General features: G+C 41.6%; 1 protein-coding gene across 2 annotated transcripts; it reads left to right on the forward strand.

Moving 5' to 3' along the window:
• Positions 16243 to 105279, forward strand: CDH17 (cadherin 17). 2 transcript variants are annotated; one of them, XM_013996607.2, is made up of 18 exons: positions 16243 to 16427; positions 34444 to 34514; positions 40218 to 40316; positions 51094 to 51228; positions 52108 to 52246; positions 62283 to 62441; positions 62550 to 62749; positions 65528 to 65659; positions 65986 to 66136; positions 70734 to 70949; positions 76159 to 76235; positions 78189 to 78380; positions 90207 to 90451; positions 93452 to 93582; positions 97029 to 97268; positions 100371 to 100487; positions 100624 to 100737; positions 104279 to 105279. In XM_013996607.2, the coding sequence occupies exons 2-18, from the start codon at positions 34464 to 34466 to the stop codon at positions 104377 to 104379; spliced, it is 2499 nt and encodes an 832-aa protein (XP_013852061.1). In that variant the 5' UTR covers positions 16243 to 16427; positions 34444 to 34463; the 3' UTR covers positions 104380 to 105279. The 2 variants fall into 2 exon arrangements, with proteins under 2 accessions (XP_013852061.1, XP_001927136.1); XM_001927101.4 differs by lacking the exon at positions 16243 to 16427 and adding an exon at positions 22625 to 22778 and having other exon boundaries at positions 104279 to 105166.

Raw genomic sequence — 144179 nt, forward strand, 5'->3', positions numbered from 1 at the left:
GGATGTTAGTTAGTTAGTTTATTTATTTACTTATTTAATGCTGCATCCATGGCATATGGAAGTCCCTGGGCTAGAGGTCGAATGATCTGCAGCTGCAGGCCTACCCCAGAGCCATGACAATGCTGGATCTGAGCTGCATCTAAGACCTATGGCACAGCTTGTGGCAATGCCAAATCCTTAGTCCACTGAGTGAGTTCAGGGATCAAAACTGCATCCTCATGGATACAAGGTGGGGTTTAACTTGCTGAGCCACAATGGGAACTCTGGATGTTGGCGTTTAAAAAAAAATCTCTCCAGGTGGTTCTAATTCATAGCTAGGCTTGAAAACCAATGGAATATATAAAAGCATCCTATATATCTGAGATGAATTTCGCCCCCTTTTTAAAGTATGGACATCTTAGAAGCTGGCTTTTATTTTTAATGAGCAAATCCCCCCTTCATATTACATGTGTATAGTATCCAGAGCATTGCAGGTACTCACAAAATGAAAGCTCTCATCACTGTTGCTATTGCCATCTCTTGCCATCGTGGATAATACAGTGTGGTGGTTAGGAATGTGGGCTCTGAAGTCAGACCATTTCACATTTCTCTGCCTCAGTTTCCTGATGTGTAAACGGGAATAATTAAAATTGCTGTTTCATAAATATCTACTTACCTCGTAAGGTTTAATGTGGAGATTAAATGTCATAATCAATGAACTTAGACACAGAGTAAGTATTCAATAAAGGGTGTGTAGTAAGTAATTATTGTCTTATTCTTTCAGCACCCCATTGTTTACAGAGCTCACCCTCAGTTTGCTTTCTCTTTGGTCCTGATTTCAGATCAAATACGGTGATAATGGATGGGGAGAGGTGGTGGTGAGGTTATACTGGAGCGTGCTTGTGTCCAGGTTGCAGAAGAGGGACTTTTCCATTGCTTGGGGGAGCCCTCAGCTCTGCCAAGGCTAGATTAGTCACAGCAATAAGAAAATTCTCTGGAAAACTTGGGAATCTTCTTTCTTTGCCAAGGTGAAATTCTCTACAGCCCAAACCTTCATTTTAATAGAGGCAGCTTCAAACTTGTGCAATGACTTGCATAGTGCATAACTGGCACATTAAGCTCAGTTCAGATGTCCCGAGATAATAGATGTGAGCAAGGATGCAAAGATCTGCCAGGAGCCTGGACCGGGTCTGAGTGCCAGGCTGGGTGGTGGGGTGCAGTCAGCACACAAAGGGAATGGTGGGCGGGGACAGGGGACATCTTCGAATCACAGAATCTGTGGGAACCTTTGATGTCCAGACCCACATACATGGGAAGAGAATCCTAGAAGAATTAAGCATAACCAAATCCACATAACTGGTGATGGGCTGAGCTCACACCAGGAAGACTCATGAGATTTTTCACTGTCATTGTGTCCTTCCTTATACCAGGCTTGTGTTGGGTCTTTCTCTTTACTACCTCAGTAATACCCACAGTTCCAAGAAGTAAGGATTATTGGCTCCTTCTTGTAGTTCAGAAAACTGAGGCTTTAAGAAGTTACCATGTCACAGGAACTCAATGAAGTGTTAGGTCACCATACAGCCGTGACATCACAAAGATGGTTTAAGGTGTTGGAATGACCTAAAAAAACCCTCCTATAAAATTCCCATTCACCTGAACACTGCTCGCCTATCTGCAAATGCAGAATGAGATTATCTCCATGGTATGATTTTAGGAAGACCCTAGGAAAAGACAAAATGCTTTCCAAAAACTTGGGCAGCTCAGTACATGTCACAAATATGGAGAATTCAGAAGGGAAGGGCACGAATAAGATCTCTGTTGTATGTATAACTGATTCACTTTGCTGTACATCTGCAAGTAATACAACATTGTAAATTGGTGGTACTCTATTAAAAGCTTTTAAAAAGATCTTTGTTGGAAAAAAGTCCAGATTCTAAAATATTTAGAAAATATACAATTTTATTATTGTCTCTCTTATAAACCAACATATGTAATATTGTTATGCAGAATAAGATGGAATAAAAAAGATACATCCCAAAAGCCTTATTAATGCTTCATACTCATTAAAAAAAAAAAAACCTACAAAATTAGGGTGCCGTGTAGTAGAGTAATTAAGTTTTTAGACTTCAGAATCACACTTCCTGGTTTCATATCCTGGTGGTATCGCTTTACTGGTTGTGTTACCTTGTGCAGGTTTACTTAAATTCTCTGGGCCTGTTTCCATCTAGAAAATAGTGATAATGATAGTGTGTAGTGTTGTTTTGAGATCTCAATGAGTTCATGCATTATTATCTTCTTTCCAGTGCAAGTTCTCTTAATAGGAATCCTCTCTGAATTACTGCCTTATTGCTAGTAATATGTTTTTTGAAGCAAGGTAACCACTTTCCTGGTTTCAGGTTGTTATCTTTGCATCAGACTGTCTGGGATTACCTTTGTCAACTTTAATTTACCACTTACCCATGGTTGCCTTGGCTTAGAATGATGCTTTTGCATTACTTTTTATATTAGTTATAATAATTTGCATTGGCCTACTGTTTGTAGCAAGACGCGCCATGGAGGGGAAGGCTGGTTCTCCCGAGTCATGCTCACCAAAAGATGGTTGTGAAGGATCTGGCTTGTGTTGAATGTACCTGCTGGGTCACACCTCACGGATGGGTGTGTTGTTTTCTGGTCTGCCTCCAGCATGCCCGTGGCTCTGCTAAGCACTCAGGCTCTTACCTACTCCTGGTCCCCCTGGAGATCAGGCACCGGACTAAAGCAGGGATAGGGTTATTTGGCGGGCATGGAGAAAAGAAAGACACAGATTGCTTTCTTTCTTTCTTTTTTTAGAAAAATTTTGTTTCTATTTTTTTTTTAATTTTTAATTTTTGTCTTTTTAGGGCCACACCTTCAGCATATGGAAGTTCCCAGGCTAGGGGTTGAATGGGAGCTATAGCTGCTGGCCTACACCGCAGCCACAGCAACACAGGAGCAGAGCCACATCTTCAACCTACACCACAGCTCACGGCAATGCCAGTCCTTAAACCACTGAGCGAGGTCAGGGATCAAACCCGTGTCCTCATGAATGCTAGTCAGTTTTGTTTCCACTGAGCCACAACGGAAACTCCAGGCTCAGACTGCTTTCTTGGCCCAAATAACAACACAAACTTTAAAAGCAAACAGCACAAGTGATTCTCTGACCATCCTCCTGTTATGCATCTCCGCCTCAATGCTTCTGCCAGCAAAACACTCAGCCACTAACAAGGGTGATTCTGAGCATAAGCCAAAGACACGGTTTCCCAAAGGGAGCCCTGATACGGGTCACATGGCTTTAGAAGGACCAGCCAGAGATCAAAGAGCAGCCTTGCCTCTGGCTGCCTGCCTCTCAGTGAGCAGCTCTTTGGAATAGCTCTGCCACAAAATGCCAGCAACCGTTAGTCTAAATTTGGGCTGGCAGAGATAAGACGCCAGGGAGATGGTCTGGGTGACAGTTTTTCCAGGGCATCTGTAAGATTCTGCAACAATTGACAGTTATCAAGAAGGTGTGATGCAGAGTTCCTGTTGTGGCTCAGTAGGTTAAGAACCTGACTAGTATCCACGGGGAAACAAGTTCAATCCCTGGCCCTGCTCGGTGGGTTTAGGGTTCGTCGTTGCCATGAGCTGTGGTATAGGTTGCAGACATGGCTCATACTGGCATTGCTGTGGCTGTTGCAAAGGCCGGCTGCTGCAGCTCCGATTCGACCCCTAGCCTGAGAACTTCCATATGCCGCAGATTCGGTCCTAAAGCAAAAAAAACAAAAACAAAAAAAAAGAGTGTGTGGGGCGTTCTCTTTGTGGCTCAGCAGTTAATGAACCTGAGAGTCATGAAGATGCAGGTTTGAGCCCCAGCCATGCTGAGTGTGTTGCCGTGAGCTGTGGCGTAGGTCGCAGACGCAGCTTGGAACCTGCATTGCTGTGGCTGTGATGTAGGCTGGCAGCTGCAGCTCTGATTAGACCCCTAGCCTGGGAACTTCCATGTGCCACAGTTGTGGCCCTAAAAGGCAAAAAAAAAGAAAAAAGAGGGTGTAATGGGTTGGAACATACAGGCATATCTTGCTACCAAAAGCATCCCGGAATCTTTTTAGAAGAGGAGGTATGGTTTGTAGTCTACAGGCTTAGATGTTTATCTATGTATTTCTTAACCGCCCCCCACCAGGTCCCCTAACCAGAGATGAAATCGTGGAACAACAGGTAATAGTACATATTTTCCATCCCTGGTTTCTTCTGTTGGAGGTATTTTTCTGACTTTCTTGTTTCCCTTATCTCCAGGGCAGCATGCAAAGAAATCATAGGTCATATGGAAGCTGAAGACAAGTGTTCAAAATTTAGATCCTTCTCTCTATTAGTGGATGGATGCTGGGGCCAGTCACTTAAATGAAGAGTTTCTTCATCTGTGAAATGGGGATGATATAACAATATTTACCTGAGAGGTCCTACATATAGCATCTTAAGTAAATAATGCCTGTTTTCGGAATCAATGGATTATTTTGTCTCCTTAAAGAAAGAAATAAAATTGTACTTTTGAATTGAGGAGATCATCAGGCATGTGGCCTCTTTGGAGGGTCCCAGAAGACTCCTGGTGTTTGGTGTTATGATCTGGAGACTTCCTTAGTCACTTTTTCTTTCTTTCTTTGTTTTTTTTTTTTTTTTTTTTTTTTTTTTTTTTTTTTTTTTTTTTTTTTTTTTTTTTTTTTTTTTTTTTTTTTAGGGCCGTACTCACGGCATATGGAAGTTCCAGGGCTAGGAGTCAAATTGGAGCTACAGCTGCCAGCCTACTCCACAGCCACAGCAATGCCAGATCTGAGTCGCATCTGTGACCTAAGCCAAAGCTTATGGCAATGCCAGATCCTTAATCCACTGAGCGAGGCCAGGGATCAAACTTGAATCCTCAGGGATCCTAGTCAGGTTCTTAACCTGCTGAGCTACAACAGGAACTCTTTAGATGTGATTAAAATTTAAATGGGTGGGCTTGAGTAGAGCAGACTGCTCTCCCTAATGTGGTGGGCATTACCCAATCAGTTGAAGGCATGAATAGTGCAAGACTGATCTCCCCTGAATGCGACTGAATTCTGTCAGTTGATGACCTTTGGACTTAAACTGGAACATTGGCTCTTCCTGGCTCTCCAGCCTGTAAGCCCACCCTGCACATTTTGGACTTGCTGGCCTCTGTTATTGCATGAGTCAGTTCCTTAAAGAAATGTTTTTCTTTTTCTTTTTTGTCTTTTTGCCATTTCTTGGGCTGCTCCCACGGCATATGGAGGTTCCCAGGCTAGGGGTCGAATCAGAGCTGTAGCCGCCGGCCTACGCCAGAGCCACAGCAACGCAGGATCGAGCCATGTCTGCAACCTACACCACAGCTCACGGCAACGCCAGATCGTTAACCCACTGAGCAAGGGCAGGGATTGAACCTGCAACCTCATGGTTCCTAGTCGGATTCGTTAACCACTGTACCACGACGGGAACTCCCATAGAAATGTTTTTCTTTTGATTCTGCTTCTCTGCAGAACCTCAACTAATTCTTGGTGAGACAATGAGAACATCAGCATTTTCTGCTGCCTCTTATTAGCTGAGGGACTTCCCTTGACAATGCTGCTCTTTTTCCATAAAGTTTCTGCATTTTAGAAATACTGTAGTCTTTTCATTATTTCCTTTTTTGGGGGGATAAGTTAAAAGCATAAAACAGGAGTTCCCTGATGGTCTAGCGATTAAGGATATGGCATCGTCACTCCTGTGGTTCATGTTTATGTTGGCCAGAATGCTTTTGCATGCTGCAGGCATGGCCGCAAAAAAAAAAAAAAAAAAAAGGAAGAAGAAGATAAAAGCATAAAACAGGGGACAGCATGGTCATTATTAGATTGTAATATGTTCATGGGAATCTTAAACTAAGACTGAAGACACAGCTCATGCCTCTTTTGAAGACAAAATGAGACCATACAGCCAGTTTCTGTCAACATACTTCATAATAAGGGCCTACAAGGCAAGGATCATTTTAATAATTATAATAAGATAATAATAACCATAGCTGCTACTTAGGAGTCCTACCAATTATTAGGCACATATAGGACTTTACATATATTATTTCCTCAAACACGATGGTAGATTTGGGAAGCCTCCCCAAATTCCTGGGCAATCTCAGCAGGCTCCCAAGATATGGTGATTAATTTCTATATCAGTGGCAATGATGCATTTTGAGAGAGCGCTCTTCAGATCATTTTCTACTAGATTCTTCCCAGCTCAATTTTATCTTCTCCAAATTTCCCATGTGATGGAGAAAATATGTATGGTGAAGGTCATGTTTATCTAGAGCCAGTGGCAGAAAAGCCAGCGTGTTATTCTGGGTCGTCAAGTATTCTGGTTTAGAGATATCATATAACCATATGCAGCTGAACAGTTGTCAGATATATTTAATTCAATAAGATTCATTTAACACTATGCCTCTGGAATAGAATTGCATTTTGATGAGTCACCAGCCTCTTTAGGATATCTCGCTGCCTTTGGGTCATCTTTACGGTCATCAGTTCTCGTTGTACTGTGTCATTCCTTTCTAAATCAATAGGATGCTAAATAAATGAGCCCTTAGTGCATTACTTGCTGCAGGGGGTAAGGGGTTGTGTTTGTCTATAGAAGTATCACTTGCGATCTATTTAAAAGTGATATAAGGTGAGGGAGGAAAAAGAGCTATGAAATATTCTTTCTCTTCACTCATTGTCTACCAGCCCCTACTGGGCTTTCTCGTTTTTGTCCTGGATTTGTTGCCTTGATTAGTGACAGAGGCATAAGTTGTCTTCTGAACTCACCTGCCTTCTACAACAGGAATTCCTCCCTCCCTTGCCTTTATTTCGGTGGTTGGATCTTCACCCAGGAATTGCTCTGCGCGTGACGTCTGGAGTGACACCAACCCCTGGTGTCTACACAGTGCTGCTGTGGCCTGCCAAACACAGACAAGGGAGAAAGGGTTTTGCAGGCAGACGTCCCAAGGTGAGAGGACAAATGAAGTCACTTACTGGCTGTGTGACCCTGAGAGGATAACTCAACCTCTCTGAACCCTTTTCTTATCTCTAAGAAATAGGGGGTGATAAAGCCTATGCCATGGGGGAGGAGGAGGACCATGAAGATTCAATGAGATAATTAGTATAAAATGCTTAGTACATGGTGTGGAATGAGAAGTCAGGAAAGGCAGTGAGTATAATTGTTTGTAACCCTGCCATCAGCTCGGATTTCTCTGACCATTGGAGACAGAGAAGCCCAAATTGTGCCGCAAAAGGCTAAAGACATCCCCACGAGGTCTGCAAATTCCTGAGGCTTAATCTCAAGTGGACAATCTGCCCCTGCCTGCTACAACCTCCTTTGCTTCCAGGTCACCGGCTCCTGTGTCTACAAGCGCGATTTCTGTTTCGCTCTGCATCCACTGGCCATGGGGTAACTCAGGGAAACTCTTTACGTCATTTAGACGCTAAGGAGAACAGTTCTTATGTTTCAATACTACTATTTTAGTACTTTGACCTCCACATTTGCCTTCCAATTCAGGAGTTTTCATTTAAATTTTCGGAAAGGACAGATCCATAGTGTGGAATGAGAGGATCAGCACATGGGGTGATGGGGGAACAGCCTCTTCTTTGGCAGCTTTCCAATGAGAATATGCTCATCACTGTCTCTAAAGAAGTAAATGGCCTTGATTGTTTGAGCAAAAAAAAAAAAAATCAGAAATCACTCATTGCTGACCCAGATCCTTTGCTCAAAATAAAAACAAGAAGGTAGGGATGTCGGGGTGTGTTCGTGTGTGCGTGGGTGTGTGTAACTTAAATTTTCTCATTTTAGGAGTTCCCATCATAGCTCAGTGGTTAACGAATCCGACTAGGAACTATGAGGTTGCAGGTTCGATCCCTGGCCTTGCTCAGTGGGTTAAGGATCCGGTGTTGCCGTGAGCTGTGGTGTGGGTTGCAGACGCGGCTCGGATCCCGCATTGTTGTGGCTCAGGCGTAGGCCTGCGGCTACAGCTGTGATCAGACCCCTATTCTGGAAACTTCCATATGCCACGGGTGTGGCCCTAGAAAAGACAAAAAAAAATTTTTTTTTCTCATTTTAAAGTTTTGTAATGTAACAGTTCAAAATAAACAAAAGTGGAGAGAATAATGTAATAAACTCCTATGTACCATCATCCCCCAGTGGCTTTGGCAATTACCAGCTCATGGCTAATCTTGTTTCATCTCTGCTCTCTCTCACAGCCCAAATAGATTCCTCTGAAGCACACCTCATACAGCAAACTACTTCATTCACAACTCTTTTCATACATACTGCTAAATGAGAACTCTTTAAGAACTGAAACCATGTAATCATTTCACCCCTGAAAATGGACAACGATGGAATTCCCATATTTATATAATTTTTAAAGAAGAATTGATTTGTTTCAGTCAGGTCCAAATAAGGTTAAATTTCTTTTAATCTATAGTCCATTAATCTTTTTTTTTCTTTTCAATTTATATCTGAGAAGAACAGAGTCATCTCTTCTGTAGTTTTTGTTTTGGATTTTGCAACCTCGAGTATCATTTATTGGTAAGCTGTTCCTCTGACCAGCATCTCCTGTAGACTAATGGTTTAGATCTATAAGCTGGAATTGAAGATTTGATCCAATTTAGGTATCATTTTTTAATAAAGAATTCTTCATAAGTGGTATATTGCATTTTTCTCAGGAGGCACGTGTTGTGACCAGTTGTCTGTCTGTTGCAGTTTATAAATCTTTGATTAGGTCCTTTTTTTTTTTTTTTTTTTTTTTTGCTATTTCTTTGGGCCACTCCCACGGCATATGGAGGTTCCCGGGCTAGGGGTCTAATCGGAGCTGTAGCCACCAGCCTATGCCAGAGCCACAGCAACGCGGGATCCGAGCCGCGTCTGCAACCTACACCACAGCTCACGGCAACACCGGATCGTTAACCCACTGAGCAAGGGCAGGAATCGAACCCGCAACCTCATAGTTCCTAGTCGGATTCGTTAACCACTGCGCCACGACGGGAACTCCAGGTCCATTTTTATTAGGGGCTGCAAAATGGTAATATTCTAATTCTAGTATTTATTTATTTATTTATTTATGTATTTATTTTAGGGCTGCACCTGTGGCATATGCAAGTTCCCAGGCTAGGGGTCCAAATGGAGCTACAGCTGCCAGCCTACGCCGCAGCCACAGCAACTCAGGATCCAAGCCATGTCTGCGACCTACACCACAGCTCATGGCAACACTGGATCCCTGACCCACTGAGTGAGGCCAGGGATTGAACCTGCATCCTCATGGATACTAGTTGGATTCATCTCCTCTGAGCCACAACAGGAAGTCCCAATTCCTTCATTTATTTACTGGAAGACTTCAATAAAGAGAAACTTTTACTTAAAATTACTTGGTTACGCTAAGATAGAGTTTGTATAGCAAGGGCAGGTGAAATCCTTGATTCTGACATGTTTGGAGAATAATGAATTTGTTCTCAGGCATCCTCTAGAGGTGATCAATGAATTTTTGTTGTTGAATATAACTAAAACCGCATGGATTTTTTATGCTGTGAGCCACACAGGAAGTCCCCACATGGATTTTTTTTTTTAACATATTTGATGTGCTTCAGATTATTGCAGTCATTATTATTATTTTTTTTCTTTTAGGGTTGTGGCTGTGGCATATGGAAATTGCCGGGCTAGGGGGTCGAATCAGGGCTGCAGCTGCTGGCCTACCCTACAGGCACAGCAATGCCAGATCTGAGTTGCATTTGTGATCTATGCTGAAGCTTACCATGAAGCCAGATCCTTAACCTACCGACTGAAGCCAGGGATTGAACCTGCATCCTTGCAGACATTATGTTGTGTTCTTAACCTAATGAGCCATGATGGGAACTGCAGGAGTCATTACTCTTGTTGGGTCTCAAAAATTTCCATCTTTTGCTTCCAAGGGCCTCTTCCTATTTGCTTCTGAAAACTTTGATACAACCCCAATAGTTTTTCCTTGCTGTCCATTATGACAAATGTTCTAGGCACATTTTGTACATTTTCTGCTCCAGACTTAGAATCAGCAATTTCTCCAAGGAGGCTTAGTTCCTTTAGGGCTGCTCATTTCTTACGAGTTGGTCATCCTTTCAGTGGACAGAATGATAAAAAATATTTAGGCAAAAATGCATCATGAATTTCTGCTAATATTTTGAATTTGAATTTAGTATTGCAGGTTTTTTTTCATTTAACTTCTTTGATTTTGTATTTCTATATTCTCCCTCTTCTGCCTAAAATATTGGATCCAAACAATATTAATATAATTACTTGTGGCTTTACTATCTATATTTACTTATTTTTTAATTTATAATGGTTTTTATTTTTTCCATCATAGCTGGTTATAGTGTTCCATCAATTTTCTACTGTACAACACATCACATGTATACATTCTTTTTTCTCACATTATCATGTTCCATCGTAAGTGACTAGATAATAGTTCCCAGTGCTATACAGCAGGATCTCAAAATAATGATAAGATCATTGCTAGCAGACAGATTTCTGAAAACACTTAAATAATTTTTTTTTTGTTTGGTTTTTAGGGTTGCACCCATGACATATGGAGGTTCCAGGCTAGGGGTCAAATTGGAGCTGTAGCTGCCAGCTTATGCCACAGCGGCAACAATGTGGGATCTAAGCCACGTCTGCAACCTACACCACAACTCATGGCAATGCTGGATCCCCGACCCACTGAGCAAGGCCAGGGATCAAACCCATATCCTCATGGATTGTAGTCAGATCCGTTTCCACTGAGCCACAACAGCAACTCCTGAAAACAAAGATTTTTACAAAGTGATTTTTGTTCTAACAATCTATCCCACTGGGGTTCACAGTCATATTACGGTTTTAAAATTACTTGGATTAATTCCTCTCAGGTTATGCTTCCAACTCAATACAGGGTGAACTTCATTTGTTTCACTTGTTTTATGTCTTTAGGAATTGCTTTCTTTTCATTTTGATTTAATGTTGCTTTATAGTTAGTTAGGTGAAAGTAGTTACATGATTTCAATGTCAATTCTATACAATCAGTTACATTCAGAGAAGTTCTAGCTTATGTTCTCTTTCCACTTTGATCTCTCTCTTTCCTTATGGCAACTATTAAACGAATGTGATTTATCCATTTTCGGAAGTATAACAAAGTGCACACATATTTGTGCTTATGTATGAACATAACTTTTACACATACAAATATATGCACGTGTATATAGTTCAATATTAGATAAATGGTGGCATACTATATATACTTTTTCCTGTCTTGCTTATTTTGCTTAATAGTTAACCTAGAGATTGCTCCATAATTCCTCCTCATTTCTTTTGACTGCAAGCTATTCATTCTGTGGATGTACTGCATTTTATTCAACCAGAACCTTATGTGGGTATTTTGGTTGCTTCCAGTTCTTGTTTTTATTTTTGTTGGCTTTATTTTGTTTTGTTTTGGTAGTAACAAGAGCTGCAATGGGAGTTCCCATTGTGGCTCAGCGGGTTAAGAACCCAACTAGTACCCATGAAGATGGGTTCCATCTCTGGCCTTGCTTAGTGGGTTAAGCATCTGATGTTGCTGCAAACTATGGTGGAGGTGGCAGATGAGGCTGGGATCCTGAGTTATTGTGGCTGTGGTGCAGTCCTGCAGCCGAAGCTCCAGTTTGACCCTTAGCCTGGGTACTTCCATATGCTGCAGGTGGAGCCCTAAAAAGAAAATTAAAAAAACCCAAAACAAGTGCTGCAATGAATAACCTTGTCCATACATGTTGGGATAATTTTTCCAGTGTATCTGTGGGGTAAATTTCTAGCAGTGCGATTTCTAAGACAAAGGGTAAATGTAACTTTGCCAGTACTGTCATCAACCCCATCCACGGGGTTGTATCATTTTGCATATTCCCACTAGCAATGCATGAGAGTAACTTTCCTTATAGCCTCTCTAACAGGACATGTATTTTAGGTTTTTATTAATCTGTTAAGAAAGTGTCTTCAATTTCAATTTTTCTTACTTTTTGTGACGTGCAGTATTTTTTCACATGTTTTAGGGCCATTGGTATTTCTCTCCTATAAACTATTATTGTTCATTTTGCTTGTCCTTTAATCTACTTTTTTGGGGTCTTTTTTCTTTTTCTTTTTAGAAACTCTTAGATGCTAAATATTTCAAACCTTTCTATGTTATATGTTGCATGTGTTTTTTTTCTTCCAGTTTATCATTTATTTTTTCTTTCCTCTTAGTGTTCGTTTCCATGCAAAATTAAAAAAATAATTTTAATGAGCTTATTAATCTTTTCATTGTTGCTTCTGGATTTTGAGTTATGGAAGTTTTCCATTTCCTGATTGTAGAAGAATTCACCCCAATTTTATTCAGGTTTTGTTGTTGTTGTTGTTTGTTTTGTTTTTTTAAACCAGGCAAAGACTCAGATGTTTGGTTAAAGCCTGGAAGGCAGTTATTCTGAGTCGTTGATTGAAGGCAGCCTTATATAGTTTGTTCAACTTATGAATTTCTGTGGTTCAGAGTCAAAACTCATGAACTTCTGTGGTTAAGAGTCAGAACTCAGCAGATTTCCAGTTGTGGCTCAGCGGTAAAAAACCCAACTAGTCTCCATGAGGACATGTATTCAGTCCCTGCCTTGCTCAGTGGGTTAGGGATCCGGTGTTGCTCCGAGCTGTGGTGTAGGCTGCAGACACAGTTCAGATCCCGAGTTACTGTGGCTGTCGGGTAGGCCGGCAGCTATAGCTCTGATTCAACCCCTAGCCTTGGAACTTCCTTATGCCATGGGTGTGGCCCTAAAAAGACCCCCCCCCCAAAAAAAAAGAGTCAGAACTTATCCACTTCTGTGACTGAAAGAGCAAAATTTCCTCAAAAGTGTCTACCATACATGGATGATACTAAGAGTAACTTGCATGATAGCCCTTCAGCCTTGAGGACAAATAGAATTGGAAAAAGCCTCCAAGAATCCAGCTAGTTTCAAAGTAAAAGAGCTTCTGTTCTTTGGATACCAGTCAGGCAGAGAGCAAAGCTGATATGATTTCATGAACTGATAAGCCTGGCTTGCATTCCAAGTGTTGGAGGACAATTCTACCTCTAGCAGAGTTAACCAGAGGGTTGCATCTAGACAAGACTACCATTTTTGCTTCCAGAGAAGCCGATTTGGATGCTCTCCAAATTTGGGGGTGGACTGGGGCTCAGGTGGTGTGGTTCAAGAACAAGATGAAACAAGACTGGACATAAACTGATAACTGCTGAAGCTGAGACGTGGTACATGGCTTCATTACCTTATTCTCTCTATTTCAGCTTTTGTTTAAAAATTTCCATTGCAAAATGTTGAAGCAAGAAAATTCAAGTCACACACACACACACAGCCTGGCTGAAGCATTTGATACCTAATTATAGACTACAGATACTCCTGTGGGCCTTTTACATCTATTCTTGAATCAAATTAATCACCAGAAGAATGACTAACTTAGATGAACCTGATTAATTTATACTCTTGTGGAAAAGTCTTTACTAAGTTACCTTTTAATGTTATATCCCTTGCTGTTACCAGTGGTGGATGTAAAAGATGCCCTTATAGAAAATATTTCTGCATCTTCTATGTAATCAATGCAAAGAGATCTTATCTTGTCAGATCTATATACTCTAGAATTGCAGGCTTGATCTGATTCAGGTACATTTTTTTTTCAGCAATACCAATAACAAATGGTATTGCACACTTCTCCCAGAAGGCATCTGTGACCAGTTTGCCTATTTGTGATGTGGCAGCCATTGATGGTCTTTGCCTAGACTCATCATCTCAAGAGGCATTTACAAAGTGATGATATCTGAATGATATCCTCACCTCATTTATTTACTGAAAGATATCTATGAGAGTAATTTTTTTCTTGTGACATTGCACTTCCTCTCTATACAGCATGGTGGACACAATATAAACCTGGAAAATGCTATGAGAAGCTACGGCCTTCTTCAACCTCAGGAGAACCTTACTGAGCCCAGGAGTCTTCTGGAATGGCGAGCACGGCATTTGGACAGTGCAGACTAGATGAATTCATATATGTCCTGGAGGGATATTAGGGGCAGATGAATAAGTAGGGCTGCTTTAACCTTGTCTATTTGAACATTAGCCAGTTTTCCCAAAGCAACAATTTCAATGTTTTTGTTGTTGTTGTTGTGCTTTTTCAGGGTCGCTCTTGCGGCATATTCCATATGTTCCTCTAGTTCCCAGGCTAGGGGTCCAATTGGAGCTGCAGCTGCTGGCCTTACACCACAGCCACAGCACCACCACATCTGAGCAGCATCTGCAATCTCCACCACAGCTCGAAGCAATGCCAGATCCTTTAATCCACTGAGCGGGGCCAGGGATCCAATCTGCATCTTATGGATACTAGTTGTGTTCATAACCCGCTGAGCCATGACAGGAACTCCCAACAATTTCAGTTTTGACATAAATTCTCCAGAACTTCTTTGGACTATGTAGAACAGAGTTGGTTGTATACTAAGACCTCTTCTGGTTGGTGGCAGTAAAGCCACAGAGGGCTAAGCAATGAGAGAAAGGGTGTAGTCGTGGTGCCAGGGTAGAAGCTGGGACTAGGACATCCCTATAAAACAGGAGCAGTCACAGCAGCAAAGATCTTAAGTCAGTACATTTGAGCTCAAACCCTAGCTCTGTAACCTACCAACTATGTGTCCTTGAGCAAGGCATTTGGCTTCTTTGAGCCCCAGTTTCCTCATCTGTAAGCGGGGCTTGGACATTGCGACCGACCTTTCAGACTTTAGAGATAACATAAGCCAAGCACTTTGCCCAGTGCCTGGCAGAGAATAGACACTCGCTAAATGGAGATCATCAAAGTACCTGCTTAATGATCAGGGTAAATAGTTAAGCAGGAATGGGGGCCCATCCCTAAATTCAACAGATGGACACATCCAGTGGCAAAATAACTTCTGGAGTAATTGAATGGGTTACATTTGAACTGGGCTGGGAGACTTGTAGGCTCCACAAAATACAAAGACATTGCTGCAAGATTATCAAGTTAGGGCAACTCTCCCGTCAGCTACCAACAGAAATCAGAGTTCCCACCACACTTCCAGGAGTCATTTGGTGGGAAATATGGCTAAGTCGTGTTCACTGTGAAGTCTAATGACTCATTTCAAGCTTTCTCAGTGATGTTTACTGTATGTTAGCTTTTAAAATAGAAACGTACAGAAGGATTTGAGCTTAACTCTCTGTGGCTTCCTTTGTATTCGGTTTGGTGTGGTAACACCACCAATTTTAGTTTGCTAGCAGACTTTGTAATCTGGTCAAGCCTTCTAGTTACCCAGGCTTGTGACAGATGAGGCTAATTGCTGTTGCTTTCTGGTCTGAGTGTTGGTTGGGAGACAGATGGAAACACTCTTAAGGAGGCAGAGTGGAGCTGAAAGGCTCTTTGAAAAGTAAATAATGGAAAATGTTGGGCTCTCCTCTTTCCACCTTCAATATATACTTAAATATCTTGGCACCACTTTTAGACAGTTCAGAGCTCCCTGCAAACACCCCCTAATGTTCTTTAGTTTTCCAGCCCCTTAATTGAGCCATTGCTGTTACAAGTTCAAACAGAGTAGGGGTTGTGGTATGGAGGATCTGGTCCAAGACTTCCAAATCCATGTTGGTAATAAATATTGAAGTGAAAGGATAGTCTTGGAATTGAGATTTGGATCCTAATTTGCCAGTCCGCAAAGTTTGTGGTCTTAAACACTCTGACTCAAATAAAAGTAGACTTGTTTATTAGGGAGCTGAAGAAAGATGGAGAGAACTAAGTTCTGGTTGTCTGTGTCAGGCTCAGGAACTGTGACATGGAGACTGTGGGACTGGTTCCCTGATAATTCTCCCTCCATGCTTTCCCTTATGATCAGCAAAGAAAAGGACCAAAGAGTCCTACATTCCAAAGATGGAAGAAAATGAATTTTCAAAGTCCAAGGTGCCTGGAGACCAATGTTGAATTCCAGAAGGAAGGTCAGCCTGTTGGCATTGTGGCATTGTGATACCCTAGTATCAGAGAGCATGTCCGTCACTGAGGAGAGGATACATTTAGAAAGCCCACAGAGATACCTCTGTGGAAAAAGTGCACCAGGCATCTTGTCTCTAGACATATTGGCCGCTAGACCTGGCTGGTCTGAGCTGAGCTCCAGTAAAGCAAACCACTTCCTCACTGGTTCTGAGAGGGGGTGACCTTGCTCCAGACCAGGGGTGACTGGATCCGAGCCAGCCAGGTGATGCTCTTGCTCCACAAGGAAGTCAAGGGTTATCTAAGAGGATAGCAGCTGGGGAAGAGATTTGAGTAGACAGCTGGTGGGAATGTCATCGTGGTGGAAGTATTGATGTTTTGGCTGTGGCTCTGTGAGCTGATGCATCTTCTTAGTGGACCTGAGCCACTCGTCTGTTTGCTGTGTCGGGCGGGTAAGTAGAACCTCATAGGGGACCGTTCTGCAGGCTATTACAGGAGTTCAGCCTTGGGTAGCTGTGTAGGGCTTTGATTTTTTTTTTTTTTTTAATTTACACTTGGATTCAAGCCTTGGAGAATCTATTTTTGTCTTCTTTGTTTCTCAGTTCCCTTATTTGTAAAGTAGTAAAAATAATAACCTCACAAGGTTGTCATGGGGATTAAATGAGATGATATGCGGAGAACAGTTAGGAAAGTGCCTGGCAAAGGGCAAGCTTTGGACCAGCGGGTCCCATCCTCAGCTGTGCCTTTGATACCAAGGAGAACCTAGAAATGGTTGCTGCCAGGTCACCAGAAATCAATCCAATCAGAATGCTTATGATTCTGTTCCTCCAGGGCTGAGAACCCTGCTACTGAAGATTACAACTTGTCTTCAGAAAACTCTTTTGGGGGCTAGAAAAGAGTGGTGGCTTTTGGTTAACTTTCAGTCAAGGCCTGTGTTCTTAACCATTATTGGGTTTCTTTTATATAAAGTGGTAACTTAGAGAAGGTACAGCCACCTCTGTCTTGTAAATCGATTTGGATATAGCCCTGGTTCTAGGCAATGCCCTTTGCGTCTAAGGCTGAGGGAGCAGAATTGGGAAGGTATGGGAGTGAAAAAGTCCCTCTGGAGCTCTGCCTCTGTGAGACATTGGTCAAGCTCATCAGGTTTAAACTGGGGACAGGTGGGATTAGTGTGACTCCAGCAATTTAAAGATGCTCTGCGGGGGCCTCCACCATGCTGTAAGAGCTTTTTCCTGAGTTCTTATTTGGAGCTTCAGAACCTGGAGTATCTCAGAACCTGGAGCATCTCAGAATCTGGAGCATTCCAGAACCTGGAGCATTCCAGAACCTGGAGCATTCTAGAACCTGGAGCATTTCTCCCCAGGAGATCCCATCCTCTCCTCCTCCTTCCTCTGCACTGTAGGGCCCCTCCTGAGGACTGGCTCAGGCAGGGGAACTAAGTGGATTGCAGACCTCAGATTCCAGTTCCTGGGTTTTCTCATGTAGTGACTGGAAAATTTCAGGCTGAAGATAACAGGGCTTTTCCAGGAATTCTCCTGGGTTGTTACCGACACTAGGCTTAATATTATCCTGAGCGGGAAGACCAAAGGGAGAAAAAAAATTTCTCCTTTGTCTCTTGGGTTACTAGGTTTGGTTACATGGAAAGAAAATCGTCTTCCCTTTTTGGGTGAGCAGCAAGTTCAAAGGGTTTCTCTAGCACTCAGCTGCCTGAGAGAGAGACTGAAGCGCCTGTGATCACATTGCTGTCTTCCTCTTCCTTCTTTGTTCAGAGCAAAAGTAATCTCAAGCACTGAAATGTTCTTATTCACATATTAAAATTAAAACATTCACGGAGTTCCCATTGTGGTGCAGCGGAAACGAATCCCACTAGGAACCATGAGGTTGCGGGTTTGATCTCTGGCCTTGCTCGGTGGGTTAAGGATCTGGCATTGCTGTGAGCTGTGGTGTAGGTTGCAGATACCACTCGTATGTGGCATTGCTGTGGCTCTGGCGTGGGCTGGCAGCAACAGCTCAGATTAGACCCCTAGCCTGGAAACCTCCATATGTCACGGGTGCGGCCCTAAAAAGACAAAAAGACAAAAAAAAAAAAAAAATTACAACATATGGGATTTCCCTCTGTGGTGCAGCGGGTTAAGGATCTGACATTGTCTCTGTTGTGCCTTGGGTCACTGCTGAGGCGTGGGTTCGATCACCAGCTCGGCACAGTGGGTTAAGGATCTGGCATTGCTGCAGCTGTGGTGTAGGTTTGCAGTTGCACTTGAATTCGATCCCTGGCCTAGGAACTTCCATATGCCATGAGTGAGACCGGAAAAAAAGAAAAGAAAAACAGAAAAAAAAAAAAAAACCTGAAGTTCAAATAAAATGTTCAGTAGACTGTGAAAGAAAAAAAGTCCGATGGAGTTCCCGTCGTGGCGCAGTGGTTAACGAATCTGACTAGGAACCATGAGGTTTCGGGTTCGGTCCCTGCCCCTGCTCAGTGGGTTAACGATCCAGCGTTGCCGTGAGCTGTGGTGTAGGTTGCAGACGCGGCTCGGATCGCGAGTTGCTGTGGCTCTGGCGTAGGCCGGTGGCTACAGCTCCAATTCGACCCCTAGCCTGGGAACCTCCATATGCCGCAGAAGCGGCCCAAAGAAATAGCAAAAAAAAAAAAAAAAAAAAGAAAGAAAGAAAAAAAGTCCGAGGGAAGATGAGTACATTCGTGTCTGCCAGATTCAGCCTGCATGTCCAACATCAACCCAACTGCAGTGTTGTCTCAGAGAGATCCTGCAGAAATGGATCCTAAATGGTGTGGGAAAATGAATCTCCAAAACATATTTGCTAAAAACATTTACTGGTGGATAAAGCACAGAATCCCTAAGCTGTGTTTCTCTTAGAGTACAGAAGGCTTTAAAAATGTTGATCGCTCCGATGCAACCCAGACCTCCTGAACCTGGATCTCATGATGGAAGGCCCAGTTTTAATAAACTCACCAGATTCAGAAAGCTCTAGAAGGCATTTGTCCAATGTACGGCTCAGGATATGGCTATTGACTAACCATTCTGCTCACAGGATTCCCCAGCAGTTTCCTGACGTGGGTAACTAGAGTCAGATTAAGGACCTTGCCTGGAGCAACCATCTATAGATGGAGTTAAAATTTTCCTGAAATAAACAACTGCAAACGAGGTCCAATCTGTTCAAATAGATAATGGGGGCGGGGTCGGGGAGAACCCTTTATTAGCCTCAGACTCTCTTTGGGGAAATTTTTAGGGTGAGCACATGTGACTATTAGCTAATAATCTGCAGCTGCGTTATGTATGTTTCAGTGTATCTTACTTGGCATTAGCGATTTATTTTACTGAGTCTTAAATCATTTATTGATTCCTAAAGTGTTGTGGTTTGGAAAATTGCCCAAAACAGCAACATCCAAATTTTTATAAAGTTTTCATCTGGTAGGCTATCCAAACTTTACTCATTGCTAACTAGCACTGTCCATAAATTACACATTACTTAAATAGTTTCTAGGGCTAAGGAGAAATGGATGAGACATTATTATAGACAGAAGGGCTAAAATATTTAAATACCATGAAGCTGTTAGTCAGAAGAATTTGCCCACATCTTTTCAATTCTCCACTTGTTTCCATCATATAATTTATAACTACTTTGCTATGATAAAGGGAATTAGTAATCTTTATCAATTAAATTTTCTTATTCTTCCTCTTATTCCTGAATCAATATTAAATTATTGAACTAAGGAGTTCCTGCTGTGGCTCAGTGGTTAATGAACCCAACTTGTATCCATGAGGATGCAGATTTGATCCCTGGCCTCGCTCAGCAGGTTAAGGATCTGGTGTTGCCATGAGCTGTGGTGTAGGTTGCAGACGCGGCTCTGATCTGGCTTTGCTGTGGATGTGGTGTGGCCGTGGATATGATTTGACCCCTAGCCTGGTAACTTCCATATGCTGTGGGTGTGGCCTTAAAAAAGACAAAAAAAGTTATTGAACTAGAAATGCTTCATTTTCACATGAAAATGAGTACCTAAAATGCAGTTGTGTTTATCTTGAATCACGGGGGAGAACATGCATGCTCTTAAGCTTTGGATTTAATCCGGAATGATAAAATCTAGATAACTTTATAAATTATAAATGTATGATTTAATATATAAATGATGAAACACACATCTCTGAGAACCATGCTAACCCATTATCGTAGAGAGCACAGAAAAAACCTTTATAATTATGAGATGCAATCACCTCTGCATTTTCTCTGATGGGTGGTTTGGGCCTTTTTATTTTTTTTTTTCCTTTTTCAGCTGCACTGATAGCATATCGAAGTTCCTGGGCCAGGGATTGAATCTGAGCTGCAGCTGCAACCTACGTCATGGCTGCAGCAATACCAGATTCTTAACCCACTGTGTCAGGCAATACCATGGAGACAAGCTGGATCATTAACTCACTGTGCCACAGTAGGAACTCTGATTTGGAACTTTTTAGAGTTTAAGCAATTTGATTCTTTGACTTGGAAGTTACAGCCTAGGAGTAGCATAAAATATATAAAGCGAAGCCCAATTTAGGTACTTAGCCATCTCCTGTTAGGAGCAGACTCACATAGAGGAACTTCTTCATATGTGTGTGTGTGTGTGTGTGTGTGTGTGTGTGTGTGTGTGTTTTCATTATAGCTGGTTTCCAGTGTTCCGTCAATTTTCTATTACACAGCATGGTGACCCAGTTACACATAACAAGTATACATTCTTTTTCCTCACATATATTTTTTATTACTTCCACGGAGCCAGAAGGAAAATAATCTGGCAGAGTCCACACTTGTGGTGAATAGATTGGACTTTGAATCAGAGAGAATAGGGTGGGAGTCCTGAGTCTGCAATCACAGGCTGTGTGACTTGGGCAAGAGGTAAAACCCCTCTGTGCCTTTGTTTTCTGTCTATTAGAATCCATTTCATGGCTGGTTATAAAGATTAAATGTATATCATATTTTAAAACTGATATACCAACACGCTATGAATGTAGCTGTAAAATATCACTAAGAAATGATGACTATAATAGCAATACATAAATACATAATATACATATACAGAATATATACATATAGACATAATATATAAATATATATATATATACACATAAATACATGAATAATACATAAACTTTTTTTTGTCTTTTCAGGGCCACACTTGCAGCATATGGAAGTTCCCAGGCTAGGGGTTGAATTGGAGCCGTAGCTGCCCACCTACACCACAGCCACAGCAACATGGGATCTGAGCCACATCTGTGACCTACACCATAGCTCACAGCAATGCTGGATCCTTAACCCACTAAGCAAGGCCAGGGATTGAACCCACGTCCTCATGGATACTAGTTGGGTTCATTAACCACTGAGCCATGACAGAAACTCCCATAAACTTTCTTTTAAAGAAAATGTTATAGGTTTAAAAGTACTTTTTGCAAGCATTATGAACAAGTTTCCAAAGAAGAAGCAAACTCCTTTCAGAGCAATACCGCAAGATTCTTGTCATTGATTCACGAAATGAAACATACAAGTGGAAGCTGTTTGAATTTGTGGGACAAGGTCATTTTATTCAATTCTTGGGAAGGCAGAGGTGTTAAGAATGTGCGAGTTGCTTTAGCCTCCCTAACTTCATTTCCCTAAATGTAGTTATGATGATTGTGAGACAGAGGAAGAAGGAACTTTCTTGGGCTTGTAGGTCAGCCAAGCCTGCTAACCACTGGCATGCAACTAGGTGGTTTCATTTCAGGGTCCCCAAGACATATGAGGCTTAGAGCAAGCAAAGGGTCTTCTCAAGGGCCCTGGGAAGGAAGAAGCCCGTCTAGGCAGTAGGCTGGGCTCTTGTGCTTTCATTGTGCTAGAAATCTAGATGCACACCTAGAGATAAATGGAAAACACGACACAGCTCAGGAGAAGCCCAGAAAGGAATGTCAGAATGAATATCACATTTGATATAAAAATAACTTTGATTTTCATCTTTAGTGTAGATTCCAAGAGTGACTGAGGGGCGGGAATCAGAATCTGTCTACAAGAGGCCTTGACTTAAGAAATCTGGGGCTCTTGGTTTTTGCTGTTTAATTGGAAACCTTATTTTGAGTGGAAAAAGCAGTCACTTTCTCAGAGTGGTAAGAAAAAAGGTTTGTGTCTTGGGGGAAGGCTCCTGCTGGTTGGTTGTTTTATGCAGACTTTGAAGAGGTACCTTGGATTTCAGAAGCAGGTGCAGCCAGATGGCATCATTGGTTGTGCCTTCTGAGACATTCCCCATGTCTCTTGTGGCTGGTTATCAATGAACTGCATCACTGCTCAGACATGGCACCCTGTGCTCTGTGTTTGAGATAGAATCTACATAAATATTTGTCAATTGAGTCTTCTATGCAGACACTGCTTGGGAGCAAAATATGGATAAAACTCTGATGTCATGAAGCTCACCCTCAACAGATGGTTGAACATATGGAAAGTTTTTCCACTTTAACTTCTTGTCTTTTAATTTATGGAACCTTCTAAAAATCAGAAATCAGAAATCAACTTTGAGATATATTAGATGTGAATTAACTTCTTTTCATACATACCCATTTCTTTCCTGGAGTGCATGTAGTAATACCTTTTATGACATCTGATGGTTCCTGAAAATCAATAAACCAGTCAATGGTTAATGTTTGACTGAAGGCAAAGGGAGAGGCTGGGGAAGTGGAACACTGCAGAGGGAGTGTCCTCTGGGGGAGCTACTCAAGTTCCAGACAGACTCTCAACAGCTGACTGGAAGAAAATAACTTTTAACAACCATTTTGTTACCTGCTTACAGAAAGGTAAGGCTTGACATGTCTTAACTACGTGGATAACATATTTCTTTATGAATAGCAGAATAGATGGCGGAGGGGTTCCTTAAGAAGTTGCTGGACAAATTTATTCCTTGAGGGGTGCTATGTAGCATTTGTTGGGAAAGGAATTTTATTCCTGGTATGACAAGTTTTGCTGATGGAGCATAATTCCTTTTGTGGTTTCTTTCTTCTCATTAGTCTATATCTTTTCTAAATTCATTTGATGAAGCAGTTTGGGTTGAATCAAGCTTGGTAGTGGAGTGAAAGAAAAGACTAAGCTTTGGAGTGTTTAAATGAGGATGACACATTCTTTGTAATTAAAATGTAAAAGTGCCTAGCCCTGAGATGCCCTGCAGCTCTTATAGTCTACAGATCAGAACTGGAATTTCATTCTCACGAGGTGTCATTTCTCAGATGTGGTCTTCAAATAATTGAGCATTTGGAGTTCCTATTGTGGTTCAATGGGTTAAGAACCCGACAGTGTCTGTGAGGATGACGGTTCGATCCCTGGCCTCACTCAGTGGGTTAAGGATCTGGTGTTACCACAAGCTGTAGCATAGGTTGCAGATGCGGCTTGGATCTGGTGTTGCTGTGACTGTGGCATAGGCCGGTAGCTGCAGTTCTGATTCAACCCCTAGCCTGGGAACTTCCAATGCAGGTGTGGCCATTAAAAAAAAAAAAAAAAAAAAAAAAAAAAGAAAGAAAGAAAGAAAAGAGAAGAAAAAGAAAAGAAAACAAAACAAAACCCTGAGCATTCTATTTACTTCTCAGAGAAGGAGATCCAATTTAGGATTTTCAGGACTGTCTGGGACACAGAGGGGGAAGGGGAATGAACAAGAGAAAAAAAGAGCAGTGGAATAAGAATTGAGAATGGAGAGATCTGCCTTCCCAACTGGGAAAGCAAAGTTGATGTATGTGTTGGTTAGAGTCTGGTCTTTCTCTCAGCAGAGCTGGTGGTGGTGGTGATATTAGCTAATGAGTGATTATTCTGAGATGTCAAGCAGCGTACAGCTTATTGGTATCTTTAAATGTTATAGTCCCTGCCTTCGTCCCAGTTTTTTTTTTTTTTTTTTTTTTTTTTTGCTGTGAGTGACTTTCTGGGAACAGATGCCCTCTGTGACGGGAAATGCCAAGCAAGAGATAAGAAAGGCATTGCATTCTCTAATATTTTCTTGTCTTGATTTTTTTCTTCAAAAACTTAGATCGCAAGGGAGGACCCATTTGAAAAAAGGGGAAAGCACATGTGTAGATGACATGGAAAATTTATCTCTCACCAGGAAACAAAATGAGTCTTTCTGAAGGTTTATTATAGATTATAGGAAATAGAGTTTATGAGTCCTCAGGGTTGGTTAGATGGGTTAGGTCAGTTTCATCATTTACTAGCCAGTGGGCACTGAGAAGATTGCTTAAGCTCCCTGTGCCTTGATTTTCTCATCTATAAAATGCAGACATTTGTCTAACCAAGTAGTTGTTAGAGTAAATTAGATAAGCACGTAAAGAACTCAGTCCATTGTTTGACATACAATAGACATTCAATGAATGTTAACTCTCTTTTCCAGTAGAAAGTTCAAGCAGGTGACAGGTCAAATTGAGAAGTGGTTTCATTCTCTAGAGAAAGAAATTCAACAGTAATTCTACTATAACTACAACTTACAATGTACAAGGGAGCAACTAATTCTTTTTTTTAAACCAGCAATATAAGCCTATTTATTTATTAATTACAGACTTGTACGATTGCACTACTATGTGTATTATAAATGATATACAAAAGCATTTAGAAGGATGACATGAAAATTCAATGCAAATAAAAAAATTTTCTTGATTTTTTTTCTTCCTGGTTCTTATTAGACTGTCTTTCGAACCTCACTTTGGAGAACACTTTTTATTTTGTTTATTTATTTATCGACTTTTATAAGAACATATGGAAGGATATTTTTTACTCAAGATAAGAAATGATTTCTTAAATCCAAAAAGCATGGCTGTAAGGAAAATCATGATAAATTTGAGTACACTGAAATTACAACCTTTTTTTTTGGCACTTTAACTTTGTTTATTAAGTTTTTTTTTTAATTAAAATGTAGTTGATTCACAATGTTGTACCAATTTCTGCTGTACAGCAAAGTGACTCGGTCATGCATATATATGCATTCCCTTTCTTATAGTATCTTGCATCCTGGTCTAGTCCAAGAGACTGGATATAGTTCCCTGTGCTCTACAGTAGGACCTCATTAGGGAGCCATTAATTCAAAGAAGTGAGGTCCAACAAGATGAGAGAATAAGAAAACACTTGGGTTTTGCTTTTTTTGTTTTTTTGTTTTTTTTAAATGAGGCATTTTAAAGCCTCTCTGATGTTTCCTGTATCAGTCTTCCATTGAGGTGTGGGTGTGGCATCCTTTGAAACCTGCTAAGATAACCCCGGAAAAAAGTCATCATCCTTCAAGGTGAAGACTGCATTTCCGGTGCCTCCTCCCTTCTCTTATGAAAGGCAAAATATATCCTGGCAGCAACTCTACTTCCTGTTCCATTGTCAAAGTAATGCTCTGAAAAGGAGCCTGTGCTCCCACTTTTCTTCCAAATGAAAAGAAATGACCCTGAGAAGAAAAGCTGGGTATCAGCGTGCTCCTTTTCCCAAGGACCCACATGTGACTGCTGGTTTACATGGGCAGAAATACCCAAATGTATTTGTTGATGTAAGAGCGTATTCCTTCAGAAATCCCTGGTGTCAACGTTAGAGGGGACTCGTTGTTCTGTGGTCTCTTCATCAATTAAACAAGGAAAGAAGTACTGAAGATCTTTGGGGAAATATCTACCTACCTCCTTGTTACTAGTGAGAACAAACAAGAATGTTTACTTTGGAACAAGAAATATGAACTTAACAAAAGCAGATATTCACCCAATGGTTGAGGTTTTAACCATACTGAAGAGGGTTTTTCACCTAATATAAAAAAATACGTAACAGACCAAGCTCTCCTTGGCTATCGTGTATGTGGCACAAAGAAAACTTAATTTCTCTTCAAATATTCTGTAAGATTGAATTGAATTCTCTCATCCATGATATTCTGAATCAATGATTTCTTTTTATTTTAATTTTTTAAGAAACATTAGGACTTGTGTTTTTGAGTAAGAGACAAAGAGAAATCAAAAGGATAGATTTGTGCCTTTAAAAAATGTCTAAGGGTTCCCATTGTGGCTCATTGGGTTAAGAACTCAACTAGTATCTGTGAGGATTCAGGTTCGATCCCTGGCCCTGCTCACAATCTGGCATTGCCGTGAAAGCTGTGGTGTCATTCAAAGATAGGGCTCAGATCCCATGTTGCTGTGGCTGTGGTGTAGGCTGGCAGCTGCAGCTCCGATTCGACCCCTAGCCTGGGAACTTCCATATGACACAGGTACTGCCCTAAAAAGAAAAAAAAAAAAAAAAAAAGAATGCTTAAACTAAAGATGTGATATCTTCCTCACAAGGACTGTTCTGTGCTTGGTCTCTGTCAGAATGGCAGCCCTTCCTCCACCTCACTGAGCTGTTTCCTGCCCTGTAGGATGACAACAGGCCTTGCCTTGTAGGATTATTATGAAACTTAAGGAAGTCGTCCAAAAGACTTAACTTAGTAAATGCTCACTAAATGCTAGCTTAAAAAAAAGTTTCAATTATAAAAAACTAACTCCTGAGTGTGATTTCATGCTGATATGGTAACCTTTATGAAGATAGAATTAAATTCATTTTCCCTTTCCTCTCTTGCCCATCCCAGCTGTCTATTATGACTTAATTACAGAAATCAAAATGTTAGGCTACTGTACTTGAATATGACTGTACAATTTTGTCATTAGAATTCTTGCTTCAAGGTCATCTTATAAATGAGCTTAGTATTATAGTAATTCTTTTTTTAAGTATGTTATTGAAGCATAGTTGACTTACAATGTTGTGTTAATTTCTGCTGTACAGTAGAGTGACTCAATTACTTTTCATATTTTCCATTATGGTTTACTACAGAATATTGAATATAGTTCCCTCTGCTGTGCAGTAGGATCTTGTGGTTTATCCATCCTATACATAACAGTTTGCAACTGCTAATTCCAAATTCCCAATACTTGTCTCTCTCCCCCTCCCTCCCCCTTGGTAACCATCGGTCTGTTCTCTATGTCTGTGAGTTTGTTTCTGTTTTGTAGATAAGCTCTTTTCCCCTTTGTTTTAAATCTCCATATTTAAACCCTATGGGGTGGACCTAATTTAGATCTAGCTCATACTGAATTTCTAAGGCCACACTGTGTAATTTTATTATCCTGACACTCATCTGCACCTTTTATAATACACAAAGAAACGTATAACACTTGAAGAAACTCTTTGTCAAAAATAACGAAGCCACTTTTTTTGAGAAATAGTGATTTCTCGCCTCCTCTTTGGGTCGGGAATGACCCTTGTGATGTTGTTCTGCTAGATGTGGAGAAAGGAAGTCCTCCCTCTGCCTCCCTTGTAGGGTTTCTGAGATGTAAACCTGCATACTTCTGGGAACACAACACCAACGTCCTTACTGGCAACTGGCTTAAGACGTCAGAGAAGCATCATGGTGGAGTAGCCATCTGCGTTCCCATGTGGGTGCCTCCCTTCCCTCTGACCTAGTCTGGACACCACTGGCGCTCAGGGCTGGGGCACCCTGAGCCACTTCTAGGAGTGGGCCTCTCACTCTAGCTGCCCCTTCCCTTGCTCCCTCTGGGGAAGTGCTGGTGGGTCTTCTCATGATTATTTTCTTTAATAATTATGCTAGTAATTTGTATATAAATCAATTATATAAATTTAATAAATTTATATAAATATGTATTTATATAATAAATATATGTAAATAAATAATATATAATAACTATATAAATTTATATAATTTATATAAATTATATAAATTTAAATTAAATATAAATTTAATTATAAATCAATTATATCAATTATATAAATCAATAATATAAATTTAAAATATTTTAAGAGGAGCCATCTACCCCTCCCATGAGCCTATTTCCTCGCCCGTGAACATATTGATTAAATAAATAATCACCCCCAATTTTGCATATGCATAAATCCAGACTTTCATATGCTGAAAGGTTGGCATATTTTCATTGCATAGTCTAGTGAGAGAAGAAAGTGCTGACATTTCTGTGTGTGTTGGATGGGAAGGGGGCAATCCACCCTTCCTTTCCTTCCTTTCTTATTCCTTGTCAGTCTGAAGTGCAAGGCAGCAGCCCAGATTTTATTCCTCCCTCTTTGTTTCTAGCTTATTAATGGCCACTTTAATTGGATCCCTAATTTGCTATGAGTGCAAATTGGTCAGATCCTCCTGTGGTTTTTTCCTAAACCTTAAGAGATGTAATTGGTATCAGGGATTTGTGAGTGAGACCACAAAGATGGGCATGATTGAGCTGAACATTTCTTGATGAACAATGATGTGAGCAAGCTTTTAATCTGATCTTTATTCATATCTGGCTTGCTGTGTAATTTATGCCACTCTTAGAAATATACAATGCGGAGGTGAACTAAATGGCACCCAAGATATTTGGCACTGTTTGGTCCTGGGGGTTTTATGAATTCTAGTCACATTCTTTCCTGTCGACATCACCTATGATAGTTGAAACAAATTTTGCAGCTGTCTCCTCCTGTCCCTTCTTTGTTTCAACCTCAGAGCATGGTGAATTATTTTACTTCAAAGCCTTTAATATATATATTTTTTTCTTTTGAGAGCCACACCTGCTGCAAAGGGAAGTTCCCAGGCTAGGGGTTGAATCAAAGCTGCAACTGCCACCCTACACCACAGCCATAGCAACACTGGATCCTTAACCCACTGAGTAATGCCAGAATTTGAACTTGCATCCTCATGGGTAATAACTGGGTTCATTACCACTGAGCCACAATGGGAACTCCCAATACGTGTATGTGTTTTTTTTTTAAAAAAACCAAAAAAGATGAGTGATGACTGATTCTCTTTAGGTTTTGCCTATCACTTAGCTTTTTGTAAGTGGGGGGAAAAATCAATGATTGTGTATTGATTTACTTGTGGGTTTTGAGAACTGAGACTTAGAAATTCCCTATCCTTACTCAGATAAATGGGGAAATGACAGGAGTATCCAAAAATGCCTCTTGGAGGCACTGGAGCCCAGCAGGAGCTTGGAGCAGACTTTCTGTGATGCCATGGGCACTGCATATATAACTGAACAAAGCCTCATTGGAGGCCACCTCTATCTGGGATGACAGCACCTTTGTCAGTTAAAACTAGAGTTCCTTGATATATTAGTTTGCTAGGACTGCTTTAACAAAGCACCACAGCCAGAGTGGCTTAAGCAACAGAAATTTATTGTTTCACAGCTCTGGAGGCTGGAAGTCCAAAATCAAGGTGTCTACAGGGTTGGTTCTCTGAGGGCCATGAGGTTTGGTATGAAGCCTCTCCCCTTGGCTTACAGGGGCCGTCTTTCCCTACATGTCTTCATACTGTCTTTCCTCTGTGTGTGTCTCTGTGTCCAAATTTCCTCTTTCCATGAGGACACCAGTCTATTGGATTAGGGCCTACCCTTATGACGTCATTCTGCCTTCAGTATCTCCGGAAAGACCCCGGCTCCAAATCAGATGACATTCTCTGGTACTTGAGAGTTAGGACTCCAACATGAATTTTGTGTGTGGGGCAGACATTATTCAACCCATAACACTTGGCTTGATTAAAAAGTAAGAGATGCCTGAGGTGAAGGTCAGAGGGGAAATGAGAAGGAGAGATGGTACAACACAGAAATAGATGTGCCCTAGGAGCTAAATCTAGGCTGACAGTCCTCTGGGAAGGTGGAGTCATGTCAGCATCAGAAGAGGAAGAGCAGCCATGGAGTGAAAAAAGCAAACAAACTTTGGAAGTTTTGGAAAGATATGTAACAGATTAAGTGATCCTAGATGTCTTATTTGTGAGAATATCTGTGCTTTCAGAGGGGGAATAATATATGAATAAGCACCTAGGTGTGAACTGAGCCAGGCAATGTGATCTTGGACAAGTCTTATAACTGCTTTGACTCTTAACCTTTTTTTTTTTTTTCAAGAGTTTCTTTAATTTGATTCTCAACTTTTGATTTTTGATTTATAAGAGACAAATTTTAACAGTACCTGTTTCACAGGGTTCTTAAGAAAAATCAATAAGATACTTCATATAAAAAAAAATCTCATCATGTGCTGAGACAAAGGGCTTCCAGTACAGGTGAGCTGCCTTTGTGTTGTTATTCTGGCTGGACACAGATTCAATCATGGAGAACTTTCCGTGTTTTCTGGGCTGTGTCAAATTCAATGAAGGTATCAGCCCTAAGCAGCAAGGCCAACAGCCCTGGTTCCATATTTGTAAATGATCCGCGGTGAAAGCAAGCGGTGGTGGCTTTTTAAACCCCCCCCTTCAAACCTTTGACCTTTGTTGCTAAGGATGTACTCGGCCTCTCAGATAGTTGCCATAGAAACCATGTGAATTTAGTCTTTGTACCTGAGGGAAACCCTGACAAATAGCAAAAATTCCCAGCAGATGGTTGGATCAAGTATTTCAGGTAGTTCAGATATAATGTCACTGAATTATCTGGAAATCTACTCCAATCTGTTTCCAAGTAGGGTTTGTGAAATAATCTATCAAGTGTCTATGGCTTGGTGGTTTTAGGCAATTTCAGTTATAAACATGGTTTCCCTCCAGCATCATTATGATCCAGGATGTGATACTCACTGGAGAAATTATGTCCATGCAAAGAGGAAATACAGACAAGGCTTGTTTGAGAGGCCGAAGTTCTCTTCTGGCATAATCCTAGCAGTGGCGTAGTTTGCCCTGAATCATTCAGACAAAGGCTTTGCCTCTCCACTTCACTGACTGTGAGGATGTCACTGTCAAGTCTGCTTCTTGATTATCCTCCTGACCAGGGCCATCGAAAGCTGGGAATTGTGACAGATGTCCTGTATGACAGTGTTTAAAGTTCTGACTAAGCAAACTTGGGTGGCAGAAGGAATTTTTATTTGACAAACACTCTTCGAAATATTAACTTATCGAGTCCCATAACTCTCAAAGGTAGGTAATATTATTATCCTTGCTTTACAAATGAGTAGGCATGAGTCAGTGGAGGAGCCAGGATCCAAGCCAGACAGACTAATAACCACATCGTGAGATAGAGTCATCTACAAAGAAATCACGGGACCCTAGGCATGGGAGCAGAACACAATTACTTCCGTTTCTCACCGGAAATGCGTCTGTGAGGGATGAAACTAAATGTAAATGACAAAATAAAGGATGAGTGCATTGCTAACTTTACTTTTTAGGTTCCATTAAAGCACCCCAGACCATGGCCTGTGTGAGCATTTGACTAAAGTGAGGCATTTATTTTATTTTTATTTGCTTTTCTATCATTCAAATTATATGTCTTTGGAAGATTGAAAGTGCTAAAAAAAAATCACTTCAAGGAGAGGTGATGTATATCAACCAGTTCTTATTTACTAAGCATAAATCTGTTAGTGTATTTAAAAGAGAAATAATCCTTTCGTCAACAATAAAAATGTATTGTTTTGCATCAAAATAAATGTTTCAATCTTAAATTAGTTTCCTTAAACATTTTCTGTTTATTCTGAACACTCTTATAGATTGGACAAAGCATAGGATATGAATGTTAGACATTCATAAATGTTTTAGATTTTAACCAACATCTATTGAGAGCTTAATATATACAAGCCATGGCAGCTGTGAGCAATTAAAAAAATTTTTTTTAAAAGTAAGGCCTCATCTGGAAGGATTTTGTTTTCTAGTAGAAGCAGAAACAGAGGCATATAAATAAACAATGAAAAAATAAAATAAAATACAGGCCGGAGGGGCTTTAGAAGGAAGATGCTTCCAGCTGGAAATCAGAGAGGAAGTAGGTTCTAGCACCACAAAGCAGACCCTGTACTCCTTATTTTGTTATCCCAGTTCCTAGCTCAGGATCTGGCACATAATAAATCTTTTTACAATTCGGCGACTTTAAAATAAATGAATGGTCCTAGATGGAAAGAAATGAATAAAAGTGGAGGTGAGAAGGATAATTTCAATCTGGCTTAATTCAGCAAATAGCAATTGTCATTTACTCCAGGTGGGGCCCTATGCCGGGTGGGGAGAACAGCAAGTGCCGAAGCCTGGAGACAAGGAAGCTAGGTGCAAAGTCCATGGGGTGCTAGGCATTACTGGGTGTGGGGAGGGAGTGGGAGATAAGGCTGGAAGAGCAAATTGGGACAAGTATTGGAAAGATCTGGTGTGCCGAGGGGTTTGAGGAGAAAGATCCTAAATGTGTCATTATAGTCTCTACTTTTACTTTTCCTAAGCAAATATTGATTGATGGCTGATCATGTTCATTTTGCTAATAAAAAAAGACTTGTTAGACTTAAGAATACAGATTTATTCATTTAGATGTATTTCACATTGCAATCGTCTAGAACCTGGGATTGCCATTTGTTTCTGTGTGTTTCCAAACCGCATAAGAATTCTAAAGTAGCAAAAAAATGTCTTGTATGTGTTTAAGAGAAGGAGCCAATCCTAAAATGATGTTTGGACACAGAGACCAAATGGATTCTGTTGCAAAAGCTCATTTCTAAACATTCACAGAATTTACAGATCTAACTCACTGAGAGTTTTAGTCCCAGGTTTTATTTAAAACAGCAGTAGATCCCTGGGACAAGTTGCTTAAGCAAGTTTAACTTATAACTTCATTTAGAGCAAGTGGCTTCATTTATAGCAAGTACGAAGAATATGTACATTTTGCATATCTCTATATCTCTATGCCTGCCTCTGTGTCTCTTTAGCTATCACACTCTATAGGGTTACAGCAAAAAGAATCGAAAGAGGTTTTGGACTTTGACATCTGACAGATCTGGTTGGAAGCAAGGCAAATGTCACTTCATAGCTTTAAGCAAATGGCTTAACTTTGAACCTCAATTTCCTTATGTAAAAAATAAGAATAACATTTCCTAACTCATTACGTCTGTGGGATACTCCTGAGAGTACATATTTATGACTGAGCAACTGCTCTGTATTTTCCCTTTGAGGAAACTGAGGCACAGAGAAGTTAAGTAGTACAGCTGAGACCACACAGCTAATGAAATGCAGAGCTGGGTTTCCAATCCAGACTCTGACGCAGAGTTTACCTTTTGTACCTCTGTCATTCTGTTTGTAAAGGCCCCTTTACTAATTTACCATATAGGTGATGCTTAATAAATGTTCATTTCTTTTTTTTTTTTTTTGGACATACCTGTGGCATGCAGAAGTTCCCAGGGATCAAAACCAATGGCACAGCAGGGACAAGGCCAGAACCTTAACGTCTCGAGCCACCAGGGAACTCCAATGTTCATTTCTATCTTTATCTTCCAGGGTATTTGTGACACTAAAATGAGATAGTACTTTGATCTTTTCAAAGTTCAAATATAAGCTATCCAAAAGTAGGGAATTAAGTAATTTCAGGGTCTAAATTTTTAGAGTGGCTAGAATTTTGTACATTTTATCTATTTGGATTATCTAGTGATATAAGTTTAATGTAGAAACTTTAAAACATGAAGAAAAAGATGAAGTATGCCAAGATCATCCATAATTTCTAGAGACAATAAAATCATTGGAATTTTTATGAAGTGACTGCATTCTTCATTTCCTTGGCTTTTTGCTTTGTTTTAGAGTCCAATATTATGATAGGCAACAGCCCTGCTTTACAGGCCATGTGGAAAATTTATCTCAGCTCTTAAAATCAGTTGGGATGTGTCTTAGAGCAAAAGTTATAATTTCTATGAAATATGAAGGCACAAGGAAAAAGGGAAAAATAATGTTGAAGAAGAGAAGAGGGGCAGAGTTTAGATTTAGATTCTTTTTTTTTTTTTTTTTTTTTGGTCTTTTTAGGGCTGCACCACAGCATATGGAAATTCCCAGGCTAGGGGTTGAATCAGAGCTGCAGCTGCCAGCCTGCACGACAGCCACAGCAGCATGGGATCTGAGCCACATCTACAACTTAACACCACAGCTCACAGCAACGCCAGATCCTTTACCCACTGAGCGAGGCCAGGGATCAAACCTGCGTCCTCATGGATACTCGTCAGGTTATTACTGCTGAGCCACACCCGGAACTCCCAGAGTTTGTATTCTTACTGGGTTGCTTCTGGAGTAATAAGAAGTACATTTTCCCCTCTGATTTAGTGCATAGTTAGCAACAAGGTTTTGAAGAGCAAAGAGGTGGAGAGGTGTTTGAATGAAGGATTGTGAACCTTCTTGAGTTTTTCCTGCTTGAAGAATCTCGTAAATTTGCAGCTTTGAAACAGAACCACTCAAATTTTAGTATCTGCTTATTTTGGCATGGGCCAAAACTTATCTCCATCATCCATATAATGAGTGAAAATTACACTTACTGCCAATCATTTAAGACTCTTAAATGGAGAAGACTATAATAAAGTAAAGCAGTTATTAAAGAAATGGAATTGCCACAAGTTCATTTCAGGATGTTGACTTGTGATGGCTGTGGATAAGGTATCATTAAGCTTCTAGATGACCAGGCTGTTCCACAGAGGATGCCGTTATACCAGGCTTATACCTGAATTTCGTCCAATGATCCTTTCTGCTTGGAAAGACGTGGTTTTAACAGCCTGGGAAATAAGTTATCTCTGGTTTATTCACAGGAGTTTGAATAAAGAAAACCATGACGACGCAAGCCCGACTGGACTGCTTGTGTCTCCTGATACTTTACTTGGTAAGAGAAGAGAATGTTCTGTGTTTATTTAGCACAATATTTCTCATCATCCTTCTACCCTGTGCCAAGGAAGCAATGGCTATCATCACTTAAAAAAAAAAGTCTATCAAAATTAACTCACTGTGTACGAAGGACACATAGTTTACTCCAATGGGCTATTTTTTTTTTTCTTCCCAGTGGGCTATTTTTGATGAGATGGCTACAAGTCATATGTCTAACCTTCAACCAGGGAGGTGCTTCCTCCTCAGCTCTTAAAAGCAGATGCCACTTCACAGGCAAGGTTTTCAAATATCCATCAACCTTAGACCTTCGCATGCAGCTCAGGGAATCTGGAAAGAAAAATGTACTGATACAAGGGTTAATCTATGCCCCTTAATCTTGACTTTTTTTAAAAAAAAACTTTGACCATGAGAAATTACCACTGAAATGAAGAAAAGTATTTTCTCTATTTTCAACCCTGCTCTGCTTCTGTACTTTTCTTCCCATATATGGTTTGGAGTTTTCTGGCCAAATTTGTCCTTAGGTCACTTATTGAGCTAACCCTATCAGCTTAGAGGCTTCTAGAAGTCGGAGCTGGAGGGAACGTGGGGAGATCAGCCCTTGATCTGGGGTGGAGAGAGGAACACCCATCTTGGCTTTCCTCAAGGGGCTCTTAAAGGGGCTTTCCACAAGGGGATCACTTGCCAATTTGTTGTATTATGAAGCAAGATTACAGAGAAACATTTGCTTTCCCCTTAGGAGGAATCTTCTAGATCCTCACACTGCTAATCTTGGTTCCTTTCTTCCAGGGAACATATAACATATAACAACATAAAGCAACATATAACATATTGCATTTCAAGTTCTAGAGAGCTGCTGGAAGCCTACACAGTTCAACATATCTAGAGTGAAGTAAAGCCAAACTGGTAAACCCACCAGAGATTTCCTCTTGGTGGAGGGAAACTGTGATTCTAACTTCAAGAGCAATATGCAACCTCACAGACCTCACAGGGCACAAAACGTCGCTAGGACTACAACTGGGTCAAACATCACTTGACTTCTCTTCCTGCCCTCTCAAATGTCCTTTGCTGTCAGTATTATCATAGAATAGTGGTGAGGTCAGGCCAAGGTTTGAACTTGGCACTGTCATTTACTGATGATAGGAATTTGGCTGAGTTACTAAGTGCGGAACCTCAGTTTTCTGCCCTGCGAAATGGGTCTAATAAGAGCGCTTATCGACAATTAAATGAGATAATGCATTAATAAAGCCCTTGAATCAGTGACTGGCACAGTTTAGGCACTTGATAAATATTAGCTCTTATTATGAATACTTTTTTTTTTTTTTTTTTTTTTTTGCTTTTTAGAGCCAAATGTGCAGCATATGGAAGTTCCCAGGAAGGAGTCAAATTGGAGCTACAGCTGCCAACCTACATCGTAGCCACAGCAATGTCAGATCCTTAACCCACTGAGTGAGGCCAGGGATCAAACCCATGTCCTCATGGATACTAGTCAGATTCTTAACCCCCTGAGCTGCAATGGAAACTCCTATTATGACCACATTTGAAATATTTGAAGTCTACACTCATATGTACCCTGTCCTCCATGAGGAGGACGGGGTTTTAGTCATCTTTGCAGCCTCAGCACACAGCACAGTGCCAGGAACAAGGGTGAAATTAAATACATAATTATGCACTTATATGAGGAAACAACAAATGAGATCTAAGAGGGGGGAAGATTCCATCATGATAATTTGGTATTAGCAGGCTCATTTGCTTCTTGTTTAAGAAGGGGACACACATTTTTCTTCCCAGATAAAGGGTGAAAATAAGTTTTCCCTTTCCATGCTCTCATCCCAGTGGGGTTTCTATCTGGAGTAAGAAATACTGCCCAAATCACTGCTGGCAGCAAGCACCTTGCCCATGAGACAGCAGCATGCACAGCTGTCTTTGGGTGAAGGAGGGAGGCTGCGATCTGTGTGCTGGGACTTCAGGGGCGTTGGGATGGAGCCATTTCTCTCCCGCCTCCACCTACTCCTCTTTTGTGAAGACTGGAAGTTTAGCTGGAGCTTCTTTCCTCCGGCATAAGGCTTTATTCAGTAGAGGTAGCAATTTAAAACGATTGCCCATCATTTATTCCATACTATGAGTGCCTCTCCTGTTCTTTTCTGAGAACTGGTTCTCATAGGAGTTGGAAAACACTGCAAGAGTATATCACAAGGGCACCAGAGAAAGAGTAAGTAAGTGATCCGGGGTTTGGGAGAGAGTGTTGAGTAGGGAAGCAAGGAAATCAATGAGAAGCCAACTATTTTTGAGTTTTGCCTGAGATTGTGCTTCTTCTAGAAAGAAGAAGAATAAATACTATATACATATACAGATGCCTAAATAGTATATAATCCATGCAAAGAACTCTTGCTGGAAAGTACACTGAGGGGAGCTACCAGGCAGGCAGATTTGGCAATTGCATGTGGCCTTTGCTGGGCTGGAAGGCAGTGTAGCAACATGGCAGAGTTGGGGTCTGGTTGTCAAACAGAGCTGGTACCATCCCATTGCAGCACCAATTATCTGTGCCTCTGCTGTGGGACTTCTCTGGAGATACGTTCTCTGGAGGATCTGAAGAAATGATGTGTACCAAGGGTCTAGTTCTACAGCTGCCATCCAGGAAATACTCAAAAAACTCAGCTCCATTCTCTTTCTACCTTTCACCTCTTTGTGCAAGATGGTGTTTTTTCCCCCAAATCTTTTCACAAGTTTCCACCACAGCATTTGTCTTAGTTCTGGCTGTATGGCTGGATGACTCATGATGCACACATGCATTTTGAAATCTTTATAGCTCAAATAGCCAGGTTAATGGCAGAGATTTGTTGCCCTGATAAGAGAGCCCAACCCAACTTTGAACCTTGCAACTGAGACTTATCCTTTTTTTTTTATTTTAAATATGTATGATAAATGAGCCAACTTGTCCACCTAGGAAAAAAATGCAGGTTTGTGAGATCTGCCTGACTAATGTAGTTTTCCTGGAGATGCTGTCACTGATATGATCAACTGAAAGATGGACTGCTTGCTGATCTGAGCAAGAAGTTGATGAAGGGAGTTGCTGTGAAACAGTAGCCCTTGAAAAATCACTGCCCTCATGCTGTACCAGTCAGGGTGGTGACTGGACATTTGTACCCATTTCTTGTGCCCCGTCTTCCAGAGGAGCTGATGGAGCTGGAGAAGATGTGGAAAGAAGTGGAAGGGAAGAAGAGTCCCCAGAGGAAGACACACCTTGAAAGGAACTGATGAGCTAGAAGTCTATAAAATGATTGTGTCAATTAAGAATGCTTTTAGGGAGTTCCCATTGCAGTGCAGTGGAAACAAATCTAACTAGCATCCATGAGGATGTGGGTTTGATCCATGACCTTGCCCGGTGGGTCGGGGATCCACATTGCCGTGAGCTGTGTTGTAGTTTGCAGACGTGGCTTGGATCCTGAGTTGCTGTGGCTGTGGTATAGGCTGGCAGCTGTAACTTCGATTTGATCCCTAGCCTGGGAACTTCCATATGCCATGGGTGTGCCCTAAAAAGCAAAAAAACAAAAAAATAAAGAATGATTTTAGCTGCAAGCAACTCTAGAAGAATGTCTGCAGTAAATAGGAGCTATTTTTTTTTTTTTCTCAGATAACAAGATGCCTACAGTGGGCGGTCCTGGGCAGGTTTAGCAGTTCTCTGATGTTATCAGAGATTTGGGCTTCTTTCTCCTTGCTCTACCATTATTTGAGATGGTTTTGTGATGGCTGCCACAGCTACAGACAGGAGGTCCATTGTCTGAGTAAGAATAGCAGGGAAGGAAGAAGGGCGATGCCAGATACATCTGTCTTCTTTCATCAGGAAAAACAAGCTTGGTGGGCACCATGCCCCTCCCTACCCCGCAAGCAGACTTCACCTCTTGTTTCCTGAACCAGAACTGGGTCACGCGGCCACCCTCCTAGCTGCAAGGGAGTCTGGGAAAGAGCTCACTTGTCTTCCCAAGGAAGAGAGCTTGGTAATGGCCGAGGGTGGGCAGCCAACCCAAGGGCCCACCACAACTCTGAGGGAGAGGAGGCCAAGTTCCAAAATCCTCTGTGTTCTTGTTTGTTAATTTTGTCGTTGTTGTTGGACAACCCAGATCAACGTAAGAATAAGTGAACCAAGGGATATAATACAAGATCTTTTCCTTATCATTTCAACCTAATTGTTTTTGGGTTTTCCCAGTGTTCGTAGAGCAAGAGTGCACTCTCTCTCCATAAAGAAATGGACAAAACGTTCTCTTCCCTCCAGTTCTTACTTCTTTGGTTTTACCTCTCCATTCCCCAAGCCATTAACTTTCCACATCATACTTTTGATTCTAACCTATCCCATCCCTGATCCCCACCTCAAATAGGAAGAACTACTTGGGAGGGAGCAGAACCGCATTAGGTCTGGGTGCTGGATCCTGTGTTCCAGAGGGCACCCTCCATGGTGGGGTCTGGCTGGCTGTCCCTTCCTGCATGCCACCTGCTCCGCTCTGCCTTTGGTGACACAGTCATGATGGGAGACAAGGGATGGGAGGATGTGTCGCTGAATGCTCCGATCCTTCTGGGCTAGGAGTGCTGGGAATCACCATCCTGCACAGCCCCCGCTGCCAGCTTTCCCACCAGGTTGAATCGGCCACTTTGGCTCCCCCGGTGGGTAGTGCAGAGTAGTGGCTAAGACGGCTGGATCTGGAGTGGAAGGTTGGAATCCTGCTTCTTCCACTTCCTGTGCCTCTCTGTGCCTCAGTCTCATCACCTGTGAAATGGAGCTAGCAATAATAACTTACCCCATTAAGTTGTAGTCGGGACTGAATGTACTTAGGACAGAGCTCAGCATATATTAATTTAGCAAGTGTGAGCTCTTCTTACTGTTCCAGCCACCACTTGTTGCCCTTCCAGCCTGGACTTGGGCCTACTCTGGGAGGAGGGGTTGAGGGTGGCTGCTTGTCTGTCAAGTTCAGGGTCTTTGGATTTTAGAAATGTTGTAGGGCTACTGCTTGAAGAAAACATCTTTTGCTTTAAATTTTTTTCTACATGAGTATAAATTGCTAGTCAAATGTTAAAACAACAAGTTTTCTTAAAGTTACAGTTCAAATTTGGATTCGGATTTGACTAACATTTACCATGGAACAATGTGCCAAGCCAGCATTGTACTAAATGCATCTATTTATTTTCCCTCTTATAATTTCAGTGGCCTTTGAGGTGCCTGATTTCTAGGGTGCAGGAAATCTGCCATGGATTTCCTTACACACTAATGCGAGCAGAGGGAAGGGGTTTTAAGAAGCTGGTGTAAAACCATGTAGAAGTTAAGGGCAGAGAAGCATTGTCAGAAGATCGTGAGCTTTCCTTCAGTTAGAGCCCAGTGTGTGTGTATTTTATTCTGGGCAAGTGGCTAAACTCTGTGAGCCTCATTTGTAACATGGGCATGTTAATTTCTCCCCACAGGGTGATGGCTTGAAAGGTTGAATGAGAAAAGCAATGCAAGGCTCTTAGCAAACCATCTTGACATAGTGAGCCACTACAAATATTAGACCCCTTCCAGCCTGTTTGGACTAGATTTCACATTGTTTTGAGCCAGGATAGAATCTGAGGTTTTGTGTATCCATCCTGAAACCATAATAAAACCAGCAAGTGACACATACATTCATAGTAAATGGTGATGAAAATTTTCTTTTTCTTTCTTTCTTTTTTGAAACAGACAACTGGATACGGCCAAGAAGGAAAGTTTAGTGGACCCCTGAAACCCATGACATTTTCTATTTTTGAAGGTCAAGAACCGAGTCAAATCATATTCCAGGTAATAGCTGTTCTTGATCACTGTTATCTTGATTTTGCAGGCTCTCAGACTGGACTTTTACTCCTTTATCTACGGTGCACCCGGAAATAAAACAGAGGCATAGCAGATCTCATTATCAAGAATGATTTCAGGGAGTTCCCATCGTGGCTCAGAGGAAATGAATCCGACTCGGATCCATGAGGATGTGGGTTCAATCCCTGGCCTCGCTTAGTGGGTTGGGGATCCCACGTTGCTGTGGCTGTGGTGTAGGCTGGCAGCCGCAACTCCAATTCAACCCCTAGCCTGGGAACTTCCATATGCCATGGATGTGGCCCTAAAAAAGAAAGAAAGAAAAAAAAAAAGAGAATGATTTCAGAAGCTAAGTTAAACACAAAGATGAGTGACCTCGGTATTGGAAGACCTTCTACCCGACATCCTTGTTTGGACTCTTCCTCCATGGTGTCTGGGGCCAGTCCTCCATCCCTGGGGCGGGGACCTGGGTGCCTGTGGGCTCCCTCTCTCCCCCAGGATGGGAAGGGAACCAGTCTCTGGAGTGGGATGGCCATCTGAGCTTGTTCAACGAACTGGCTGTCTGAAACATTTGAAGATGCGGGTTTTCTGGAATAGTGCTGGAATGGCCTGCCTTCCCCGTCACCTCCCCTGAACCTACCTGTGAGCCCTCACCTATGGGTTGGTCTAGGCACACTGGGAAGCATCATCCTGTTTAACTAGTTAACTGAGAAAAGCATCAGATTGAGGTGTGGACTGTAAGGGTGAGGGTGGGGGCAAGAGACTTCAGTTGTAAAGGGCACTGAAGTAAGTAATTCTAGAAATGTGACAGGGAGAGGGAGAAAAACATACTCCTGCATTGACCAGAAATCCCCTGGGGAAGCCGGCCTGGCCTTGGAGTGGTTGAGGATGCGTTGATAAGCCTGGGGTCTGGGGCTGCCCATGATCCCCGACCCCATGCACTGGGGGGGGAGCGGAGGGTTACTAACCTTCCCTCCTTTTATACAACACAAGCAGAGGGTTACTAAACTACCACTTAAGGTGGATGCCTTCTGTGAACTGCCAAGCATTTGCTTTGTTGGACAGCTCCCATCCACAGAGGAGAGACTGAAAGCTGTCTCATCCCACCTTCTCTCATTTGGCCCTAGGTGAGTGCAAAGGGCCCCATCGTAGGAGCTGGTGGGGATGGACCTGTAACCCTGTCCGCCTCCTTGTTCTAGAGGCCTTGACTTCTCCAAGGGGAAGTCAGGCACTGAGGGAGGAGCAAATGCTTAGAGAACTGGAATCTGATAGCGAGAGAGGAGCATTCCAGCAAAGGCAGAGCCCTGTGCTAGGAGAGGGCAGGCCATCCAGGGAGTCCTGGCAGAAGGCCAGGCTGCTTGGGGAGCAGAGAGCCTGGAGAAGAAGGTGGGTGAGGAAGCTGCAGACATCAGAAGGGCCCTGACTCCTGAGGCTCTTAGATTTCCTCCCCAAAACAATGTGCCTGAATCAAGTTTCCATTCAGGGCTACAAACTGGAGAGGTGGGGTGGGTAGGAAACTGGAGAGGGTGCAGGGAACTGATTGGGAGTCTATGGTGAGGGCCTACACCAGAGATAATGTGCTTGTTTACTAACTTTCTCTGCCTTGCCAGGGTGCACTTAGTTATAGATTTCTCATGTACCTTTAAAAATTTTTTTTGGTGTTCCTGTTGTGGCTCAGCAGGTTAAGAATCTGACTAGTATCCATGAGGATGTGGGTTTGATCCCTGGCCTCGCTCAGTGGATTAAGGATCTAGTGTTACCACAAGCTGTGTCGTAGGGCTTAGATGTGGCTTGGATCTGGCATTGCCATGATCATGGCAAAAATTTCTTTTCATTTGCGTCTTTTTTGTCAATATAATTTTTATTTTCTATTGGGGTATAGTTGATTTATGATGCTGTGTTAGTTTCAGGTGTACAGCAAAGCGATTCCATTATACATATACACATATGCACTCTTTTTCAGATTCAGTTCCCATATAGGTTATTACAGAATATTGATCATTTGTGTATTTCTATGCTCCATGAGCTGGTAAGAACATTCATCTTCTTTTATTTACTCTGTATGAAGCGCCTGCTGTTACAAGGTGCTATGCTGGGTACTGGGGACACAAGATGGGCCCAACCCCATCCAGCAAGCTCGTGGAATCATAGAAGGAGACTAACAAGTAAGCAGGCATGCAGTGAAGGGTTCTGATTGGAGTCTGGTGGGATGCAGAGGGGACCAACTGCACGTGGAGAAAGGCTCATCATTTTAAATGAGGATGGTAGTGGGTGAACAGAAAAAGTTTCATTGACCCCTAAACTGAGTATTTAACATTGAAAAGGTGCTCACAGACAGAGAGCAGGCCCTGAATATTGCATGGGAAAAAGCATGGGGGTGTGCATTTAGCAAGGAAATGAAGTTTAGGGTGGGAGATGGTGTGCAGTCAAAGGTGAGGCTGCCAAGGTCAGGGAGTGGGGTTGTGGTGGGGTCTGGACTGGCTCTTTAACCTGTGGTAAGCTGCAGGGCACCATGGGAGAGTCAAAGAAGGTGTGAGGGAATTAGACTGTGCTTGTTCAGACCTACTCTGTGATCACTTAGAGCATATGATGAAGGCATGAGCCTCGAGGTGGGACGGCTCTTGGGAAATGTCAAATAGTGATTTGCCATAGACCAGTGGGAAGTGATGGAGGCCTGGATTAAGAAAGTATGAAGGCCATGATTTTCTTTTCTGAGGAGATGTTCATTTGTGCTGGATATTAGATTCCAGTTATAAGTGATATCATATGGTATTTGTCTTTGTCTTTCTGGTTCATTTCACTCAGTATGAGATTCTCTAGTTCCATCCATGTTGCTGCAAATGGCATTATGTCATCCTTTTTTATGTCTGAGTAGTATTCCATTGAAAAGAAAATCATGGACTTGGAGAAGAGACTTGTGGTTGCCTGATGGGAGGGGGAGGGAATGGGAGGGATCGGGAGCTTGGGCTTATCAGACACAACTTAGAATAGATTTACAAGGAGATCCTGCTGAATAGCATTGAGAACTATGTCTAGATACTCATGTTGCAACAGAAGAAAGGGTGGGAGAAAAACTGTAATTGTAATGTATACATGTAAGGATAACCTGACCCCCTTGCTGTACAGTGGGAAAATAAAAAAAAAAAAAAAGAAAGTATGAAGGGGGAATGGAGAGAAGGAGATGGGTAGGATCAGTGTGAGGAAAGAAGTCACACCTGCTGGGATTGGTTACAGTGAGTGCGGCATAATGTTTTCAAGGTTCATCCATATTATGGCAGGTATAGTACTTCGTGTCTTTTTATGACTGAATCATATTCCACTGCATGAATAACAACAGTTGCGTATCCATTTATCATTTGATGGACAATTTATGGTTGTATCAATAATGCTATTATGGCCATTCAATGACAATTTTTTTGTAAGGACATATGTTTCCAATTCTCTTGGATAGTTCCTATCGTGGCTCAGTGGTTAATGAATCCTACCAGGAACTATGAGGTGGCGGGTTTGATCCCTGGCCTGCTCAGTGGGTTAAGGATCCTGTGTTGCCGTGAGCTGTGGTGTAAGCTACAGATGCAGCTCAGATCCCATGTTGCTGTGGCTCTGGTGAAGGCCGGCAGCTATAGCTCTGATTAGACCTCTGGCCTGGGAACCTCCATATGCCATGGGTGCGGCTCTAAAAAGCAATTCTCTTGGATATATGCCTAGGAGTGAAATTTCTGGGTCATAGTTAATTCAATGTTTACCTTTTTGAAGAATTGCCAAACTGGTCTGCTAAACAACTGAGCCATTTTACACTCCTACCAGCACCATATGAGATTTCTGATTTCTCTGCATCTTTGCCAATGCCTGTTGTTATGTTTTTTTTTATTGTAGCTATTCTAATGGAGGTAAAGTGGTATTTCTTTGGGGCTTTGATTTGCATTTCCCTAATGTTAAAGTCTTTTCATGTGCTTATTGGATATTGGTATATATTTTTGGAAAAATATTCAAATTCTTTGCCTATTTTTAATTGGCATATTTGCGTTTTTGCTGTTAAGACCTCTTTTTTTTTTTTTTTTTTTTTTTGCCTTTTCTAGGGCCGCACCCACGGCATATGGAGGTTCCCAGGCTGGGGGTCTATTCGGAGCTGTAGCCACTGGCCTACACCAGAGCCACAGCAACGCGGGATCCGAGCCACATCTGCAACCTACACCACACCTCACGGCAATGCCGGATCGTTAACCCACTGAGCAAGGCCAGGGATCGAACCCGCCACCTCAGAGTTCCTAGTCGGATTCGTTAACCACTGTGCCATGACGGGAACTCCAGAGGTCTTTATGTATTCTCCTTATCAGACACATGATTTGCAAATATTTTCTCCCCTTCTGTAGCTTATCTTTCATTTTCTTGATTGTGTCACTTGAAACAGAAAGGCTTTTAATTTTGGTGAAATTCAATTTGTTTTCTTTTTTGTTTGTGCTTTTGATATCATGTCTAAAAAACTATTGCCTCGATGTGACCAAAATTTATTGCCTATGTTTTCTTCTTAAAGTTTTATAGTTTTAGCTCTTACATTTATGCCTTTTATCTATTTTTAGTTAATTTTTGCGTATGGCGTGAGGTAGGGGGTCTAACTTTATTCTTTTGCATGTGGACATCTAGCACCATTTGTTGAAAACACTTTAAATTGTCTTAGCACCTTTGTCAGAAATTAATTGACTATAAATACTGAAGTTTATTCCTGTAACCTGCTTCAATTCCATTGATCTATATGTCTATCCTTATACCAGCACCACACTCTCTAGAATACTGTAGATTTGCAATAAATTTTCCAGATTGTTTTGGCTATTCTGGGTCTCTTGCATTTCCCTATAAATTTTAGGATCAGTCTGTCAATTCTACAAATAAGACAAAACAAGACAAAAGTAATTTTGATAGGGATTTTGTTGAATCACTATCTCCATTGGGGAATATTACTATCTTAACAATTTTCTTTTCTTTTTTCTTTTTTTTGCTTTTTAGGGCTGTACCTGCAACATATGGAGGTTTCCAGGCTAGGAGTCCAATTGTAGCTACAGCTGCCGGCCTTCACCACAGACACAGCAACATCAGATCCGAGCCATGTTTCGACCTACACCATAGCTCACAGCAATGCCAGATCCTAAACCTACTGAGCAAGGCCAGAGATCAAACCCACAACCTCGTAGTTCCTAGTCAGATTCGTTTCTGCTGTGCCATGACGGGAACTCTACAATTTTCAATTTTTGGACATGGGATGTTTTTCCATTTGTTTAGAGCTTTAATTTCCTTCAGCAATGTTTTATATTTTTCAGTTTTCAAATTTCTTGTTTCTTTGGTTAAATTTATCCTCATGTATGCTATTCTTTTTGATTCTATTGTAAATGGAATTGTTTTCATTATTTTCAGATTTCTCCTTTACTAGTGTATAGAAATACAATTGATTTTTGTATATCCATCTTTTATCCTTCAACCTTACTGGGCGTATCAGCGGTAAAAGAAAAATATTAGATTCTTTAGGATTTTCCATATCTTAAAGAATCATATCATTTGTGAATAGAGATAGTTTTTTCTTTCCAATCTGGATGACTTTTATTTCCTTCTGTTGTCTAGGATCTAAAGTACAATGTTATACGGAAATGACAAGATTGGGCATCATTTTCTTGTTCCTGATCATATGGGGAAAGATTTCAGTCTTTTACCCTTAAGTATAATGTTAGCTGTGGGTTTTTCTTAGATGCCTTTTATCAGATTAGGAAGTTACCTTCTATATAGTTTACTGCATTTTTTTAAATCATGAAAAGATGTTGGATTTTGTAAAATGATCTTTCTGCCTCTATTGAGAAATATCTGGTTTTCTCTTTAATCCATTAAAATGAGGTAGTAAATTAAATTGATTTTCGTATGTTGAACAAGCCTTGTATGCTGGGACAAATTTCACTTGGTCCTGACATATAATTCCTTTTTATATGTGGCTGGATTCAGCTTGCTAGTATTTTGTTGAAGACTTTTGCATCTATATTTATGAGATATTGGTCTGTAGTTATATTGTGTTATTTTTTTCTGATTTGCTTATGAGGTTGAAACTGCCCTCATAGAATAAGTTGGGAGGCATTTTGTGAAGGTTTGGTGTTAATCCTTCCTTACTTGTTAATTAGAATTCACCAGTGAAGTTATCTGATTCTGGGTTTTCTTTTGTGGGATTTTTTTTTTTTTGGATTACTAATTTAATCTCTTTACTTATTATAGTCTTATTCAGATTTTCTATTTATTCTTTGGTCAATTTTGGTAGTTTTTGTCTAAGAATTTATCCATTTCATCTAGGTTGTTGAATTTGTGGGGAAACAATTGTGTATTCTATTTAGTCTTTTTATCTCTGCAAGGTTTGGTAGTGATGTCCTTTTTTACATTCCTCACTTCAGTTATTTGAGTTTTGTCTCTCTTTCTTTCCTTGGTAAGTCTAGTTGAAAATATGTCAATTTTGTTGATCTTTACAAAAAAATATTTTTGGTTTTGTTGATTTTCTCCTTTGCTTTTGTATTCTCCATTTCATTAATTTCCACTCTAATCTTTATTTCCTTCTGCTTGCTTTGGGTTAGTTTATTCATCTTTTTCTAGTTTCTAAAAGTAGATTACTGATTTGAGATTTTCTTCTTTTGTAGGCATTTACAGCTATAGATATCCCTACATATACTGTTTAAACTACATCCCATTAGGTTTGGTATGCTGTGTTTTCAATTTCATTCATCTCAAAGTATATTCCAATTTCCCCTTTGACCTATTGGTTATTAGATTATGTTGTTATATCCATATCTTTGTCATTTCCCAAATTTATTGCAGTTCTTGGTTTTTAATTTCATTCCATTGTGATCAGAGAACATATTTTGTATGATTTTAATGCTTTAAAATTTATCGAGCCTTGTTTTTTGATCTATCATGCGATATGACCTAGAGAATGTTTCATGTACATTTCAGAAGAATGTGATGTGTCAAGACTTTTGATGATCAGAGTGTTCCGTAGAAGTCTATTAGCTTCTGGTAGGTTTATAGTGTTGTTCAATTTTGTATTTCCTTGCTGATCTTCTACTCGTTATATCCATAACTGGAAGTGAAGTTTTGAAGTCACCAACTATTATTATTCAATTGTATATTTTAAATTTTTTCAGTTTTTGTCTTCATGTGTTTTGCCATCTATTTGAAGGTACATGTATATTTAAAACCATTGTAGTTTCTTGATGGATTTACCCTTGTATCATTATAGAATGTCCTTTTTTTTTTTGTCTCTAGTAACAGTTTTTGTCTTAAAGTCTGTTTATCCTGATAGCTTAATTTCACCTTCATTTTGAAGAATAGTTTTGTTGGCTACACAATTCTTAGTTGGCAGTCTTTTTTTTTTTTTTTTTTTTTTTTTTTTTTTTTTTTGCCATTTCTTGGGCAGCTCCTGCGGCAGATGGAGGTTCCCAGGCTAGGGGTCGAATCGGAGCTGTAGCCACTGGCCTACACCAGAGCCACAGCAGCGCAGGATCTGAGCTGTGTCTGCAACCTACACCACGGCTCATGGCAACGCTGGATCCTCAACCCACTGAGCAAGGCCAGGGATCAAACCCACAACCTCATGGTTCCTAGTCAGCTTCGTTAACCACTGAGCCACAACGGGAACTCCAGCAATCTTTTTCTTTCAGTGCTCTGAACATGTCATTTCACTGTCTTCTGGACTCCATGAGAAATGAGCTGTTCAGTTTATTGAGGATCCCTGCACTTTCAAGATTCTCTTTTCATTTGTTTTGTGTTTGATTATGATGTGCCCAAGTTTGGATCTCTTTGCTTACTGTGTTTTGAGTTTATTGAACTTCTTGGACACATAGATTAATGTTTTTCTCAAATTTGTGAACCTTTTGGTTAGTCTTTCTTCAAATAATCTTTCTGCCCCTTTCACTCTTTCCTTTCCTTCTATGACTCCCATTATGCCTGTGTTTGTTTGTCAATGCTCCATTGGTCTCCAGGGTTCTATTAATATTTCTTTTTAATTTTTTTCAAGGGTGATAATCTCAACTGATCTGTTATCAAGTTCATAAATTCTTTCTTCTGCTAGCTCAGGTTTACTGTTGGGCCCTTTGTAATGAATTTTTCATTTCAGTTATTATGCTTGTCAACTCTAGAATTTCTATTTCTTTAAAATAATTTCTATATTTTTATTTATATCCTCTATTTGGTGAGATATTTTTCTCATACAATTGTTCTTAAAGTTTCCTTTACTTTAGTTAGTTAATCTGTTTAAAAAGGATAATTTAAAGTCTTATCTAGTAAATCTAACATCTGGGTTTCCTCAGGAGCAGTTTCTATTGACTGCTATTTTTTTTCTTTTTTTTTTTTTTATGTATGGGTCTTACCAGCCTTTGCCAGTAGATTCTGTGTGTATGTTGGGCACACCTTCAAGGATGTGGCAAACAGTTTACATTTGTGCCTTAGCCTTTACTTCCTCCTTGCACAGAGCCTCAAGGTTAGTCAGAGGTGAGAGATTAGGGCCATCTAAGGTCTTTCCTGGACATGTGCAGAGCCCTACTTATGAACATGGCTTTTAGACTCCCAGAAATATACCGGAGGTTTTTGATTCCTGCCCCCCCCACCCACGTGTCCAGGGACACCTCATTCTCCAGATTTACCTTTTAAATTTTTTTGGTTTGCTTCTTGTTCGCATCAACTATTATCACTGCCTCAGGTAGCTGCAGTGTTAAGCATTTGCTGATGATTATTTTTAATTCCCAAGGGAAAAAAATTGTTGCAGTGAGTGAGATTTGAGTCGGGTCAAATAAAGACAATCTACATGAGCAGGTGTTTCTAGGGAGCTTGCAGACAGGTTAGATAATAACAGTTCTTTGGGGATGGAACTTCTGGGAAACTCCACATCCCTTCTGTCTTCTTCATTGTACCATGGTTGTGAGGCGGTTCATTCTCAATGGCACTGTATATCTTGAGAAAGGATGATGGAATTAGGGCAAGTCAAAGTAACCACAAAGCTTGGTTCTTACTGATAGTCAGCAATTTTCTTTTTATTTTAAATTTAATTTTATTGAGGTATAGTTGATTTACAATGTTGTGTTAATTTCTGCTATATAGCAAAGTGATTCAGCCCATGCATGTACACATATCCATTCCCATATAGGTTATTGCAGAACACAGGGATTTTCTTAAACATTCCTTGGACTTTTCAAGCATTTGATTAACTTCCAAGGTTCTGAAAAAGTTGGTATTTACAATTCTTGCCAGTTCTTCATGAATTTTACGGAGGGAAAGTGTTTTTTTTGGGGGGGGTGGAGGTGCTGCTCCTGTGGCATATGGAAGTTCCCAGGCTACGGATCAATTAGAGCTGCACCTGCGGTCTATACTACAGCCACACCAACATGGGATCTGAGCTGCACCTGTAACCTACACCACAGCTTGTGGCAATGCTGGATTCTTAACCCACCGTGCAAGGGTATGGAATGAGTCTGCATCCTCTCAGACACTATGTTGTGTTCTTAACCTGCTGAGCCACAAGTGGAACTCTGAGGGAAAGATTTTTGTGAATCCTTACTCTACCTTTCCACTGATGTCTGGGCTTTTTATTTAAAGTGCAAAGTAATAATACTTCCATTTATTATATAAACAATATAATATCAACAAGCAAACACTCAAAAAAAAAAAAACCTCCACCCACAATCTTACCCATTTAACACATTAACTGTTTTTTTTTAATTCCATTTCTTGCCCACTGACATGAATACTTTTGGTACTGTAACAATCATAGTCTAGATTTACTCTTATATTCTCCTCTTGGTACTTTATATCATATTGTTGTTTCTTTTGCTGCTTTGTAATTTATAGAATGGATATTTTAATGCTTAAAATTCTATCAATTTTATGTGTTATGTAATTCATTACCTTTCTTTTTGACCATTGAGGAGTTTTCAACTTTACCAGTATTATAAATAAGATTACTATAGCACAAGCATGCAGTTCATTGTTTCAAAGATATTTCCTCAGGATAAGTTCTGTTTAGTATTGTTTGCTCTCAAAGGCTGAAAACATTTTATGTTTCAAGTTATTTCCAAAAGGATTATGCTAATTTATATTTTCATCAATAATATATATGTTTATTTATGTCCTTTATAACATTGGCTGTTAACGATTTTTAATTTGTAAATACATATAACATTAAAATTATTAATGAGTTGAACAACTTTTATTTCTGCTTTATTTTATGTGAATTTTCTCTTCTTCTGGTCTTAAAATTACTATAGCTATCCCATATATAGTCATTGATATTTTCATCACTTCTGAAAAAGTGAGATTGTCATATAGAATCTTGTCATTTAAAGCCACTTTCAAATTATTTTCCTTAATATTAAAATGTCTCTTAATCATTGCCACAATTTTTAGAAGTACTAAATGATGTCTTTTTTTTTTTTAATCGTAAAGTAAAGCTATCCTTCTTAATGTTTCTTAGAGGCTAGTAGTTTTATACCTTTCAGATAGTCCCAGAAAAATCTCATGTAATTTAAAGTATCATTTAGCTTTTGTCAATGTATTGAATTATGTCATATATTTTTTCTTGAGGGAAATGTATATTTTGAGTGTTAAATAATTAGTGTTCAAGCAAACTTTTAGAATGTATCACTTTAAAAGCTTAAAACTTCTTATTTTAGTGATTGTGCAAATGAAAACATTACCTGAAATTGGTGACTTATTACAAATTCTACAACCTAATCTAATTTTTACTTTTCCCCAGTTTAAGGCCGATCCTCCTGCTGTGACTTTTGTACTAACTGGGGAGACAGATGGCATATTTCAGATACAACCAGATGGACTTCTATATCACAACAAAGCCCTGGACCGGGAAACAAGAGCGGTTCACAAACTCCAGGTGAACTAAGACCTGATGAAGGACACTTAACGCCAACCTCTCTGAGCACCCTTCGTCCTGGAAGGATCACTGGCATCTTTATCCCTGGCATGGAACCCTGTTTCAGCATGCTTTGCAAACTTCATTTGTCCTTTCATTCTCTTATTTTTTTTTTAACCAGCTAGAGAGGGATGTAGCAAATGTACCCTCGTCTCATTTTTAGGCTTTTTGACCAGAGTAACCCAATTTATATTAACAAGGCCTGAGTGTGGCCATAGTAAGGCACCTGGATCAAAACCAAGTCAATACTTCTCTAATGTTTCGCTGGTATCTGCCTGAGCTCTGGACCCACAAAGAAGGCAGCATCAGTGCTAGACTGGAGCTCCTGTGGGCCTTGCAAGAAGCAGAGGTAACCAATGACTAAAGTCAGAGACTGACTAAAGAGATCCTCCTTCCTTAGTTTTCATGGTTTGTATCTGAATACATAGGAATGGTAGAGAACTAATTGCAGGAAAAAAGAGCAAGCCGAAAGCTTTCTGTTGGTAACTTTTACTGTTGGCTTTGCAGGCGACCACTAAAATGCTTCTGTAACAGGACATGGCATTTCCATATCCTCAAGGGTCAAAGTTTTCTTATTTCATTCATTCCAACTATTTAGAAAAAAAAGCATGTCCAGTGTCCAGCACACTCCACTGCTGGAAACACAGTCATGATTATCTTGGTTTAACTGATAGGGCTTCTATTTGAGCAGCTCCCAATCTGGGCTTTTATGGGTGTCTTTCTCCCCTGTGGTCACCAGGTTATTTGTTATTTGGGTTCTAATTCCCTTCAAGTGACTTTTGGGTGTGTGATATGAAGTCCAGACTCACCAAAGCGGTTTCCCTTTCCTTTCGACATCAGGTCTCAGCCCTGGATGCTCATGGCAACACAGTGGAGGGCCCAGTCCCCATCACCATAGAGGTGAAGGACATCAATGACAATCGGCCTACGTTTCTCCAGACAAACTATCAAGGCTCAGTCAGGCAGAATTCTCGCCCAGGTAACAGGCAAGGGGCAAATTTATGCGGCTAACATCGGTAGCTGTCATTCATTAAGCTCTTACTATCTTATTTAAATTTCGCAGTAGTCCCCTGGGAGTTGTTTTATTATCCCCACCATTCTAGGGCACAATTTCTCAACCTTGGCACTGTTGACATCTTGGGCCTGATAATTCTTTTTTTTTTTTTTAATTAGGGACTGTTCTATGCATTATAAGGTGTTAGGCAGTGTCCCTCATATCGACGCACCAGGTGCCAGTAATCACATTTCCCCTCCAAGTCACAATAGCAAAAGTATCTTCAGGCATTGCTGAACATCCCCGGGAGGGGGGCAAAATCACCCCAGTTGAGAACCATTATTTTAGGGTGAAAATTTAGAATACCTTAGACCTCTAGAATACTATAGAACACTCTGGAAAGATAAGCTTACTCTCTCACATCCTCCTCAGAATCCGCTTTCTCTTGGTCACTGCTGGCTCCTAGTTCTTTTTCTTCTCTTACCTCCAGCTCCTAGCTATGGCTCCTCCCTTTGCTGTTCTCTTACCTTTCATTTCCATAAAAGTCCCTCATCAAGACACGGGTGTGTGCTGCAGGCTCTACTGAAGATGTAGAGGCATGAAGGTGCAGCATGTCAAAACAGTGTACAAAATAAACATGAATATTAGACTTTGGGTTCTCAGAAAGACTCTTGGCCAGTTCCATCATCCCAACTGTCAAATTTCCTTCTGTGTTACTTAATCTTCTCTCTCACTCCTCAATGCCACTTCCAATAACTCAGGAAGAATATTCTTTCCACTTTATTTATTTATTTATTTTAGGACTGCACCTGAGGCATATGGAGGTTCCCAGGCCAGGGGTCCAATTGGAGCTACAGCTGCTGGCCTACACCACAGCCACAATAATGCAGGATCCAAGTCACATCTGCGACCTATACTACAGCTCATGGCAACACCAAGTCCTTAACCCACGCTTGCCAGGCCAGGGATAGAACCTGCAACCTCATGGTTCCTAGTCAGATTCATTTCCTCTGTGCCCCAATGGGAACTCCTCCATCCACTTTATTATGTGGAGTAAGTTCATGTGTCTCTGTCCCTGAGGTTACATACTAAAGGCTCATTACTGAACTCTGCTATGTAAAAATCTTCCAAGTTTTATCCTTTTTCTCTTCACTAATAGGATCTTCTAGATCAGCGGTTCTCAAGTTTTTTGGATTCAGGGCTCCTGTATTCTTGTGAAAACTACTGTGGACTCCAAAGAACTTTTGGATTTGGGGACTCTATCCAGTGGTGTGCTGGTGAATTTTAATAGCTGTCTATTTAGGGGTGGGGAACCCTGATTTGTAGCATTTTCCTTCCTGTCTCTCTCTCTCTGTCTCTCTTTTTTTTTTTTTTTTTTTTTTTTTTTTTTTTTTTTTTTTTTTTTTTTGCTTTTTACAGCCACACCTGCAGCATATGGAAGTTCCCAGGCTAGGGGTCAAATTAGAGCTGCAGCTACTGGCCTACTCCACGGCCACAGCAATGTGGGATCTGAGCCACATCTGTGACCTAGAACACAGCTCATGGCAACACTGGAAACTTAACCCACTGAGCAAAATCAGGGATAGAACCTGCATCGTCATGGATACTGGTTGGATTCGTTTCTTCGGAGCCACAATGGGAACTCCCAGCATTTGTCAATTTCTGTGCTGTAAATACTCCCACCACAAACTATTTTAAGCTACCAATGGTGTTAACAATTGTCTCACAAAATTTCCAGAAATTCAACTAGTTCTCAAGAGCTGGCTCCAGTACATCTTTGGTTATATCTATCAATATTTATCATATTTGAAATTAAAACTGAGAAATTAAAAATATTTGTTTTGTAGTTGATTTAAAATAATAAGCATATTTAAAAATTTTTAAGCTTTTTTCTTTCAGTTTTATTGAAATATAATTGACACGGAGTTCCCGTCATGGCTCAGTGGTTGACGAATCCGACTAGGAACCATGAGGTTGCGGGTTTGATCCCTGGCCTTGCTCAGTGGGTTAAGGATCTGGCGTTGCCGTGAGCTCTGGTGTAGGTCGCAGACGAGGCTTGGATCTGGAGTTGCTGTGGCTCTGGTGTAGGCTGGCAGCTACAGCTCCGATTAGACCCCTAATCTGGGAACCTCCATATGCCGCAACTGTGGCCCTAAAAAGATAAAAAAAAAAAAAAGAAAAGAAAGAAAGAAAGAAATATAATTGACATACAGCACTACATAAATTTAAGGTGGACAGCATGATTTGACTTACATACATCATGAAATGATTATCACAATAAGTTTAGTGTACATAAAAGAAAAAAAAAGCATTTTTTCCCTGTGATGAGAACTCTTAGGATTTATTCTCCTAACAACCTTCATATATGTCATACAGCTCTGTTAATTACAAAATCATGTTGTACATCACCTCTCTAGTATTTATAAGTTTGTGTCTTTTTTGGGGGGAGGGATGCTGGCCCATGGCATGCAGAAGTTCCTGGGCCAGGGATCAAACCCTCACCTCACCAGTAACCCAAGCCACAGAGGTGACAATGCCAGATTCTTAGACCACTGAGCCATCTGGGAACTCCAAGTTTGTATCTTTTGACCATCTTCAACCAATTCCTCCTCCCTCTACCTCCAACTCTGGAACCACAAATCTGATCTCTTTTTTCTTTTTCTTTTTTTTTTAATTTTAATTTTTTCAGCTGTACCTATGGCACATTGAAGTTCCTGAGCCAGGGATCAAACCTGCACCAGAGCAGTGACATCAGATCCTTAACCTGTTGCACCACAGGAGAACTGATCTCTTTTTCTATGAGTTTGTTTTAAGTATGGTCAACTTACCATGCTATGTTAATTCCTGGCGTACAATGTAGTGATCTGATATTTTTTTACATTACAAAATGACCATCAACTGTTTTAGCCTCTGTACCTCTACCTAGAACAGATCTCTTCCATTTTCTCTGCTTGTAAATACCAACTCATCCCAGAAAAATCAGCTAAAAAGTTGCTCCCTTTGTGACACTCGCTTCATCTGCCCCGTAGATTTAATTGCTTTCTCTGTTCCCATGACACTTAAATTTTTTTCATGTAAGTTTTAATTGAAGGATAATATACACAAGAAAAAATAAATCTCATACATTTCAGTAATTATGCAAAGTGAACTTACTGCTGCCACAAGCACCTAATTCAAAAAACAGAATGATACTGGAGGTCCCATCATGGCTCAACGGTTAGCGAACCCAACAGGGATCCATGAAGACAGGGGTTCAATCCCTGGCCTTGCTCAGTGGGTTAAGGATCTGGCATTGCCATGAACGGTGGTGTAAGTCACAGACATGGCTCAGATCCTGCATTGCTGTGGCTTTGGCATAGGCCGGCCCCCAGCCTGGGAACCTCCATATGCTGCGGGTGCAGCCCTAAAAAGACCCCCCCAAAGAAAAGAAATACGATAATACTAGGACCACAAAATTCTCCCTTTCCACTTCCAGAGACTATACCTCCAGTCTGAATAAGATGTTGGTTTTGCCTGTATTTGAACTTTATATAAATGGAATCATACTATGTGTTTTCTTTTGAATCTAGCTCCTTCTCCCTTGTGTCTTTGAGATTCAGAAAAGATGCTGAATAGATGTAGTTAATTTGTTCTCATTGCTCTTCAGCAGTCCACATTTATCTATTCTACTTCTGATGGTCACTGAGTTGCTTTCAGATTTGTGTTGTTAGCAGAGTGTCTTTTTGTAGTTGTCCTTTTTTTTTTTTGGCTGTGTCTGAGGCATGTTAAGTTCCAAGGGCAGGGATCGAACCTACATCACAGCAGTGACCCAAGCCACTGTAGTGGCAACGCCAGATGCTTAACCCACTGCCCTGGGGTGGGGATTTACCAATGTTGTATTTTTAATGTTTCCTTTTAACACTTCCTCATTGTGTTGTAATGATTACATTCCATGTCTGACATACTAGACTTGGTTCCCTAAAAGGCTTTGTAACCTAAGTGTCGATTATATTACATGAGACATCATAGAACTTTTAAGATGTTTGTAAAGGAAGGAGCATCTGAAAGAATCCTTCTTTAGTTAAAACCCTTAAATGTATTATATTTACCTTTCTTACAGTCATGTGTGAGAAGTGGGCCCATTCTTTTTTTTTTTTTTTTGTCTTTTTGCTATTTCTTTGGGCCGCTCCCATGGCATATGGAGGTTCCCAGGCTAGGGGTTGAATTGGAGCTGTAGCCACTGACCTACGCCAGAGCCACAGCAACGCAGGATCCGAGCCGTGTCTGTAACCTACACCACAGCTCATGGCAACGCTGGATCGTTAACCCACTGAGCAAGGGCAGGGACCGAACCCGCAACCTCATGGTTCCTAGTCGGATTTGTTAACCACTGCGCCACGACGGGAACTCCAGTGGGCCCATTCTTAATTAAAATGTCTCTGGAGATGTATGACCAAGGATGATCATACATTGTGATGATCACAATATATATAAATGTTGAATCATTATGTTGTACACCTGGAACTAATATGCTAGTAGTATATTATATATTATATATATATATTACATCAATATACCTCTTTTAAAAAATTCATTATTATCATTAATTTACAATGTTCTGTCAATTTATGCTCTACAGCAAAGTGATCAGTTATACATATAAATATACTCTTTTTCTCACATTATCCTCCATGATGTTCCATCGCAAGTGGAAATAGTGATTAGATTAGATATAGTTCCCTGTGCTAAACAGCAGGATCTCCAAACTCAATAGTTTGCATCTACTAACTTCAAACTCCTAGTCAATCCCAGACCCTCCCCCTTCCCTATGGCAAACACTAGTATGTTTTCCATGTCCATGAGTTTTTCTGTAGACAGGTTCACTTGTGCCATGTATTATATTCCAGATATAAGTGATATCATGGTATTTGTCTTTCTCCTTTTGACTTACTTCACTTAGTATGAGAGTCTGTAGTTCTATTCATGTTGCTGCAAATGGTATTAGTTTGTTCTTTATTATGGCTGAGTAGTATTCCATTGTGTATACGTACCACATCTTAATCTATTCATCTGTCATTGGACATTTAGGTTGTTTCCACGTCTTGGCTATTGTGAATAGTGTTGCAATGAACATAGGAGTGCACATATCTTTTCCAATGAAAATTTTGTTTGGGTAGATGCCCAGAAGTGGAGTTGCTGGATCATATGGTATTCTATATTTAGTTTTCTGAGGAACCTTCATACTGTTTTTCCATAGTGGTTGTACCAGCTTACATTTCCAACAACAGTGCAGGAGGGTTCCCTTTTCTCCATACCCACTCCAGCATTTGTCTTTTGTAGACTTACTAATGATGGCCATTCTGACTGGTGTGAGGTGGTACCTCATTGTGGTTTTGATTGGCCTTTTTCTAATAGTGATATTGAGCATTTTTTAATGTGCCCTTTGGACATCTGTATATTTTCTTCAGGGAAACGTCTATTCAGGTCTTCTGCCCATTTTTCCATTGGGTTGCGGACTTTTTTGCTGCTGAGTTGTATGAGTTGTTTGTATATTTTAGAGATTAAGCCCTTGTCAGTTGCATCAATTGAAAATTTTTTTCCCATTATGTGGGTTATGTTTTTGTTATGATTTCCTTTGCTGTGCAAAAAATTTTAAGTTTGATAAGGTCCCACTTGTTTATTTTTGTTTTTATTTCTATTGCTTTGGGAGACTGACCTGAGAAAACATTTATATGGTTGGTGTCAGAGAATGTTTTGCCTATGTTCTCTTGTAGGAGTGTTATGCTGTCTTGTCTTATATTTAAGTTTTTAAGCCATTTTGAGTTTATTTTTGTGCATGGTGTGAAGGTGTGTTCCAATTCCACTGATTTACATGCAGCTGTCCAGTTTTCCCAGCACCACTTACTGAAGAGACTGTCTTTCCCCCATATTTTTGACTCCCTTGTCAAAGGGCAATTGACTGTAGGTGCCTGGGTTTATTTCTGGGTTCTCTCTTCTGTTCGATTGGTCTGTCTGTATGTCTGTTTTGGTACCAGTACCACATTGTCTTGATTATTGTGGCTTTGTAATATTGCCTGAAGTCTGAGAGAGTTATGCCTCCTGCTTGGTTTTTGTTCCTCAGGATTGCTTTGGAAATTCTGGGTCTTTTGTGGTTCCATAGAAATTTTTGGATTGTTCTAGTTCTGTGAAAATTGTCATGGGTATTTTGATAGGGATTGCCCTGAATCTGTAGAATGCTTTGGATAGTGTGGCCATTTTAAGGATGTTAATTCTTCTAATCCAGGAGCATGGAATATCTTTCCATTTCTTTGAATCTTTTTTAATTTCCTTGATTAGTGTTTTATAATTCTCAGCATATAGGTCTTTTACCTCCTTGGTCAGGCTTATTCCTAGGTATTTAATTTTTGGAGGTATGATTTTAAAAGGTATTGTATTTTTATATTTCTTTTCTAATATTTTGTTGTTAGTGTATAGAAATGCGACCAATTTCTGAATGTCAGTCTTGTATCCTGCTACTGTACTGAATTCACTGAGGAGTTCGAATAGTTTTTGTGTGGAGTCCTTAGGGTTTTCTGTACAAAGTATCATGTCATCTGCATAGAGTGACAATTTTACCTCTTCTCTACCAATTTGGATACCATTTCTTTTGTTTGTCTGATTTCTGTGGCAAGGGCTTCCAGTACTATGTTGAATAAAAGTGGTGAGAGTAGGCATCCTTGTCTTGTTCCAGATTTTAGTGGGAAGGCTTTCAGCTTTTCTCTATTGAGTATATTGGCTGTGACTTTGTCATAAATGGCTTTGATTATGTTAAGGTATGTTCCCTCTATACCCACTTTGGTAAGAGTTTTTTTAAATCATGAATGGATGTTGGATTTTTTCAAGTGCTTTTTTTGCATCTATTGAGATGATCATATGGTTTTTTGACTTCTTTTTTTTTTATGTGGTTTATTACATTGACTTCGTATGTTGAACCATCCTCGCGAATTTGGGATGAATCCTGCTGGGTTGTGGTGTATGATCTTTTTAATGTGTTGTTGGATTTGGTTGGCTAAACTTTTGCTGAGAGTTTTTGCTTCTATATTCATAAAAATGTTGGCTTATAATTTTCTTTTTTCATAGTGTCTTTGTCTGGTTTTGGTATAATGGTGATGGTGGCTTCATAGAATGTCTTTGGGAGTGTTCCTTCTTCTTCAGTCTTTTGGACAAGTTTAAGAAGAATCAGTATAAGTTCTTCTTTGTATGTTTGGTAGACTTAGCCTGTGAAGCCACCTGGTCCTGGACTTCTGGTTTGTAGAAAGTTTTGTTTTGTTCTTTAACAGACATATTGAAGTTCATTTCTAGTGATCAGTCTGTTCAAATTATCTGTTTCTTCTTGAATCAGTTTTGGTGGACTGTGTGTTTCCAGAAAGTTGTCTATTTCTTCTAGGTTGTCAAATTTATTGGAATATAATTGTTCATAATATTCACATTTTTTTGGTATTTCTGCAGTATCAGTTGAGATATCTCCTTTTTCATTTCTTATTTTATTTGGGTACTCTCTCTTTGCTTCTTGGTGAATCTGGCCAGAGGTTTGTCAATTTTGTTTATTCTTTTAAAGAACTAGCTCTTGGTTTTACTGATTTTTTTCTTTTTTTTTAGGTCTATTTTATCGATTTCTTCTCTGATCCTTATGATTTCCTTATTTCTGCTGACTTTAGGTTTTGTTAGTTTTTTTTCAAATTCTTTTAAATGGTAGGTTAGATTGTTGATTTGAGATTTTTCTTCTTTTTTGAGGGAGGCCTGTATTACCATGAACTTCCCTCTGAGAACTGCTTTTGTGGCATTCTGTAGATTTTGTATGGTTGTGTTTTCTTTGTAATTTGTCTCAAGGTGTTTAATTTCCTTTTGACTCCTGTTGACCCATTGTTTTTTAGTAGAATGTAGTTTAGTCTCCAAATAGTCAGTTTTTTTCTCATTTCTTTTCCTGTGATTGATTTCTAGTTTCACGCCATTGTGGTCAGAGAAGATGCTTGGGGTAATTTCTATACTCTTAAATGTGTCGAGGTTAGTTTTGTGCCCCAGGATGCAGTCAATCCTAGAGAATGTTTCATGTGAACTTGTAAAGAATGTATATTCTGGGTTTTTTTTTTTTGATGTAATGTCCTGAAAATATCAATTAAGCTTAACTGTTCTATATTGTCACTTAGGATCTCTCTGCCTTATTGATTTTTCTGTCTGGAAGATCTGTCCATTGATGGGAGTGACATGAGGGCTGCTCTTGGTTTGGATTCTTCCTTTCTCTTTCCTCATTGTGGGCAAACTGTTGTTCCCTTGATAGGGGGTGTGCAGACACATGTCTTGCTCATGCTTCCAAGGAGGTGGGGGCAACAGCAGTGCTTTCAGGTGTTGTCCAGTACTAGGCCCTTGGCAGTGGCAGTGACCCATGGATAGGTGAGGGTGGCAGGCTACACCTAGTTGCAGGGCCCTTGGTAGTGGCAGTGATCCCCCAGGAAGGTGGGGGCTGTGCCCTGGGGCCCTTGGCAGTGGCAATGGCAGGGCATGTGTTCCCAGGGAGGTGAGGGCAATGGGCAGCACTTGGTTGCAGGGCCCTCTGTGGTGGTGACCCCTGGGAGAACTAGGGTGGCAGATGGTACCTGGTTACAGGATCCTCAGTGATGGCAGGCCACACCCACCTCTGGAGTCTGAGATGGCTGTGGTGGTTTGTACCTGTCATCATAGCCCTCAGAAAAGGCATCCTGCCACCTGAGAGTCCATCAGTGTGTGCACAGAGAAAGAAATTCCTATAGTGGTTCCACCCCCCCAACCCCTGCCTCTTGGACCCCCCCAAAATTGTGCCTTGCTTCTCCAGTGGACCTCCTATGGCACTCCCCTGGCTATGGTGCATCACTCCCTAGCCACCTCAGTCCTTTCCCTGGGACTGACCTCTGAAGCCTGAGCCTCAGCACCAGCCCCCACTTGAGTGTCTCAGGATGTGACGTGCCAGGTGGTGATTGTCTTTGTGGCTCTCTCTCTGGCTTTGCCCAACTCAGACTGAGTACTATGCTTTTCTCTGAGGCTTTGAGCCTCCCCCTCTGTCTCAGCAGATCTCCCCACCAGTTAAGTTATGTGGCCTCCCAGAATGCAGATTCCTTTCCTCTTTCACAGTTCCCTCTCAGAAGTTCTGGTCCCATCCTGATTCATTTTTTCTCTTCTCGCTCTCTCTTTCCCATTGTTCTACCCAGTTATATGGAGTGTCTCTTGCCTTTTTTGGAAGTTTGAGGTCTTCTGCCAGTGTTGAGTAGATGTTCTGTGAGAATCATTCTACATATAGACTTTTTTTTGATGCATTTGTAGGAAAAGGAGAGCTCCACATCCTACTCCTCTGCCTTCTTGATTCTGGATCCTTAATAAGCATATTTTAATAAAAATAACTGTATTTTTGAAGAAAAAAGGAATTATGAAGAAGAATGGCATTGCTTTAATCTCTGCACATCTCTTTAATGTTTGGATTGATTGAGAACAATTAGATTCTCATGTCTGCTTCTGCATTCATTCTGTTGCCATATGCTCTTTTGGTTGAAGCATGTAAAGTAAAACTCTTCTTACATAGATAGGTAGTTGGAAAAGAGAGGAGTGTTGTTAATAGCATTTTCATATAACTGCAGATATTCTCTGACATTAGACCAAAACTCAACGATCTGTGGTTTCTCAAAAGCCAGTTGCAATGTGGAATCTTAAACTATATCAATGCCTTTTTTGGGGTACTCTTTTATACTAAAATCCATTGAGTTATCCTGTGATTTGAATGGCTCTTTTATACATTCATGAGTTTGGCTCCATTGACCCTAAAATCAGTCCCAAAGACCCCTCATGGTTCCTGGACCATACTTTAAGAAACCTCATCTGAGGGGAAAGGAGCAAAATAAAGATTTATTCCCCTATTGATGTGAATTATGGCATCTTCCTCCATTTTATTTCTGCCTTTTAGAAGGCAAATGTGGCTATGTTTGGTTTGGGTTTCAATTAATATCTTTTTTTTTTCTGGGTATATTTTGTTAAACAGGAAAGCCCTTTATGTATGTCAATGCTACAGACTTGGATGATCCAGCCACGCCCAATGGCCAGCTTATTTATCAAATTATCATGCAGCTTCCCAAGATCAATGACGTCATGTACTTTCAGATCAACAACAAAACGGGAGCAATTTCCCTTACTGCAGAAGGTAAGTTAAATGATATCCTCATAGGACTCTCTGAGTCAGAAAAAAAGGACCTAGATTTATATCACCTGCAGAGACATCTCCTTTTCTCACTTCTCCTACTTCTCATAGGATCCCGGGAATTAGATCCTATTAAGAACCCTTTCTACAAGCTGGTGGTCTCAGTGGAGGACATGGGAGGTCAGAATGAGCATTCCTTTAGCGACAGCACATCTGTGGATATTACCGTGCAGGAGAATATTTGGAAAGCACCAGAACCTGTGGAGATTGAAGAAAACTCAACTAATACTCACCCCATCAAAATCACTCAGGTAATGGCCAAGGAATGCTTAGAGCCCTCCCAGTCAAGGCACCCACTTTGTAAGGGCTCACCCTCATGGTCTTCACTGACATTTTTGCATAGCGTAATTATAAAGTGAATTAAATAAAATCGCTGGAATTTTCCATATGGGTGTACTCTGGACTTTACCAACTTGCATTCAGATACGTGTGTGTGTGTGTGTGTGTATGTGTGTGTGTGTATGTGTCTATGTCTATATCTATCTATCTATTTCGGTTTTAAAAGGGAACTTCGCTCACTTTCTTTTTTCATTTATTTATTTATATATTTCTTAGGGCCATACCTGCTGCATATGGAAGTTCCCAGGCTAAGGGTTGAATTGGAGCTACAGCTGCTGGCCTATACCACAGCCACAGCAACAGGGATCCAAGCCATGTCTGTGGCCAACACCACAGCTCAAGGCAATGCCAGATCCCCGACCCACTGAGTGAGGCCAAGGATCAAACCTCATTGTCATGAATACTAGTCAGATATTTTTTTGTCTGCACTTCAGTGGGAACTCCTTCACTCACTTTCTAAGTAGCTAACACTGTTATTTGTTGTTCTCTGTCAATAATGTAGGATATGCCTGCCATAGAGTGGGTTGTCTATGAGACAAGTACGTGATTTGAAGTTGGTGCTGCAAATATTTTTGAAAGGCTTCTTCTTATTCCTGTGGGAAAAATCTCTATGCGAAAGATGCATCACAAGCTCAGGGACAGAGTTAGGACTGGCCAAGAGTAAGAGCTGAGTAGACAACTGTTATCCTTGGAGCCCACCCCTCCCAATTCCACCCCCTGTGGGTACCTCTCCTCTCCATTCAAATCCTCCCCCTGTCCCATCTATAATGCTGGTATCTCACCCTGAGTCCCCTCCTCCTTCTTTAGCTCCTGGAAATCCATTCTGGGGACCACCCAGATCTGATCTTTTCTGGAAGATCAGGAGGTTTCCTGACACAAAAGCTGTGAGTTAGTGGGAGAGCACTGGATCTAGAAGCAGATAAACAAAACTGGGCTCTTGCTCCGTTACTTTAAGGACTGATCATAAGCAAGTCATTTAACTGTAATAAACTCCAATTTCTCACCAATAAAATGGGGATAATAAGAGCTGTTTAGGTTGTTGTGGCAATTAGTGTCTGTGGAAGTGGATAAAATGTATTAATGTTATGAGGGAGTCCTAGTCTGTAGTACCCCTGAGTTTGTTTATATGACAATGTTGTTGTCAAGGGGCTCTGGAATTGCCTGTCCCACCATATTCATTGTCTAACCTAAAAGTTTTTTTTTTTTAATTTTAATGTTGAATTGATGTATTTCACCTTCAGGGAAAAAAAAAAAAAAGGGGGGGAAACCATGAAGTATTCTGCTTTATCAGCTAAGAAAGAATGTCAGGATGCTTTACTGTGAGAACTTCAGATTGGGTTCCTTTACTAAAGCCTTCCTGTTTATTATTCAGGTTACCTTCATAGGGATTTGTAAATGCATATACTTATTTGCTCTCAGGGCTGTCAAAGAAAAGAAGATCCAAGAAGCCACATCCAATACTCCGGCTTGAGTAGTACACTTTGGGTGTCTTGAAACTGAAGAAGAGTGGAGGGAGACAGCTCAAGAGAGAGAACTTGGGCTGGATTTTTAGGGCACAGGGTAGGCTTGCTTACAACAAAGAACATGGCCTTTGGTTTGGACAGAGGGTGGTGCTTAAATAACTAGCAAGGGACAGTTGCTTGATACCCTATCGCTGATATCTTGGCTTGAGAGGATAGTTTAATGTGAAATTTTCAAATAGCTGTAGGACCTTGGACAGGCCACCTAAACTTTTTGTGCACTAGTTTCCCCATTTATACAATAGGGATAATGATAGTCTTGACTTTATGTGGCTGTTTGAGAATTTAATGAGATAACACATAAAAATGTTTAGAATTGTGTCTGGCATGAGTAAACCCTGAGTAAGTATTATTATTAGTAGTAGACTATCAGAGAGGCCAGGCTCTGTCTATAGCAAGTAGACTGGTCTTACTATTGAGTTTATTGATTTTTTTTTTTTTTGCCAAGTTGTTTACAAAACAATGCTAGGAGTTGGCAATTATTCTTATCCCTGATGTCTTTAAGACTAAATATTTAGGGAGGGAATGTTCTTTATTTACGTATTATTTGTCTTGCTGTAATAACAGTGTGGTGAAGAGCTGAAAGTGTCTCTTACCCTCTTCACTGGTGAGTTTTGGGAGTTCATCATCCATCATGGCTTAGTTCTCAGATAATGCCAGCTACTAAGTACATTTTGTTTGTCCCTCCCCACCCCCTTTTTTGGTTGTGCCAACAGTATACAGAAGTTCCTGGTCCAGGGATTAAACCCATGCCACAGCAGCAATACGAGCCGCAGCAGTGACAACACCAGATCCTTAATCCACTGAGCCACCAGGGAGCTCCTATTTTTTGTTACTTAAATTGGTGTTTCATGATATGAAGCCTTCACAGTCAGACTTCCAAAAGAACAACCCACAAACTCTTTAGAGGGTTCACAGAGAATCACTTTAGAGAAGGAAAAATACCCCATGTGCTTTTTTGGAGCAATGTAACTTAGTAAAAAGGAAAAAAAGGGGAGGAATTATTTTAGGTTGAAAGTGAAAAGGGTAATTTAGTAGTTATAAGAAACCTCAGACATCCAAACAAGGTTGTCAGAAATTTTAAATCTAGATCCAGAAAGTTGCTTATTTCCTTTCCTGTTTGCTCTGTCCGAATGTATCTTTCCTCACATTTCACTTTGGGCCCTGTAGGTGCGGTGGAACGACCCAGGTGCACTATATTCTTTAATGGACAAGGAGAAGCTACCAAAATTCCCTTTTTCAATTGACCAGGAAGGAGATATTTATGTCACTCAGCCCTTGGACCGAGAAGAAAAGGATTCAGTGAGTAAAACTAGGGGGAGAGTTTTGCAGATCAAGACAAGATTCTGTGCCCATGGATATCTGAGAGCAGAAACAATTTTACTTAAAAACAAAAACACCACCACCAACAAAACCACCCAAACTGTGTTCTGAACCTCAAAACATCATTGACCTCAAAGACGTGATAATATCGCTGCAAATTCCACCCATTTTATATTTTCTTATTTCCAAGTTCTAAGTAAATTGAAAATAAGGGAGTAAATGAAATAGCATTGAAATAGTTATTTTCTCTGCCTTTTGAAGAGGAGTGATGAAGGAGTCATGTTTTAACTCTGATCTCGTTGTAGTATGTTTTTTATGCGATCGCCAAGGATGAGCTTGGAAAACCACTTGCATTCCCACTGAAAGTTCAAGTGAAAGTTAAAGACATTAATGATAATCCACCTACATGTCCATCTACAGTGACTGTATTTGAGGTCCAGGAGAATGAACAAATAGGTAAGAAACTGTGTAGCTCTTCTCCCTATGTTAACTCTGTAGTCCCTTTCTCCTCCCCATGGGGTAAAAGGTAGGGGGTACACCTGAATGGGGATCAGTTGTCCATGCCCAGCACAGTGTAGAGAATGCACTTTGGGACTCACACAGGTACAGTGTTTAGGCTCAAGCAGTATCTGAGTAGTGTTCTTAAATTGGAGCTTTTATAACCACCGCTACTCCTAGCACTATTACTGCCACTACTATTACTACCGCCACCACCCTTACCACTACCACTAGCACCATAACTATTTACACCAATCTCCTATATACATATATAAGATTATCTCATTTGTATGGTTTTCCGAGAGATTATTTGCCCTCCAGCAAACTGAGTGACAGATAAAATCCCATCAATTGTGCCAAATAATTTAAACAAATATTTACACCCAATGTCAGATACCTGGCAACTGACCTTTGATTGATCAGCTTGGAAGATGAAGTTCAAGTCCTATCTGTTTTTATTCTTTTTTCCTTGACCTGTGTCATTTCCTTAGGCTGAGCCAGGAAAGCTTTAGTTTTGTGCAGGAATAACTACTACGAGCTCACTATGATTTCTGGGAGTTTTTCTTTCTCTCTCTCTCTCTCTCTTTTATTAAACATTTAATTAATTAATTAATTAATTTAGTCTTTTTAGGGCCACACCTGTAGCATATGGAGGTTCCCAGGCTAGGAGTCAAATTGGAGCTGTAGCCACTGGTCTACACCACAGCCATAGCAACACCATATCTGAGCTGTGTCTGTGATCTACACCACAGCTCATAGCAATACTGGATCCTTAACCCGCTGAGTGAGGCCAGGATCGAACTTGCATTCTCTTGCATATTTGTTTCCGCTGAGCCACAAAGGGAACTTCCAGTTTCTGGGAGTTTTTCAACTTCCCTGGATTTGGAATACCTCTTATCTATAATGCCTCAATGTTGAGCCCATTGGCTGAGCAGGCTGGCATTGCTGGAAGTATTCTGGTCTGTTTCGTGTAAGTTTCAGGACTTACAAAGTGAGTAGGCTCTCATGACTACCATTCCTAGGGCTTAGCTGCCCTCCTGGGTATATCCTCCCCGCCTCATGGACCTTCTCATCATTTTCTCTTGATCTCGCTACTCTTCTTGCCATAATCTTTTGACACAGTAGGTGCTATCTTGGTGGCATGGTGGGCACCAGCTTGCATGGCTTGCTTGCTCAATGCTCCTTTTTTTTCCCTTCTTGCTGTCAAGAGTCATATGTAGACTGCGTATTGTCAGTGTGTTCTGCTTAGGTCTTCTCTTTTGCGTTTATTCCATTTCTTGCAACAACAGGAAGAATTAAATGACAGTTTGAAGGGTTTTAGTTAATAATACGGAAGAATCTTCTCACAGTGACAGTGGAGTAACAATGAAATATGTGACAATAGTTAAGAAACACTTATAGCATCACCTTTTTGGGAAGTATGGGATGCTCTGTGATGCTGAATGAAGGCAGAAGACTTTGAAGGCCTTGTAGATGATAACTCAAGTCTCTTTGCGCAGGGCCTAACATTTTGTGCATTAGTCATCTATACTGCCTAACAAATTGTCCCCAAATTTAGCATTTTGAAACAATGAACATTTATTATCTGACAGTTTCTGTGATTCAGGAATCTGGATGTCAGGTGAGTACCTCTGATTCAGAGGGAGAAGCTTAGAGAGGGAGGGAGGGAAGGAGAGAGCTTGAGCTCAAAAAATGGCAACCAGAATGGAAGTGTCTTTTTATAATCTAACCTGGGAAGTGACATCCCATAACTTTTGCCATATTCATTAAAAGTGAGTCACTAGGCCCAGTTCACACTCAAAAGGAGGTGGTTACGCCAAGACATCAATATCAGGGGTAGGGAGGATTGCTGGGAGCCATCAGAGAGGCTGCCTGCCTCATTGGGAGGAAGACACTAGTTTTCTGAGAACTGGTAAAGAAGTCATTGTTTGTAGAATAAAGTGTTCAAGGGTTTAGCATGCTCTTTGCCTCTTGAAAATGAGAATATATTTTGTAATAATATTTTACAAAGTCTTGAGTTTTGGACTTAATGGACTAGAAGTTCTTATAAATCAGCACAGATAGCGTCTTTTCTATGTATGTAGCCTAAAAGGAGTACAAACAATGCCCCTGCCCTTTGGGGGGCTTACGGTCTAGATCAATAAAATACTAAATTATTCATTAGTATATTTATTTATTTAGTCTTTTTAGGGCTGCACCTGCAGCATTTGGAAGTTCTCAGGCTAGGGGTCTAATTGGAGCTGTAGCTGCCGGCCTATACCACAGCCACATCAATGCCAGATCTGAGCTGTGTTTGAGACCTACACCACAGCTCATGGCAATGCTGGATCCTCAACCCACTAAGTGAAGCCAGGGATCAAACCTGCATCCTCATGGATATTAGTTGGGTTCATTACTGCTGAGCCACAATGGAACTCCCTCCTTATTATATTTATATTTTCCTGTTTGGTGTCTTATATTAGCCAGAATCTTGTGGGACTCATGTCCCCAAGTCTCAGCAATGCCAACATTAATTCTGAAATCCCATTTTCTACCAGGTTCTTTATGTTCATACAGGAACGTTACCCTTTTGTTGAATTTCTATGTCCCTAAGGTATTTCTGAGTGCCCCAAGAGATGCTGTATATATCTCTGACTTGATTTGGGCTGCTGCTTGTTCCTGGTTCTTGTCATTTGGAGACATGGCACTCCTTTCACATTTGGGTTATTCACAAAATTCTGTGCTCCCACTGAGCAGTGCCCCCTACTGGAGTTTCCCTGCCATTGATGTCCATAGTCTTCATAGCGCCTCTGACAGCTGGAGGTTTCCTGTGGCGTGAGAAAAGAACAGTGTCCTCTGTGTTATGCTCACCTGCCCAGGGGGAAGGACCAGAGCGGGGATGCTCAGACACCAAACAATCACAGAATTTACTTTTTCATTGCAACAGACAGATGCTTTTCATACAAAAGCAGAGGCCTGTCCCAAAGGTAACATAGTTGCTTGTGATGGGCTCAGAAATGGCAGCTGCTACTAAACTAGTTACACATTCTCTTCTGCTCTGTTGCTCATGTTGCCCCTCCTGCCCACCCCCGCCCCCAGACATGTCTGCACGTGCCAGCTCTGTTATGGACATGAAATTGGTACTTCCATTCCTCCCCCCACAAACTCTCCAAATTTCCTGGTAAATCAGTAGATACAAAGTAGTTTGGGGAAGGGGAAGAAGCCAAACTCCACAAGTGTGGTGTACATATTCAAGTGTTAGCCCCCACATGGGATTCTTGCTGTATGTAGAGAAGCCCACAATTCCCATTTGTCTGAGCAGGATGACCCAGCACCTATCAGAACTCATCCAGAGCTGGGTGGAGCACTGAGTCATAGCTGGACTTCTGGAACTCCCTGAACTGAGACACTCACAGAGATAAAACTTAGGGTCATAAAATGCAGCAGAGCAGAGAGGATGGCTGCCTGCTCTCTGCCCCCTGCTGCCTTTATCTTTGGGGTGGAGTCAGTCTCTGCACTTGTTCCATAAATTTGCTTAGGAGTAACCACGGTCGGCTTGTCCTTGTTTAGTTATACCATTTTCCTTGTGTATTACCACAAACTTGGTGACTTAAAACAATGGAAATTTATTTTCTCACAGTTCTGGAGTTTAGAAATCAAGATGGCAGCTTGAGGAGATTTCTTCCTTGCCTCTTCTGGCTTCTGGGGGCTCCTGGCCTCCTCTGGCTGCTGGTGGCAGCATAACTTTAGTCTCTGTCCCCTTCTTCACCTTGCCTCCTGCTCCATGGGCATCTCTGTATCTTCCCTTCTTTTTTAAAAATATCATTATTATTATTTTTGGCCACACTTGTGCAATGTGGGAGTTCCCACCCAAGCCAGGGTTTGAACCTGTTTCATAGCAGCCACCTGGGCTGCAGTGACAATGTCAGATCCTTAACCTGCTGTGCCACAGAACTCCTGTGTCTTCTCTTAAGAACACCAACCACTAGATTTAGGGCTTGCTCCAAATCCAGGATGATTTTATCTCAAGACCCTGAATTGCATCCTCCCAAAATGAATATAGTGAGGCCTTGATCCCGAGCACCTCAAAGAGTGACTATTATTTCAAGAAAGGGTCTTTAAAGAAGTAATTAAGTTAAGTGATGTCATTAGTGTGGGTCTTAATCCAATAGGACTGGTGTACTTTTAAGAAGGGAAAATCTGGACAGAGATAAGTATGGGGGGAGACCATGTGAAAACACAGAGCAGATGGCCATCTTCAAGCCCAGGAGGAGCATCTCAGAAGAAATCAACCCTGCTGACCTTTAGTCTCCAGAAACTATAAGCAAATAAATTTCTGTGATTAAAGCCACCCTGTCCGTGGTACTTTGTTATGCAGCCCTAGCAGACCAATACACTTCTCTTAACACTGCACTATGGAAAGGGTTGGAAGAACCAACATCAATCTAAGAACTTTAGTCTGTTACTCAGAATTATTTACAGTGCTTTTTAGAAACCTGTTTCTCCAGTGAAACCATTTTAAAATAGATTAACAGGAGCCTGTAATGGATGGATTTCCTTCTTTCCTTCTCTACAGGGAGCAATATTGGAACCCTTACTGCTCATGACATAGATGAAGAAAACACAATCAACAGTGTCTTGGGGTACAAAATTGTGGATCAAATCCCCAAAGTTCCTAGGGATGGACTATTCCTGGTCCAAACCTACTCGGGAACATTCCAGTTAGCTGGGCAGTCCTTGAAGAAGCAAGACACTCCGCAGTACAACTTGACAGTAGAGGTTTCTGACAAAGGTTAGTATCACCTTCACTGTGTAAAGAGTGAAAATGTGAGTTTTCTTTCTAATTGTGACTTGTTCCACCGCTCTAATGCCTGGGGTATTACAGAAAGATGCCATTTAAAAGTTCTTGCTTTTGGGAGTTCCCTTTATGGCTCAGTGGTTAACGAATCTGACTAGGAACCATGAGGTCGCGGGTTCAATTCCTGGCCTTGCTCAGTGGGTCAAGGATCTGGCGTTGCCGTGAGCTGTGGTGTATGTTGCAGACATGGCTCGAATCCCGTGTGGCTGTGGCTCTGGGGTAGGCCGGTGGCTACAGCTCCAATTAGACCCCCTAACCTAGGGACCTTCATATGCTGTGGGAGCAGCCCTAGAAAAGGCAAAAAGACAAAAAGACAAAAAAAAAAAAAAAAAAGAGTTCTTCCTTTTTACATAACACACATGTAGCACAGAGGCAGCTGGTCCCACATAGTAATAGCCAGAGATGCAGCTCAGGCAACATTGCTGTGTTGGTCCCCTGAGAAGGAGATGCCAAGAGAGTATTAAATATATTAGGGTTTTATTAGGGGAATTTCTTGTGAGAAAAAATGGAGAGGGATACAGAGAAGGTTGGGAGAGCCATCAGACCTCAATGCAAGCCTGACCTTGAGTGAAGGAGAAAAGGAAGGAAGGCGCTGGGAGTACCAGAGACCACTTAATAGTCAAAGGGCAAGATCATTGGGAAGTCCAAAGCTGGTTGTTGAAGGAGTCTGTGATCTCCAAAAGCCTGCCTACCTTGCTCAGTCACTGGCTGGGGACAGCCAATGGCAGACAAGGTCTTGATGCAAATGTGGTGATGGGTTTCAGAGCATGGCAGTATGTCAATTAAGATCCCTGTTGTTAGGGGTTAACAAGGCACGTTGTCATGGCCATCCTGATCGCAAACAAGAAAATTAGTTATTATTTCCCAAGTCTCCCTTTCAGACTCAAAGTGTTCTCCCGTATGAAAGTAAAGGAAAAATGCATCTTTGGGGGAGTTTTGTCTTCTCCTGTTGGCTTCTAGTTGGCCATTTGACGACGATACCAGGAGACATTCTTCCTTACTCCTTATCCAATTTCAGAGCAAGCGGTTCTTTTTTTTTTATTATTATTATTTTTATTTTCCCACTGTACAGCAAGGGGGTCAGGTTATCCTTACATGTATACATTACAATTACATTTTTCCCCCAGCCTTTCTTCTGTTGCAACATGAGTATCTAGACAAAGTTCTCAATGCTATTCAGCAGATCTCCTTGTAAATTGGTTCTTAATCTTTATTAAGTTACAAACCCCTTTGAGAATCTGATGAAAACTATGCATTGCTAAACAAATGCACACTTTCTCAGGCAAACTGCATAAACATGCAGACATATATGAACTCAGAGACAAGCACATTTTAGGATCATGGATACTCCTCGGTTAAGAAACTGCCTTAGAGTTAACTGGTATTGGATCTTAAATAACCAAATAGCTCAGATTATGCCAGGAGACAGATTATATAGATGTGGAGAAGTAAAGAGCATCGTTTCACACAGAGTGTCACATTTTTTCCCTTTACACAGATGTTGAGATATTGAAGAGAACTGGGATTGAGCAGGCCCCCAAAGCAGAATGTTTGAGATGTAGTGATTTGACCAATATTAAGGGCCTAACATAACGTCTAGTGTTACATTAAGAGGTACACCAGAAGTGAGTATAATAAATCATTCCTGTCCATGATGAACTGACAGCTTCACACTCTTAGCCACCCATCCTTTCAGCATTTATTGAGCATTTACCTTGTTTGATGCACCATTCAAGGTACTGGGGACATACAAATTCATAAGGCTCAGTGTCTGTCTTTAAGGAGCCTTGTGACAGAGGAGGTGGACATGCGAATAAATACATTGCAAGAAACCTATACAAGGTAGACCATGAAGGCATGAGTGACTTGAGAGGGAGAGAGTGGATAAAGCTTTCTGGTGGAGCTGTCACTGATCTGAATTTTGAAGGATGAATATGACCAGTTACATAATGGTCTAAAGGCTCACGGAGGAGAAGAAATCCCAGGTGCAAACACATGAGGACCTAAAGCAGTTTGAGGCTGTAAGAGCATAAAGTGCCCATATGGACTGTCAGATTATAGATTGTCCAAGTATGTGAGAACCTCTATAGAATATATGGACCAGACTGTACAATGCATTTTTTTTAGATTGTCCAAGTATGTGAGAACCTCTATAGAATATATGGACCAGACTGTACAATGCATTTTTTTAAATGTCTGTATGTGTGTTGGTGGAAGTAAATACACATTCAATTGTGTACTGCAGAAAATTAGACAGTAGGCTGTAATTAATATAGTTTTACATAAACTCAGGGGAAGGCCGTTCAGCAGGAGGCCACTGCTAGCCCAAATGAGGTTTGTGCAGAGCAGGGAGTTAGTGCTTTCAGGCCTGGGACCTCCTGAAGCCATCAGTCATTCTTGCTGTCTACAGATGTTCTGGGGACTAGACCCAGCTTTCATGAACATCCACTTATTTTGATACAGTTACTAGTAGATTGCATACCTGGCCTCATGTCTAGTGCATTGAACACAAGCTCTGGAGCCAGGCTGCCTGAGTGCATTTGTCAGGGTCCCAGCAGGAAACAGATGATGCCCCTCAAAAGGAGTAACCAAAAAGAGTATAAAGAAGGAATTCTTTGTAAAGGCTGGGGTGGGGGGTGTTGTGGGAAACCAACAGGAGATGTGAAGTACAATGGACTTTGTTTCTCACCCCGAGGTGAAAAGGGTCAGGGAAAGGAATATTTCCTGAAGGAGCACCTGAGCCTATGACTCTAGAAGAGGCTGATGGCAGTGGGGAACTAGACCCTGACCCTGGTCCAACTGCCCTTCCTCAGATCTCCTGCCTGTGCGCCCACTGGTAGAACCCACATGTGCCCAGAGGGCCAGGATGTCTACTGATGTGGTTCCTTACGTCGGCCTCCCAGGGCGCAGAGCAGGATGAAGGGGCAGGGGGAGGGGACAGAGAGGGCAAAGGAGAGCATGGATTTGAATTCTGGTTTGACCACTAGTTAGTGGTATGACCTTGCTCAAGTTACCTGCACCTCTGTCCTTTAGCTTTCTCCTTTGAGAACTAAACGAGAATGATAATAGTACCTATACCATGGAGTTAGAATAAAGATGAAATGAGTTAAGGAAGCAAAGAACTTAATACAGTACCTGGTACATCATGGGTGTTGATAATTTATTTTATGAGGAAAACTTTGGCTCTGTTTCTATCTACATCTTATAGACAAACTATCACACAGAGACCTTGAGTGACACACCCAAGCTCTCACACACCTAAGTAGCAGAGACAGAATTTTTTTTCCAGGAAGTTAATTTTATTTCCATTGAAATATCAAAGCTTAAGATGAAATACACTGAAACATTTTAATGGGATTAGATTATTTTATCTTTATGCTTTTTTTATCTTCAGTTTTTGTACAATGAATAGGCATTACTTTAATTTTTTTTTGCACAAAGAAAAATAAACTTTATTATTTGGTTTTTACCTAATTTTTTTATATCTCAATGATGATTTTTACTACATTTATAGTTGTACCATGATCATCACAACCCAGATTTTTTTTTTTGTTTTGTTTTTTGTTTTTGTTTTTGGTCTTTCTTTATCTTTTCTAGGGCCACACCAGTGGCATATGGAGGTTTCCAGGCTGGGGTCTAATCAGAGCTGTAGCCGCCGGCCTATGCCAGAGCCACAACAACATGGGATCCGAGCCATGTCTGCGACCTACACCACAGCTCACAGCAACGCCGGATCCTTGACCCACTGAGCAAGGCCAGAGATCGAACCCGCAACCTCATGGTTCCCAGTCGGATTTGTTAACCACTGAGCCGCAATGGGAACTCCACAACCCAGTTCTATAGCATTTCCATCCCAATCCCCCAGCCCATCCCCTCACTCCCCAACCTGTCTCAGAGACAGAATTTGAAGAGTGTGCTTCCAGAGCCCAGAGTCTTAGCTGTTGTACAATATAGTACTCATGGTTAGAACAATGGCAACCCAAACAGAAAATCCATCATGCTGTTTCTCATTCTGGATATTAAGTTGAACCTGCTGTCTCTGACTAGGTCTTTGAGTTGACAAACTTACCCAAACCTGTGTGCATTCTGCATGGTTCTATGAGCTACCTCTGCCTCTGTAGGCTGGGCAGCCAGGCCCCCCCCACCTTTTTTTGGCTTTTTGACTTTTTAGGGCCGCTCCCATGGCATATGGAGGTTCCCAGGCTAGGGGTCAAATCGGAGCTGTAGCCGCTAGCCTACACCAGAGCCACAGCAACACAGGATCTGAGCCGCGTCTGCAACCTACACCACAGCTCACGGCAACGCCAGATCCTTGACCCACTGAGCAAGGCCAGGGATCGAACCCGCAACCTCATGGTTCCTAGTCGGATTTGCCAACCACTGAGCCACGACGGAACTCCAGTCAGGCCCTTTGAAGGGGGCTAATTGTGCCCTTCCTCCTGCCCTTGGACCTTCCCATCATGGAGCAGAGGAGACAAAGGACAGTAAGTGCTGCCAGAGTTCAGAGAAGGAAAGACAGAGAGCTGGGGTGCTCAAGAGAGGCTTTCTAGAAGGACAGTTTTGCACTGGGCTTTGAGGCCAACATAGTAAGTTTCAGTAGTCAGAAAAAGAGGCTTCTTCATAGAAAAGAAACAGGCTTTCTGGAGTAGGGGCAGGCAGAGGAAGTGGGAAGCCCAGGGCAGCCTCATGCGAGGTTTTCTTCAGCCTCCCCTTGGTGACCAGCTCATGGGTACAGGTGGGGGCAGAGAAGTCTCTTACCACATAAGCTGCATGTTGATAGTAAAATTGCGGCTATGGCTGTCATTTCACTTGCCAGTTGTTTTTCTTTCAGCTTCTGTTCCCCCCAGCCCCCCGCCTTTTTAGGGCCACACCTGTGGCATATGGAAGTTTCCAGGCTAGGTGTCAAATTAGAGCTGCAGCAGCTGGCCTACACCACAGCCACAGCAACGCAGGATCCGAGCCGCATCTGCAATCTACACCACAGCTCACTGCATTGCCAGATACTTAACCCGCTGAACAAGGCCAGGGATTGAACCTACATCCTCATGAATACTAGTTGGGTTCTTAACCCGCTGAGCCACAACTGGAACTCCCAGGTTTCTGGTTTTAATGTACGATTTTTTGTGGTATGACTCTTTTTCAGATTTCAAGACCCTCTGCCATGTGCAAATCAACATTATTGATATCAACGATCAGATCCCCATCTTTGAAAAATCAGATGTGAGTAGTTTTCTTGTTTTTTCTTTACTTCGTCCTTATTACCTGACTCCTACTTCTGGAATAAAGATACGCACAGCAGTCAGGGAAAAGGCCAGACTTAATGTCTTAGTCAATGCACTGGTAACAAACTCAGATATCATCTTCAGTGGAAATCTTCAGGGAATAATAACATTCATTGTTACAGCATATGGGACTGTCTGTTTATAAACGTCTGCCAACGGCTCATTTATTCCAAAGACTGCTTAAAAGCTATCGCCACAGTCTTGGTCAAATTGAAAAGAGCTGAAGGGCTGCTTGCAGTTCGTCATTATATAGTTTGTGTCCACTAAGAAAACAAATAGATTACTACTAGGTCTCAAACAAACATTTTTAATCAAAATTTAAAATTTGGAATTTTGGCACCTTCACCACATTGGACAATAATTGGATGAGAGAAAGGGGGAAGAAAAAAAGTTGATCTCTGGTTTATGCCCCCCAAATGTGCTCAAGACATTTGTAAGAATTAGAACTGGGCAAAAAGAAAAGGAGAGAAAAAGGTCAGTTGAGTATAGCAAGAAGAATTCAGGTTCCTGTTTACTTATTGTTAATGTGGGCTTTACACTTGGGGTAGTTTTATCATTGCTTCCCTTAAAAATGCTGTGTCTATTTATTTATTCTGGAGGAGAGAGAAGCCCTTTCGACTAGATTGTTATGTTTGAAATCAATGTTGAGGCAGCCCAGAGCCTTGCGATGATGTTCATAAATCAAAATAGGAATAAGGCAGTGACAAAGAAAGGGAATTGATTTATGGGAGGGTTTGGGGAGGTAAAAGGTGTGACGGAATATAATGTGTAGCAGGCACTGAGGTTAAACAGGCATGAGACTAAGAGCCTATTTATTCTCTGTCTCCATTCTCTTGGGCATTTGAGCCTCTCTGTATGTCGCCATTTCCTTGCATTACATCTAGTCAGTGTCTTTAGGTTGAGGCTAAAAGTCCTGCTTTGGGAATCTCAGAGCTTGGAAAGGCACACTGGGCTCTAAAAAGAACGAATCCACATCTTTCATTGCTGGGGTCCTCTCCTGGTCTCTGCCTGTTACCATCTTCATGATCATGATGCCAAGATACATGATCTGGGGGTTTTCAGTGGAGGAGTGGGAGATAGTCTAGGCCAGTGATTAAGTGCGCCAGCTTTGATGTTGGACAAACATGAGTTTGAATCCCAGTTCTGTGACTCACTAGCTATGTGGTCTCAGGTCAGTTTTACCTCTCCAGTCTTTGCTCCTCTGTCAAATGGAGATGATAACACTCAGTAGGGTGTTTTGTTTTGTTGCTTATCTTTAGTGACCACTTATTGTATGCCAGGCAATCAGGGGCTTGAGCTGCATTATCTCTGTAAACCCCCACAGCAAACATGAAGTAGGTTCTATCATTATTGTTGTTGTTATTATTTTTTATCATTATTGCCAATGGACAGATGATGAACCTGAGACTTAAAGAACTTATTTCAAGTCACCCAACTAATAAACAGCAAGCCTGGGGTTCATACCAGGCCATTTATCTCCAAAGTGGCTCTTAACCACTCTTCCTTGATTGATTTAAGAATTAAAATAATGTGTGGAAAGTGCCTCCCACATGGTGGGTACTCAATATGTAGTAGTTATTTATCTCATCACTAGTATAATGATAATTGCAGTTTAAAACATGTTGGATGTGGTGGAGGAATCTGTTTTAGAGTCCTATCAGTAGCTCTCTGAGATGTTGTGTTTCTTGGTACAATGGATATCAGTCTAGAAGTATGACTGATGCCAAAATCAACTGCAACCTACTCATCAACAGGAAAAACATGCTGGGTAAGTATTGATGCAAACTATGACTGTGTCTACTCTGACACCAAAGAGACAGGTTTGCCCTTTGACAGTTGAACAGATGACAATGTACATTCTCATTGTTTTCTTCCCCTGTTTCCTTTTCAGTATGGAAACCTAACTCTCCCTGAAGATACAGCTGTTGGATCCATCATCTTAACCATCCAGGCCACTGATGCTGATGAACCACATACTGGGAGTTCTAAAATCCTGTATCGGATTATACAGGGAGACAGTGATGGACGTTTGGAGGTTGAAACAGATCTCCAAACCAATGCTGGCTATGTCAAGGTTAAAAAGGTAAAAAAATTTTTCATAGATTAATTTACTTAGGACCATTCAAGGACCTATAAGCAGAGGTGACATATTAGCAATGACCTCGTAGACATGTGATAGACTCCTGGAGCACTCTCGGTCATGCCTGCCCTCCCAAAAGACAGAAGATCAGGATTCTTGTTTTGGGTCTGTCACTACCTGACTGAGTAGCCTTTGCAGAAGGAGGTAGGATTGCCAGTAAAAATATATAAAATACAGGATAGATAATTTTTTAGCATAGATATGTCCCATGCAACAATTCCTGGTTGTTTATCTTTAATTCTGATTTAACCAGGTCATCTATATTTTTTTTTGCTAAATCTGGGGTGAGGTAGTGCTCAGGGCTTTTCTTTTCGCTTTGCAAATGTATGACTGGGTGAACCCTATGAGCCCTTTAGGCTCTAGATCCTTTATTCCAATGGGCCAGCTATAGGCTCCTCTTTCATAATGATGGTGGAAAGTCTCCATTATTTTTATCTTTAAGTTTTATTAAAGTATAGTTGATTTACAAGCTTGTGATAATTTCTGCTATACTACAAAGTGATTCAGTCACACATATGCACATATCCATTCTCTTTCAGATTCTTTGCCCACATTGATTATCATAGAATACTGGTTAGAGTTCTCTTGCTATACAGCAGGTCCCTGTTGGCCGATCATCCCATATACTTCAGTGTGCATATGCCAGTCCCAAAGCCCCAGTCCATCCCTCCTCCCCTCACCACCTGTCCCCATTGGTAACAATAAGTTTTCCAAAGTCTTGAGTCTTTTCCTGTTCTGCAAATAAGTTCATTTGTATCTCCCCCCTTTTTTTTTCAGATTCCACATATAAGTGATTTAATATGATGTTTGTCTTTCACTCTCTAACTTCACTTAATGACAGTTGTTTCTAGGTCCATCCATGTTGCAAATGGCATTATTTCAATTTTTTTCTTTGCTTTTGTTTTTTTTTTTTTTAAGGGTTACACCTGTGGCATCTGGAAGTTCCCAGGCTAGGGGTCAAATCGGAGCTACAGCTGCCGGTCTACACCACAGCCATAGCAACATGAGATCCAAGCTGCGTCTGCAACCTATACCACAGCTCATGGCAACATTGGATCCCTGACCCACTGAGCAAGGGCAGGGATCGAACCCATACCCTCATGGATGCTAGTGGGATTCGTTTCCTCTTCACCACAAAGGGAACTCCTAATTTCATTATTTTTTACAGCTGAGTAATATTCCTTTGTATATATGTACCACATCTTTTTATGACTTTTTTTTATTTAAAAAATTTTATTGTAGTGATTTATAATGTTCTTTCAATTTATGCTGTATATGTATATGTGTGTGTATATTCTTTTTCTGACGTTATCCGCAATTGTTTCATCACAAGTGATTAGATATAGTTCCCTGTGCTATACAGCAGGCTCTCATTGCTTATCCACTCCAAATGTAATAGTCTGCATCTACTAACCCCAAACTCCCTGTCCATCCTACTCCCTCCCCTTGTAAACTGCAAGTCTGTTCTCCATATGTACTACATCTTCTTCTTCTTTCTTTTTTTTTTTTTTTTGTCTTTTGCTATTTCTTTGGGCAGCTCCTGCGACAGATGGAGGTTCCCAGGCTAGGGGTCGAATCGGAGCCAGAGCCACAGCAACGCGGGATCCGAACCACGTCTGCAACCTACACCACAGCTCACGGCAACACCGGATCCTTAACCCGCTGAGTGAGGGCAGGGACCGAACCTGCAACCTCATGGTTCCTAGTCGGATTCGTTAACCACTGCGACCACGACAGGAACTCCATGTACCACATCTTCTTTATCCATTCCTCTGTTGATGGACATTTAGGCTGCTTCCATGTCTTGGTATTGTAAATAGTGCTGCAATGAACATAGGGGTGCATGTATCTTTTTGAGTTACACAGTTTTCTCTGGATATATGTCTAGGAGTGGGATTGCTGGATCATATGGTAGTTCTATTTTTAGTTTTTTGAGGAATCTCCATACTGTTTTCCATAGTGGTTTCACCAGTTTACATTTCCACCAACAATGTAAGAGGGTTCCCTTTTCTTCACACCTTCTCCAGCATTTATTGTTTGTAGACTTTTTGATGATGGCCATTCTGGCTTGTGTAAGTGGTATCTCATAGTAGTTTTGATTTGCTTTTCTCTAATAATTAGTCATGTTAAGCATCGTTTCATTTTTTTTTTTTTTTACCATCTGTATGTCTTCTTAGGTAGGTATCCTTTAATAGACATGTTTTAATAGACAAATTTATCCTTTCATGCCTTCTTCCCAGCCCACCTCTTACTTTCATCTTCTATGGAATTGCCAAGTCCATTGCCTCTTGCTTCATCTCTCCCTTTGTAAGGTCTGGGAAGTCTGGAGCCAAAATCTTGATTGCCATTGTACTTGCTGCTTTACAGAAGGTTTTCCCATCCTTCCCTCAGTCTTCTCCCATCCCCCATGGTGTACACATGAGGCTTGACCTTTTCCTCCATGGCAGCCTCATTTATGCTTTAGAGCATGTAAATGGCTTACCAGATGACTCAATAGGAAGCAGCCTTCAATGTCATCCAATAAAATGAGAATTTAAAAGGGTCAGAGTTACAGCAATAGAGACTCTGCAAATATCGTTGAAGGCTGAAGGTTTGTAGTACAGTGTGCTGAAGGCTGCAAAAGAAGGCTCTGGAGGAAAGTTTTGAACCAGAATAAGGAAAGCTGAAGTAGAGGCTAAAAATGAAGACAAAATAGAATAATTTCAAAGAAAATGGATCAAAGCACAGGGAGAAAAGTGCTAGTGCCAAAGGAAGCCCTGGGGGTAGAATTTTGGAATTCTGATACCATTATGACCATATACTTACCACTGAAAAGGGTCTCACTGGGTTTTAGCCAAGAGGTTTGTATGTGGACCAACTCAGCATTAGTATTCTGTGTGAGCCTGCTGCTTGAAAAAGGTTCCATTATAACTTCCCCCTCCATCCATGGCTCCCTACAGGAGACAAAGAAGCCAGAAGGAAAAGCCACTTTTCACAGTTGGGAGTGGGTGGTCCGGGTAGCATTCATGATCCTTTGCAGGAGGTGGGGTAGATCACTCCCATCCTTCCCCAGGGACAGAGCTCTCTAGGGATCTAAGAGAAGATAAAGACCTGTCCATCTCAGTATGAATGATTCCCACATGTCAACATTTTTTCATGATGGCTTGCTGTGAACCAACTTAAGTAAATTTGACCATTTGTGGCTAATGGGGTCCCATAGGGAAAGGCTGGTAACCTTGATGGTTAGCAGTAGGTGATACTTATAAGTATCCTCCCATATGCCCTTGACACAAGAAGGTTTGTCACAATATAGCAGACTTCTGGCCAAAATCTTTATCACATTCTCATTTTGTTTGTGGTAATATTCCAAGTGTCCAGAATATTGCCTGATACATCATGGCGCTTCAGTAATTACTGGTTGATTGAATAAGTAATTGGATTCTGTCCCATATACAGTTATTAATAGGCAGGGACAAAAACCATCATCCAGCTTGTGCTTAAGGCTTGTGATGTTCCAGCTGTCTGTCCCTTAGGCACTGTAATCACTAGTACTCTAGTAAGAGGACTTGTCTGACCACAAAAAGGTGATGATAGACAGAATAGACAGGACAGGACTAGAGTCTGGAACTCTGAAGGGTATAATCTACAGGGCTGCCCAGATGCTATACTTTTGTTCATTTGAATGCCAAGAGATATACTATATGTTTAACCAAACTGCATGTCTTGAATATACTAATATTGCAAATCCTCTTTATAAGATTACTTTGCTAGTAACAAACTTTCTAGTGCAATGAAAACCATCCTGAGGTGTGGATTCTTTTTAAAAAAATTTTTTTTATTGAAGTATTGTCGATTGACAGTGTTGTATTGATTTCTGCTGTGCAGCAAAGTAATTCAGTTATACAAATATATACACTCTTTAGCATATTCAGTTATGCATATAGATATATATACACTCATATATATATATAGATTCTTTTCCATTACAGTTTATCATAGGACATTGAATATAGTCCTTATGCTATACAGTAGGATCTTGTTGCTTATCCCTTTCATGTATGACAGCTTACATCTGCTAACCCCAGCTTCCCAGTCCATCCCTCCCCAACTCCCTCCCCCTTGGCAATGGCAAGTTTGTTCTCTATGTCTGTATGGATTCTTGATTAGGATACACCAGATGTTAGCCAACTGCCCTTAGGAGGTGTGTATTCACTATGACAGATGTCTGTATTCATGCAGTTTTTAGTATTCTAAATAAATTAGATCCTGTTATGTGGTTCCTTGGGTATGGCTTAGCCTTACTAATTCCCTCCCTATTAAGCCATCCATTGCTTCAGAACCATTGCGTTAATCATTTTGTAAAGTTTTAAATCCCAATGTAAACTCTTTTTATTTCCTGACATTTGTAATATTCACAATATTTATTCTATGAGTGATCAAATAATCACACATGACATGCACCTTTTTGTGCTAATTTTTTTTTGGGGGGGGGCCAATCCAGTGGCATATGAAAATTCCCAGGCTAGGGGTCAAATCTTATCTGTAGCTGCCCACCTATGCCACAGCCACAGCAACGTGAGATCTGAGCCGCATCTGTGACCTACACCACAGCTCTTGGCAACACCAGATCCTTAACCCACTGAGTGAGGCTGGGGATCAAGTCAGGTTCATTTCCACTGAGCCAGAGTGGGAGCTCTTTGTGTTAATCATTTTTACGTCTTGAAACTAACATTTTAAAAAATTGTAAAAAACACAGAAAATATACCCTCTTAAAATTTTAAGTGAACAGCACAGGATAGTTAACTGCACATACACTGTTGTACATCAGGTCTCTACACATTTTCGTCTTGCCTGAGAAAACATGCAACTCCCCATCTCCTCCCCCTCCAGCTCCTGGCAGCAGCATTCTGCTTGCTCTTTCTGTTAAGTTTGACAACTCTAGGTCCTGCATATTAAGTGGAATTGTACAATGTTTGTCCCTCTGTGGTTGGCGTATTTCACTTAGGCAGGCATAACGTCCTCAAGGGTCTCCCATGTCATAGCATGTGACAGGATTGCTTCCTTTTTTTAAGGCCACTTAATTTTCCATTGTGTGTATGCATCACATTTATCTCTTGAAGGACATTTATCTTGTGTCCATCCCTTGACTATTGTGCAGGGAAAATGGAAACAAATGTTCTGTTTTTAGTTCTTTTGGATAAATACCCAGAAGAAGGACTGCTGGATCATATAGTAGTTCTAGTTTTAAATTTTTGAGAAGACCCTGTACTGTTTTGCATGGCAACCACACCATTTTACCTTCCCACCCACAGAGCAGAAGGGTTGTTTCTCCCCTCCCAGAGGTTGCCTTTCCATGCTCCCAATTATTTCCTTTACTGTGCAGAAATTTTTTAATTTGAGGTCGTCTCACTGATGTATTTTTGTTTGTGATGTCTGTGCTTTTAGTCCAGAAACCAAGTTACTCAATCGCAAGTCTATCAGTACCTGAATTACAAATGTGTTAATGGCAAGTACAATTCACCCAGCATCGTGTACCCTACAACTGAAGCCCCTTTCCCTTCGTGAGGCTCTTCTGCACATGCTCTTTAGCTTCTCACTCTGAAGGAGGCAGAAATAAGCACCGCCATACAGATGAGGTTCAGACCCACAAGGTACAGTCAGGTCCCCAAGGGATGGCAGAGCTAGGAACTTGACCCCAGGCTTCTGGCCTCCCTCAGGAAATGATTTCTACTGGGAGGCTTAGCCATTGCCATTTACTAGCTTTGCAATCTTGACCAAATGCTGTAACCTCAGTTTTCTGATCTGAAAAATAGGTGAAATGGTAGCACCTTCTTGAGAAGGAGGTTGGAGAATTTAGTATGAAAATACATATATTAAATAAATAAATAGATAAGTAAAACTCTTGAAAACCTAAAAAAAATGAAAATAAATAACAAAAAGTAATAAAAAAGCCACAGCACTTGGAAAAAAATACATGTATAGCCCTTCACGCGGCCCCCAGCAGGTAGCAGTAAAAGTAATAAATGTCCAGCATTATCTGAATTCTGACTCATCAGAGGGAGGGCAGAAGCCAGGATTCTGTCTGTGGACAGATGTGCTTTCTCCTCTTGCCAAGGGAGCCAAACTTGCCTGATTCCAAGCATCCAATGGTGTCAGGTAGGGACTGCTGACTCAGCCTCTCTGCAGGATGGCCTGGAAATCAGTAATTTTAGCAAATGCCCTGCAAAGTGTTTCTCCTTTACTCTTGCGTTACCACCACACTTTACTTTTGACACCAGATGTGTGGGTTTTCCTCACATCAAGCAAATCTCCAACCCCAGCCTGAGGTCCTACACTTTAACTCAATTCTGACACTGTCTACGTGTCCCTCCGAGCATCATGTCCCACGGGTATAGGGCTCTGTCCCTCAAGGACTCCAGAAGCCAGTTGCAAGTCCCAGGTTGTCACCTGATTGTATATTGAAGGTTCTCATGCACCTCTTCCTTGGATTCGATCATTTGCTAGAACAGCTCAGAGAGCTCAGGGAAACACACTTACCAATTTTTTATACAAAAACGGGTATGACGGAGTTCCTGTCATGGCTCAGTGGGTAACGAATCCGATAAGGAACCATGAGGTTGCGGGTTCAATCCCTGGCTTTGCTCAGTGGGTTAAGGATCCAGCGTTGCCATGAGTTGTGGTGTAGGTGGCAGACGTGGCTTGGATCTGGCATTGCTGTGGCTCGGTGTAGGCCAACGGCTACAGCTCCAATTTGACCCCTAGCCTGGGAATCTCCATATGCTGCGGGAGTGGCCCTAGAAAAGGAAAAAAGACAAATAAATAAACAAATATGGGTATGATCAATGGGTATGATCAAGAGATACATAGGGTGAGGTATGGGAGGGTCCCGGGAATAAGAGCTTCTGTCCCTGGGAGTTGGGATGTGTGTCACTTTCCCAGCACATGGGTGTTCACTCACCCAGATGCTTGCTGGACCCCTCACTTTAGGGATCTTTATTGAGGCTTTATTATGTTGACAGGGTTGATCCCTAACTCCATCTCCGCCTCCTCTCCCCTTCCTGGGGAGATTCAAGCTTCTAATCATGACTCAGTTCTTCCAGTAACCAGCTCCTGTCCTGAAGCCACCCAAGGGCTCCACCAAGAGTCACCTCATTAGCACAAATGGTGCTCCTATCACCCAGGAAATCCCAAGGGATTTAGGAGCCCAGAACCAGGGGTGGAGACTAAAATATATATTTTCTATTATTTCCCATGCCCCAAATGATGCTTAGGATTAGAACAAGTTTTAGAAACACTGTTCTCTGTAAGTTTACTTCTACCCCAAGCTCTGGCCTGTGTGATAGATTATCATACCCTTGGGACTAATCAGATGTCAGGGGGCAGGAAGGCTATTTCTTTGAGCCCTGACTGACTCTGCAGTAACTCTCCTGGGACCCCCTTTCTTGCAATTCAGGGGTTTGTTTTGGCTTTAAGTTTTTTTGAATGCCACACCCACAGCCTATGAAAGTTCCCAGTCTAGGGGTTGAATCTGAGCTGCAGCTGCCAGCCTATGCCACAGCCACAGCAACATCAGATCTGAGCTGCATCTGAAATCTATGCTGCAGCTTGCTGCAACATGGGATCCTTAACGCACTGATCGAGGCCAAGGATTGAACCCGCATCCTCACGGACACTATATTGGGTTCTTAACCCACTAAGCCACAACAGGAACTTCAACATGACCTATTTTCGACCAGCCGGAGTGTCAAATGGAAAACACATGTGCTATTTTTTCTCATCATGGATGATTGGTGAACAGCTTAAATAGCCCCAGTCTCAACCTCTTTCCTTCAGCACTTTCTCTCTGCTTCCAGGTTGAATCTATATCATGGGGTTTGACCTTTCAAGCAGTTGTGCGCAGAAGGGGGATTGTAGTGTGAACATGTGAATAAATTATTCAAATGGGCCCCAGATAATCCCAAGAGGCCATGAGGGTCTCTCGACTTGGCTTTGCAGGCAGATCCCCGTGTCATGAAAGACAGTACACGCAGTTTGACAAGGCTTGTCCTTGTTTAAGCTCTGCTGATTATCATTTGCTAATTTAGTATCTTCCACTTCTAATTTTTTCCCTGGAAGATTTGGTTCACTGTTTTTCCTGGTGTGAAACTTCAGCAGACTGATGGCATGCTAGTTCTTCTCTTCAGTGTTTAAAGAGCATTGGCACCTTCTCCTGACTGGTGTTCCTGCCCAGGTCTGGATTAATTCAAGTCTATCCCTCCATGGCTGCTCCCAGAGTTAACTTTCTAAAACACACTTTCTTGTGTCTCAGTGGGTTAAGAACCTGACATAGTGTCTGTGAGGATGCAGGTTCCATCCCCGGCCTCACTTGGTGGGTTAAGGATCCAGCGTTGCTGCAAGCTGCAGCATAGGTCTCACAAATGTGGCTCGATCTGGCATTGCTGTGGCTGTGGTATAGGCTAATAGTTGCAGCTTGGATTCAACCCCTAGCCTGGGAACCATATGCCACAGGTGCAGCCATAAAAAGAAAAAAAAAAAAGCCCACAAATCCCACCTCATCGGTCTTGAGCTTATGGCCTCTCTCATCTCAGCAAGAGTAAAATCTCAACTTCTTAACTCGATGTGCATAGTCCCCTCCATCACCTCCATCTACTCTCAGCTTCATATGTTCTGTTCAGATAACACAAGCTGCTCCTCATTTGTAGACACACCATGTCATTTCTTTACCCCTTGCCTGTGGGTAAAGGGATGGGAAAGCCAGGGAGGGGACTTAGGACTTGATGGATGGTAAGGAGGGCAGTCCTCTGCCTGCGCACATAGACCACTGCGCTGCCTGCCTGAGCCTGGGCTTGGCTGCCATGCGGAACAGAGTGCTGGGTCCTTTGCCCACATGGCAGGCTTGCTCTGGGGGTTGCTGCCTTCCTGCTCCGTCTGCCTGGCTTTTTCAACTTGACACCCCTGCCCTCATCCCTTGAGATGATGGATGGTTTCCTGGGAGTCAGATGCCTCAGCTTGTACACACCTCCCCACTACTGCCAGGTGAGGAGTCTGATCTGACCACGTGACAGTGATCAAGAGGTCATCACAGGGTTGTGCCCTGCAGGCAGTGGCTGCTTATCCCTTATATCTCAGCTTGGCTTATAGAATTTTATATCCTGTATTTTAACAAAGGTCAATTGATTCTTATTTTTTATCTCAAGTGAGCTTGAGTCTTCACACACAATTCTTTGCCTTCCATATGAGCAAAGTTTCTTTTTTTTTTCAGGTTTTGATCAAATTTATTTTTTTAAATTTTTTTATTCTTGATTTACAATGTTCAGTCCATTTCTGCTGTTGAGCAAAGTGACCCATCTATACATCCATATACATTTTTTTAGGGCCACACCTGCAGCACATGGAAGTTCCCAGGCTAGGGGTCGAATGGGAACGACAGCTATTGGACTACCCCACAGCTGATCCGAGTCACATCTGTGACCTACACCACATCCATGACCTACACAACACTCACAGCAATGCTGGATCCCCAACCCACTGGGTGAGGCCAGGGATTGGACCCGAATCCTTGTGGATACTTGTTGGAGTTGTTTCTGCTGTACCACAGTGGGAACTCCCCATCCATATGCCTTCTTTTTTTCACATTATCCTTCATCATGTTCCATCACAGTGGTCAGATATCGCTCCCTGTGCTATACAGCAGAATCTCATTGCTTATCCACTCCAAATGCAATGGTTTGCATCTCTAACCCCAAACTCCCAGCCCTTCCCACTCCCTCCCCCTCCCCTTCAGCAACCACAAGTCTGTTCTCCACATCCATGAGTTTGTTTCTTTTATGTAGATAGGTTCATTTGTGAGTATATTAGATTTCAGATATAAGTGAAATCATATGGTATTTGTCTTTCTCTTTCTGAGTTATTTCACTTAGTATGAGAGTCTCTAGTTTCCCTCCATGTTATTTTGTTCTTTTATTATGGCTGAATAGTATTCCACTGTGTATATATACCACATCTTTTTTTTTTTTTTTTTTTTTTTTTTTTTTTGTCTTTTTGCTATTTCTTTGGGCCGCTCCTGTGGCATATGGAGGTTCCCAGGCCAGAGCCACAGCAACGTGGGATCCGAGCCGCATTTGCAACCTACACCACAGCTCACGGCAACGCCGGATCCTTAACCCACTGAGCAAGGGCAGGGACCGAACCCGCAACCTCATGGTTCCTAGTAGGATTCGTTAGCCATTGCGCCACGACGGGAACTCCATATACCACATCTTCTTAATCCATTCATCTGTCATCAGACATTTAGGTTGTTTCCATGCCTTGGCTATTGTGAATAGTGCTGCAATGAACATAGGAGTGCATATGTCTTTTTCAATGAATTTTTTGTCTGGGTAGATGCCCAGGAGTGGGATTGCTGGATCATATGGTAGTTCTATATTTAGCTTTCTGAGGAACCTCCATACTCTTTTCTATAGTGGTTGTACCAATTTACATTCCCAGCAACAGTGTAGGAGGGTTCCCTCTCCAACATTTGTAGACTTACTAATGATGGCCATTCTGACTAGTGTGAAGTGATACCTCAATATAGTTTTGATTTGAGCACACTTTCTAACATACTTTCTTTTGAATGAAAGCTTGGCCTGTGATGTTGTGTGGGTTTGCATGTCCACAGAGGAGAGGGTAACTAGAGGGTGGGGATTTTCTCCAAATCTCTTTCTCATGGGAGCCCTGAAGGCCTTGAGAAGGGCCAACACATGCTTATTTTATCTTTCCTAGTGGATACACTATGGGTCCTGCGTGTCAGGGAAGTGATGAATGTAAGATAATTCCTATTCTCAGAGAGCTCATGGTCGTTAAGAGTTCCTGTCATGGCTCAGTGGTTAGCGAATCCGACGAGGAACCATGAGGTTGTGGGTTCCATCCCTGGCCTTGTTCAGTGGGTTAAGGATCCAGCGTTGGTGTAGGTTGCAGATGCAGCTCAGATTCTGCGTTGCTGTGGCTCTGGCGTAGGCGGTGGCTACAGCTCCAATTAGAACCCTGGCCTGGGAACCTCCATATGGTGTGGGTGTGACCCTAGAAAAGGCAAAAAGACAAAAAAAAAAAAAAAAAAAAACCCCAAACCTCAATTGCTTAAATTATATTTAAGTTCTTTTATGGTAGCCTGTCACATGTTGGTTAAGCCTATTCTCGTAAGCTTTAAAATTTGGGAATGTATTGTTTTCCGAAGCAACTCTTTCTGTCTTGGGTAACCCTCACTGTCAAATTCTTCCTCTGCCTAAACCAAAATTGGTTTCTTGATTTTCGTTCCTGGTCCGGTTCAGTATAGCTTGAACCAGAGCAGATCCTTGATCTCTTGATTGGTGCTGCAAACCCCTCCCAACCTCCATAAGTTTAAAGTCTTATTTTGAAGTTAAAGTCCTGAAATCCCTGGAAAATCATCTTCCACACAGTGTGGAAATCTCTTCTATAAGCATTTCCCAGTGTCTTCTGAGAACTGTCTTGAGAGAATCAGTAAGTTTCTGTTGAATGAATGAATTATCCCAGGGTTAAATAAGTTTGAGGAATGCCGCATTGATTTCCTCTTCTAGGAGAGTCACAACACACAGCAGCATATCAAAAGTCCTGACAAGTCCTGCAGCAAAGACTTCCAGAACTCTGTTGTACTGTGAACTAAGTTTTTGCTGACACTGGATCAAGAACTGCTGCTCTGTAAGGGAGTTTTTAAAGAACAGAGGGAATGAATCTTAAGGGAGCTAATTATCCCCCAATTAATTTTCCTTCTTTTTTTTTTTCTTTACACAGCCTCTTGACTTCGAAACAGTAGCTGTTCACAACATTGTGTTTCAAGCAGAAAATCCTGAGCCTTTGGTGTCTGGTGTGCAGTACAATGCCAGCTCTTTTGCCTCATTCAGGCTTATTGTGACAGATGTGAATGAAACACCACAATTTTCTCAACAAGTATTCCAAGCAAAAGTCAGTGAGGATGTGCCCAAAGGCACTAAAGTGGGCAATGTGACTGCCAAGGATCCGGAAGGTCTGGACATAAGGTAGAGAAGAGCAGTGCTGGGCAGGCCTAGCATTGACCATGGCCAGTGGGGAGGAGGAAGGGCTGGGAGGGCCAGAAAAGCTTACACTTGGTGAACTTGGCCTTGGTTCAGGCAAGTGCCAGCACCCTGGGGGGCATCAATGAGAATCCAGCCTCCAGAAAGTGGGAAGCAGGTCATATTCCACTCCAGTGGGCTTATAGCAGGTCCCAGCTGGGGGCTGGTGAGTCCAGGAGGTGGTGTTCGGAGACTGGGCTGTCCAAAGCCAGGCTCTATGTCTGGACCATTACAGGGGCAGGGGTCTGGGAAGGGTTCTAGCACCTAAGGCAGACTGGGGTTCTAGACCGAAGAATAAAGCAAAAGCCCTATTGGGCAGACTTGGCCACCTGACAGGGTGAAGGGTATTTTCTCGATGGAGGAGGCATAGGTTCCTCAGTGCTGCAGAGAGCAGGTCCAGGGTAACAAGACTCATTCCAGAGCTTTAGTATCACCTAGTTAATAAGCACACGAATAGGCCCTGAACCCAGATCTTTGCCTCTTTTGTGTAACATTGGCCCTGCTGCCATGGTATGACAAATATGTCAGCATGACTTAAAATGGAAATCTAGAGTCAAAGACAAGTGAATAGAATTTTGAATTTATGAGTGGGGAAAACAAAGACTCTTAAGAACATTTCTCAGATGGATCTAGGAAAAGCTGTCATATATGTGCTATTAAGAGCAGGAAGATGGGGAAGAAAGCTGAGAAAGGGAGTGTCCTGTAAGAGATAAATGATAAAAGTACTTCATGAATGAGGAATAATCAATCGTTCAGATGCTAGTGATAAGTCAGTTGAGGATGACTCCAAAGTTATTGGCCTGACCAATTTAATTCCTCTCTTTCTTCATGCTCCACAAACTTAGACTCCATTAGCACCCAATGGATCTCGATTCAATCTATCAGCAATATTAGAAATTCTTTCACTGAAATATATCCAGAATCCACCCACTTCTCACCACTTCCATGATGGTCCAGGCCACCACTATCATCTCTCCATCCCTCCCTGAGTCCATTCACTGCATTTAAAATACGGGTCTTTAAAATAGTAAATCAGATCATGTGACTTCTCTGAAAACCCTCCAAAGGGTTTCTGTCTCACTCAGAAACCTTGAGGACATATGATTTTTTATTCATCGTCTGTACACACAGCCGAACATAGTGACTGGCATATAGAATATTCTAACATTGGGAAAAATGAATTTGAACTAACACATTATAACTTTTAAATCATTCTACTCTTGGACATGTAGGTTGTTTCCAGTGTATTTTTTGTGTTATAGACAATTTTTTGAATATACGCTTTTTTTTTTTTTTTTTTTTTTTTTTGTCTTTTAGGGCTATACCTACGGCATGTGGAGGTTCCCAGGCTAGGGATCAAATTGGAGCTGCAGCTGCCGGCCTACGCCACAGCCACAGCAATGCAAGATCCGAGCGGCATCTGTGGCCCCCACCACAGCTCAAGGCAATGCCAGATCCTTAACCCACTGAGCAAGGCCAGGGATTGAACCGGCATCCTCATGGATACTAGTCGAGTTCGTTAACCACCCAGCCATGACCGGAACTCCCATAAAATTTTTTTGTTACCTTTTTTTTTGTTTTTCTTTTAGGGCCACACCTATGGCATATGGAAGTTCCCAGCCTAGGGGTCAAATTGGAGCTGCAGCTGCAGGCCTACACCACAGCCACAGCAACACCAGAGCCAAGCCACCTTTGCAACCTATGCAACTTGCAGCAATGCCAGATTGTTAACCCACCGAGCAAGGGTAGGGATCGAACTTGCATCCTCATGGATACTAGTCAGATGCTTAACCCACTGAACCACAATAGGAACTCCGTTTAACTTCTATTTAATAGTTTTTATTTGGAGAAAATTTCAAAGGTGGATTTTTTGATCCAAAGATACAGACATCCTTGTGGCTATGATGCGTTGCTCCCAAAAGACTCTAGCAATTGGTTTTCCTGTGGTTCTAGTCCTGTCTCTCTCAAATTCATCTTTCACACATCTACCAATGAATTCCACTGAAAACATAAACATGACTAGGTCACCTTCTGGCTCACCACGTTCCCTGGCTGCTCATTGCTTCCCAAGATCCAGCTCTTTCCAGTCTCTCTGGTTTCATCTTTTGCCCTCCACTCTATCCTATTTTTATCCCACCACTGCTGGAATGTCTGACACCCCCACACCCTAGGCTCTTCGACTCTGTGCGTTAGTTTATGCAATTCCTTCTGTTTGAAGCCTCCTCCTTTTTCTTGCTTTAATTTACATCTACTCTTTCAGAAAGACTTCTCTGATTCCCATGAACTTACTTGGAGTTCCACATGACTCCTTTCAGGTATTTCACATTATATTGGAATTATCTGTCTTTCTGTCTGTCTCTTGGTCCAGTTTGACATTTGCAAAGCCTTCAATAGATGTCTGTTGAAGGAAGAATTCATAGTGCCCCGAGCAGCCTCTGAGTATCCACTCATTCATACAATGTTTCCACCGTGGGTTATTTAAGTTTTCTTAGAGGGGCTGTTTGCTCATCAATTTTCAAAGATACTTTCAGGTTTCATGTTTTGTTTTGTTTTTGCCAAGCTCTTAGCATGTGGAAGTTCCCCAGGCCAGTGGCTGAACCTGTGCCACAGCAGTGACAATGCCAGAACCTTAACCCACTTAGCCACCACCAGGGAGCTCCCAGGTTGTTTTAATTGAAATGCTTTGCTGCAAAAGTTTAACTTTTTTCTTCTAGAGTTTCTATTAAAACAAGTACAACCACCACTTTGTGAGGTGAATAAATCCTCCTCTTGAAAGATGATGGTATGGAAATAAGGCATTAATAATATTAGATCACGCTCCTTTAAATACATTGCAAGTAATATGCAAGGAGAGCACTTATATAATAGCATCGTGATGCATAAACTATCTTCACATTTTCATGCAGAGTAATGTGGGCTTTGGGGGGCTCTTTTCTCTTTATAAAGTTATTCACTGAGAGGCGACAAGAGAGGTTGGCTTAGAATTGACCCCGTCACTGGCGAGATCTTCAGTGTGGCTCCGCTGGACAGGGAAGCTGAAAGTCTGTATCGAGTTGAAGTGGTGGCAACGGAAGTAGGTGAGCCAAAAAAACCAAAAAATATATTAAATAAGTAAAAGGCAACATGAATGTTTAGGGGATTAATCAATAGAAGTGGCAAGAAATGTGAGATGGGTGGGAAACTACACTGGGTCAAATTGCCAGCGTATCTTATGTGGAAGAATGAGTACAAAAATGGAGGGAAGTGCTCACACCTTTTTGGTTTTGTTCAAGGTGAGGAACTGCCTCTCGTGTTCCCTCTGTGGTTTCCTGTAGGGGTTACAGCTTTGAGGAAGCCCCTGTGTCCTCACGAACCACCCACCTTCCTCCAAGTGTTGTGGGTTTTTCCTGGGAATAGGGTCAAGCCACTGCCCTGCGGACCTAGATCTTTACCTTAAACTGCAGTGACTGAGGACGCATCCTTTTGAAACTTTTTTTTTTTTTTTTTTTTTTTTTTGCTTTTTAGAGCTGCACTGGCGGCATATGGAGGTTCCCAGGCTAGGGATCTAACTGGAGCTACAGCTACTGGCCTATGCCACAGCACAGCAATGCCAGATCCGAGCCCATCTGTGACCTACACCACAGCTCACGGCAATGCTGGATCCTTAACCCACTGAGGGAGGCCAGGGATCGAACCTGCAACCTCACGGTTCCTAGTTGGACTCATTTCTGCTGGGCCATGACAAAAACTCCTGAAACAGAAAATGTTTTATGCAATGTTCTCAACTTTACCTGTGCCACAGTCACTTGGGAGCTTGTTCAATACAGACAGAAATTCACCTTGCAGACGGATTCAGTAGATTTGAGTGGCCCTGGATATCTGTTTTGATGAAATAAAGTGAACTTTTGAAAGGAAAGATTTATTATGTTGATAATCCAAGGATGTTTGAATCATCTTTATATAATCTATAAAAATAAGCTCTCAGGAATAGTATGCTTACCAGTGATAAGGCTGGAGATTAAAACATTGAGTTTCTTTGTATTTAAATGGAATTTTCCAGCTTAGAGTTGGGATGCTGTTGATCTTATGCTGGTTAGAGCCTCTAATTAAATAGGTGTAAATATATCTGCCTGGCTTATCAAAAAAAAAAAAAAAGAAAGAAAAGAAAATTGAACAAATTATGACTCAATAAATACAGTTTCAGACCAAAAAAAGAAAACTTCAAAATGCCAAGCCCACGATTGGCAGCTGGAATGGAGATCATTCCAGTAGATGGGAATCATAAAAATAGCCCCAGGGTGTGAAAAGATGAAGGCAAAAGTACTGCAGTCAAGTCAAACCAATGAAGGTAGAGATGCAGAGCTGTGTGCCTGATTCTGAATGGTTGTGGATGAGTGGACAGGCCTCGCTGAGGTGGGCCAGGGACTGGCTCTCTCTCTTGTTGCTAGTTCATGTGCCTCTAGCACATTCTGCTCTCACACTCCATACATTTAACTCTTGATTTAAGAGCTCATGATGTAATCAGCAGGCAGTTTCTGGCTAAGCCTTCATGCTGCGCCTTCTGCTACAATATGCTGTCCCGTGGGGTCTGCACTTCACTTTGGATGTGTCCTCAGGGCCTTCCACATTTTAGAAGTTGCATGAACCAAAATCAGGGTTCAAAACCCTGCGGTGTTTGCAGTTGTTGGCCCCGAAAGGATGCTCGTCAATGAAATGACGTCAAGAACACGGTGGCTTTTTCTCCTTTGGTTAAGTGTGGTCAGGGACATGGAAGATGGCTACAAAAAAAGCAGGCAAACAGGGTTTACTGGAATTGAAGCAGGTTGAAGTCAGAAATCATAGAAACAGCAGGGAAAATGAGAACAGTCCATGTTTACATTCTACTGACAGGCCTGTTCTCAGCACCTCATATAACACCATGGGGTAGGTTATTATTATTGACTGTATTTGATGTATGAAGAAACCAAGACACTAAGAAATTAAATTAAGCCCATGATCACACAGCTACCAATTGTTTAGTCTACAAAGGTCAAGCTTTTTACCACGATACCACTGCAAATAAGGTTTGTGTAGCTTTGTACACTTTTCTAAGAACACTACATGCTGGACACTCATAAAGTTACATGTTTTACAACTGAAGCAACGAGGCTTAGAAACTTAATGAACATGCCCAAGTCAGTGTTAAGAAACAGTTGAAGGTGTGGGTTTTAGAGTCAGACCTCCTGGGTTAGAAGACTCTCTACTGCTGTTTGACCTTGGGCAAGTCACACAACTTCTCTGAGCCTCAGTCTGCTCATCTGTAAATGTATGTGAATTGCTCTGAAGTAATATGTATAAAATATTAGCATGTAGTTCTTCTTATTATTATCCAGACTTTTTAACCAGAAAGTGAAACTATGTCTGAAATGTAATTTTTTATTTTTATTTTTTAATTGCGGTATAGTTGATTTATAATGTTTGAAGTGTAATTTTTTTTAAAGAAAAGGAAGTATCTTCTTTATGTGTCTTTTGGCCATATGGATGTCTTCTTTTTTTATTTTTTATTTTATATTTTTTTGTCTTTTGTCTTTTCAGGGCTGCACCTGCAGCATATGGAGGTTCCAGGACTAATGATCCAATTAGAGCTGTTGCTATTGGCTCACACCACAGCCACAGCAACGCCAGATCTGAGCCCTGTCTGTGACCTATACCATAGCTCATGGCAACGTCGGATCCTTAACCTACTGATTGAGGCCAGGGATGGAACCTGCAACCTCATGGTTCCTAGTCGGATTCATTTCCCCTGTGCCATGACGGGAACTCCCTCTTTGGAAAAATGTCTATTCAGATTTTCTGCCCACTTTTGGATTGGGTTGTTTGCTCTTTTAATATTGAGCTGTAAGACCTGTTTGTATATTTTGGAGATTCATCCATGGTCAGTTTCAACATTTGCAAATATTTCTCCCATTCTGTAGGTTGTCTTTTCATTTTGTTTATAGTATCCTTGGCTGTGCAAAAGCTTTTAAGTTTAATTAGGTCTCATTTGTTTATTTATGTTTGTTTTTATTTTCATTACTCTAGGAAATGGGTAGATTAACAGCAAGGACCTACTGTATAGCACAGGGAACTTTACTCAATATTTTGTAACAATGTATGTGGGGAAAGAATCCGAAAAATAATATATATGTATATATATACATATATATATATATAATTGAATCACTTTGCTGTGCACCTGAAACTAACCCTTCGTAAATCAACTACAGTTCAATTAAATATAAAATAAATAAATAAAAACAAAGTAGTGGGGAAAGAATGGATTATTATTCCATTGTTTATTCCATTATTATTCCAACTTACTGATGTAATAAGTTGGGTTTTGGAAATATTAATAAAATTGGCATATATCACACCATGCACAAAAGTAGATTTGAGGTTGATTGGATATTTTAATATTTAAAATAAAACATAAAATCATGTAAATAATAGAAGAAAAAGGAAATATCCTTTCTTCTTGTGAGGTGAATGACAGCTGATACCATGTTTCAATGACTCAATTCCTTAGGTGGTTCCTCCTTGAGCTCCACTGCGAATTTCCACCTGGCTCTCACGGATGTGAATGACAACCCCCCTCGGCTGGTCAAGGAGTACACAGGCTTGTTCTTCTGCTATCCCCCCAAAGAACCTGGAAGTCTCATCTTCGAGGCCACTGATGATGATCAGCAGCTACTTCGGGGTCCACACTTTACCTTTTCCCTTGGCAGCGAAAGCTTGCAGAAGGACTGGGAAGTTTCCAAAATCAATGGTGGGTTGTCAGAAGTATATCGAGAAAAACAATGATGGGTGATGAGTTTTTATTTGTTTTGGTGTGCACAACACTCAACACAGAGCTTTCCTCCATGCTCCAGGAAGGAAATTCATGCTGTGGCTACTTGCACAGGGAAGCTCTCCAGAGGGTTGAAAGCCCCCAGGCTTGGAGGAAGGAAAAATTGTTAACACACAGCATCCCCCTTAGTGTATGAATAGTTGGGCAATCTGAGCAGCATTTGCAAAATTTCCAATAGCAGCTGAGAAACAGCATTCATATGATTTTTTAAAAGCAGTTTTACTGAAATATAATTAGCATACAATTCATAGCATACAATTTATTTATAGCATACAATTTTATAAAAATATATGTATACATCATTGAAGCCATCAGCACAGTCAAAACATGAACATTTCCAGCACCCCCAAAAGTTTTTTCATGCTCTGGTAGAATCCTTATTTTTCACCCCACTCTGCTCATTGCCCCCCACCCCCACCACAGGTAACCGCTGATGGAGCTGCTTTCTGTCACTATAGATTAGTTTGCATTTTCAAGAATTTTGTTTGATAAAATGACACAGTTATGCACTTGTTTTGTTTGTTTTTTCATTGGAGTATATAAGTCAAATTTTGAATCTTAAACTAGTCTTCTTTTCCTGGGATGAATTCTACGTGGTGGTGAAATGTTAACATTTTCGTATGTGGTTGGATTGATTTGCTAAAATTTTAAGGATTTTTCTATCTATATCCATAAGGGACACTGGTTTGTATTTTTCTTTTCTTGTCTGATTTTGGTATCAGAGTAGTGTGGGCCTCATAGAATGAGTTCAGAAGTGTTCTACCTCTTCAATTATCTGGAAGAGTTTTATATTAAATTGTTTTTTATTTATTCCTTAAAATTTGATAGAATTCACAGTGAAGCCATCTGGGTCTGAAGTTTTCTTTGTAGGAAGTCTTAACTACAAATTCAGTTTAATAGATGGAGGGCTATTCAGGTTATCGATTTCTTTTTGGCTGAGCTTGCTAGTTTGTATCTTTCAAATAATTCATCTAGTTCATTTGATTTGTCTAATTTATTAGCACAAAGTTATTCATATTATTATTTTATTATTCTCTTAATACCTGCAGAACATGTAGTTATATCACTTCATTCTGACATTCAAAAATTTTACTTGTTTTTGTCTTGATCAATCCGTGTAGAGCTTATTAATTTTATTGATATATTTTCAAAGAACCAGCTTTTGGTTTCGCTGATTTCTCTATTTTTTGGTTTGTATTTCCTTTATTTTTTTTTAAATTATTTTTTATTTTTATAGAATTTTTAAAATTACTCAATTACATTTGTAGGTGTACAATGATCATCACAACCCAATTTTATAGCATTTCCATCCCAAACCCCCCAATGCATCCTCTACTCCCCAACCTGTCTCATTTGGAAACCATAAGTTTTTCAAAGCCTGTGAATTAGTATCTGTTCTGCAAAGGAGTTCATTGTGTCCTTTTTTTAGATTCCACATGTAAGTGATAGCATTTGATGTTGGTGTCTATCTGACTGACTTTGCTTAGCATGATAATTTCTAGGTCCATCCATGTTGCTGAAATGTCATTATTTCTTTCCTTTTAACGGCCAAGTAATATTCCATTGTGTATATGTACCACATCTTCTTTATCTACTCCTCTGTTAGTGGACACTTAGGTTGTTTCCATGTCTTGGCTATTGTATATGGTGCTGCAATGAATACCTATATTCTTCTTATATTGTATTTAATTTATTATTCTTCCATTTTTTTTTTCTTTTTTGTGCCTGTGGCATGGGGAAGTTCCCAGGCCAGGGACTGAACCTGCACCAGAGCAGTGACCCAAGCCACAGCAGTGATAATGCCGGGTCCTTAACCACTAGGCCACCAGGGAACTCCATTCTTGTTCTACTTCTATTAAGGTGGAAGCTGAGGAAAATGAGAACTTTTTCTTTGTTAACATAGGGTGTTGGGTGCTATAAATTTATCTCTTCGTGTCATGTTAGCTGTACTCCATAAAGTTTGATGTATTGTGTTTTTGTTTTCATTCAGTTCAAAATACTTTCCTTTAGATTTCCCTTTAGATTTCTAATTTCCCTTTAGATTCCTCCTGTGACCCATGGGTTATTTAGAAGTGTGGTATTTAGTGCCCATGTGTGTGGGGATTTCCCACACCTTCCTGGTAACTGATGTCTAATTTAATTCCACAGTGAGCAGAGTACATTTGACTGAAATACTTTTACATTTATTGAGGCTTTCTCCTTTCAGTACTTTAAAGATATTTCTCCACTGTGTTCTGGATAGTATTGTTTCTTCTTTGGTCCCTTGAGTGTGTTGTCAATGTGTCTTTTTTTCTCTGAATGCCTTTATGATTTTCTTTTTCACTAGTTTTTTTTTTTTTGGCCACCCCACCGCATATGGTGTTCCCAGACCAGGGATCAGATCCAAGCTGCTGTTGACTTACACCACAGCTGTGGTAACTTTGGGTCCTTTTAACCCACTGTGCTGGGCGGGGATTGCTGGGTAGGGATCGCTGGGTGGGGATTGAACCTGTGTCCTGTCCAGGAGCTGCAGAGATGCTGCCAATCCCATTGCACCACAGCAGGAACTCCTCTTTTTCACAGTTTTAAGCAATTTGAGTATTATGCATTGTGGTGTGATTTTGTTCATTTTTCTTTTTCTTGAGACTTGCTGATCTTCTTGGATGTGAGGATTAAGAGTTTTCATCAAATTTGGACAGAAGTTAGCAATTACTTTTTCAAATATTATTTTTTTCTCTTTCTAATACAGTGTTTGCAGCAACTTCATGGAACATAACTACCAGGAGCAATGACAGTCGACTGTATTTTAATATTCATTTCTACAGAGAAAGTCATAAATTGAGAACTTGAAGGATGCTGTAGCACCCTTTTTGTCATTGTGGAGGGTGCAGGTGGAGTGGTGATGCTTTGATAAGTTTAACTCTTATCTAACCATTTCTCAGTCAGCTCTAGTATATGATGCAGAGATGAGCTTTATTCTCACTCATCTAGCGGGCTGCAGCTGTGTTCTCAGGTCATTCCTTTTTTTCCCTCTTCCAATAGGAACTCATGCTAGCCTCTCCACCAAGCACACCAACTTTGAGGAGAAAGTTTACCACATCCCAATCCGCATCAATGATGGTGGCCGGCCACCCTTGGAAGGGACTGTCTCTTTACCAGGTATGCATTTTGCTGTAGGCAGCTTGGGATAACATCTGGCGGTATGGGTCCCTGGTGAGCATTCTGGTCTTTGGTATGGGATTCTGCAACTGTTCACCTGAAAATTTATTCTATCAAACACGGTTCTGTTTTTCAGTTACTTTCTGCACATGTGTGGAGGAAAGATGTTTCCAGCCAGCAGAACGCCTCCCTGGGATACCCACGGTGGGCATGGCAGTGGGGATACTCCTCACCACCTTTTTGGTCATCGGTGAGTATGATTTCTCAGACTCAAGGATTTCTGTCCTGGGCCTCAGAAGCAGGAGCTCACCTCAGGGTTTGTCCTCATGGGCTGGGCTGCGGCTGCTCCAATGGCAACCTAGGCAATAGCCAAGAATGTAGATAACCAATAAACCATATCTGACTTTCCTGGTTGGGAGATACCACTTTAGTGCCACCTTCACCTATCACTGCCTTGCTGGTTAGTGTGGGAAATACAACACAAGAGGCTTTAAAACATTCATCGTTGTATCTCAAATGCAGGGGCTGTGCCTTTGCTAAGTGTCAGGCACTGGGCTTGATGGGGACACAGTGATACATATATGCAGACCCGACACTCACAGAGCTTATGGTCCAATCTGCCATTGTTGGAACAGGTAGAAGTTAGCCTTCCAGTGGAGGCTGGAATATTGCAGAACTCCCTCTATTTTTTTTTTAATTACTCAATGAATTTATTACATTTATAGTTGTAACAATGATCATCACAATCCAACTTTATAGGATTTCCATCCCACAACCCCAGTGCATCCCCCATCCCCCAAACTGTCTCCTTTGGAAACCATACGTTTTTCAAAGTCTGTGAGTCAGTATCTGACCTGCAAAGAAGTTCATTGTGTCCTTTTTTCAGATTCCACATGTCAGTGAAAACATTTGATGTTGGTGCCTCATTGTTTGAATGACTTCACTTAGCATGATAATTTCTAGGTATATTCATGTTGCTATAAATTCTGGTATTTTATTCCTTTTAATGGCTGAGTAATATTCCATTGTGTATGTGTACCACATCTTCTTGATCCACTCCTCTGTCGATGGACATTTAGGTTGTTTCTATGTCTTGGCTATAACTCCTTCTGTTATGTTTTCATGATTGTGGATTCTGATTCTTTATTACCTCAGAATAACTCCACTACATCACAGGCCTTGGCCCCTGACCTGCCTTGGCCCCTGACCTGGCTAGACAGAAGAGGTCCCTGTCTTTTTTTGTGAACAGCTCAGTGACTGCTGTAGTCCTTGGCCTCTTTCAGCCAGTGTCCTCACCACGAGCCAAGGATGAGAAATAGATACTTCATCAATTCCTGTGCATCTGAGTGGAGGAGTTTTCACAGTTTCACACCCTTTCTCTTTTGAAGGAGGGGCTGATGAGTTTCCTGGTAGCCTAGTGGTTAAGGATTCAGCATTGTCACTGCTGTGCCTCAGGTCACTGCTGTGGCATGGTTCGATCCCTGGCCTGGGAACTTTCATATACCATGGGTATAGCCAAAAAATAAGTAAATAGAAGGAGAGATAGGATTATTCTAAGTATTCTTAAATGTTCTCTTGGCATCTGGTATCTTCTGCCACCATCCGATCCATCATGCTGGATTATGTTCGCGGCTCTAAAAGGGATCTCATTTCCTTATACCCTCTGTCTGAATTCCTCGTTATTATGACATAGCAGGCATTTCTAACATGGCCACTACCCACCCATCCTAATAGACACACGGCGATCATCATTTCTCCCTGAGGACCACAGTTTGGTGCACACATCTTTTTTTTTTTTTTTTTTTTTTTTTTTGCTATTTCTTTGGGCCGCTTCTGCGGCATATGGAGGTTCCCAGGCTAGGGGTCTAATCGGAGCTGTAGCCGCCGGCCTACGCCAGAGCCACAGCAACGCGGGACCCGAGCCGCGTCTGCAACCTACACCACAGCTCACGGCAACGCCGGATGATTTAACCCACTGAGCAAGGGCAGGGACCGAACCCGCAACCTCATGGTTCCTGGTCGGATCCGTTAACCACTGTGCCACGATGGGAACTCCTGGTGCACACATCTTATACTAACTGAGCTGGCCTTTGAGGTATATTCACTTGCCAAGATCTCCTCTACCTCCATGAATTTTTTCCCCCCACATGCTGCACCTGTGGCATATGGAAGTTCCCAGGCCAAGGGAGCTGAGCTGCAGGCCTACACCACAGCCACAGCAGCACTGGATCTGAGCCACATCTGCGACCTATACTGTAGCTTGCGGCAATGCCGAATCCTTAACCCACTGATCAAGGCCAGGGATTGATCAAACCCACATCCTCACAGAGACTATGTTGGGTCCTTAACCTACTGAACCATAATGGGAACTCCTCTTTTCTTTTTCTATTTGTCCTTCCCATCTTGAAAGGATTTTTGAGTTTATATACCAAGCACGGTTTTCTTTTTTTCTTTCTTTTCTTTTCTTTTGTCTTTTTAGGGCTGTACCCGTGCCATGTGGAGGTTTCCAAGCTGGGGTTGAATTGAGCTGTAGCCACTGACCTATGCCACAGCTACAGCAATGCCAGATCTGAGCCATGTCTGCACCACAGCTCACGGCAGTGCTGGATCCTTAACCCACTGAGAGAGGCTAGGGATCAAACCTATGTCCTCATGGATACTAGTCAGATTTGTTTCTGCTGAGCCACAATGGGAACTCCCCCAAACAGCAGTTTTCTTTTTAGGGCCGCACCCACGGCATATGAGAGTTCCCAGGCTAGGGGTCTAATCGGAGGTACAGCTGCCAGCCTACACCACAGCCACAGCAATGCAGGATCAAGCTGCATCTGCAACATACACCCACAGATCACGGCAATGCAGGATCCCTAACCCACTGAGCGAGGCCAGGGATCAAACCTGCAACCTCATGGTTCCTAGTCAGATTCGTTTCCGCTGAGCCACGATGGGAACTCCTAAGCAGCAGTTTTCTAATATGACCATCTGCTCTCATAATTTTACAAGTTTGGTGATCTAGAGGTAGAAGTAATAGGAACTTAGAGTTAAATATTTTTACTTTTTTTCAAAGTTAGATGGTTAGAATTATTGCAGGATTCTTGGCCTCTGAGCATCCAGTCTTTTCTGCCATGATTCTTCCTATAAACCTGTTGCCAGGTTAATTTCCTTAAAACTACCTCCTCTTCCAAATGGGTCTCTGATATGTGGTACCCATTTAGTGCTAAAATGCACCATGTAGTTTTGTAGGAGATCAGAGATGGGAGAAACCCAAGGGATTAGGTAGTCTACTCAAGCTGGAGCCATGAGGAAGGCACCAAAGCAAATGTGATGCTTGGTGTGGACACAGTGAAGTAGGCTTTAGGTAGATGAATGAGTCCTGGAACAGCTTTCTGTTTGTTCTCATTGGACTATTTCCTCTAGGGAAGGGGAAGAAGGACCACAGTTACTGAGTGTGTCCAGAGTTCAGGAACTCTGTCAGACACTCACACACTTAGTCTTCAGAGAAGTATAGGCATTAAGTCCTATATTCCTTGATAGGGACCCAGCCAGAGTCACCAGCTTAGATAGGACTTGGGATTTGTACATCCTTACTGACAACAAGATAAGTGGTAAGCTTCCTTATCCCAGAAAGCCCATGCCTAGAATCCCTTCATCACCAGGACAACGGACCTTTGTTGAACCACAAACAAAAATGAAATTATATGAGTCATTTTTTCCTACCAGGGTGCTACTTTGTAAATGCATGTGAGAGTACATTTTAAGATTCCATCTATTTGACTCTGAGTTTTCTCTTTTAGGTATAATTTTAGCAGTTGTGTTTATCCGGATGAAGAGGAATAAAGGCCAAGATAATGTGGAAAGGGCTCAGGCATCTGAAGTCGAGCCTCTGAGAAACTGAATGTGAAAAGGAATGTTTGGGTTTATGTATCAAGTGCTATTTCAGTAACATAACCATTCAACCCCCTGATTTTTCTTTTCATCCAACATGTGTGCTATAATTTTTTACAGATATACCCTCTTGCCCTTTAATATTTTATGACCCTTAGATAGTTCATGTGCTATAGACATTAGAGACATTTTCCATTTTCTCATGACACGTTCCCCCTCTGCAAAAGCCTCAGCTATTTATCCAAACACAAAAATGTATGTGTTTTTCCCTCTCTGGGGAAGAGCGGTTGATGAAATTTCTTCTTCATCAAGGAGATTTTTATCAGTCATCTACCACAGAACTTCCTGGATTCCATGTATGCTTTTTCTGAGTCCATCCTGTGGCTCCTCCCTCTAAGCCTCCTTTGGTATTTTGCTAATGTGGAAACATTTGTTCCAGAAGAGAGCAAAGCGAAGTCTCAGGAGAAGATAAAAGCACAGACCGGACCCTGAGTTTGAACAGAAACTTCATTGTTATCAGCCCCTGGGGGCTTCTCTGTTGCTTTTCACTGGAGGATTTTGCATTTGGGAACAGCACAAGCCCAGCACAGACCATGCTTCATGAACCCTGGTGCAGAAACCAGCCACTGCCACGTTTTCTCACTATCCACCATGATCATGTGCTGTGCATGTTTTCTTGTATAGTAATACATTTTTGGTTATTATATATTTAATGGTGGAGGAAAATAAGGAAGCATGAAAGATGTGTAGTGACAGAAATCAAGAATAAACATTGGCTGTGGTTTTGTTTCTTGGATCTCTTTGGCTCTGCTTCCTGGTTCTCTGCTTTTGTTGAAGGAAGGACTAAATAACAATGGTTACGATCGTGTATCAAAATTTCCTCCCATGTAGAATTAGCCCATAAAGATAGTTCCACAATTAAATAAAAGTTTACTGTGCTCATGACTGTGGATTGGGACGTTCAAGGTATCCTAGTTCAAGATACACTAGGAATTTTAACAATTTCAAGTAAGAAAATCTTAGAGATTTGGAAGCATTTCTAGGCTCTGGAGCTGTTGCTGGCTCTTGATTCAAGCTTTGAAAGCACTCAGCATTACACAACCTTTCAGAATTTTCAAGAATTTTGAGGGAAAATTTCATGTCTGGAAAAATGCTCCTGCAATGACGGCTGAAGCAAGCCATGGAGTTCTGTTTTTCATAAACAATCCTCTTCGTGGGCTTCAATTATTTAAAAGCAAAAAAGTAAAATAAAAGAAAATATCCAAACTCTGTTTCTAAGACCTCAAGATTACTTTCTTGTATAACATTATCTTGTTATCTTGAGCTTCAGGATAACATGGAGGTCTTTTATCATTTTTTTTTTTCACATGAGGCTCATTGGAATCTCATAACGGGTGAGGTTTTCTCTTGTCTCATACATTGAAAGACAAAATAAAAATCCAAGAGAATCAAAAGCAAATTTCCTGCACAAATTACACACCAACCTAAGGAATGGTTTAACTTTCTCAGCAACTTCTACAAGTATTTTACTTGTGTGTTTTTGTATGTTTTTTATGGCTGCACCTGAGGCATATGGAAGTTCCCAGGCCAGGGGTTGAATCGAAGCTGCAGCTGAGGACTATGCCATAGCTATGGCAATACCAGATCCTTAACCCACTCAATGATGCCAGGGATGGAACCCACGTCTTCATGGATACTAGTCAGGCTTGTTACCACTGAGCCACAATGGGAACTTCCTTAACTATTTTTAAGTGTGCAGTTCAGTTGCATTAAGTACACATTCTTGGGCAATCATCGCCGTCATCCATCTCCAAAATTTTTTCATCTTCCTAAATGAAACTCTACCCATTAAACAAGAACTCCCCTTTCCTTCCTTCCCCAATCCCTGATAACCACTATCCTAACTTTCTGTCTTCATGGATTTGATTATTCTAGGTACCACATATAAATGGAATCATACGCTATTGTTCATAATTTTAATATTTTAAATTTTTTAATTTTAATTTTTAAATTGAAATATAGTTGATTTATGATACTGTGTTAGTTTCACGTGTATAGGACAGTGATTCAGTTAAACACACAAACATATATATTTGTGTGTATGTGTGTGTGTGTGTGTGTATATATATATTCTTTTTCAGATTCTTTTCCCTTATAGGTTATTACAAAATACTGAATATAATTCCCTGTGCTATACAGTAGGTCCTTGTTGGTTATCTATTTTCTATATAGCAGTGTTTATACATAATATCAATAATTTAAAACAGGTTTTAAAGAGGAAGAGAGAGAAAAAATAGCATTCAAACCAGAAGTTATCTTAGGAGGAGATTGTCTCAAGGCTAATGCTTTTTTTGATTTTGTTACATTCTTATGTGTCACACATTGTATACACTTAACTATACATTTTACACACCTGTGAAGATATCCATACAATATATACACAATGCACTCTGTTCTCCAAACACCACACACACTCTCATTGCTCCTAAATTGCTTTCTATCTTTCTTTTTTTCTTTCTTTTTTTTTTTTTTTTTTTTTTAGGGCCGCACGCATGACACATAGAGGTTTCCAGGCTAGGGGTCTATCAGAGCTACAGCTGCTGGCCTAAACCACAGCCACAGCAATACAGGGTCTGAGCTGAGTTTGTGGCCTACACCACAGCTCATGGCAACACCAGATCCTTAACATGCTGAGCTAGGCCAGAGATCAAATCTGTGTCCTCATGGATGCTAGTCAGATTCGTTTCCACTGAGCCACGATGGGAACACCTCATTGCTCCTAAGTTTCTTCTCCCCAAAGCCTGTCTCATTCTGGCTGGATCCCAAGATGTGTGGTCACATATTGAATGCCCAGCTGTCTACCACAGGGATGCTCAATGGATGTGTGTTAGACTCACCTGAGGGAGTTTTTCAAAAATACTGACTCCCGAAGCCCATCCTGAGTATCTCTGGGCAGGGCACCCTAGCTTTAGTATTCTGGAAAAATATCTCCATGTGAGCCTAATATGCAACCACATTGAGAACTCTTGTTCCAGATGATCCCCAGAGGCCAGGTTAGTACCAGGCTAGTGTGGAATACGATCTTTTTTTATTTTTATTTTATTATTATTATTATTTTTTTATTTTAGGGCCACACCTGCCTCATATGGAAATTCCCAGGCTAGGGGTCAAATCTGAGCTGTAGCCACTGGCTTACCCCACAGCCACAGCAACGTGGGATCCGAGCCATGTCTGCGACCTACACCACAGCTCACAGCAACACCGGATCCTTAACCTGCTGAGCGAGGCCAGGGATCAAATCTGCATTCTTGTGGATGCTAGTCAGATTCATTTCTGCTGAGCCACAAAGGGAACTCTGCAATAGGATCATTTGTAGGATCTGATTCAGGGTCCTTTTTCAGAACATCGGCTCCCCAATCCGCTCAACTTTCTGGGCACACTGAACCCTAAACAGTCCTGCTTAGACCTTTTCCCAGATGCAAACCATGCCCCAAGCTCAGGGAAGGTGGGAGGGGCTACTGTCAGAAGAGCCCTGCCCACAGAGAGGCTTTAGCAGAGAGCAGCCTGGAGGGTCCAGACTCAGTTCACTCTGCCGGCACATCAGAGCCTATGAACTCCGGCTGACAAGCTGAGAAGAGAGCTGCCTATGATTTCTGACCATGAAGCTGGGAAGAAGGAAGCTGGTTTCACCTTCAGGAGAGCAGCTCCTTTCTAGACCAGAGCAAAAATTACCCTGAAAACACACATTTCTGTAATGCGATCTTGTGCTTATGCTCGGTGAGCTGGCTATTGAAAGGAAAATTCCGGACGTAAAACACAAAGACTTTTTTTTTTTTTTTTTTTTTAATCTTTTTGCCATTTCTTGGGCCGCTCGAGCGGCATATGGAGGTTCCCAGGCTAGGGGTCGAATCAGAGCCATAGCCGCCAGCCTACGCCAGAGCCACAGCAACGAGGGATCCAAGCCGTGTCTGCAACCTACACCACATCTCACGGCAACGCTGGATCCTTAACCCACTGAGCAAGGCCAGGGACCGAACCCGAGACTTCATGGTTCCTCGTCGGATTCGTTAACCTCTGAGCCACGACAGGAACTCCACAAAGACTGTTTTTTATAACACAAACAATTACTTCCCATTTTATTGGGTTTCCACTTTCATGTCCTAGCATGGTACAGGCTCCATTCGACATTTCAAAATGATTGCCTGAGTACCTGCCATGTTAGCCATGTGTAAGCATCCGGGCTTTTAAGGCAAGGAGGGTGGCCTTCTGAGATGGTAGATATTCTAAAGGGTAAGAAATCCAGGTCTAATAGTCTAATAATGACTTGTGTTAGAGCACAGGCTGCACTTGAGCCCTCCACAAATCATTTGTCTCTAACAGCCATAGGTTTCTTTGGACAGAAACCAAAGCTCCCCCCCCCCATTTTTTTCACTTGATCCTTATCCTGGGTGAACCGGCTGAGTGGGCAGTGAGACAGGAAGAGGAGTGAGGAAGGACCAGACTATGGAAACAAGTGTCACCTGATAGAAAGATTTTTCATTTCTTCCATTGCAGCCATGAGGCTGATGGGAAAATCCAGAAGAAGGAGGGCTACATTTGGAAGAGGAGGGTAGTGTGCATAGGTGAGGTGGGAATAAAAATAGCACCTGTGTGCACCCAGCATTTTTAATCTCTTAAATTAAGCACAGGACTGGGAGAAAACAAGGTATTTTTAGTAAGAGAAGTTAAACTGAGCCTCTTTGGCTCCTGGCCAAGAAAAGATCCCAAAGGCAGAATTCCCAGCGACTCTGCTCAAGCACCATCCTAAGTGAGGCATGGCCTCGGTTGGCGCAGACACAAAGAAACAGGGACAGGTTCTTGAAGTGGTTGGATCCACCGTAGGTCAGGAGGTGACAGTCCCTGGCTGAAGTTCCCTGCTAGTTTTGCGTTTTTCCAAGGGATCTCTGACAGCCTTTCTGGGGTCTACAAGGGGCAGGGATTTTTCTGAGTGAGCCGCCATAGCTTGGTGTATGCTCCTTGAAATCCTGGCACAGTCTGTGCTGAATGTTGGCCCCGGGGTAAGGCTTCCTTGGAGACTGAGTTCTTCCGGGGCTGTTCCACATCCTCTTGTCAGGTTCATCTGCTCAGCGCCATCTCCCTCAGTCCTTGTCTACATTCCACAAGGATTTGGAGGTGCAGGCGGATGAATCGCGGTAGCGGCACTGTAATAAAGCCAGTGGACGTCTTTGCGCAAGGATTGAGGCAGGCGGTCTGGCAGGATGTTGTTCTGGCCTGGAGGTGCTGCAGGAGCGCCGGGATAGACGCAGTAGTCTTGCCACGCAGGAATGGAGGCCCGCGGACTCTCCAGGCAGGAGCAATCAGCTCAGGACGGGATGGGTTCCGGGTCGAAGGGAATTTCTCCTCCTATCGACATCTCAGTGTAACAGCTCTGACCTGAGCTCTTTTAATGAGCCCTTTCCCTCAGTGTACAGTAAGTTTTATTTACGCCCTCAGAGAGAGCGGGCCACCCTGAGCAGGGACTGGTGCTGGTTGCAACTGAGTCTCTCCTTATATTCCTTTATCACCGACCTGTTTGGGGACCCCTCTTCTCTTGCCCCATGCCCACTAATTTCCCTCCCCCCCCCCCCCCCCCCCCCCCCCCCCGTCCCATGCGGTGCGTGCGTGCGTGCGTAAGGGGGTGTGTTTGGGCCCTCTGATTGGTTCCAGAGAGAACGCCTAATTTGAAGGGAAAAAGGTTATAGGGAAATGCTCAAAGGGCATTCCTCTGGTATGTGTGTGTGTCTTCGTTGTTTGATTGCAGGCCTCCTGTTTTTGGTAAGGATAAATGGCCTATTTTGAATCTCCAGGATCAGAGTCCCTATCCTGCCCTACCTATCGCTCTCAGCTCAGTTTTGCCCCTCCTGTGGCATGGGACTTGTCCAGGGAGGAAACGTGGAAGTATCACCTGGGCCCAGGTAGGCACACGTGTGTTCTCCAGAAGGGCTTTCCAAAGAAGCAGAGGGCCAGACAGAATTAGCCAAGGAGAAGATGTGTGGGAGGAAAGGCCTGTGAGGGATAAAGAAGGACCTGGAGAGGGCAAGGGAGGCCCTGGGTACCATGCTAGGTTGACAGCTGTTGAGGGAAGGAAGGGGAGATGGAGGCTTGATGGGAAGAGTCCTAGCCCAGTTCTGGGGGAGCCTGGGCCGGGCAGATGCTGAGCCCTACAGAAAATATTGTCTGTTAGAAGAACCCATGTTGGGCAGAAACCACAGGCTTTCGAACCCCTGCTGTGCCAGGTTGCTGACTGGCTGGGGCAGAGTTGGGGGTGAGGGCAGGGGTATGAGTGGAGTGATCCTGAAGATGAAGTTGAGAGCTCCCATGGGGGTGGGTAGGTTGGGGAGGGAGTGTGGGATGTTAGGGGGTGAGGGGATGAGGGGGTGGGGCTTTCAAGGGAATGTCTGAGCCTGAGCCTCCAATGACTGTCATGGTTAGTTTATTGTTTTGCTCTTTTGCTTATTAGTCATATATTTATCGAGCTCCATTCTGGGCAAATACTGAGCTGGTCACTAGGAACACAAATAGCTGTAGCTAGTAATTCTATAGCATTCATAATGTGCCCGGCACAATTCTAAATGCCTTAACAAAATATTGTTACTGAATCCTTACAACTGTATGAGGGAGATACAATTATTAGGTCTCTTGTACAGATTAGAAATTGTGATAAAGCTTAAGTATGTAATTTGCTCAAGGTCACATACCAAATAAGTGACCTGAAAGTCTTACTCTGAAGCCCATGCTCAAAGTTACTGTATTTCATCTGATCTAAGGAAACAGCTATTGTAAGATGCCTTGTTATTTTATGTGACACTAAGAAAGAAGAGTGCTATCAATTACCTTTGCGCTGCCATTGTTGGTAAAATGAATCCTCAACCTCAGAGATGTTAAAATGTGAAAAAAAAATGAGTCTTAAATTGACAGTTGTTACACAGAGGCAGTGTCTTGGTTCTCAGGGGCTGCACAATTGCACAAGGAAGACAACCTAAGCAATCTTCCTGCAAGAGGTGAGCATCAAATATCACCAAGGTGGAGCACATAGAGTGCTGCAGGGGCCAGAGAGGGGGCAACCTTCACTTCTGCTGGAGGGTCTGTGAACCCATCACAGAAGTGGCAGCCAGGTGTGCCTTAGGGTTTTTCCAAATAGAGAAGGGGAGGATGAAATTGGGAAGTTTGGGGTGTTTTAAGGGCCATGGTTGATTATGCTAATGCTAATAATAATTAGCAATAGCTAACAATATCTAATCATTAAGCTCTTACCTTATGCCAGGCACTGTGTTAAGGGCTTTCCAAGCATTGTCTCATTTAAACATCAGAGAAGCCCTAGGAGAATTTGTTCTCACCAGGAAGAATCCCAAGGCTCAGGAGGTGAACCCATTCATCCTGCAGGGCACAGCCGGGGGTAATGAACCAGGGTTAAAATCTCCAGCAGCCCCACTCCCATTGCCTCACACTGCTGGACCACCTCTCAGAAGCAAATTACTCTGATAACACTGGATCATATGGTTGAAATTGACTAAGAGAGTAGAACTTCAGTGTTCTCAGCAAATTAAAAAAGATAAATATATGAGGTGATGGTTATGTTAATTTAATTAGCTCAAAGAGAGTTCTTTCACTATGTGTACTTATCACATTGTACAATTTTAAATATCTTATTTTATAATAACATTTTATTTGTAATAAATAAGTAAATTTTATAATAAATATTTTATTTGTCAGTTACTATGTATCAATAAAACTGACATAAAAGGAAAAAGAAGAGAGCTGGTGATGAGACCAAAGTCATTCTAATCTACTGAGCTCTGTTTCTTGGGAGAAGCACAAGTGAGGGCTGGACATTGTCAAACATGAGGATTGAAGACAGACCCTTGGCTGTCCTGACTCTGAAGTTGGGCAGAGGATGATTGATGGGCAGGAAGTTCTGTGAATGTTGGCGCAAGACTGAGACCTTGCAGTCATTTCGACCTACCCAGAGTTTACTAAGAGTTTACCTTGAGCAAAGGTCTGTCCTAGGCATCAGGGATACTTTTGAAGGAAGCTGTGGGCTGAGGGCCAAGTGTTGAATGAGTAAAGCATAAGGTTGAATACTTTCACAGGCCTTCCTAATCCAGGCTCTATCCACTCTGACCTCATATCCTGCCTCCTTCCTCTTGCTCACCATGCTTTAGTCACACTAACCATCTGACACTTCCTTGAGGAGGCTACGTTCCTTCCACTTCTGTTCCTTTATGTGTGCCTCTGCCTGGGACATTCTCCCACCTCCAGCCTGCTTTGTGTGACTTTCTCTTGCTTTAGATCTCAGTGTAACCTTGGTCTCCTCTGAGCTGTCCTGCCTGCTATTTTCCACCTGTTAATTTTCTTCCTAACACTTTTCATGGTGTGTAATATGTCCTTTATTAATTTGCATCTTTAGGAGCAGAAACCTTGTTCACTATTGTGTCCCAGCACTGAGCATACCTTGTAGATACTCCATATTTCAATGGATAAAAGGATTAGCTTAGAATCTAATTATAGAACCAAGATGTACATCTATGACACAGAAAATAGCTGCTGAATGTCTCAAAGAATGGGGAGATTGTTGTGGGAAGAAACTGTCAAGGAGATGAAAGCATTGAACAGGTGGGGCAGGAGATCCCATCGTGGCTCAGTGGTTAATGAATCTGACTAGGAACCATGAGGTTGCAGGTTCGATCCCTGGCCTTGCTCAGTGGTTAAGGATCCAGCATTGCCGTGAGCTATGGTGTAGGTTGCAGATTCAGCTCAGATCTGGTGTGCTGTGGCTCTGGCATAGGCTGAAGTCTACAGCTCTGATTCAACCCCTAGCCTGGGAACCTCCATATGCCATGGGAGTGGCTGTAGAAAAAGGCAAAAAGACAAAAACCAAAACAAAACAAAAACAGGTGGGGCAGAATCCAGAGACTTAGGATGGCCCTGGAGGAAAACCAGCAGGGGGAGAAAAATCCAGTCTGTGGGAGAATGGAAAATAGTTTTCTCTTTCCTGCAAGTTTGAAGCACCTTCATTTTCAGTATCTGGAATCATCCCAGCTTTCCTTACCTCCTGGGTGCTCCTTCTACTTATTGAATCATGGGCTAAGACCATGGTGGTCAGTTGTCCAGGCTTCTCTTTCCAGAGTGCTTTGGTGGGTGCCCTTAGGGGACCAAACAAAACATTGCTACCAAACTCATACGGTTCCTCCTTCTAGGGTTGAGGATGTTTTGGAGGAAACCATTATGGATGCTGTTTTCACTTCATGCTTCATGAACGAAGTGATTCCCAATGTTCAGAAAGAACAGGCGGGAGTATTTTAGAATCCCTTCAAGGATTTTAGAAGTAGAGATATAGCTCACAGGTTATAGTGTCTTCAGTCAGCTATTTCTGCCCCCTCCTGTCCACCACCACCCCGAACACAAATATAACAGAGCACATCATTTGGTTCACTCCCTGAATACTTGACTTGCACGGCCTTGAATTTCATGGATTGCCATACCATATATTTCTCGAAGGTCAAGACTTGTTGCCATTTTATGTATGTTCTGCCTGATGTTCAATAGGCACTTATTTATTTTACCTCTCTAGAGGGATGTCTGTCTGTTTATAGAGTTTCAAGTTTTATTTTTACTGTTTATTCCTGTGTTCACCTCCTTTTTCCCTACCCCCATCAAGCACAACTCAGAGCAACTTGAGGACTGGAGATCATGGCTTATTATCTTCAAAACTCTTTTGACAGCAAAGAATCTTTCATAAAACAGCTTCCTGGTAAATGTTGAATTAAATCGAAGAGTTCCAAGACTTTCCAGAAGATCAGTTACCTTTTTAGCAGAGCAAGTTGCCTCAATTCACCTGAGCCCAAGGATGTTGCCTGTTAAACTATATAAAACAAAATCTGAGTCCTCCTTGTCAAAGACTATTAAAGAGCAGAAATCTCATTTTAGCTTTAATTGATCTGTGATTTAATTTGGGAAGCCTCTCTATACCCAAGATGGGACATTATTGAAGAAGAATACAAAGGAATGAACTAAAAATAACTTTCTGCTATAATGGAACAACAATCTAAAAATCTAAGCAAAACACTTTGCCACAAACCTCAAGCCTTTAGGAAGCATCTAGCTTTTTCAGAATTTGTAGGGAATATTGATGGCTGCATTTCAGCCAAGGACAACACCATGCGATGGAGCTAGGCATGAAGTCATTTGGGTGTGTGTTTTCTGGAACTGTGCCCAGAATAGTTTTCTTCTTGACATATGTCCAAGCTCTTTAATACAGCTTAACATTAGTAATGCTCATAGTTTCTTTACAAAATTGTGTTTAGAATACAAAGGAAGGAAGGGAAAATGTTCAGAGTGAGGGAAAGGAGAGAAAAGGAAGAAAGAAAGTGTTTTTTGAGGAGGAGTGAGCCTGCTCCCTGAGAGTGCGTGGTGAAGACTTCTTTGTCAATGAGAGTCTCATCCAGGGGGTCGTCCCGAAGGTTTACGTATTTGCTCCCTGAATTAGGACTTTTTTAATAAGCTAAGGATTATCATCTTCAGATTCATGCATCATTCACTTAATCCACAAATGATTCTTTCTTTCTTTTTTAATTCCTAAGAAGCAGGCAGAAGCAGTGGTAATGCAGTGCAATGCAGTTTCTTTTCTAGTAATCTTCTCACTCGACAGAACCTTGTCAAATATTCAGAGGGAATTTTGGCTGTTCCCAGGTTCCAAGTTCAAGGACTTTTCCACGAAATGACTATTAATTAAATATTTACAGTATTATTTACCCACCTTGGAATATTCCTATCTCTGGTATTTCATCATGATCAGATTCTGATCTTAAGATGAACTGGGAAACATTTCAAGGAAATAAAATGTCTGAAAATCCCTTTGTGAGGCTAGGACTATGGAGTTACAGAGAGACTTGGAAAAGGCTCCTCATGAGCTGGGAACAGTCAGCCAGAGAGTGATGCAGATTTCAAAAGCCATGTTAAAAGTTTTGGTGCTTTGGAAAAAGCTCCGAAATGTTCCAATCATTAAATTACTCAACTGAAATCACTTTCAGATGAGCAAATTCAGGACAAACATTACCAAGCTTTTAAAATACATATGTTCCAAAAGTAAAATGGAAAAAACAAAGCAGAATCGTCTATTCTTACCCTGCCTTCTTCGGCAGGTGATTTCAGATTTCACACAAGGAAAGTGGAGTCAAAAGAAATCTCCAGTATGTCTGCCCTCAGGGCCAATAGTGGGGATATAATAAGCTTGGACTGCTGATTCAAAAGAGTTTAATCTTTAAATGGTTCTGCCAGTTAGAATGGTTGATGTCAGGGCACTTAATATGAAGTAGTTGCTTGGTTCATTTCACTGATACATGAACACATGGATAAATAACTTCTTATGAAGAGAATAAGGTGAAAACTCCTAAAGTTTGGCAGAGTACCATAGCCCAATGTAAGAGAATAAAAAGTAGCCAAAAAAGGAAGAGAAAAAGTTGCAGATTAAAGTTTTGACCCAAGTCAGAGAAGAAAGCAGTTCCTCTGTGGCTTAGCAGGTTAAGGACTCTGTGTTGTTACTGTTGCGGCTCAGGTTGCTGTTGTGGTGTGGGTTCAATCCCTGGCCTGGGAACTTCTGCATACCATGGGTGTGACCAAAAAGGAAAAAAGAATCAGAGAAGAAAATTATAAAAAGGAGTAAGTGGTTAATGAGTTCAAATGTAACCCAGTGCCTTGAACTGATAAGAGTCAAGAAGATTTAACTACTAAGTGGTAATATGGATGATAATATTTGCAATTGCATACAAGACCAATTAGGTAGGTAGACTTTAACACTGCCTCTAACTCCTGGTGTTCACGCTCTTGTATAATCCCCTACCTTGAGTATGGGCTGGATTTAGTGACACAATCCTAATGAATAGAGCCTAGCAGAAGTAAGGGATAGTAGGTAACAGAAAGACTGTGGCTTCTATCTTGGACTGCCCTCTCACTCTCTCATTTGCTTATTCTGGGAAAGCCAGCTGCCACTTTGTGAGCTATCTTAAGGAGAGAGTCACATGACAAAAACCCTGCAGTTTCTGGCCAATACCCAGGGTGAACCTGAGGCCTGCATGCAGCTATGCGTATCCAAGCACATTCTTGCAATCATTTGCTATGTTAGGAATATGTAATCATAGACACGGATTTCTTTCATTTATCTCAAGAAGTACTGCTGTGCTATTGCTGAAAATCACGTTGAACCACAAAGAATGGTGGCTCAGTGGGCTTAAGGATAAACACAGAAGGGAGTTCCCTGGTGGACTAGTGGTTCAGGATCCAGCGTTGCCACTGCTATTGCGTGGGTTTGATCCGTGCATGTTGTGGGCATAGCCAAAAGGATAAACACAGAAGACATCCTTCCTAAATGACTGAGATGAGAAGATGGATGTCTTCCCACATTCAATTTACTCTTTAGTAGTTCATGGTTTCACCTATTGCTTCAAGGTCTGTTTAGAAAATTCCAATCTGATATGGCTAAACAGATAAAATAGATGACTAAGAGGCAAAACAGAATATTTTAGAAATTATGATTTTTTTTAAAAAATGGGACTTTGTTTTAAAGTCACGTTCTTTTTTTATTGTTTTGTTTTTCTTTTTACAGTCATACCTGCAGTATATGGAAGGTCCTGCCATCCCGGCAACACCAGATCTCAGCCACATCTGCCACCTGTGCCACAGCTTGCAGCAATGCCAGGTCTTTAACCCACTGAATGAGGGATTGAACTTGTATCCTCACAGAGACAACATCAGTCCTCAACCTGCTGAGTCACAATGGGAACTCCCTATTTTCTCTTTTTTTAAAAAAGATACCTAAAGAAAAACATTTAAACAGGATTGGTTGATACAGGCTTTTGGATGTGATTGTTTCGATTTAGGAAATATTCTGAAGTAAGTGTTTTGTTTGACTTCAGTGTCCTGATGCTTCACCAAAATGAAAAATTACTATTTATTTTTTAAATTACTAAACGATATACTCAATAAATCAGTGGATCTCTCTATTCTGGTCCTCCCCCATCCTAGACCACTTTGATCTTAATTTCCAGGTAAGAGTTGATGGGATGAAACTTGGGGATTGTGTAATAATGACAGCTTCACAGTATGGTAGAATGATATTAAAATGTAAAATTTTAGTGGCATAATTTTGGAGGGGATATTAAAATAATCTGATTATCAATATGGCCATTTCAAAATATCAACTACTTGGAGATTTTTTGCTAATATCTCTTTGCTTTTGTGATCTCTACTCAAAATGATCAGTATCCCCTAATATAACTCCATGTAAATATAGGTGTCCAGCTCTAAATGTAGATGGACAGGAGTTATGTATAATGCTCCTTAGAGTGCATTATGACATAGTGGTTAAGAGTACAGGATCTGGGGAGTCTCCATCGTGGCTCAGTGGTTAACAAACCTAACTAGTATCCATGAGGATGTGGGTTCAATCCCTGACCTCACTCAGTGAGTCAGGGATCTGGTGTTGCCGTGAGTTGTGGTGTAGATTGCAGATGCAGCTTGGATCCCACGTTGCTGTGGCTGTGGTGTAGGCTGACAGCTACAGCTCTAGTTCGACCCCTAGCCTGGGAAACTCCATATGCTGTGAGTGTGGCCCTAAAAAGACAAAAAAAAAAAAAAAGAAAAAAAGATACTGTCATTACTGTCATCTCCCTAGCATTTCATATTAAAAAAAAAAAAAAGTACAGGATACCATCTACTGGCAGTATGACATAGGGAAGAACTATTTAATATCTTTGAACCTTAGGTTTTTCTTTTAGAAAATGGGTTTAATAAATAGTATTTGACAGATTATGTTATTAGTATTGTTATCAGATATGGATGTTTAAATTGGACCTGGGAAGGTGATTCCATTGATAATATCATATGTAGGTAAAATATAGATAAAAATTATGCCAAAGTTGTTAATATCAGGATTTCCCAAATATGGCTATGTATCAAAAGTCATTGGAAAAACTTCACCTTCCTATGAAGATGGAGTAAGGAGGTTTGGACTTAACTTCAGACTGTAAACAACTGGAAAATTGGGCAAAATAGGTGAAACAATTGTTTTCATACATTGAGCAACAGGCAGCACATGTCTGTGATTCTTGAGAAAAGGAATAGACAAGGTGAGCCCTGTGAATCCTGTGAATGCCCCAGCTTTCTGCCCAAAGGCAAATTATGGACCAGTGTCACATCAGGAGGGAATCCAAAGAGATTGGCTGAGTTGAAGAGACTGAGAAAAGAGTTTGGGGAGGCTGAAATGGCTGAACTTGTGGGACGAGTTCCAAAACGAGGGAGTAACACAGAAAAAGGAACTACAAAAATTTGGGTAGGGGTTCCCTTGAGTCTTTGCTGAGTACTATGCTGTATGTGTATAAAGTATGAAATTCCACAAGGCTGGGCCCAGAATGACTAGGGAGTTATAAGCTGAATAATTGGAGTTATAAGCTGAATAATTCCCAAAGCTCACACAGCTAAGGGAGAAATTTGAGATTTGATCAGTCAGACTGATGAATCCTTTTTAATCACCCACAACCTTCAATGGAGAACCCAGAATAGTCATATCACAGTAATAGGACTCTAGCATTTTTGGAGTGACTAATACTCTGGACCTACCCTAACAAAACTTAAAAACTAGCTTCAAAAGGAATCAAATGGATTAGCAAATAATTGTTTTCAACATAAAGTTCAACAATCTTTAAAGAAATAAAATAAAATTCAGACACTCGACACGGTAACATTTACAATGTCTAACATCAAATAAAAATTTCTAGGCATGCAGAAAGAGAAAAGCATGTTACATGAGTAGGAGACAACAGAAACAGATTTGGAAATGACATTGATAAAGGAACTAGCAGACAAAGATGTCAAATGAGAAAGAAATATAGTGAGATAAGCAGCATTATAAGTAAGAATTCAAATAGAAATTCTAGAGATAAAAACACAATATCTGAAAATTTTGAAAGTTCAGTGGATGATATTAATAGCCTATTAGCCACTGCAGAAGAAAAGATTAGTAAACTTGAAGACAAAAAAATAGACTCTATACAAACTGAAGCACAAAGAAAAAAGACTAAAAAAATGAGCAGTTCAAAAGAATGAAAAGACAAATCACAGACTAGGAAAAAAGATTTGCAATAGACATATATGATAAAGGACTGTTATCCAAAATACACAAATAACTCATAAAACCTGACAGTAAGAAAATGAACAACCTGATTTAAAAATGGGCAAGAGACCTAAACAGAAACCACACCAAAGAAGGTATACAGAAGACAAATAAGTATATGAAAATATAGGTAACATCATGTCATTAGAGAATTGCAAATTAAAAAAAGCAATGACACGCTACTACAAAAAAATTAGAAAATTTTGATTTAAATGAAAATAAAAACACAACATATTAAAATGTGTGGGATACAGCTAAAGCAGTTCTTAAAGTGGGAATTTTATAACTCTACATGTTTACATTAGAAAAAGGAGGGCCAAAATCAGTAATCTAAATCTTCACCTTAAAAAACAAGAAAAAGAAAGTTCCCACTGTGGCTCAGTGGTAAGAGCCCAACTAGTATTCACGAGGATGCGGGTTCCATCCCTGGCATTGCTCAGTGGGTTAAGGATCCAGCATTGCTGTGAGGTGTGGTGTAGGTTGCAGTTGCTGCTCGGATCCTGCATTGCTGCATTCCTGCCAATAACTGTAGCTCCGATTCAACCCTCAGCCAGGGAAATTCCATATGCCGTAGTGCAGCCCTAAAAGAAAAAAAAAAAAAAATTAAGAGTAAGTTAAACCCAAACTAGCCAGAAGGAAGGAAATAATAAAGAGAAGAAGGCGATCTATTAGAAAATGAAGGAAAAGTAGTGAAAATCAATTCATGTAAAAGCTAATTCTTGGAAAAGAGCAATGAAATTTATGAACATTTTACTAGACTAATCAAAAAGAGAGTGGGACAAAGAGAGACACAAACTACCAATATCAGAAACGAAAGAAGAGACGTCACTATCTTACAGACATTAAATTCGTAATAAGATAATATTATGGACAACTTTATACCAACAAATTTTTAAATTTAGGTAAAATGGACACATTTTTGAAAGACTCAAAGTACCAAAACTGACTCAGGAATAAATAGATGACTTTTATGTCGTCAACCTAGCACTGATTCACTGAATGCTACCGAGAAACCATTGGGTTTGATAAGATTTTATCTAAATATATCAGTGAACCAACATCGCAGAAGATTTGAGCAGGATTAAAATGTCCAAATAAAGCCAAACAACCCACTAAACAATAAAATACACAACAGCAATTGATGGCTTCATCACCAAACAGATTTCCAAATATTTTTCACTGAGTTGCTAAACAACTTGAGTCAGTTGTTCAGGAGTTTTATAAACGTAGCTTTCAAGATTCAGATGTGAAGGCACTGTGGGTGGCTTACTTAACACCCAATAGCCATTCCCAATCCCCCTCTCTCACTTCTTTTCTTTCTTCTTCTTTTTTTTCTTTTGTCCTTTCAGGGCCCCACCCCCAGCATATGGAGGTTCCCAGGCTAGGGGTCGAATCGGAGCTCTTGCTACCAGCCTATGCCACAGCCACAGCAACAACAGATAGGAAAACATCTGTGACCTACACCACAGCTCACAGCAACGCTGGATCCTTAACCCACTGAGCAAGGCCAGGGATCGAACTGGCAACCTCATGGCTTCTACTCAGATTCGTTTCCTCTGCGCCATGATGGGAACTCTGCTCTTGCTTATTTTCTAAGCCTTCCTTGCATCAAGATAAAGGTAGCCATATGCACCATTCCGGCAAGAAGTATAAGCAGATGTCTGCTAAAGGGTGCAGACAATAAAAGGGGACAAATGGGAGTTCCCGTTGTGGCCCAGTGGTTAACGAATCCGACTAGGAACCATGAGGTTGAGGGATTGATCCCTGGCCTTGCTCAGTGGGTTAAGGATCTGGTGTTGCCGTGAGCTGTGGTGTGGGTCGCAGACGTGGCTCGGATCCCGCGTTGCTGTGGCTCTGGTGTAGGCTTGGCAGCTACAGCTCTGATTCGACCCCTAGCCTGGGAACCTCCATATGCCACGGGTGCGGCCCTACCCTATAAAAAGGCAAAAAGACAGAAGAAAAAAAAGGGGGGGGGGAAACAAATGTTCAGTAGCCATCTTGCAGATGAGAAAATTGCAGGTACCGTAGCTCTAATATCTTTTAGCTGTTGAATTGGTAATGGAAATAATTATTGATTTTTCGTTGTTGTGAGAAAAATCCTTATTTATTTATTTATTTGTTGTCTTTTTAGGGCTGCAACCACAGTATATGGAGGCTAGGGGTCAAATTGGAGCTGTAGCTGCTGACCTACGCCACAGCCACAGCAATGCCAGATCCGAGCTGCCTCTGCAACCTACACCACAGTTCATAGCAACACTGGATGTTTAACCCACTGAGCCAGGCCAGGGATGGAGCCTGTGTCCTCACGGATGCTAGTCAGATTCGTTTCCACTGAGCCCTGATGGAAACTCCAGAAAAATCCCTATTTATTTAAAAAGCTGATGTGGAGCTTTCATTTACTTACAACCAAACAATCTCAGCTGAAGAAGACTAGGGTACATTTATAGACCCCCATAACCAAGAAAACAATCAAGGTAAAAAGCCATCATTCAGCTCTTCCTTTGACTGGGTATAAAAGCTTAGAACCATTCCTTAGTATTGATGAACTTGTTTTGACGCTAATAGATTAAAAAAAAATAATAAAAACAACAATAACAACAATAGCTATCTAATAAAGACAGTGCTGCGAGAGAGAACAAAGAAGAGGTTTCAGAATCTCTTTTGGCCACTGGAAAGAGAGACAGTGTACCAATACAGGAATTTTTTAACACATCAGAATGGTTAAATTGAGGCTATGATTCTACATGTGGCATAATAAAGATGTCATTAAGCATTCGTTTCAGCACAAAGAGGCTTAAAATTTTTCAGTGGCACATACACTGAGAAGGCGTCAAGTCCTAAGAGGATCATAAAAAGTAAATAAGACACTTTCAGGAGTTCCCATCATGGTGCAGTGGAGTCTAAGAATCGTAAGGTTGAGAGTTTGATCCCTGGCTTCGCTCGGGGGGTTGGGGATCTGGTGTTGCCATGAGCTGGGGTGTAGGCCGACAGCTGCAGCTCCAATTGGACCCCTAGCCTGGGAACCTCCATATGCCACTGGTCCAGCCGCCCCCCCCCTTTCCCCAAAAAAAGACACTTTCAACGTTTCCCCAACAGAAGCCTGTGACACTATTTCGCATGAAGGAAGCTTTGCCTCTGTGATTCACTCTGCAAACCCATGATCCATGTTTCTTTTTACATGACAAACCACCAGAAATCCACCTGTTCAGCAGATATTTGAGGTCAAGATTCAGAGATGATATTTGCCCCTAAGTGGCTTGTGCTCTATCCAGTTGGAAGAAGGGTGGGGCTCACAGAATTTCAGCTAGACTGCTAAGGCCCAGGGAAATCCATGCAAACCAACCGGGCAGGAGAGCAAATGGAGCAAGACACAGTTATGTGCCACTTCCAGTTGAAAAAGAGGGACATCGAGAATGGAATCCACTCAACCATGGTGGCTTACCTTTGTTTCTTAAAGGCTAGAGATCTGTTAGCTGACTAGTCTAACTGGTTTCTTGTATAAAAAGAAGGGCTCTGGGAGTTCCCATTGTGGCGCAGTGGAAACGAATCCAACTAGGAACCATGAGGTTTTGGGTTCAAACCCTGGCCTTGCTCAGTGGGTTAGGATCCGGTGTTGCCATGAGCTGGGGTGTAGGTCATAGACACGGCTTGAATCCAGCATTGCTGTGGTGTAGGCTGGCAGCTGTAGCTCCGATTGGACCCCTAGCCCGTGAACCTCCATGTGCCTCAGGTGCAGCCCTAAAAAGACAAAAGACAAAAAAAAAAAAAAAAAAAAAAAAAAAAGAAGGGCTCTGGCATCACTCAGCTCTACCACTTAGCAGCTGGCTATGTTGAGACTGGGGAAATAATTTAAACAAGTTGTGCCTCAATTTCCTCATGTGTAAAATAATAATAATAGCTCCATAATAATAATAATGATTATCACTATTGTTATGATATATCCATTGAGAGCTTACTTTGTACAGAACACAGTTTTAAGCACATTAAATATGATAAACTCCTGTGATCTTCACAACTCTATGATATAGACTCTACTGTTATTATTGTGTATTTTTTTATTGTAATTTAAAGTGAAAATTTGGAGAAAGGGTAAGAACCTTTCCTGGGGTCTCATAGCTGATAAGTGGAAAAGATTATAAACAGGGTTACTGCTAGGATGGAATATAATAATGAATATATGTAAAGCCCTGCCTGGTGCACAGTAGGAATACACCATGCTAAATGCTATTTCTTTTTTATCTTAGGGCTGCGCTTGTGGCATATGGAGATTGGCAGGTTAGGGGTCAAATCAGAGATGCAGCTGCCAGCCTACACCACAGCCAGAGCAATGCAGGATCCAAAGCCACATCTGCAACCTACACCACAGCTCAGGCAATGCCAGATTCCTGACCCACTGATCGAGGCCAGGGATCGAACCGGCATCCTCATGGATACCAGTTGGCTTTGTTTCCACTGTGCCACAGCTCCCAAGTGCTAGTTGTTCTTTCTAGGTCACCTTAGAAGTGATGATGGGAATCTATTGGAGGTCATGAGCAGGGAAGGTAGCACAAAAATAAAAGCAGTGAATCTTACTGAAAACCAAGTTAGTGGGATAATAACATGCTGGGTAAGGCAGTTATAATTGTTTTCTAGGAAGCCATTGGAGAAAAGCAACCAGCACACACCAGATACAGATCCGTGATCAATGATGAGCTAAAGTCAAGCTCAGGAGAGAAACCAATGCCAAGTTCTTACAATGGCAAGGGAGTTTTAAGAGAAAGTAGAGAGGGTAACTCTGCAACAGACATATCCCCTCCGGCTCCTTTCTAAAATAATCTACAGTGATCTAATCTTTTTGTTTTTCTATTTCATAACTAAAGAGTCATTGACTATCTTTCTGCTCCACAGATAACCCCATTCTATTAATATGAATGCTTAGAACATTTTTTCCATTCCCCAAGATATACTTAATGCTAATCCACTCTTGGTTTCATCTTTAGCTAAGCTGAATTTTATGCATCTTTACTTGTATTGCCCCAGCCAGGTTTAAAATTTTTCAACTGAGCTCCTATTTTCTCAAAGATGTTTCTTGCCATTAGAAAGATTTATTATGTAATGAACTTCCATGGAAATTTTTTTTTCTTTCTTTTTTACAACTCTCCAACACAGCTTTCTGTATTGATATTTTTTTTGGGGAATGGGACCTTTGGGAACTGTCTTGTGATTTGTGATATGCTCCAAGAGATGACTCCTTCCTTTCCCAGAGACCTTTCTCCTCTGACCAAGCTCAATCCCCTTGGTGCACCTTTGACTGCACCCTCTTCTTCTCCCCCTTTTAGTCCACTTTTAGTTCTCTTTCCACCATCATCCATCTCTCCCTCTCTTGTGGTTTCCCCTCCACCCCGTCCCACTGTCTCATTGACCCCTTGTCCCTTCTAGTTCACCACTACCCTCTCAGCTGTCTGCCCACTTCTTTCTCAGAGTGGTCAATTCTCTCCAACAAGTGGTATCACTTCTAGTTCCAGCTTTGCCACTGCCTCAGTCCTATTACCCTTTAAAAATACTCTCTCCTTGGTGATTCATGACTTCCTATTTGTCAAAGGCAAACTTTCTCTGGTTTTGTCATTTTTTTTTTTTTTTTGGTCCTGTAAGGCCACACCAGTGGCATATGGAGGCATATGCAGGGGAAATGATTACTCTACGATGAAGTCAGCCCACCATTGGGAATGCATTTGGTTTTCCTGAGACTACACTGGGGAGGAACAAAACTGTGATTCCGTTAGAAGAAAGGAGGAAATGGATGCTGGGTGGGCAACCAAGAATTTCCTCTTCCAGGAGGCCATCAGGGCCATCGGGGTTATGCGAGGGTTAAGGGAAATAAGTTGATAAAAAGGAAAACACTTGTTCTCTTAACTCACTATTCACTGAATGCCTCTGTGCTCCAAGTGTAGAGAGGGTTTTTGCCCTTACCAAGCAATTCTCTAATTTTCAGCAGATACCAGATGGATGCGCTACAGATTTAACTCAATTCCAACCTGGAGCTAGCATCAGATCCCAAGGGTCAAGGGCTCAGTCACACAAGGTTGCCCCACTCTCCACTTTAGACGCCAATCTCAAATCCAGGTTATCATCTGTGCCTTTGACAACAGGGGTTCTCATGATGCTCCCCCACCTCCCCGGACTTGATAATTTGCTAGAGTGACCCACAGAACGCAGAACAACTGTTTACTTGCTAGGTTATTGGTTTCTTATAAAAGGGTACCACTCAGGAACATCAAGATGAAAGAGATACATAGGATAAGGTATGAGGGAAGGAGTATGGAATTTCCATTTTTTCTCTCAGGACTTACCACCCTTCCAGCTCCTGCATGTGTTCAGTACCTTCGGAACTCTCTGAAGCCCACACTTCAGGGATTTTTATGGCGGCTTCATTACACAGGCATGATTGATGCAATCATTGGGTACTGGTGGTTAAACTCAATCTCCAGCCCCTCTCTCCCACTGAGAAGTGGAGGGGTGTGAGACCAAAAATTCCAACTCTCTAAGCACTTGGCTGGTTCCCTTGGCAACGAGCCCCCTTCCTCAGGGGGCATTCTGAAAGTCACCTCATTGACATAAACTCAGATGTGGTTGAAAGGGGCTTGTTATGAATAACAGATGATACTCTTTTAGCCTTTATAACCCCAATCACTTAGGAAATTACAACGGTTTTGGGAGCTCTGTGCCAGGAATGGGGACAAAGAACATATATGTATATTTCTTATTATATTTCAATATCACAGGTAGTCAGTATTCAATAAATGCTACCCATCAGTATTATCGTTCTTTTTTTCCTCCAGGTTCCATCAACCCTTCTTTATCCTGGATGTTTTGGCCTTGATCCCAGATATGTGATCAGATACTTTAAAAACAGTTTCTGGTATCAAGCGGAACTGTGGGGATAAGACTTATAAGCAGAGGGGACGCAAAACCTTTTGAGTCACAACTGTACAGAGTCCTCCTTAGCATGAGGATTAGCCACAGGTGTAAGAACACCCATGGTGGAAGTTCCCTCACATGGCTCAGTGAAACGAAACTGACTAGGGTCCATGAGAACGCAGGTTCCATCCCTGGCTTCACTCAGTGGGTTAAGGATCCAGTTTTACTGAGAGCTGTGGTGTAGGTCACAGATGTGGCTCGGATCCTGTGCTGCTGTGGCTGTGGTGTAGGCCGGTGGCTACAGCTCGGATTCGACCCCTAGCCTGGGAACCTCCTTATGCTTCAGGTACAGGTGTGGCCCTAAAAAAACAAACAAACAAACACCTGTGGCTTCTGTGTTTGGGGAGCAGAGAGCTGGCACAGTCCTCGTAGGTTATTTTACAGCTGCAGGAGTTGACCCTGCAGCCTGCGGACTCACTGCCTTCTTCACCACCCTCAAGGCTTCGTTTTTATTTATTAGCTCTTTCTAGCGATAAAACCGTATGCTTATGACCCTTAATATCATTTCTGGCTGAACTATCCTGAGCAAAAAACTGTGAGTACAACAGAGATACTATTTTGAAAATAAGAATCTGATATAGTTTTCATTTGTCTATCTATAGTCGTTGAGTCATAAGTCTGAGCATTAGGCTTATTACTCAGACGAAGAGGGTGGTGACTCCTAAAATAGCAAAGGTACTGTTTTTTATCTTCCTTTCTTGGATAGGGGTATCCACATTAGAACATTCCAGACCTCAGAATGGGTTATTATTATTTTTTAACAAGGCCATCTGGCGGAGTTCCCGTCGTGGCGCAGTGGTTGACGAATCCGACTAGGAACCATGAGGTTGCGGGTTCGGTCCCTGGCCTTGCTCAGTGGGTTAACGGTCCGGCGTTGCTGTGAGCTGTGGTGTAGGTTGCAGACGCGGCTCGGATCCCGCGTTGCTGTGACTCTGGCGTAGGCCAGTGGCTACAGCTCCTATTTAACCCCTAGCCTGGGAACCTCCATATGCCGCAGCGGCCCAAGAAATGGCAAAAAGATGAAAAAAAAAAAAAAAAAGGGCCATCTGGCTCGAATGGCTGCTTTCATGAAGACACAGTCTTCATATTTTCTGGTTGGGGGTAAAGGGAAACAGCATCACAAAATAAGGCCCTGGTGAATGTCCTCTTCTCCAGCCACGCTAGAGTCCTTTGCTCTTATCTCTGGTCTCATTGCTTTTCTTGTACAATTCTCTCCTTTTTTTCTTTCTTTTTGCCTACTGTTAATTTTGCCCTTCCTACCAGACCCTCAAAATTCAAAATTCACCCTCAGAAAATTTATCCTCAGAAATTCACCCTCAGAAAAAAATTTTTTTTTTTTTTTGTTCTTTTTGGGCCACACCTGCAGCATATGGAGGTTCCTGGGCTAGGGGTTTGATCGGAGCTGTTGCTGCTGGCCTATGCCACGGCCACAGCAACGCCAGATCTGAGCTGCATCTGTGACCTACCCCACAGTTCACGGCAACGCTGGATCCTTAACCCACTGAAAGAGGTCAGGGACCGAACCCGAAACCTCATGGTTCCTAGTTGGATTCGTTTCCGCTGCGCCACGAGGGAAACTCCTAAAAAATCTTTCTTGAACAGCCCTGGATTATACAGGAACCATTTATGTATCACTTGAGATTCAGGGGGAGCTTCGAAAGAAGATGTTAATTTTATAGTTTAGTTCTGCCGTATATGTCTATTCCAAGGACAACATAGTAATTGCACATGTGGTAAGCGGAAAACAAGGGAGGTGCAGCCAGTCTTATTAATTGGATATTTCATTCTAATTAAATGGATGCTATTCTAGTGGGTACAGACACATCAGGTGACAGAGACAGAGCTGTTCAGAAATTTATTGCTTGCTTTTGAAATGTAGCAAAACACACTCACCAACCCATCAATAGAAATCCCATTGAGATACATTGCTCTCAATGGTTCTCCTGTAGGCAGGTCCCTCTGACCTTTGAAGGTGATCAGTGTGGTGATGATATGTCATCATTAGTGAGCTGAATCTGTATAACGCTAGCAATTGGGAATGGTTTTGGACACAAGAATCCTCTTTCTTTTTCCCGTTCTTTTCTTTTTCCTGCCATATCTGTGGCATTTGGAAGTTCCCAGGGTAGGGGTCAAATCAGAGCTACAGCTGCCAGCCTATGCCACAGCCAGGACAACACTGGATCCTTAACCAACTGAACGAGGCCAGGTTCTTAACCCATGGAGCCACAATGGGAACTCTAAGAATCCTTTTTCTTATTTACTTTTTCTTTTTTTTTTTTTGCCTTTTTTGCCTTTTCTAGGGCTGCTGTCGTGGCATATGGAGATTCCCAGGCTAGGTGTCTAATCGGAGCCGTAGCCACTGGCCTACATCAGAGCCACAGCAACGCGGGATCCAAGCCCAGTCTGCAATCTACATCACAGCCCACCGCAACGCCAGATCCTTAACCCACTGAGCAAGGCCAGGGGCTGAACCCGCAACCTCATGGTTCCTAGTCGGATTCGTTAACCACTGCGCCATGTCGGGAACTCCATGAATCCTTTTTCTTAATCTAATGCTATTTTGGAGAGCAAACCCTCCCACCTATAGGAAAAAAAAATCAGTCTGTTATAGGTAAGGTAGCTCTCAGAACACATCTTTCTTGATCCCCAAAGTAATTGTCACAGATTCATTAGCTTCTCCTTGTGGTGGCCATATGATGCTGTTAAAAATTACTATTTTATCTATATGTATAATCCAATTTTTTCAATATTCTTAAAAATATACTGAGATTACACAAAATTTTTAAAGACACCATCTATTTCTAAAGCTAATACCAAAAGTATATTGTGATTAATTCACAGGATTTACTCATCAAATCCAAAGCAGGCAGAGGGGCACCTCAGAACAGCTGGGATCATGAGATACTGAAGTTATCAGATAATAGGCTTTTGACTGAGATTCCATAGTGCTTCCACTCCAGAGTAGCATTTTTGGATTGTGTATCTTCTTTTAGACAGACTTCACCTGTAATGCCCACAGGATTTTCCAAATCTTCTTTCATCTGCTGGGACTTTTTATCTGTATTCTTCTTTTAGTCAAACTCTTTACAGGGATATGTCTTTCTCAAGTTTTTTCTCTATACCTTCTATGAAGAGGTATCCTTTTAAAATTTCAATTCTGCAGTGTTTTTTAAAAATTTCTTCACCTGGGCATTTGATTATTAATAATCAATAACATTTTGTCAGGTAACTCAGTGACCATTTCATCCCCTCCAATATGGAGACTCTTGGAGTTAGTTCAGTCCTAAGATACTGCTCCATGAATGATTCAGTGGAACTTAATCCTTTTGTTCAGCATAGACGAGCATTTTTTTTTCTTTGTCTTTTTGCCTTTTCTAGGGCTGCTCCTGTGGCATATGGAGGTCCCCAGGCTAGGGTCTAATCGGAGCTACAGCTGCTGGCCTACGCCAGAGCCACAGCAACACCAGATCCGAGCCACGCCGGCAACCTACACCACAGCTCAAGGCAACAATGGATCCTTAACCCACTGAGCAAGGCCAGGGATCGAACCCACAACCTCATGGTTCCTAGTCGGATTCGTTAACCACTGAGCCACGACGGGAACTCCACAGATGAGCATGTTTAACAAGAGCATAATGCAAATGATTCTTTCCAGTCTCCTCCAAAGGCCCATATCATGGCTCTTAGCCAAGAGACCTTTGCCTCTTAACTAGCCTTTGCTCAAGGAGAGGAGATGGGCCAGTGACAGCTGGTCTAGGGTTCTTATTTGCAGGCTTCTTAAACTTTCTTGGAATGAAATGCTGACTTAGTGTTAGAAATGATTGTGTATTTTACATCCTGGATTCCTGGGACCCAATAAACAAGCCGGTCAGGTGGATTTCAGTAACTTTCTATTGTGCCTGCATATAGCTGACACCATCTGAGATTGCAAGAGAGCTGAGATAGAAAGAGTAGAATATGGTTTTAATGGAAAATAGCACTCCAATCCAAATTGTATTCTTCTGTTACTTTCTCAAAGTACACTATTCCTTTTTGAGTCCTCATTTGTTAATGTTCATCTCCCCAACTCAGGAAGCTCTAAGAGGGCAGGAAACTTCTCCTTTACAATTATTGTTACTATTTTTGAGGTATTATTTACCTATTCAAAAACAAACATTATGTGCATATATACCCATGTATCTTCCACTTAGATCAAAATATAGACCATTTTCTTTTTTTTTCAATTTCTTTTTTTTTTGTAATTTTTTTATTTTCCCACTGTATAGCAAGGGGGTCAGGTTATCCTTACATGTATACATTACAATTACATTTTTCCCCCACCCTTTGTTCTGTTGCAACATGAGTATCTAGACAAAGTTCTCAATGCTATTCAGCAGGATCTCCTTGTAAATCTATTCTAAGTTGTGTCTGATAAGTCCAAGCTCTCGATCCCTCCCACTCCCTCCCCCTCCCATCAGGCAGCCACAAGTCTTTTCTCCAAGTCCATGATTTTCTTTTCTGAGGAGATGTTCATTTGTGCTGGATATTAGATTCCAGTTATAAGTGATATCATATGGTATTTGTCTTTGTCTTTCTGGCTCATTTCACTCAGGATGAGATTCTCTAGTTCCATCCATGTTGCTGCAAATGGCATTATGTCATTCTTTTTTATGGCTGAGTAGCATTCCATTGTGTATATATACCACATCTTCTGAATCCAATCATCTGTCGATGGACATTTGGGTTGTTTCCATGTCCTGGCTATTGTGAATAGGGCTGCAATGAACATGCGGGTGCATGTGTCTCTTTTAAGTAGAGTTTTGTCCGGATAGATGCCCAGGAATGGGATTGTGGGGTCATATGGAAGTTCTATGTATAGATTTCTAAGGTATCTCCAAACTGTTCTCCACAGTGGCTGTACCAGTTTCCATTCCCACCAACAGTGCAGGAGGGTTCCCTTTTCTCCACAGCCCCTCCAGCACTTGTTATTTGTGGATTTATTAATGATGGCCATTCTGACTGGTGTGAGGTGGTATCTCATGGTAGTTTTGATTTGCATTTCTCTTATAATCAGCAATGTTGAGCATTTTTTCATGTGTTTGTTGGCCATCTGTATATCTTCTTTGGAGAACAGTCTATTCAGGTCTTTTGCTCATTTTTCCATTGATTGATTGGCTTTTTTGCTGTTGGATTGTATAAGTTGTTTACATATTCTAGAGATTAAGCCCTTGTCGGTTGCATCATTTGAAACTATTTTCTCCCATTCTGTAAGTTGTCTTTTTGTTTTCTTTTTGGTTTCCTTTGCTGTGCAAAAGCTTTTCAGTTTGATGAGGTCCCATGGGTTTATTTTTGCTCTAGTTTCTATTGCTTTGGGAGACTGACCTGAGAAAATATTCATGATGTTGATGTCAGAGAGTGTTTTGCCAATATAGACCATTTTCATCACTGCAGGAAGTTTTTTTTAAAAATTAACATATAGTTTATTTACAATATTGTGCCAATTTCTGCTGTACAGCAAAGTGACCCAGTCATACGTATAGATTCATTCCCTCAGAAAATTGTGATATTGTGACTTCCCAGTCAGTATTCTGACATATACCTAAAGGTTAATTTTGCCTGTTCTTGAACATCATACAAATGGAGATAAACAAGGAGTTCCCGTCGTGGCGCAGTGGTTAACGAATCCAACTAGGAACAGGTTCGATCCCTGGTCTTGCTCAGTGAGTTAAGGACCTGGTGTTGCCGTGAGACGCAGCTCGGATCCCGAGTTGCTGTGGCTATGGTGTAGGCCGGTGGCTACAGCTCTGATTAGACCCTAGTCTGGGAACCTCCATATGCCGTGGGAGCGGCCCTAGAAAAGGCAAAAAGACAAAAAAAAAAAAAGAGAGAGAGAGAGATAAACAAGTATGTACACTCTTTTATGTCTGCTTTAAAAAAAAAAAAAAAAAAAACCTCAATATAGGAGTTCCCATCATGGTTCAATGGTTAATGAACCTGACTAGGAACCATGAGGTTGTGGGTTCGATCCCTGGCCCCGCTCAGTGGGTTAAGGATCCAGCATTGCTATAAGCTGTGGTGTAGGTCGCAGATTCGGCTCAGATCCTGCATTGCTGTGGCTGTGCTGTGGCGTAGGCTGGTGGCTACAGCTCCAATTAGACCCCTAGCCTGGGAGTCTCCATGCACCTCAGATGTGGCCCTAAAAAGCAAAATAAACAAACAAACAAACTCAATATACATGTTTTAGAGATTCATCCATATTTTTATTTCACCAGCTTTTTTCCCTATTGGTGTATAATATTCAATTTTGTGAATGTATCACAATTTATGTACCATATTCCTGTTGGTAACATTTATTTCTAGTTTTAGCTACAATGAATACAGTGGCTATTAACTATGTCTTTTTTGTTTGTTTGTTTGTTTGTTTTGTTTTGTTTTGTTCTGTCTTTTTGCCAATTCTTGGGCTGCTCCCGCGGCACATGGAGGTTCCCAGGCTAGGGGTTGAATCAGAGCTGTAACCACCAGCCTACGCCAGAGCCACAGCAAGGTGGGATCCGAGCCGCGTCTGCAACCTACACCACAGCTCACGGCAATGCCAGAACCTTAACCCACTGAGCAAGGGCAGGGATCGAACCTGCAACCTCATGGTTCCTAGTTGGATTCGTTAACCACTGAGCCACCAAGGGAACTCCAACTATGTCTTTTTGCAACAACACATTAACTTCGTTGGGGTATGCACTTGGGGTAAAATTCTTGTATCACAGGATAGTATGTTTAACTTTAGTACATATTGCTCAGCAGTTTTCCAAGATAGCTGTACCATTATTCACTTCCCTTAGCAGAGACAGAGAATTCTAGTTTCTCCATATCCTTGTCTGCACTTGGTGTTGCCAGTCTTTTGTTTTAGCCATTCTGTTTAGTGTGTAGTGGTAACTCATTGGGGTTTAATTTGTATTTCCCTGATGAGTAATTATAAAAAAAAATCTCCCTCAGGATAATATTTTCTTTCCCACACCTGTAAACAGACTATTTGTTGGTTGACCAGAGTTACTTGACTAGATAGAGATGCAGGTATCATTATGTTTCCTATGTTCTGCTAGCCCAGTTTATTAGAATTCTTTGTTCACTTAAACTGAACTTTTAAAAAGCATAGAATTTCTATTAGAAGTTTTACCTTTACTTTCTGAGACATGTAGAGAAATCATTTCAACAAAAAGAATTTTCCTTGGGCCATTATCTCTGAAAGTTTGGTTCCAAGAGAACTTTGTGGGGTAATGTACTGGATTTAATATGTTTCCCCTCCAGGAGTTCCCATCGTGGCTCAGTGGTTAATGAAGCCAACTGGGAACCATGAAGTTGTGGGTTCAATCCCTGGCCTTGCTCAGTGGGTTGGGGATCCCACATTGCTGTGGCTCTGGCATAGGCCGGCAGCTACAGCTTCGATTAGACCTCCTTGCCTGGGAATCTCCATATGCCGCGGATGTGGCCCTAGGAAAGCCAAAAAAAGCCAAAAAAAAAAAAAAATAGAAATGTTTTTCCCCCAAATTCATATCTCTATAGAAATTTAGAATGTGACCTTTTTGGAAATAGGACCTTTGAAGATGTAATTAGTTGAGGTCACACTAGATTAGGGTGGACCCTAAATCCAACATGTGTTTGCATATAAGAAGGCCATGTAATGACACACAGGAGAAAGAAGACCCTGCTAAGATGAAAGCAGAGATTGGAGTGGTTCATCTACAAGCCAAGGAAATCCGAGACTCCTGGGAGCTACCAGAATCTAGGAAAGGCAAGGAAGAATTCTCCCTAGAGCCTACAAAGCCATGAGAGAGTAAATTCTATTGTCATAAGTTACCCATTTTGTGCCAATTTGTTATGGCATTCCTAAGAAACTAATAGAGATGGCTTAATGGAGAACTCCATACCCTAGGAAATGGAGCAGAGTCAGCTAAGAATTCTAAAAATGACCCATGTGGTGGACTAATGTGGAAGCTCTGTAGGAGAAATAGCAATGCTTCAGATGCGATTTTCTTTTTTGGTAAAACTAAATGATAAGATGAGGCTGATGAGAACTACATCCTTGATATTTCAAGATTCATTAAGTAGCCAAGGATTAGGGCAAACAATATTTTTGGGTTCCAATAGGCTCTTAGGAGCTGACTCACTACTGCTGAAGACTTTCTGTTTCATTTGCCTCAAAGGAAACTGACAGTCTCTCAAGATAAAGCACAGCTCATTGCCTGTTACAAAGAAAGAGATCAATAAGTATTGCTCAATAAACTTTGCAGTAGAAGGGTCTCCTTCAGTTGTCAAGCAACAGAGGCCAATTGATTATGCAAAGACTGGGACATAGCTTGTTTCTGGGAGGGACCCAGGGACTCAGAAGATGGCTCTCGGGGACTGAGTGTCTTTTATATCTCAGCTCTATGTTATCTCTATTCTTGGGTATCTTTTGTCCACCTCTCTTTGTAAAGGCAAAGAGAACCAACAGCAGTTCTAGGCGTACATAATTCTCTCAGCTAATGATCCTAATGAAAAAACAAAGGTGCAATTCTTTCTTATCAGTTCCAGAAACAGTCCAGTATAAACTGTGATTTATCCTGTCTGGATAAAAATAACTGTGATGGGGGTGCGGAGAATTCTGGACAGGCCCAGGTCACATGTGGCTGAACCACAAGGATGGAGAATGGGGAGGGATATTTCTCTCAAGAGATCTCAGCAAGCAAAAAACATATCCATCACTTGCCTAAGCTGTCATTTGAAGTCATCTTTGGAATGGATTGCCATGTTGGTAGTTGCTCAGCTTTCTTTCTTTCTTTCTTTTTTTAAATAGCATTCTTGTTGTCTCCAGAAGTTTCATTCCTCTATCAGTCAGCAGTCAGAAGAAAACAGACCATCAGTAACAGCTCTTTTCTGGAGCAAACTTCCCTGGGCTAACATCCAAAAGCCAGTAGAATACGACCATAGGATTTCAAAAGGAATAAAGGCACTAATGGAAATTTAAAAGAATAAAAGTGCAAAGATTGAACCTCACTGGTTCCCAGCACAAAAAAGACCCATTTTAAGATTGGCAGAATTGGGTAGCATTGCAAGGATTCTTCCAATTTATGAACCTTGAATGAAATCAAGTGGGGTAATCAGTTTGAAAACAGAAAGGGATCTATGCTTGCAGAACCAAATTAAGCCTGATTGAGATGCTTTATCATCATCTTGTTGATGACTGAGATTTCTTTCTATCTCCACAGGACAAGAATTAATCAAACTAACTTTTTAATTATTCAAAATAAAAAGGATTTGGGATACAAGCACATTTATTTTATGCTAAAAAGGAGGGAAATTGAGTTAGAAATGATTAGCAGCTAGCATTTATATAAAATACTAATTGTATATCAACACTAGGCTAACTCAACGCTTTATATGAAATAATTAATTCTCCCACTATCCTTATAAGGCAACATCCTTATACCATCTCCGAGACACTTCTAGAATTTTCCATTTAGCCATTTAGGGTATTTTTAAATAATGCATTACAACTTTAAAATTCCCATCTCTAGAGTCTTGGGTGCAGAATGAGAAGCAAAACCACTCTGGTCCACATGGATTGTAAGCAGCTCTTTGCTGGAAACAACCCTTTGGAGGAAGCAGTTCTCTGCAGGGGGCCCTTTTGTCCCATCACTTTAGCAAAGCTATATTTTAAACTAACCTCAGGCTCAAGTACACCTTGATCACACACTGCCTGGCCTAACCTGTTGATTCTTTTCTTAGATTAAAGAAGTAGAATAATGTGAGAAAAAAAGAAAGTATATATGTATGTGTGACTGGGTCTCCTTGCTGTACAGTAGAAAATTGACAGAACACTGAAAACTAGCTATAATGGAAAAAAAATAAAAATCATTAATAAAAAAAAAGCAGAATAGAAGAATAAGTAATTCACAGAGGACTACGTCTTTCCCCCAATTTTCCCCTTCAGTAATCTCATGAGCAGCCTTGTGAACAAGGTGGCATCTGGAGAAAGATCACAAGGAATCGACAGGCCTGCACATAAGCCTGCACGTCATGGAGGGTGGAGAGGGCTCAGATCCCCTACCTCAATGATTAACTGAGATCGCTTCCCCTTTTTCTCTTTTAAAAACCTTCAGGACTTGGTTCTGGGATGTGAGTCCACCTTCTCCCCAGGTGGCTGGCCTCCTGAATAAAGCAACCTTTTGGTACATACCAGCATTTGCCACTCGAGTACTGGTTTTCCAGCAATGAGCAGCCGACCTTGAGTTCATTTACAGGATCAGAGAAGGATAAAGCCCGATAACACATGCAAAGAGAGGGCTTGCCCAGGGGCGGACCCAGCCCACCCTCAGTCCCCCTCCTTGTCTCTGGGCCCATTCTGTTGCCACTTCTAGTTCCACATCTGGTCTCATAAAGGTCTTAAGAACAATGAGAGTGAGCTGCCACAGTGAAGAAGAAACAGACCAAACAGATGAAGACACGGAGGGCAGACCCAGGAGTCCAGGCATGGCTGGCTCCTGAGAGTGACAGGCAGCAGGCAGGCTGGCACTGCCAGATTTCCTCCTATGCCTCGTCACTGACATTTCTCAGAGTGCACGCTGCGCGTCAGAGTTCTCTCAGAACTAAGGCTCTCTTTTTCTCCAATGCTTCTCTGCGGTGCCTGAGCTTCTGGCTTATCACAAGAAGTATTCCTGCTATTCCAGAAGTAATTTTTGTCATATCTGGACATCTGCTGTCGAGACTTGGGCCTGCGAAGGAATCCTGGACCTCGTTCTGGCTGAAAAATTCTGCGGCAGCAGCCCTCTCCCTGAGGCTATGACTATTTAAAAAATGATTTTTTTAAAAACTTTGCAAAAGGGTATATGATCATTTTACAAAAATTAAAGGAAAACAAGTAAAAGGAAGAAAACAAGAAACACAATGTTTCCCACCCACTTAATACACTAGTTTGTATCCTTCTAAATCTTTTACTCTCTCCCTACAAAAGATTCATACAATGCAAACTATTTTATGATTTGTTTTTTGCATTTAATAATATTCAAGTAAGTGTCTTCCTATATCTGCAAAATACTACTATCATTCATAATTATACAACAACACAGCATTTTGGGTGAGTACAGTTATTTTTACATTTGAAAGCTGGTAGGTGCCATATGTTCTGATAGCTTCATATTTAAGCAGACATTGAAAGACTAGTTGGGAAATATAAAGAAGAAAAATATTAAATGATGGTTTTCATAATTGTATATCCAAGAATTGGTTTGGTTACTTTTTCCCTTGAGACCAATGCTGCTTCTTCTTATTTCATTAACTTAATTGGTCAGTAGTACTGAGGTTCTGTGTATAGATCCTAAAAGCCCCTGGAAAACTAAACAAAAATATTAGATAAACATTTGATGTAGGTTTTCCTGCCAACAGTCAGAGCTGCCTGCTCAGCTCTCTGGCTCTCCGGGGCATGCTGGTACCCAGATGGAATCCTCAGGCTTTGTTTATGTTCTATGGGCCACGTGACGTCATTAGACTTGGGAGGGAGGGTACAGGTGGTGGGAGGGGACTTTACAGCCTGCTTCTCCTACAAGTGCTTCTTCCTTGAACAGATTTTATCTGTCACTGAAAGGATTCTTTGACCTTTGTGGAGACTTCTGGGCAGTAGTATTCAGGGAGAGTGCCTTTCTGGGTGTTATTATCCAGTGTGAAGATAATGCTCCCTTGCTTACTATTCTATTCTTGGGCTATTGAGGGGGATGGAGAGAAAGCAGGAACATGTTTTTGTTTTACTTTGTTTTTGTTTGTTTTTGGCCCTTCCTGTGGTATGCAGAAGTTCCCAGGCCAGGGATCAAACCCAAGCCACAGCAGTGACCTGAACCACAGCAGTGACAAGGCCAGATCCTTAACTGGCTAGGCCATCAGGGGATGTCAGCATGAATGCTTAGTAGAAATTTTGTCTCAAGGAAGACCATCCTCTTGCACTCCTGTATGACTCAATGGGTTAAGAACCCAACATAGAGTCCATGAGGATGTGGGTTCCACATTGGGCCTCAGTGGGCTAAAGACCTGGCATTGCTGTGGCTGTGGCGTAGGCCTCAGCTACAGCTCCAATTCGACCCCTAGCCCAAGAACTTCCATATGCTGCAGGTGCAGCTGTAAAAAGAAAAAAAAAAGAGCATCTACTCTTTAAGGATGCTCAGAATAGCTGTGTTGCCCAAAGCCAGGGATTGAATCCTGAAACCTCTGGTTACTAGTCAGATTCACTTCCGCTATGCCATGCCCCTAACCTTGACCCAAGGACAGATCCTGTGATGGAACATCCCTCCCTCCCCCCACCCCCCAACACCCTGGTACAGGCTGGCAGGGAGCAGCCTCTGAAGTGAGTGCCTCCATTTCATATCTGCTGAAGAGTTTTGCATCACTAAGTTCTAAGACATCTTGGGATGAAATAGATGAGGTGGCAGTGGGAACAGAGCCTATGGTCAGAAAGAAAATAAAGAAACGGGTCAAGTCAGAGGCAGAGGCTGTGTGAAGAACTGGGCATGCTCTTATACCTGGCTTTCCTGATACCTCCCTGAAGGCACTGGTCCTGATGTGGGACACAGGTTTCCTGTTATCTCTGGCCCAGACCTCCCTCTGGCTGACATGTCTCCTCCTCTCTCTGCATTTCTGACCTACATTTTGGCTTCTCTTAACTTGAAACTCTGTCTCTGGCCTCTAAAATTTTCTCTTCTGTTTAATGATATTTCAGCAACAGGCCCCAACTCTTGTGTTTGGACTTGTCAAATTGACTTTTTTCTTTGTCATTGCCCCCCCTTTCTGACCTTGCTCTGCTGCCCTGAGCTGCCACCCCCTCCCTTGGTGAGGTCCTCTACCTCCCAGCCATCTGCTGGACACCTGCCTCTATTCTGCTCCCTCATTGTCCCAAATGGCACAGAAGCACCAGGATGCAGAATTAACTCTGGGGGAGCTAGACTCTTCTTTTTAATTTTATTTTTAATTGCACATACAATTCCTTTTACTACTTAGATGTCACTGGTTACTGATTTTTTTTTCTTTTTTAGGGCTTCACCCTTGGCATATGGAAGTTCCCAGGATAGGGGTCGAATCAGAAATACAGCTGCTGGCCTATGCCACAGCCACAGCAATGAGGGATCCCAGCTAAGTCAGCTACCTGCACCACAGCTCATAGCAACACCAGATCCCTGACCCAGTGAGCAAGGCCAGGGATTGAACCTGAATTCTCATGGATACTAGTGGGATTAGTCTCTGCTGCTCCACAATGGGATCTCCCTGGACTCTCTTTTAAAGGCCTACCCCAGTCCAGGTTCCTGTGCATGCTCAGCTGTTTCCCACCAAGTCTGCTTTTTAAGCACCACTCTGGCCTGAGATGGCAGCATCCTGGGCCCTGGGCCCTTCCTGCACAGATGCTCCATGAGAATTGTGTAAGGCCCGCTAACCCCATAGCCACTCATCCCTCCCAGATGTGCTTCTTTAGGACAGAAATAGAAGAGCAGGAGGGCAAGTGAGTCATCGTGGGAGCATAATCTCCTCTATGAATAACAGAAATCCCCTGGATTAGGTCTGACCTCCTTTTCTGACATCAGCTTTTGTCCCGAGGGACACCATTGCACAGAAGGGAGAGAAAGATTTTTGTTTATTGTATTTATCATTCGGAATCAATTATTAAGAGGCCTGCAGAAGCTCCCAGGCCAGGATTGGACCTGTGCCACAGCAGTGACAATGCTGGATCCTTAACCTGCTAGGCCACCAGGGAATTCCCAAGAGGTGATGTAGTTATTGAGTGGATGGTCACTAGCAGGTGGCACTGCGTGGTGATCCTCATCCTGAATGATCCAGAGTTTTCCATGAGAAGAGCATGAGAATCTTTGCAGCACCAAATTAAAACCAGGCTCCACCTATGGTCTCAATGGGAATGTACTGGTCTCTAGATCCACTGATAATAAGGAAATTATTCACTTAACTGTGTCAGCCATTGAGAGAAGTGGCCTTTCACTGACAATCTGCATTTCATTTTGGGCTCACATCACTGGGCGTGGAGGTCATGAAGTGTCTAAGAAGGGCCTTGTTGACTCTGTGCTACTCCAGATGTTGTAACAGAATCATTTTCTTTTTTCCTTTTTCCTCTTTTCTTCTTTTGTCTTTTTAAGGCTGCACCTGTGGCATATGGAAATATGGACGTTCTCAGGCTTGGAGTTGAATTGGCGCTGTAACTGCTGGCCTCTGCCACAACCACAGCAATGCAGGATCCAAGCTGGGGCTGTGAGCTACACCACAGATCAGGGCAACACCAGATCCTTAACCCACTGAGCAAGGCCAGGGGTCAAACCCATAGCCTCAGGGATACTAGTTAGGTTCGTTAACTCTGAGCCATGACAGGGAACTCCCAGAATAATTTTCAGTTATTCACAAACTTACCTTTAAAAGTAATAAAAAAGTATGATTGCCACCCTCATCAAGAAACATTTATCTTAGCAAATAAATAATGATCTAATTGGTCTTGAGTTCAGATTTTGTATCACTCTTAGCTGTTGACTTGGAACAGCTATTATATCTTGTTTTGAAGATTAAAAGAAATAATGCATGTAAAGTGAGCACACAGAAGAGTGTGGGCATAGCAAGGATTTAAAAAAGGATGAGTTGATGAGTTCCCTGGTGGCCTAGTAGTTAGGAATCTGGCATTGTCACTGCTGTGATACAGGTTTTATCCCTGGCCCAGGAACTTTGGCATGCCATAGGTGTGGCCAAAAAATAAAATAAAATAAAATTGAGTTGTCTTCATATAAAAATAGAAAACAAAGAATGAGCTGAGACAATTGTATTTGTTTTCCATAGCTGATATAAAATATAGCCACAATTTAGTGGTTTAATACAACACAGAGGGAGTTCCCGTTGCAGTGCAATGGAAATGAATCTGACTAATACCCATGAGGATAAATGTTTGATCCCTGGTCTCACTCAGTGTGTTAAGGATCCAGCATTTCCATGTGCTGTGGTGTAGATCACAGATGAGGCTTGGATCCCTCATTGCTGTGGCTAAAGCATAGACTGGCAGCTACAGCTCTGATTTGACCCCTAGCTTGGAAAACTCCATATGCTGCAGGTATGCCCCCCCAAAAAAAACCCCACAAAATTAAAAAAAAAAAAAAGACAGAAGATGGGATTAAGATGGCAGAATAGAAGGACTGGAGCTCAACTTCTCTGCTAAAAACAACAAAATTTACAATTAAATACTGAGTAATCTTCAACTATATGGAACAGAAACCTTCAAAAAGATATCCTACTCCAGAAGACAAAGAGGAGGCCACATCAAGAGGTAGGAGGGGCAATTACGTGATATAACCAACCCTATACCTCCCAGGTGGGAAGCCCCACAGACTGGAAAGTAACTTGTTCACAGACACTCACCTACAGGAGTGAGAGTTCTGAGCCCCACATCAAACTTCCATGTGTGGAGATCTGGCACTGGGAGAAAGAGCCCCCGGAGCATTTGGCATTAAAGGCCAGTGGGGCTTGTACACAGGAGCTCCACAGGACTGGGGGGAACAGAGACCCCATTCTTAAAATGTGCACACAGAATTTCACATGCGCTGGGTCCCAGGGCAAAGCAGTCTCCATAGGAATCTGGGTCAAACCTGACTGCAGGTCTTGGAGGACCTCCTGGGATGAATGTGGCTTGTTGTGGGGGAAGGACGTTGGAAGCAAAGCTCTTGGGAATATTCAGCAGCATGCCTTTCACTGGAGGTGGCCATTTTGGGAAAATCTGGCCCCACCCGTCAGTCAGTGCTGAGAAGCCCTAGGGCAAACAACAATCCAAGTGGGATCACAGCCCCTCCCCTCAGTAAACAGGCTGCCGAAAGACCCCCCAGACACACAGCCACCTCTAATCCCACCCAGAGACAGAGCTCCACCCACCAGAGGGATTAGAATCAGCTTCACCTACAAGTGGGCAGGCATCAGTCCCTCCCATCAGGAAGCATACAGCAAGCCCCACACCAGCTTCAGCTACAAGGGGGTCAGACACCAGAAGTAAGAGAGGCTACAACTCTATTATCTGTAAAAAGATCACCACACCAAAAACCTATAGAAATGAAAAGACAGAGAACTATAACTCAGATGAAGGAGAAAGAAAAAAAAAACCCCGAAAATCAGCTAAGTGATCAGGAGATTCTCAGCCTCCAGGAAAAAGACTTTAGACTGTTGATGCTGAAGATGATGCAAGACATTGGAAATAAACTGGAGGCAAAGATGGACAATTTACAGGAAACAATGAGCAAAGAGATACAAGATATAAAACTTAAACAAGAAGAGATACAAAATACAGTAACTGAATAAAAAATTCACTAGAAGCAGCTAACAGAAGAATACAGGGGGCAGAAGAATGAATAAGCAAGGTGGAGGACAGATTAGTGGAAATTATGGATGCAGAACAGAAAAGAGAAAAAAGATTGAAAACAAATGAAGAGAGTCTCAGAGAACTCTGGGACAATGTTAAATGCACCAACATCCGTATTATAGGGGTGCCAGAAGGAGAAGAGAGAGAGAAGGGGACAGAAAAAATATTCCAAGAGATAATAGCTGAAAACTTCCCTAACATGGGAAAGGAACAACTCACTCAAATCCAGGAAGCACAACGAGTACCATATAAAATAAACCCAAGGAGGAACACCCTGAGACACATATTAATCAAACTGACCAAAATTAAAGACAAAGAGAAAATCTTGAAAGCAGCTAGGGAAAAGAAACAAATAACATACAATGGAACCCCAATAAGGTCACTGGCAAATCCCTCAGCAGAAACTCTGCAGGCCAGAAGGGAGTGGCATGATATACTTAACATGATCAAAGGAAAAAACCTCCAACCAAAATTACTTTACCCAGCAAGACTCTCTTTCAGATTTGAAGGAGAAATCAAAAGCTTCATGGATAAGCAAAAGCTGAGAGAATTCAGCAACGCTAAACCAGCTTTACAACAAATACTAAAGGAACGTCTCTAGGCAGAAAAGGCCACAACAGGAAACAAAAATACCACAGATGACAAGGCTCATCAGTAAAGATATATATACAGTAAAGATACGAAATCATCCACACACAATTATGCCACCAAAATCAAAAATCATGAGAAGAGGTGGGTATAAATGCAGGCCTCTGGAGACGAACTTGCAATTAAGAGACCAACAACTTAAAACGATCCCATATATATATATAGACTCTATACCAAAATTTCAGAATAACAGCAAACCAAAAATCTACAATTGATACACAAATAAATAGAAAAATCAATTCAAATACAACACTAAAGATAATCATAAAACCATAAGAGGAGAGAACAAGAGAAGAAGGGAAGAAAAAAAAGCAGCAAAAACAAATCCAAAGCAATTAATAAAATGGCAATAAAAATATACATCTCAGTAATTACCCTAAACGTTAATGGACTAAGCGCCCCAACCAAAAGACACAGACTGGCTGAATGGATACAAAAACAAGACCCACATATATGCTGTCTTCAAGAGACCCACTTCACTTCTAGGGACACATACAAATTGAAAGTGAGAGGATGGAAGAAAATATTTCATGCAAACGGGAATCAAAAGAAAGCTGGAGTGGCAATACTCATAACACAAAATAGACCTTAAAAGGAAGAATATTTTAAGGGACAA

This window comes from Sus scrofa, chromosome 4, assembly GCF_000003025.6.
Source record: "Sus scrofa isolate TJ Tabasco breed Duroc chromosome 4, Sscrofa11.1, whole genome shotgun sequence".
In the NCBI taxonomy this organism is placed as follows: Eukaryota; Metazoa; Chordata; class Mammalia; order Artiodactyla; family Suidae; genus Sus; species Sus scrofa.

Coding starts and splice junctions, on each gene's coding strand:
- CDH17 (XM_013996607.2), top strand. CDS start 34,464: ATGACGACGCAAGCCCGACTGGACTGCTTGTGTCTCCTGATACTTTAC. Junction 62,750..65,527: donor ACCCCATCAAAATCACTCAG/GTAATGGCCAAG, acceptor TGGGCCCTGTAG/GTGCGGTGGAACGACCCAGG. Junction 100,488..100,623: donor AGGGACTGTCTCTTTACCAG/GTATGCATTTTG, acceptor TCTGTTTTTCAG/TTACTTTCTGCACATGTGTG.